The 118,568-nt window shown below is 40.3% G+C and overlaps 5 protein-coding genes and 1 long non-coding RNA gene across 7 annotated transcripts in view; 3 read left to right on the plus strand and 3 right to left on the minus strand.

Annotated features, from left to right (window-relative positions):
- Positions 1–1,143, minus strand: part of LOC122979045 — a 13,176-nt gene extending 12,033 nt beyond the window's left edge. Inside the window, exon 1 of the long non-coding RNA XR_006402788.1 lies at positions 922–1,143. This is a non-coding gene — a long non-coding RNA (uncharacterized LOC122979045). The remainder of the gene's footprint in view (positions 1–921) is intronic.
- A 19,390-nt stretch (positions 1,144–20,533) lies between these two features.
- On the minus strand, positions 20,534–42,915 carry ccdc85al (coiled-coil domain containing 85A, like). Its single transcript, XM_044347347.1, has 4 exons — positions 41,302–42,915; positions 38,836–39,925; positions 24,454–24,511; positions 20,534–21,644 (listed from the first exon to the last, which is right to left on the minus strand). The coding sequence occupies exons 1-4, from the start codon at positions 41,545–41,547 to the stop codon at positions 21,626–21,628; spliced, it is 1,413 nt and encodes a 470-aa protein (XP_044203282.1). The 5' UTR covers positions 41,548–42,915; the 3' UTR covers positions 20,534–21,625.
- A 625-nt stretch (positions 42,916–43,540) lies between these two features.
- On the plus strand, positions 43,541–54,930 carry sec23b (SEC23 homolog B, coat complex II component). Its single transcript, XM_044346216.1, has 19 exons — positions 43,541–43,718; positions 45,577–45,804; positions 46,170–46,227; positions 46,375–46,461; positions 46,920–47,156; positions 47,481–47,563; positions 47,690–47,834; positions 50,037–50,195; positions 50,351–50,466; positions 50,591–50,714; positions 50,848–50,928; positions 51,042–51,131; positions 51,374–51,480; positions 51,783–51,936; positions 52,132–52,209; positions 52,318–52,479; positions 52,642–52,728; positions 52,892–53,113; positions 53,850–54,930. Exons 2-19 carry the CDS (start codon positions 45,584–45,586, stop codon positions 53,937–53,939), a joined length of 2,301 nt encoding a protein of 766 aa, XP_044202151.1. The 5' UTR covers positions 43,541–43,718; positions 45,577–45,583; the 3' UTR covers positions 53,940–54,930.
- A 3,229-nt stretch (positions 54,931–58,159) lies between these two features.
- Positions 58,160–66,598, plus strand: LOC122979050 (germ cell-specific gene 1-like protein). Its single transcript, XM_044346219.1, has 5 exons — positions 58,160–60,049; positions 62,421–62,468; positions 63,981–64,133; positions 64,863–64,974; positions 65,609–66,598. The coding sequence occupies exons 1-5, from the start codon at positions 59,761–59,763 to the stop codon at positions 65,901–65,903; spliced, it is 897 nt and encodes a 298-aa protein (XP_044202154.1). The 5' UTR covers positions 58,160–59,760; the 3' UTR covers positions 65,904–66,598.
- Positions 66,599–66,689: 91 nt separating this feature from the next.
- On the minus strand, positions 66,690–80,979 carry tmc5 (transmembrane channel like 5). 2 transcript variants are annotated; one of them, XM_044346218.1, is made up of 21 exons: positions 79,796–80,979; positions 77,063–77,212; positions 76,277–76,506; positions 75,966–76,043; positions 74,308–74,424; positions 74,064–74,166; positions 73,577–73,658; positions 73,211–73,471; positions 72,653–72,795; positions 72,368–72,512; positions 71,933–72,085; positions 71,344–71,510; positions 70,642–70,717; positions 70,442–70,539; positions 70,239–70,334; positions 70,053–70,128; positions 69,395–69,528; positions 68,983–69,156; positions 68,264–68,342; positions 68,026–68,118; positions 66,690–67,942 (listed from the first exon to the last, which is right to left on the minus strand). In XM_044346218.1, the coding sequence occupies exons 2-21, from the start codon at positions 77,134–77,136 to the stop codon at positions 67,337–67,339; spliced, it is 2,985 nt and encodes a 994-aa protein (XP_044202153.1). In that variant the 5' UTR covers positions 77,137–77,212; positions 79,796–80,979; the 3' UTR covers positions 66,690–67,336. The 2 variants fall into 2 exon arrangements, with proteins under 2 accessions (XP_044202153.1, XP_044202152.1); XM_044346217.1 differs by lacking the exon at positions 79,796–80,979 and adding an exon at positions 77,796–77,935.
- On the plus strand, positions 79,576–101,359 carry nomo (nodal modulator). Its single transcript, XM_044346220.1, is given in 48 exon segments — positions 79,576–79,724; positions 81,005–81,269; positions 81,434–81,582; positions 81,750–81,905; positions 82,007–82,092; positions 82,182–82,327; positions 82,406–82,553; positions 82,870–83,052; positions 83,409–83,554; positions 83,839–83,953; positions 84,040–84,137; positions 84,303–84,486; positions 84,748–84,878; positions 85,084–85,239; positions 85,367–85,445; positions 85,614–85,802; positions 86,579–86,638; positions 86,640–86,807; positions 87,421–87,510; positions 87,598–87,643; positions 87,770–87,870; positions 88,084–88,190; positions 88,314–88,386; positions 89,322–89,474; positions 89,669–89,806; positions 89,893–89,982; positions 90,118–90,223; positions 90,377–90,527; positions 90,781–90,958; positions 91,239–91,380; positions 91,587–91,718; positions 92,389–92,525; positions 92,615–92,702; positions 92,899–92,962; positions 93,227–93,322; positions 93,431–93,652; positions 94,496–94,578; positions 94,797–94,956; positions 96,586–96,712; positions 97,767–97,880; positions 98,044–98,171; positions 98,287–98,428; positions 98,573–98,656; positions 99,260–99,370; positions 99,478–99,579; positions 99,774–99,893; positions 100,084–100,176; positions 100,498–101,359. Coding segments are annotated over 48 exon segments (5,985 nt in total). The 5' UTR covers positions 79,576–79,708; the 3' UTR covers positions 100,630–101,359.
- The last annotated feature ends 17,209 nt before the right edge of the window (positions 101,360–118,568 follow it).

Consider the following 118,568-nt stretch of genomic DNA (forward strand, 5'->3'; position numbering starts at 1 on the left):
GTGTTGCAGAAACCAAATGTTCAAAGGTGGAACATCCAACTAAAAATCTTTTTATACTATAGGTCTGTTGTATAGTTAGGTCCACTAAGTACTTTCCGGATTAATCAATGTTTTTAATAATAACGATGGATCAAATGACTATGTGACACATGAATGTGAATAGAATTGCTCATCATGACAAACAATAATTATCACCCAACTCTACAGTTTTCCTTTTTAGTGGAGCAATGGCTACTAAAAGGCCAAATATTTTCTTTAGGAGTGGGTGGACACCAAAACGGAGAGTTAAGATTGGGCTCACATTTTCCAGGTGGACAGAAATGTGACTTCAAATGAATGCTAATGTTGCTCCATGCCTGCTGGATGTGTACTGTTAACATTTTTGCCACAACATATGTCAATGTTGTGTTTTCAGGTTGATCTGCTGTTCCCAAGTAGCTTTAAAGTACAGCTACTCTTTGAATCACGTCTTGTGTTCTCCTCTGAGAAAAAATCAAAGATCAACCAATGTTTATATTTTATATTTTTGGTTTCATAATGGTTTCCTCCATCTTTTCATTAATTACATTACATAGATAGAGAACTTGTTTCAATACAGCCAATCAAATTGCTTCACTTTAAACCATATTGGCATAAAGCAGTAACATCACCGTTCTGTCATAGGCAGACAGTCACAATGACTAATAGCCAGACAGCATTCTGCTACACAACACAAGAGCCACAGACTCTGAACAACAACTGCATTAGCTTTCCTGCTAAAGTCTCCTTCTTATGTAACTTACAAACATGGACACTTGTCTAGGTTGTTGAACGAGCTGCCAAACAAACATTCAACCGGGGAAAGGTGCACTGCTAACATCATATAAGCTAGCAGCTAAATAGTTGCTCAGCTGCAGCACATTAAACAACATGTAAACATACCTGTAGTCCTTTTAGATACTGGTATGGTCCTTATTCTTCAAAATACTGCTAACAACACACTGTCTGCCCATGGCTCGTAAGGTACAGCGCAAGTTTGTGTACTTTGTCTCTTGTTCCCCTGCCAGGATCAGCCTGCCAGCTGCTGTTAATCATACACAGATACTGACATGAAAAGGAGTATTTCTGATATTTTCCTAAAGACCTTTTGCTTTTAATACTAAAAAAAACAGCTAACAATACATTTGAATAACACATTGACATTACTTGACTGCAAAAAAGAATGACTAAATGTGATTTCTGTTGGGCTTTAAGACTACAAGCAGCACAGGACTGTGTGGTACTTTACTGTGTGTACTATAAAAAAATATTTTTTTTAAAAAGATCTGACTACCACTTGGACAATAATAAAAATACATACACTATATAGACCCTTGGTACAGTTAGTCATCTTAGATGAATGATGAACAGCAAAAGTAATGAATGTAGCCTGTCCAAGTTTTGGATTTTCTATTTGAAATTATCTCTAATAATAATTACAACAGGCTACAAAAAATATATTTTGTATCTATGTGGCTGAAGTGAGATTTTTCTTCCTTTGGTCACTTCCATGTGTCAGTGTCTTTGGGTGCAGCCACCCTGTCCCTGCATGGTGAGAGTCTGCGGGCTGTTCCTGTTGCTCCTCTGATGTCATCACCACTCCCCCACAGAGCGGGGCTGCATGCCCCTCCGTCTGCAGGGCGCTGATTGTTGTGGCATCCTTCCTTTCACGTCTTCCTCCTCCACCTCCCTCTTCCCCCCCTGTGTTTCCTCCACACCATCCCTCCTCTACCTTTGAATCCCCATAGTGACAGTTTGAGTTGACATTCCCAGTGTGCCTGAAGGCTGTCAGCAGGACATTGTGTTCCTTTTTCATACAAGGTGGCTGATGAAAAGGGAGACTACCTACTTGTGAAGCCACAGTGCAATTCAGTCAACAAATAGAACATCAGTTTTGGAGGAGAAATAAGTGATAATTGGGTGAAAAAACAACTTGTTGACAAAAAATGAAAATCATTTATCATTATCATATTCAAGCCTAAAGATACAAATCAGTCAATATTGTCCAGTATACACAAATATCAGTTTCAAAACATATGATTTGCCTGTAGAATTAACCACAAAACAGGTTACACATTATAGTATTGAGGACAAATATAAAAACATTAGAATTATTCGTAAAAAGAAAAAAAGGGGGGAAAAAAAGACACAGTATATCCATAAACATCAGTTGTGACTGATCGTGTTTTCCTTCCTGCCTGCTGATTTCAGACCTGTAACTGCCCCCTCTGTGTTGTTTCTCTTTTTCTTTTCTCCACTCCCTTCTCCCCTCCCATCTTCCTCTCCCATGGGTTGTTTGCCTCATTGATATAAAATGCATTGCTTTTGAATCTTTAATTCTCATTAATCCAAAGTGTTCAAGGCCTGTATAATGGCAAGCAAATTTACAATCGCCATCAATTATCTCTTTAGACCTCTCATTAGACATTCTGGACACAGTTTTGGGCTGCTGCTGCTGCTGCTGCTTCTACTGCTGCTGCTGCTCTCCCCGACAGGACGCTGGCTGGTCCGTCTCCACTAATAAGGAGAAAGTGCAAAGTCATAGAAAGGAGGAGGTGGGGGATGCCACACAATTCCTCTCTTTTTCTTTCATTTGCTAATTTTTATCCCTCTCTCAGTTGGTGTAAGAGCTGTTGCATTGCACAGGCAATTGGACTGGCTAAAAATAATAGCTGTTATAAGCTATTAAAAATATTCAGTCCCCAAATCTTGTAGTGGATATAACAAAGAACATCATGACATGCACAGAAGTCAGTCAGAAGTTAACTGTTTTAAAGCATGCCAATATGGCTTCCAATAAATAAGAATCAGTACCAATAGTTTCCAAACTAGTGAATCCTGTTATGGAGTGTTTTTTATGTCCAATTTATGCCTCTTAAAACCACATTCTCTTAAAGAAGCTAGCAGGTGAAGTGATCTCCCTTGTCTTCATCAAAGTGAGATAAGCCGTTTTATTACACTTGCTCTGAGATAATGTCACATGATTCACAGAGACTGTCCTCCCGAGAATATCAATCACCCAAAAGTAGCCATAGTAATTTTGACCTGGAGTAGTGACATAATTTTCTGAGAAGGTGGGGTGGTGGGTGGTATTAGCCCAACAGTGAACCACAGGAGACCGCCCATTTCTGCATGGTTATTATTGTAGCCATGATGACAAAGGTCACCTAACTTTAAGGAAGTTCTAACTTTAACCCACACCACATGTTTCTCTAATCTTTGCTTTAACCTAACCAGACCTAAACCACAGCATTGTCACATCATAAAACATAATTATTTTTTAACAGTGATTTGTAATGGTTTTGAGAAGCACAGACATGATGTGGTCCTGCCTATTACTGCTGATAGGGGCACCAGATTAGATTATATGTTCTTATGTGTCGTTCTGGAGTGCATGGTCAAATGACATATTTGGTTGTTTAATTTGGACGACATTGTTGGATTCACAACAATGAAAATATATTTTTCCCACTTGTTTCAAGATGATTTTCAAACACTGACAGAAAATTTCACTCCGTAGCACAAGAGCTTTGGAGAGGTCATAGTTGATGGGCAGCCAACTGATGATCCATTAACTCACAGTCATTCTGAATCACATTCAGTTACCAGATTAATTGGATACATCAGCTGTGGGCAATTTCCTCTACTGACAGTCACCAACTTCCGGATTGGGGGCCGAGCGGTGGGTTTTGGAAGTGACGGGAAGCGATTCATCAGGATGGCTGGAGAATGCTTGATTTTACTCCGGGGACTGGAGAGCCTCTCAGAATGCAGATCCAAGTCGCCACTTTGCTGTGTGTACAATCAAGAAAACACACGCACGTATTAAACACTCTCTCTCTTACACACACACACACACACACACACACACACACACACACCACATTGCGTTTGCCAAGCCCAATCAACAGGACCCCTGGGGAGTGAGGAGGGGAGAACCAGATTCAATCAAGCTATTGATTTGAGGGTGTATTTGAAAATGGAGGGGAAGTGTGTACTGTATGTACACATGTGTGTATCCTCACATTCAAACCCATGTCAAGGCCCACTTTTTGTCTAAAGCAACCCTACAAGTACTTCTATTTAAAGAACTATCAGCAGCTAGTGCGGCTGCAGCTGGAGAGCTCTCGTCTTCTGCACTGCAGCCGCACAGCAATTGTTACATCCTTGAGCAAAGTCCTCCAGGATCCTGTTTGAGTTAAACTGAGGCTGACACACTTCAACCCAAGCTTTGCTGAATATCAGCATTACTGCAAAACATTGCGGCGAGGGCTTCATTTACAAAAATCCACCCTCGTGTCACAGACACTGAGGGGGACATATGGATAAATGTGAACTGACAGCTGGTTTTCTGAACCTGCGGGATTGGTGTTATGATATGCTGTGTGTTCTTTTAGGACAGCCTGTCTGCTGTTTTTTGGTACTGAGACAAAAGTTGCTTGATCTGTTGTTTTGGAGCCTCCAAACTAAAGCCTGTTTTTCAATTTTTTTTTTCCCTCACCTCTATAGTTTTGCCCCCAAGTCAGTGCCTACCTCACCTGGGTGCGTTTATGCAAAACTGACACTAACTGCAACTGACATCACACGATTAGCCTTCACTGTGACTCCTGTCCGACATCTGTACTGATGCATAAAACTGAGCAATAAATTTCCCTATTACCACACAACACCATCTCTGGGTATAGGGGGCAGGATGAAGTGGCAGAAAGTGTGCCATGATAAATGTTATGCCCCCCAGAATTAGACGGCAGTTTATGTATGGAGGAAGGGGAGCGAATGATCTCTTTTTACTAGTGTGCAGGTGGTGTGATAAATCTTCCACCCCTGTGGCCATTTTAAGAGCAGCTTGGCCTGTTTTCGCAGACCCTCCAGACTTGGCTCTCTGTGGAGAGGCAGGCAGGCACATCCTGAGGAGATGCAGTCTGTATATTCTTAGATTTAAATTGTATATTCAAACATTACATTCATATGGGAGCAGCACAATGCAGCATATTTATTTTACATAAAAATACCAAAGTTGCTTTACAGTCTGACTCATTCTAATGCCAGAAAATGGAACTGTTGCTGTTACAAATAGCAGGCATTTGCTTTATATTTACATTTGTTCTAAAACTATGTTTTAAAGAGGACATTTGCTCATTTACAGGTCTATATTTTTACTCTGGAGCTCTGCTGGAATATCTTTGCATGATTTCAGTTCAAACAATTCTTTATTTATCTCATACCGGCCCTTTATGCAGCCCCTCAGTTCAGCCTCTGTCTGAAAGAGGCTGTTTTAGCTCCTGTCTTTAAGACCCCCCTCCCGAGGAGCCCACTCCGTTCTGATTGGCCAGCTTCCTCCAGCCCCAGAGGCTATGTCAACAAACCATGAAACAAACCGTAGTAGTAGGATTTCACTCCTACTATTCTCGTTTTCACTTTTCTCATTCTTTACTTGAAATGTCAACATATCAAATACATCCATATATGAGCCAAAATCCGATTCGAAATATGAGAGTGGACAATGCGAATAACACATGGAAAAACCTTAGCAACAGCCTTAGCAACCAAGGCTATGGAATGGACGACTGTTTATGGGCATGTGCGACAAGTTGGTATCAGCTCTTCAGCAAGGCGAAAAAAAAAATTGCAAATGAAGCATTCAGGGCATATATTAACCTCAAGTTTTGGAACTTTGACCATGTTTAACATAGATATTCAACATCATAACAGTATATAAATAACAGAAACCCAAAAAATCATAATATGTCCCCTTTAAATAAACTGTAGGCGGAGAGACCACAGGATTAAATACTGACAGTTCTTTTTATGAATACAGACAACAATATTGCTTTAACAAATGGTTGTTTTCGCCCTTCACGACTGATTTATGCTAGATATATTTCCAGATTTAAAGCCCATAATGCTCTGCTTTGTCAGTGTGCTGTCACAATGACATAATGGGACCTTTGCCATTTGACCCTTAAGGTGAAGGTCACATCATGATGTTCATTCAAACTGCTCCATCTTCATTAGGTATGTTCAACCTGCCAAGGATGGTGGCACAGATGTCCCAATAAAACAGTTGTCATGGAGAATAACAATGTCATCCACAAGACTTACAGCTCAGTCATTTATTTCCAGGTGTAAGAACAATGTACTTTTCTCACGCGGCATTGATTCACAAGGACTCGTTGGCATGGCAGCGTATGTTAGTCCCATTGTCTTGTTTACCTCTTTAGACTGGATACAAGGGGAAATCAATACCGCTCCCTGACAGGTCAGTAAACAGCCTGCATCCGATATTTACTGGTGTCAAGGTCCAGCGGCCCTCTCGTTTCCTTTTACCCCACCTGAGTTTAGATTTCTGCCCATCCGAGTCACTCCATCACCAGGCCTCCATGCTGACATATACCCCCGTCTCCTCCTGCTGCTATCGCCCATCAGGGTGGCGGGGTCTTTAATCGATGTGGAGCCAAATGGGTTCTGGAAAAGGCCATTTAGCCTGTGCTGTTGACACTGCTGCTCAGACAAAATGATAAAGCTTCTTGTTGGAGATAAGAGGAGGCAGGGAGGATAGCAGAGACAAGGATGAAACAGCAGACATAATGGAGGATGTGGGGCAGGACCTATATACTGTATGTATTAAGTGTACATGTATGCATGTTCGTGCCAGCTGTATTCCATTAAATCAAGTTTCAAAGACACATATTAATATGTAATCACAGCAGAGGCTCCTTTTTAGGGGGGGTAAAAGCCTCTTTGCAGAATATGTTGTCTTTTAAATGAAAAGTTTGGTCATATTTTGTATTTGTGCTCCTTACCACCTTGTTTTCCTAGCTCTGCCATCTATTTCCAACAAGTCCTCTAAATGAAAGGACAAAATTCGTTGTTTGTCAAATTTGTAATTTTTCAAGTCTGTCAGGCAGTCGTATGAACAGTGAAACAGGTTTTGCTCACCGTAATCATTCCTCCTGTTCTTACTGACCTTTGGAAGATTGCCTCCAAATGCACTCAGTGTAAGTGATGGGGCACAAAACCTACAGCCCTCATTTTGAGCAAGAATGTATTTTAAAAGTAGGAAATAGCAGTTGTTGTGTGATAAACTTCAACCAGTTTGGTAATTTTGCCTCAATTCAGCTTTGTCAGAGCTTGTCTGTGTTATTGTTATTTTATAGTGCATAGTTGAGTGCTATTAGTGTCAACATCATGTCACTCCCTGCTGACTGTCAATCAACTGACACCCACAGGAATAAATATAAATCTCCCCCAGGAAAAAATCCCTTAAAACCATGTTGCAGCAAACTTTATTTTCAAGCACACATCTCATTTGGGACATTGTTGTTGTCAAGACAGCTGCCTACTAGCTAGGTGCCATGTGAGCAACTGCGATCTGAGACTATAATGCAGGCAGCATAGCACTAGTCATGGTTTCTTATGACAGGGATGGCATGGGGAATAGTGTTGTTTACTTTGATCAGCTGGAGGTCGGAGGTGTGTCCAAAATGTACTACTGTACGGTTATATCCAACACCTCCCTTGTTGGCTCCATTTTTTTTTCTTCCTGTCCTGCTTTGCCATCTTTAAAGTCTTCTGACAAAAAACAAAAAGAAAAACTGACAAATAAAAAAATGCTACAGACTGATTTTTATTAAACAAGGATCTCACAGTTGGCTGCCATCTTTGGGACTAAACCTCCTAGGAAGATGGTGAGGCCCCTATCCGAAGAAAATTACAAGACAGAAAAAGTAAAATGTCCAAGCAATGCCAGTGACAAACAATGACCGAAAGCTGAACTTTTAAAAATAGCACCTTCTCTCTTCCATCGTCACTCACATGACCACACATGTTAAACCATTCAAGTCACTGAGATGTCAGCGCCACTCGTATAAGGGCAGGGATCATCACAGTTATTATCATGGGTCAGCGAATTTACCCTCTGCTGTGAGGATGCAACGGAAATGCAGATGAACGCAGCATAGCATGGCACGCTATGACATTTGTATTTTTAAAATGATGAAGTGCAAGAAAAAGTTCAAGCAGAAGGAAGGAAAGTATGATTTCATTGCTGTCTGAATAAAGAATAAACAGGGAGTATATCAGGAGCTGATTTGATAAGATTTGATTTGGATAATAACAGTGCTTGCACACATTCAGAATGCATATATAGGTCTTTTTTGGGCCTACAGTAAAAATTAGGTCGTACTATTGGTGTGATGGTATCAACTGTATATATATCAAAGTATCAGAGGTTGAAAGGGCAAGTGAGTGGGAGAAAGAAAAGGAGACGAGCTAAGCAAAAAGCCTTACGCAGACAGAGAACACACTCTGTTGGGGGAGTTTGAGTGTGAGGATGGAGCATCTGCTCCTGCCCACTGGGCCTCCCAGCTAGTGCAAGCAAACACTCACACTCTCACACACACACACACGCACACATATGCACACACACGCTCAGAACCAAACTGCTGCTGATTCTAATGAGGCCAAGGCCTGCTGGGCAGCAGTACGGCTGTTCCAGCCTGTCTCTGGCTCTCTGATTCTTGTCCCAAAGCTCCTTGCACGTCATCCACTGTTTCACACCATCCGCACTGCTTTACACTCAACAGCTTCCTCCCGGCGTTGCCTCTACAGAGTGGCTTCACATTAATACAATAAACAAGACTGGATTAGAATAAAAAAAAATGCAAATGAAGAAAGATATTGTTTGCTTTCTTTCCACTTCACCCATTATTGTTCTACTGTATATCAAAACAACTTTAAGTAACTTCAATTATTGCACTCATATCATAACCATTTACCAAAGAAAGAAAAATAAATGTCTAAACATCTTATGGCTCATGAAGTGAGTATGTATTATATATATTTATATATATATATAGTATATATTTAATAATTTGAAGCCAAATGGGGACACTGCCTGTGTTGTTGCTCTAGCAAATCCTTCTGGAGCTTCCACACACGTTCTGTCCTCCTGCTGCAGTTTTTCTCTGGCCAATGAGATTAAGTATACCAGAGGAAGCATATGGCTGTCTGCTTCCCCACCAGAATGACAAAAAGCACAATTTAAGATCACATTTTTTAAATTATTAAATCTTTTTCTTATCCTATAGATATATAATCTCTCCCATTTAAATGAGATATTAAACCTGTCTGTAAAGTGGATTGCATGCTAATATCCCAAACATCACATTAAGACAAAATGAGATGCATTTGCTGATTTCAAGAACCAATTTCTTCTCTTTGTTCTTTTTTAGCATTGGTTAAAGGAATCACTGTAAAAGCTATTTATCTAAGTAAGTGAGATATTCATATATTTAGATTTAAAATTAATAAATTAATTAAAAATTAGTTGGATTTAAGGCTGCACCCAGCTGTGGAGGAGCGTGTGAGGATGCAGCAGGGGGTCCTGTGAGCCTCTGTTACAACCTCCTGGTGAAGCTGCTCACCATCAGGTGTAAAGAAGCAGAACAATTAATGTCATATTCAAAGGTTTTAACCCCTAAATTGAGCTGGAATAAAAGCCAAATAACCCAGTTGACAAAACAATCTGACCTCAGTGTCAATTTAATAACTGTTCTGGGACATTTGATCATATGATATGATCTTCATCATCAGGTTAATTGTTTATATCAAGTTGTTTTTTTGTTTTTCTTACTAGTTTCAAGGTCAGTTTTTTAGTGGTCTGATTTATATGCTAGTTTCAAAAAATTGCTTCGCAGATTGTTTTGAATGATGCTGGCAGATTTCTTTGGACTACAGCACTGAAAAATAATTAACAAGATTAATTAATTTTTTCTTCCTCAGTTATCAGCGCTCCTTCAGCGGGTATCCCATTTGCAGACCCACGGATGTGTTGCGATGTTTGCATCACTTGGGCCCATCCTCTCCAAACTCCTGCTCATTCAACCTTTTTGAGTCTTCTTTGTCACTCACTATTCATTCACTCCAACTCTCTTCTCGCTTCTCTGTCTCGGGGTCTCTCCATCAACAGGAGGGATAAGCTCTAACAAATCTGCCTAAAGCCTTTGCCGGGCTGATGGTCTCACAGGAATGATACCTATTCCCTCTCATTTCAAACGACACTAATGGCATATTGACGTGCATGCAGATTAACAGATTATTGTATTTGTGTTTGTGTGTTTGTGTGTGTGTGTGTGTATGGTGGGTGGGGAGTGCACAGTCATGTCTATGTGTATTTTAATCCAACTTCTGAACAGTCTTTATCATTTCAGGTCACTCAGAAGGAAACTCAGCGTATGCTTTTACCCTTCTACCTATTAGCATGAGCTACCACACCATTCAAAAATACTTTTTAAAGACCTTTTGATTCATTATGAACTGACTCAGCTTTGAAGCAGGTGAAGCATTATTTCACTTACATATTTATTGTCAGTGTCATTTGATAATTTCATATTTGTCAAATATGTGGATTTCTAATCCCTGCTCACTCTCCTTTTTGTCTGACAGCATGGCAGCAGTCTGCTTTTGCAGACGGTTGTTGAGGCTCAGCTATTTTTAAAGTGATAATAAAACCACAGAAATAGGAAAACCTGGAATGTCAGAATGGTAAAGAACAGGAGGGGACAAAGTCATCAAAAATATCCCCAAGGAGTCGTCTCATCCTTTATTTCAAGCCCCGTAGCTAAACTAATATAGTGAAACGATCTAAGATGGCCCTTTATTTCTCAAGCTCATCTTCTGAGTCCGTGTGTGTGTGCATGCACATGAGTGTACCCTTGTGAGAGGAAGAGGTGAAAATGGCACTCTATTGGTTTCAGCATTTTGTCCAAAAATTCCTCTCCTGCAGGAGATTATACTGGAACACCATGGAAACATTATCAAGTTGTTGCTGACGTCTTATTGTATTACCTACTCATGATTTCCTGGTATCCAAATCATCAGATATAATTTAGAACAGTTTAAGCCAAGTTAACATTGAGGGAAATTGTCATGGTCCTGTCACAGTCATGTCTGGTCTGATTGTGTTTTCTGTGTTTTGGTTGTCTGTTTGCTCTGTGTGTCCCTCTTTTGATCCTGTACTCCTCCCCAGCCTGCTTTTGCCTTCACACCTGCCCTGCATCATCCGCGTCAGCCCTGCCCTACTCCATTCGTTCTCCCATCCAATCAGCTCCCTGCCTATTCTCCTGCCCAGTCACCTGTTCCCTATTCCCTCGTTAGTTCTGTCTGTATTTAAGTCCAGTTTTCAGTTCGGTATTTGTTTAATCATCTGTTCATTTCCCCTTTTTCTGACCTAAAGTTTTTTGTCAGTTACAATGAATAGCTGTGCTTTAGATCCTTTCTGCTGTCTCTTGCACTTGGATCCACCTGCCTTCACTGCGACAGGAAATATGGAGAAAGATTCATAAACGAAAGCAAGAGAGACGATTATCAGAAGCTAACCAATGCATCTGTCATCTCTTTGAAGTGCATGAAAAGCTGGATGTATCCATCTGCAGCTTGGCTGGCCATGTTCTTGTTGTATCGGGTCAGATGATAATTACATTGTGTGTGTATGTGTGTTGGGGGGGGCTGGGCTGGATGGCTTATTGCTGGCGTCATTGCTCTGGTAGAGGCCGTCTACTATTAATTTGATCTTTGACAGAGATAGATTGAAAGTCATAATGTTGGATATTACAATAGAAACTCACATTTGCTAAACTGATGTTTTTTTTGCTACAACATCTGAAATATCGGCAGGCGATTAAGCAGCAAATCATCAACTGAAGGCATTCCTCCTTCACCAGAGAATACACATTTGTCGTTGGACCAGGTGCTATTTGTGCATCTAATACATGACATGCCTTCCAGCAGTGCAATGAATTTAAATCCACTTCCTTCAGTAGCTTCGCGTCCAGCTGAGGCTCGCTCTGCCTGCTCCGACCTCATGAGCTTCTTGAAAAATATTTTGCGTGTTCTCTGTGGGTCCACATGGGCACCTCAGCTTCCTCTCACAGACATGGCTATCAGGTGGGTTGTAGAAGACTCTACACTGCTCACAATCTGAGATTTTGTCAGTCTGTGTGTTGGCCTTGGCAACTAGTTGAAATAGGCTCTCCTTTATGTGAGTAAGGATCACATCTGTCAAGGTGTTATGGTGGTTACTCCATAGATGCCTATAGTGCAGGGGTTGATTTAAACTGTAGTTAAGCGTTGTGTTTAGCTTCCCTGCAACACAAGATAACTGTTATTTGGCAGTGCTGTGTATACCTGAAGTAATTGTATATATTCTGTGTCTGAATTGTTAGAACATTCTACATATTTAAATTTTTTACTGAATACCACTATATTAGTGTATGAAATCAGACTCATTTCCCTGTGTAATAGTGGACATAGATATTTGTTGGTTTGCTTTCTAGTTCTAAAAACATATTTTATCATGAAATTGTTAAACTTTAAACCCTGTCTCCACAAATTACATTTATATCATTTGTTTTGCCAAAAATATTTGGGGAAAAAGTAATTGCTGCCTGAAGGATTATGGTTAGTGGCAACATTTTTTGAGGTGTAGGAAGTGAAATTTTTGTGTGTGTGTGTGTGCGCCATATTCAAGTTGCAAGAGGGCGTACGGAGTGTTTGAGTCCCACATTTTGTTAGGTTTACGCAATAAAAACACTTTGGTTCAGGTTAAGAGAAGACTGTGGTCTCGGTTAAGTGTTAAAAAAGTAAACACTTCCTGTCTCAAACCTCAAGTCACTTTTTCCGCATGATCATTCCTTACCCACATTTGGTTTCTGTTGCAAACTAGTATATGAACATAATTTCTAGGACACAGGGTTGGAATTTGAATTTGCTGTTGTCCTTTATGTTGTTGCACACTGTACAACAGGACAGAAACAATCATGATTTGATCTTTTAAGGGTCATCAGTTGTACATTTTAAATTTCGTATCATTGTGATGCATGTGTATAGCTTTCACTAACTAAATTTTCACCCACTAAATTCACATACACTCTGTGTAGATAGGACGATTTATAAATGTTAATTTGTCCAAATTAACAACTAATTCAGCTCGTTCATGTTGTCTTCATTATCAACCAACACTATGCATTAAAAACATGCTGAAAATTTCACATATCCATGTAGCCTTTGCTGTGATGCTGCAATAGGGCCGTCACGCCTGACACAGTCACACCAATCAGAATTGAGTGTGTAAACTACTTACTCTGTTAAAGACATTAGACACACAGACAAACCACTTAACATCACTTATAGGACTGAGAGGGTTAACATTTGGCTGCAAGTCTACCTCAAAAACAAAGACAAACTACAGTAGAAATTATGTGAACAAGAGGTCACAGAAGCTGTGGCGGTTTCATGTGGGAGCTCGGTATAAAGGTCTGGTCTCTCATCCTCAACCCTGTCTCCATGAGTCAGTCGTGTGTCTCTCCCTGAATTCAGCTCCTACTGCACCTCTGCCTGCCTTTAGTGCTGTCACTGCATATCAGCCTTGTGTTAACATCTCGATTCAACATTCCTGACTCTGTTCACCCACTCATGGGGCAGAAAAAAAATAAAGAAAAAGACAGGAAGTAGCCAAGGAACCAGGAGGAAAGATAGCTAGAAAGCAAAAGCAATGTTAGAAACGCCAGCGGTGGCCAGAAAAACACTGATAAGAATCAGAATTCCAATCAGAAAAAGAAATTGCACAATGGAACAGGCTATTAAAGTAAAGATATGTATTGAAAAATGTTAATAACATATAAACATACACACAAGTAAAGATGTGTGTATGTTACATTTACTAAATTACAGTTTTTTGCAGATATATTGGTGTATTATACAAAATCTCACTGATGACAAGCCATATATAAGTGTTTAGAGAACCACGTTTTCACGTAAATCTCACCACTGAACTGGACTTTTTAAGCACTCTTTCACTTGCAGAATGCACCTAGAAAGCAGCACCAGTCGCTGTCTGATTGCATAATTAGCTGCTGCCTTAGTAAATCAGATGCTAATTGCACGCAAATTGCAACTGCAAATAGAATGAATGCTTTTCTAGCGCCAAGTCCTACCACATCCATCAATAAGCGCACCCGTCTAATAGTCAGTATGATCCAGTCACCAAAGACCATAACAGTTAGGGTTCTACCTCATTGCCTCATTCTGCTTTATTGGCCAGGTAGAATCATTGAACGACACACAACATAGTCCTAATAGTTCTTCTTCCTTAAAAGTTTACAATGCAGGATTTGTCGGTTGGTGTCGGCTCAACCAGAATTAGCTGCAAGCAGAGGGAGAGAGAGAGAGCAGGGGTGGTTGAGGGAGCTAGAGAGTGAATGAAGAGAGTGAGCAGCACTGGCAAGAACATAGCCGTGAATCAAATAAACATTACTTCCTGATGGTTTCACGATGGGTAGTTCTAAAGCACAAATAAACACGTCCACACCTCCGAACAACCCTGCGGGAAGGTGTGGCATTGCTGGATTTTGTGTGAATGTAGAGCTTCATCCTGTCCGCTGTGGCCTCTCTGCTCTGTGTGTGTTTAGCTCAGCCCCGCCCTCGGTCAAGCAGACACACAGATCTGCCGCTCTTTGTACATCCATGACATGGAGACAGAGAGCAGAGCGGAGCAGAGGAGAGACACAGAGACAGTGATGTAACCTGATCACTACACTTCAAGTTCCAACCTCACATCCTGTGTGCTGTCATTGGCACAGGGATACATACCCACTGCCTAAAGGTTGACGCCCACACACAGAAGCATCCCGAACACAGCAAAATAATGAGAAAATAATAAAATACAGGTAGAGGGTAGAGCCTCTGTAGATAAATACACCGCCACACACTTCTAGTGGGTCATAAGCAATGACTGAGAGGGATTATTTTTGTATGAGTCTATAGATTGTTTTTAGGTAAATACTGCATAGTATACCTTTAAGCTTGGCACCCTGAAAGTGTTGCCTACAATACAGGAGTTTGTATGCTTTATGCAAAATGTTGTTTAAAATGTTGGTCCAAACCACAGACCAATTATAGACTCAAACCATATACTGTAAGTAATTACTAACTTTACAACTTTAATGTGTAATGAAAACAACAACACCCATCGAAAATGTATTAAAACTTTTCTGAAACCCAACAATCACCAAGAACTACAAAAATGGCAACCTGGGGCTGTTGAACACCAAAATTAAGCCTATGCCACCATTTTTTCAAAAACATTTTTCAGTGTGCTTACATAATAAAATGATATGACAACACAGTATTTCCCCTGTATGTGAAAGCAAATTATGCATTTTATTTTAATTTTATTTATTTTATCATTTTCTATCTATTTATTTATTAAAACTTAGTTTTAGGTTCAAAAACAGTCTTCTACTGTACTTTCATGCTTCCTCTTTAGTCGTCCCAGTATCTCTGTCATCCAACACCACGTTTTCAGTGCAGGTGTTAATCTGTTAGTTAGCAGGATATCTCAAACAGCACTTCACATGTAAAATTTGCTGGAAAGTTAAGCCAAAACCCAAGGAACAAAGGATACATATTCATTCCAGAGAGTGAAACCGCAGTCCCTCAACATGCACTTCCAACCAGAAGAATTTGAGTGGATACCAAAAATAAAATCTCTAAAATGTTAAATTTTTTAAAATTACATTAAGTTCTGATGCTGGTTCAGGGCCTTCTGCACACTGAGTGGAGAAATAAAAAGTCAATTTTTCTTTCATCCAATAGTAATCCAATTTAATGTATTCCATTTAGAAATGCTAGAATCAGCCAAACAGTATGTGTTAAGTTTTATTTAATTGTACAGTACAAACTCTCTCAGTGCTCAAATTTTCCATAAGTAGCCATAAGTGGTTACTGTACTCAAAGCACTAATATTCCCATAGAGGTTTTGGGTATTCTCAATAATACATGGCCACCATCAGTCAATGCAGCATGACTATCTATCACTAGGTTTATTTTGACGCAGTTTTCGATTCATATTCATATTAAATTCTTATAACATTTTCTATTAAGAAAATAACAAATTTAGAGGACTGTGCAATTTTGGCAGAGAGATTTGCATATATATGGGTTCTTTCTAGTTTGATAAATATTGTGAGGCACTATTGTGTTTCATCTGTGTGTATGAAGTACGAGGATTAAAATATTTTCCTCACTTTCCATGACAATTGCTTGGCTGTCTAATCACTGCAGTGCCGGTAACATCATCAAAAAGCGCAGCTACCTCAACATTGGAATGTGTGTTTTATGTAATGGTGCCAGCAACACATGACGGATTTAACCACATTAGTTTCCTTTTCTAGCAGGACTCATATAAATGTGGCAAGTGTCCCCACAATGAAGTGGGGAGCAGCTTGTTTAATAAGTCCTCCATTCCAACCAAGATATGGGATGAGTGTTAATGAGAGATCTGTTATCTCTATTGGCCATTAGCCTTACTGTGTGAAGTCATTAGAGGATGTAATTAACTCCTATTGTACTAGAGATGGGTCGTTAGCAAACGAGTCTAAGAAGCATGTAGCATCACCGTGATTTTTCCGCTTATGATGGTGACCTACATGGGGTGAGAAGTTAAACACGCTTTGTTGTGAGACTGTGTTGATGCTGTGTTTACAGAATTATGTTTTTATGAACAGAATGCAGATGAAGCACATTGTTTCCTTACTTCATATGCAGACGCAGCATTGCACAGACATTTATCACTTTACAGGAGTGATTGTATGGAGAAAGAATAGTCCTTTTGTGAGTCAAAGATATGGAAAACAATTAAAATGCCTGTCCACATCTTATGCATGGCTGCATTTATTCAACTCAGTGTAGCTCAAGAATGCTCCTTATTTCTCTCTGTCTCCAGAGAACCTACAGTCAGAGTGCAGAGAGTATATCAAAATTGATAGGTGTTTTATTGTTTTCTCTTACCTTGTATTGTTCTTGCACTGGTATGTCTGACATGGTTTACATTTTGCACAGGGAAGCTCACTGGGATGCCACCTCAGTTTAGATGTAGTAACTACGAGATTCTTTCATACAGTGGAAATTTGAGACTTTGCTGTTACAGTAAGTCATACAGGGGATCTATTTATTGTTTTCCGTTGTATCTAGATGATAAATCTTTGATGGGCCCATTGAAATCATCCTGCTGCGAGAATGTAATAAAACCCCAAACATCCTGGCAAGTGAGCTGAGGCTGAGTATTTGTACAACGAGCCACTCCTTGTCAGACAGCTCCCTGAAGCCACATCGAGCAAGACACATAGTCAGAAGGCAAGTCAGTCAAGGTGCTCACAGGTAGATTTATGCCAGAATTCTCTCACTCTGCCAATGATAGCAAAAAATGAAGAAATGGTCCTTTGATGTGTTTTGCTGGTTGCAACACAGTTTCATCTAAAGGAGAGGATCTTTGAGGGATTTTTTTTTGTTTGTGCTGGGTTTAGCACAGGAGGTTGGTGTGTGATAGAGATATTACATGGATTATGAACCTATTCATATGTAGTAAACCTAGTCTCAGGTTGACTTGTTTTAGGTGGATGAAATCAGCATTTAAAGGATTGTTCCAGTTCATTACAACTCGGGTCTTATATTTGTAACTTTGGCCATCATTCGGTAATAATAAATTGCACTCCCCAAGTTAATTGCTGAGATCATAACACAGTGCAATCGTTAAAAAGGTCAGAGCAGGAAGCACAAGCTGTAGTAAAATCAGATTTAAAAAAAAAGGTTTAAAACCAACACCCGGGTTAGCCAAAATCTGGCTAAACTGTTGGCTAGTTTACAACCTCTATGTCACCATGTTCTCAAATCTCAGCAATTACTTTGGTGAGCACAGTGTTATCATCACTGATATAAATGATGAACAAACCAACAGATATAAATTGGTCTAAACCGGAATTATCCTTAAATTGGATGTACATTTTCAAAGATGAAAATTTGCATTCAATTCTACCTTTCTCATAAAAAGTCACAGGAAATTCCTTGTGTTGGTCCACCACTCTTGAGACATTACTCATTCATATAAATACAGGTCTGTCTCTCATACCAACTGCTGAGTTTTCTTCCACAAAGCTTTCAGATTTAGGTGCTTTCAGGGCATCTGTGCTTATACTGTACAGTTTTTTTGTGTCCATGGCAGCAGATGGAAATATTTTATTTGTTTCATTCTGCCCTTGAACTTGGGTTTAACACATGCATTTCCAAATATGTGTCTTTTCAGTTTGTGTTTTAATGCACTAAATAGTAATTGTTTATTTGTCTCTACATGATATCTAAATCAGTAACATATGAAGCAATAATATTCTTGTTTTATTATCAACAAAGTACATCACATTTTCAGTCATAAAGTCTTCGCTCCACACGCCGTTGACTGCACCCATAAAAGTCCTCATCTTCCACAGATGGACAATAAATTCCACCAGACTATCAGCTCCCAAATCAAAGTGTCACTATATTTGACTTCAGAGACACACATTTGCATGTAGAATGTGTGTGCTGCAGTAGTTCATCTTCTAGGTTTTCCCAGTTGATCGACCGGTCATCTGGGTAGATTACATGTCTGATCTCTGCGTTGATAGATTATTGTGACCAGCCCGAGTATGGTGATCTCCGACTCTGGTTCTTACTGGTGTCTCGTTGCTCTAACAGACAACAGATTTAGTCTGGTGTTTATAGATTTAACCTCACAGCGGCTGGGTATGCAGATGGGGAGGATTGACCTGCTACGACCTTGGAAAAGTGCCCTGGCGGAGGACGACGGCGACCTCGGGATGGGCAGGACGTGCTGCAATGCAGCAGAGCAGATCAGTGGCGCTGCATGCTCTCACTCACACACACAAACACATAAACTGCAGCTCACTAACACACGTTTCACACACACCCTTACATAAATATCATTAAACAGCTAACCGTGCACAGACACACACAAATCAATATAAACACACACACATGCTCTCTTTGTGTGATAAGCATACAGGGGTGTGTCTTAATCAAACTGCCGCTGTCTGCCTGGCTGAAATGCACACACCACCCACATGACTCTGCATATATATATATATATATATATATATATATATATATATATAGTCTTCTGTGGTTTTTCCATTCACTGCATGAACACTTACTGGTTTACTGATAAGATGATCTCTCATTTTCATCAGCCACTCGATCCCCCAAATGCCCAGGCAGGGCATCCCATAGGATATAATATGTAGCAGCAGTGCCAAGACATCTGATTTAAATACCAGCACAGCACAGACCCTCATTAAAGGGATTTTCTAGGGCAAATAAGTAAACCCTAATGACTCTGAGCAATCAGATCAAACCAGATCCACTTTCACTGAGTTTACTGGTAATACTTGCAACCCAGTGGACAACTTCATACACAGTAATACACACACACACAAGGACACTCTGGTATTTGTAATGACCTTGTGCTGACTTTCATTCTTTTCCTGAAGACATATCTTAACCATGGCAACCAGATGCCTTACCCCATTGTGATGGGTGAGTCTGGTTATTTAGCATTTTTCTTATTGTTAACAGAAGCCTTGAAAAAATCAAAACCAACTATGAATTTATCCTATTAACAAGTATTGTCTGTGTTCAAAAGCTATTAAAAACACACCATTAAGCCACACCTTTGCACTGGGTGACATGTTACTTCAGTTTAGTTTGAGTCAAACCTGCATAGACCGCTGCTGCTGCCACAAGTACTAGTTTATCAAATATGTATTATTTCACGGCTGAAAGTAGATCCCAGCAAATGCACTATTTACTCCTGTTTGAGCAATATTTGCTGAAAACTACAGTGCCCAGCTGTTTTGGGAAATTATTTAACCTTTTTTAGAAATGAAACTACACATTTGTGACCCACTTTTAAAGAATTACATCCTCACTAGGGTTTGGGGCTACAGACAGAGTAGGAAAGTTGGAAATTATTGAGAGATTGCCTAATGCTTTGTTGGTTTTATTTTTTCATGGAATATAGAATATCATGAGCCTTATCCCTTGATGTAATCATAAACACACATGCGCACGCAAGTAGCAGATGTTACAGCACAATTGGACTGAGCCTGTTGGTCAGGATGTGAAGGAAGGTGATGGGTGCAGAGGAAGGGTAACTGTTCCAGAGATTTAACAGGAAATTCTCTCCAGTTTGACCCCATTGTCTCCCATCTGACAGGATGAGATGGGGCAACATGTGACCTATAACATTTAACATGTGGTGGTCAGCATGTGTTTTTGCTGGTGCTTGATTACTTTAGCTCGACAGATTTTTCTATTTTCATCAAACACTTAACAAAATGAGTTTGGTTTTTTTTTTACCCCATATATTCAAACAGCTGAGAAACAACTAAACTTGGATGTTTTTGTTTCATCACTAGTGTGATAAATGTAATAACAGACTCTCTTCGGAGGCACACTGCTGCTGCATGTGACTTATAGGTTTTTCCAAACAATATAATCTGCTTCATAACATGTCCAATGTGACCTTTGACTACACATTCACCTCATTTCATTTCAGCACATTGAAATAAAACCTGAACAAATGATGCACTTTTACATAAAGAATTCTGTTTATTATTTGATATATATATCATATGCATCTTCATATAATAGTTCTAATACCAGTAAGTCAAAAATAATAATCATATTATATTTATATATATAGATATATAGAAAACTAATCCAATAATCTACTTTTTACTTGGACTTTACTTCCTTGTAAAAAACAACATGGAGAAACATATAATCTTCCCCCCAGCTTCAATATAGGCGCTTTGAGGGTGCAAAGAAGATAATACAAAAAAGAAAATTACACCTGAACATTGCATCTTATAGAACTAGAACATCTGTCAGCAGCTAGTAATGTTGACCATCTTGGTTTAAGACACAGGAAGAGTTTTCTTTTTTCTCTGCTAGAACATCTTTGACAAGTATCTTTTTTGTTTTGTTTTTAACTTTAGTTGAAATGGCTGAAAGAGGACGGCAAGTAATGTGATCAGCTGGATTCGAGTTTGGAGACTGAGAGACAGAACATTAGATTACACCAGTCTCATTACACACTTTGGAGATGATGAATATCAGAAGATGGAGGAGAGGAGGGGGAGACAGGAAAAACGGGGACCTTCAAAAACAGAGAGGCAAGGTGAGGGAAATAAGAGAGAGGAAGAGGGATAAGTGTGGGAAAATAATTAAGGTTTAGAACAGCGGGATATAGAAAGTTTCATTTATGTGCTTCTCCACCAATGATCTACATTTGTAAACAGAGGGTAGCGACACAAACAGTGCAGAGTCCTCTCAGTCTCCTTTTAATGATGCCCAGCGTCTCTCCCTTTCTCTGGGTGCTGTCCAGGAGGTAGCCGTGTCACAGTTGGCAGGGAGAGATTTCCACTCTAATCCACTTATCTGCGGCAGTCTTCACGAGTTTTACCAACCGTACTAAAAGCATTCCCCCCAAAACTCCCCTCCCCTCAAAACTCTCGATATGTAGAAATAAAAACATGGAGGCAGGCTGTTTCAGGGCTGTGGACATGGATGAGGCCATGGACAGACCATCTGGAGCCGTGGAGGGTGGCGCCCAAGGGGCCCTCGTGTCTGTTCAGGCCAGAGACGCAGGAGGGCTGTACCACTGCGACCCCCCCTCACCTCCTCCCTTTGAGGAGCCTGGCTGGCCAAGTTGGGGTCAAGAGGAGGCATCAAAACTGCACAGGAAAGGAAGAAGAAGAAGAAGAAATGTTGTATTAAATACTGTATGATTTCGGGGGACATTCTTTATCCTTGACTGATTTTATAAATGGGAGAGACTCACGCAATTCAGAGACATGAGGTTTTGATTTTACTGCAGTGTATAGCATTTAAGCATACTTCTAAGTTATGAAGAAAGTACACTAACATGAACCAAAGAGCACTCATAGTTCTGTGACTTAAATTAGGTATATTAGGTAGTAGGTACTACTTTCTAATAATGCATCCTTTATAAAGGATTTAAAATGTGATAACTAATGGCTTAAAGGTGTATTGTGTAGAATTTAGTGGCATCTAGTGGAACGGACATGGCAGAAATATTGGCAGAAATGGAATATAATATTCATAAGTATGTTTTCTTTAGTGTATAATCACCTGAAAATAAGAATTATTGTTTTTCCGTTACCTTGAGCCCTTTATATCATTCACAGCCCACCACCATGTTTCTACAGTAGCCCAGAATGGACAAACCAAACACTGTCTCTAGAGAGGGCCTTTCGTGTTTTTTGTGAGTTTTGTGGCAGCTGCAGGTTCTACTAAACGCTTGGAGGGGAAAGGGGAGGGGAGGGGTATTCAGTTGGTTGCAATCTGCAACCTCACCACTAGGTGCCACTAAATCCTACACACTGGTCCTTTAATTAATGGTTAATAATTTGTATATTCATTCTTTACAGATCAGTGGGTCATAAAAGGGTTATGAGCATCTCACTTTCTAATAAAACATCACGTCTGCAGTTATAAAGGTTACGTTCTATGTTATTAATACTGTAGCACTTTGAGTTTCACTATGAATGAAAAGTGCAGTACGAATTAAATGTATTATTATTATTAAGTCATTAATAAAGGGTGGATTTTTTAATAAACTAGCAATTCTGCAACTGGTCAGAAGGCAAGTAAGTCAGTTGTCACAAACTGCATTCCCAAAGGTGCTATTTGTTTTGATTTATATCCAAATTCTGTCACTGTTTTTCTGTTGCAGCAAAAACTGAAGAACTGACAAATCCATGATTTCATAGACAGTGAAGAATCTTTGAGTGATTATTTGTTTGTGCTTGGATTAAAATGGGTATTTCAAGAAGAGGTTCATGTGATAGTGGTATTAAATTAACCTGTTGTTTCAAGTTTACTGTACTAGTGTAGGGAAAATTAAATTGGGATTACACATTTCATTTAATAGCTTTCATGGGATGAAATCAGGCATTCATGTCGACCATTCTTGTGTGTACTTTTGCTGGATAATTGCTTGCAAAGTAACAGGGCTACAGTGAAATTTGCATGGCAATGCATTACTCTGGAAACATTACTCAACTTCATGGTGATAAATACTCAATGATTAACAATACAAACAGATATGAATCCTGGCTGATTCTACTTTTTCACAGCACACATTTTGACTTGAAAAGCACAGGTGTTACTAATTACATTAAAGGTGGTTCCGCTCTATTCAAGTGTCCCAGTAAGCCATGACAGTGTGACGGTGTGACAGTGAGCCAGCACGCACAATACCGGGACCCTGAAACTCAAGCAGCTAAATGGAATTCAGTCATCATTAACTTTATTATTTACGCTTGCTTTTTCTACTGTGAAAAATACCTATTCACGTGTGTTCTTTTACCAAATTTATTAATCATTAATAAATCCACTAGTTACAACTTGCTATGTCATCTCATAGATAGATAGATAGATAGATAGATTGATTGATAGATAGATAGATGGAACAGACAGACAAATAGGTGCAACAATCTATGGAAAGAAGCAAATGAAAGGAACAGAGAGAGTTTGAGTGTAAGATGTTCATCACTGCAGGCTTTTGTGTAGCTTATCAGTGACAGATCCTTTTGTTCCCGCCTGCGTCTGTCTCCAATACAGCAGAGAGCTGTGGGACCTGACTTCAGTCTACATTGTAAAGCACCATCCTTGTTGCTTCTCTCTAAGCTCACAAATCATCTACTGACATAAAGTGCACTTTCTTCTTTTCCTCACCTGAGTCATTGATATTTGTGTATGAGGTAAGTGGCCTGAAAATGCAAAGGCATAGAGGGATTGATGGAAAAGGAGGAAGAAAACGTCACAACACAGGAGAAGGAGAACGTCCATGGGAATGTGTGAGAATCATGCCTGTGATTATACGTTGTGTGTGTGTGTGGGTGCTTTCTGCGACAGGAGGGGCCGACTATCCTCTGGGGGAAGGTACGTCTTGTCTTGCCATCATTAAATATTAACATAGCCATCTCGCCCTCCCACTGGGGCCTGATTGAAGATGTAGGATATGGTACAAAGGGACAGGATAGGGTCACCTCTAACACTGTAGTCTCACTGTAAACCCACTGTGATTACACCTGGGCCAGACCAAGCATGCAAACACATTACTCATCTGGAGCACTGGACTAACTCATAGAACGACCCTGCAATGACACAGGATCACAACACAATACAAGTCAGAGATATTTTGTTGATTATCTAATGATTAACTAGAGAACAGAATGAAAATACTCTAATATTTCACACATTCCGGACTAAGACATTTCTAAATGTCATTATTTAAGGTAAATACCTTCCCATCTAACTAATAAACGCAAATAGAGACTCCAGCTGAAGGAAGCACACTGTATGGTAAAGTAGAATAATTGGAGCTAATTACAGGATTATGGGCCCTTGTGGAAAGAACGGAAAATGACCTTCATTGACTGTTCTTCTTCTTTCGAAGACTCTAATTAACACAAAAGCAGCTTATAAAAAAGACACAAGGTAGAGAGAGGTTCTTACCTGTCCCATAGCTTGACATTTCTACAGTTGTTGGTGCAGCAGCCAGCTGATATCAAAGCTGTGACAAAGAGAAAGGGAGAAAGAAGAAGGGAGAGGAAGCAAGAGGGGGGGAGAGAGACAGAGGGTTTTAAATGTGTTGTTTTGACAAGAGAAGAGCGCCTCATTAATCCAATGATTTAGAGCTGACGTCTGTCTGTTTAGACTGCCAAAACAAGGGAAAATGGCTCATAAATAAAACATGATGATGAAGTACTATCAGTTTTTATCAGAGAAATATATGTAAAGGAAGTACTGGGAATATGTTTGTTATTGTGCCCAGAAAAACCAACTGAACCATATTCAAACGACTGGTTTGACATTTTGGGATATACGCCGAGAGTTAGATGAGAAGATCAATACTACTTTCATGTCTGTGCGTTAAGGAGCTAGAGCTGTGAGGCGATTAGCTTAATGTTTTTTTTAACGTTAGCATAAAGACTGGAAGCAGCTTGGCTCTGTCCTACGTTTAAAAATCTGCCTACCAACACTTCTAAAATTCACTAATCAACAAATCATATCTCATTTCTTTATTCTGCAGTCAAGTTGAATGTTAAAATGACAATATGTTGTTTTAGGGGGAACTATGTGTAACTTTTTCTTGACGAACAACAGTTCTGCTATCCAATGACTGCCTGACAACCTCACAGTGACAATGTTTCAGAAAGTTATTGCTCCCAGGAGTTACAACACAAATGATCTTTTGATCGGGTTAATGAATGAGCTTTAGAGGTGTTCCTAAGCATATTTTAAAACTTTGAACAAAGCTAGGCTGTTGCACCATGCTTCCAGTTAATGCTAAGCTAAGCTAATCACCTCCCGCCTCTAGCTCCATACTTGGTTCATAGACGGAAGTGGTATCAATGTTCTCTGACTCTAACTCTCTAAATAACACAACTTCCCAAAATGTCAAACTATTTCATTTAAAGTATCTTTTATAATTTTCTTCTATGAACTCAAAACATTGTGCGATATAAGAAACTATATTGATTGGATGCGTTTTCAGGATTCATTGAAAGACACAGTGTATTCAAAAGGTGCTTCAGGTCCATGGCCACCACTTTATGTTGCATTGTATAGAACAGCATTTACAGCTTTTTCACATTCTCTCATCGTCTGTTTCAATCTCGGCTGCAATGGTGCAAGTGACAGCGAGCAGAGCAGCAGCAACCTTCATAGGGTAGTTAAATGTGAATCTGCTGAGGCGCACACACACATGCACACACATAGGCAAACTGATTTATCGAGACCTTTATCATGGAGTGTATCAAATCCAGGACTGAACAAATTAAGTGAAACAATGACAGGAGACAGAGGCAGCCAGTGAGATGGAGAAACTAGGGATTTTTTGTGGACAGTATAGTCCACTGTAAAAGTTCAGTCATGCTCTCTCACACCCAGCCTGACAAGTGTAAAACATCACACTATTCAACTTAACTCTACTGTTCTTAAAATGCAAATCAAGCTCTTGACTCTATCTTGACATCTTTGACCAAAGATCTTTGACCAAAGATTCCTTTACTGCTTTATTGCTGATTCTCAGGAGAAACACTGCTGTCAAATAAAATGGTGTTCATCTAATTGCTTTAAAGTACAGAAAAATATCTTCCCTCATACTTTACTATGTCCAGTTTGGGTTACAACTTTTGGGTTTGTGAAAGATGTGGAAAAATGCCTTTTCCTTAAGCAGTCCAAGCTTTAAAAAATGCTATCCCTCTTTACCTCCTTTGCCCTTCAAAACAATTCTTTTATCCTTGCTCTCCTGCTTGATCTCTCTCTCTCTTTCTTTCCTTTTTCCTCCAATGGTTTCTCCCCATGAGTCCTCCCCATAATCATGTTTTCAGCACATTTCCTCTCCTTGGCACGCTAACATCTCACATTAAAGATTCATAGCGCTCTTGTGACCGCAGAGTTCTGCGAAAGATTCCAGTAGCCACCTTCACTACGTTCCCTGCCCCACTCTGTTTATCTTCGCGGGGGAGGGGAGGAAGGGGGGTGAGGCAAGACTGCACAGAAAGGTATGAAAACTCCTTTAAAGAGTCGGGGGGATGCAGCGGTGGGCGGGAGGGTGTTTTCATTTGGAGGTCAGGGTGTGTAGAATGGGATTGATTTCACGGCTAAAGCAGAGAGTAAATACACAAGTAAATACACGATCATATGCATCTCACTTCCTCCTAACACACAAACACAAACGATCACACAGAGGGTCTGCAGGAAGTGTAGCTGATAGCTAGTTAGATGGTACATTTAAAAGCATAACTTTGTCTGAACATGCTCTGATGGATCGATACAAACATAGAGTGGTCTAGCAATTATATCCCAGCAGTTTTAGAATGATGCCAGAAGCATTCATCAAATCTAGCATTTGAGAATGAGACAATCGTTATAAATCAGCCTTAAAATTATATTGGTTATAAATTATGTTGGTTATATTAACACAAAAATTAGGCCAAGAATCCATAATACAATGTGATTCGTTCCAGATGTGTTCCAGATGAATTTTCATAACAAACACAGGGTCGGCGCCCCTCTCTTCCTGAGCTCAAAAATTTGTCTGGGATGTCCAGAATAATTTTCAAACATACTTGATATTTTCATTCACTGTGATAGAGCGCGTTGTGCAAGGTGAGCAGAGGGTTAGTAGAAATCGATTTGTTAGATATGCGTTACTGCAAAGGAGAAGACTACTGAGCTAACTTCCTTTAAACAATTACTGCAGTGTCTGAAAACAGTGGAGCAAACAGCCGCCCTGTGCTAACCAGTGTGAACACAGTTCTTGCAGTCTGCACGTCTTAGCACCAAAGACCTGATGTGTAGTTACATTGCTGAGGAGGTGCACACCAGCTCCATGTGTAGGCTCCTTAGGTAACACACAACCATATGTTTAGCTTAGCACAGTAACACAAACTACAGACTCTAAACAGAACGCTACAATGTGCAAGACAAAGGTCATGTGAACAACAGGAATATCCGAGCTAACGAAACCACAAATCTGCTAGCATGTTTGCTGCTGACTGACCACTATTCAATGTGCGAGCTATTAGCCTACAACGTTATCTAACAGACAATACTGACTGTGTGGGTTTGACAATGTTAAATGTTATGATTAACATAATGTTACAATGTTATGATAAATATAAAACTGTAATACAGAAATTGGAAAGTATATTGAAGAGATCCTTAAATTTGTTTTTTCAAAATCCAAAATTATGTTGCATGAATATTAATTTATTAATTTACATTGAATTTACATTTAAAATTTTTTGCATTGTCCGTCCATCACGTGACCTCTCGCTTCCATACACAGATGAGCTACAGGAAGTGTAGCTGATAGCTATTTAGATGGTAGATTTGAAAACACGACTTTGAAAATGGATCAATGAATCGTCTAGCAATGACATCCACGCAGTTTTTGAATGTGGTTTTGGATTAATGGCGGAGGTTTAAAACATGAATTTATTGTAGGTTATATAATGTGCAAAATGAACATTAGGTCCCTCTACACAATGTGATTAGTTCCAGATGCATTCCAGATGAATTTTCATAATAAACACATGTCAGCGAGGCCTTGTCATCACCCTGCTGTATGAAGGTTGGCGCCCCTCTGTTCCTGAACTCATTACCTTGTCTGGGACGTCCAGATCAGTTTCAAACATGCTTGATATTTTTGTCTCATTGCATTTTTGTTTGTGTCAGTCTGGCTAACAGTATGGCTGCTCTGTACATCCTAGTATGGACAACTGTGACAGTTACAGTTTGAAAGTAATCACACAAAGACAATTCAAAGTGGACAGTTGACAGCACAGAAAATATGGCAGAAGGAGAAAGACACAGCAAACAATACAGTTTCTTGTTCGGTTCTCTTGGTTCTGGGTCTTAGGACTCAAACCTTGGCTGCTCAAGCACAAGAACAATTAGCTTAAATGGATTTGCTGTCCCAAGGTCGGCAGTCACACACACACACACACACAGGTCACAAGATTACAAACTCCTGTCTTGTGATGGAACAGTCTGATTAACACACACCAACCATGTGCCAAAATCCAGAGAATCCATTTAAAGTGAACTTGATCAATGTCTAATGTAACTTGCTCTTTCTGAATTCTAACCAGCGTCTGTGACCTCTTCAAGGAGAGTTATAAAGTGAGAAAAACATACAGCACGCTTGGATGGTGTTTGTTGATTTAGTTATGGGCAGAGCGTTAAAACCAAAATTGGATTTAACAGGATGTGAGAGATGTGTAGAGGGAAGGGGCTTTGGTGTGGGTCAGAGCAAGAGTATATAGATAATGTGATTACTCCAGAATAATGTGGGGCTTAAGCTCTCTTAAATTCCACCTCTGTCCAGCAGAGCTCAAGAGAAAGGCTCTAAATTTCCCCACAAATAGATCTAGAGAGATTGGCTTGGGAGATGCTGCTCCCACACTGAATAAAACATTGCTCGGGATGGGGGAACCCTTTTCCCTTTGCAGCCAGACACCATTTATTAACACTATAAAACTCATAATCTCACAGTTCATATAAGAAACTCAAACAGTTTTAAGGTTTTTAGGTGTTAACAAAATTAGAACTCTTTATTTTTGATGAAAATAGCTGAAACAAGTTTTAAGAAATGACTCATGGGGCTGGAAATGAGTAATAAAAATAAAGCAGATCTGAAATTTTTTATGAATGACTGTGGTGTATCAGTATAATTTGTCAAAATAGGTAATCAAATTGTTATTGATGTCTGAATCTAGCCAGTAAACACATAAACCTGCTCTCCACAGGGCGGCTCATCTCTCAGTCCTCTTTGATCTGTCCCCCCCACCCTCGCTGTCCTTCTCTCAACTTACAGGATCAATGCAAGGTAATTTCACATGGCTATTCCCTCAGATCTCCTAAAAATCTGCCGCATAAATTATTCAGGCTGGCTGGGCAGGAAAGCCTGTGGAGATGCATGGTAGATCAGTGACCTTCCATTTAGCTAGCTGTCAGTCAGACAATCAGAAACACAGACAGTCAGACAGTCAGTCAGTCAGTCAGCGAGGCTGCCTGGCAGGAGAGCTACTTAGCTTAACGTCCCTCAAGCAGGCAGCTGCAGTCAGTGCTGTTACTGTATTGACAACGCTGGAGCATGAGGGTAGGTTCTGAATGCATAATGCCAAGGTTATTTGTGGCCATAACACATACACCATGTGGAAACAATATGCAGGATATTTATGAAGTCAGTATTTGGTCAGTGGCTCGCACACAAAGTTCCTGTCTTGTCAGGCCAGACTTCCAAGTTGATTCCACTTGAGGTCTGGGGAGTTTCATCTCCATCTTTTGTCATTTCTGCTGAACTAGACTGTGGCAACAACAAGCTGAGTGGCTCTATGCATGAGCTGTCCCTCAGCGCTGGAGAGACTGTAGTGGTCTGTCTGTCTTCTTCACACCAATAAAATCACATTCAATACTTGAAACTTGTTTGTACCAAACAAAGGGTTTGGCCATTCAGAGAAGTAATTTCCAGAGGCTTCAAACTCACTAACAAAATGGCCGCACGAGGATTTTAGAAGCTCTCACTATTAAGTTTTTATATTCTAATCTTTTTAGGTTTTGTTTTTTTATATATCTTCTTGAGACCATTTAAAGCTACATACCATTAGGCAGTGCATCATTTCAAATTGAGCATTTTACTTGCATCACTTGTACACTGAGAAAAAACATGCCATGCACATAGTCATTACATTTTTGTATAGCTGCACAGTCGATGCTACAAAAGGAAATGTTGCAAAGTTGCATCAAGGCTTCTAATGGCAGTGAGAGATAACAGCTTGAACTTCAGTACCCATAACTCATGTTTTGTAACATTAAAGGAATAAGGATTGAAAAGTTCATCTTCATTTGTTCTTTGTTGCTCTTCTTTCCTCTTCTTTTACATTTTAGGCTGATAATGACGGTCTATTTTCACAGAAATCCTGCCTAGTCTTGCTTTAATGACATTTTAATTAATCTCTCCATTTGTTGTCACATTAGACTATGCAGAGTGTAAAAACACAGCAATAAGAGAGCAAAAAATGCCACGCTGCTGTAATTAATGCTAAGTGTCTTCCGACTACTGCGTAAGCGTTATTATGAGGTGAGTGATGGCAGCAGGTACCAACGGCAAATAACTTCAAGCTCTGATGTCTGCAGCGTGGCTCACTGTGAGGCTGAAGTAGACTGTGGAGAGATGAGAGCGTGAAACTCACTGGAGTAGAGCTGGATAATTGGAGCCCTGTAGGCTGATTGAGCCTACAAGCGCTGCATGTGTTTGTGTGTGTGTGTGTGTGTGTGTGTGTGTTTGTGTGTGTTGTGTATTGTGCTGTCCTTTTGCCTTTGTGATCTCAGGGACATATACTGACATATACACATCTACAACTAAAGGGAGTGCATGCAACCATATGCAAACTCATACGTGGACTATAGACTATAGTCACATTTTGAATATTCCAAGGAATTCTTATGTTTTGTAGTAATCGTACACGTGCTCGTCTAGCTTGATGGAATGTAAAATATTTGTTTTGTATTGTGTAACTCAAAAATCAACCTCTGTAAGATTCATATTTAAACAAAAGAGATCAACAGAACAAGAAAAAAAAAACACTGTCAGAAATATGTATATAAGCAGCTGTCACAACACCGCCCCTAAACTCTTCTTCTGTTGCTTTTGTCCTCCGTTTTCACGCTCCACATCTGCTGTTAAGTTGTATCGGTGTGGTATGTATTCTGCTTTGACTCTCAAAGGTAAATTAAATATTCAAGTAGACATTTGCAAGATAAACTGCTGTTGTCCTATTTTAACATGTCACCACCCATCACTCCCCAGTGCTAATGAATAATATAACAGGCCGGGCGTAGCGTGTAGAAGATAGTGTTGTGTGTGTGTGTGGCTCACATCATGGGTGGAGATGAGATACAATATTGGACATTTACCAGCTGAGAATGATGTTGGAGTTAAGTCAACCCATAATTCTTTGCCTCTTCATCTAGCAACACACTTTTAATGACTTCTGCCTTCTCAACTCCCACAAGCCTTGCTGACCCACGTCCCGGGACTGAAACTTGTTTACACTTTCTCATTTTGTCCCTCCTCTCCCTAATGAAAACAACACTCATCTTTTCTGTAGTTGTGTTAAAAAGTCCTTTGTATTTAGATAGAAATAATACAAGGTATTGCATCAGATACAAAAAAACTACTTAGCTTCAGAACAATGCAATGATGCACTGAATTTAGGTACTTTAAAGCCTGAAGGATGAGCTGACATTAACACTGATAGAAAAAGTCTTCAGGGTTACATCTAGGTGTGGACAGGAATTTGCATTCCTCTGCACATGTCTCACAGCTCTCCTCACAGTGAAAATAAGATTTTAGCACTCTGTTATACAGGGTAAAATGATTTAATCCCTTGAATACAACTAGAGTGTTGAGATATATCACTTTTTGCTGTATTTTTACCTTTAATGCATCATCTTGTATTAGAGAAAGTAGAGAAACTGATCTACTGCAAATTTCCCTCAATTACATGTTTTACCTGCATCTGAAGCTCTCACGAAGCCAGAATAAAGAGGTAATTAAATGAACATTTTGCTGTAACAGTAAAGGAAATGAGCCAGTCAGTCTGGAGCAGTGGGGGGTAATGAAATTGATTTCAATATCTCTGAGAGGAAATCTCACAGACTGAAAGACATTGCTGAAAGAGAACTAGTGAGAGATAATGATATAAATATAATGATAGTGGTGCCAATCATGTCATGTTGGTAGGATCAGTCCAACGGCTGTAACAGGAGCTGCAACACTGCCATGTTGTCATTCTCAGCAGGAAAAACATTAGATCAAATGCACATTATGCACAATATAGGCAGGAGATACATTTATGCCCCAGGAAATGGATAACTACATCCTGGGTGTTGTGAGAGGGAGGGATACTAATGTTGTCAGCTGCAGCGGTTTTGACGTGTTATGTTATGAAATGTTATCTCACTTTCTGGCTCTTAATTGATGGTGTGCATGTTAAGACTATCACACTGATGGCGGTAGCAATATGATAGTTGCAATATCACTACTACTAGACCAAGTGCACAAGAAACAGGCACCCCAGACAAGATAGCTGACCAATAAAACAAGACCATGTCCTATTTGAAAGAAGAAATGACACATTCTTCGTCTTACGAAGTAAAGGTTAAATTCATAAGTATAAAATGCACCATTGCTCAATTCAACAGAGCCAGGGATTTTTGCTAAAACCACCTCACTTGGTCTGGTATGATCAGTAGCATCTGGTGACTAATGTTAGTAAACCTAAAACCCTTTCCAGATATGAATATCTAACACTGCTATCTTCGTCTGTTATAGTAATGGCTTTTGCCAAGATAGGTGTCTGTTACATAAATGTTTGTTACGCCTTTAGTAAGACATGACAGGACTTGCACACTGTACATGATGCACTCAGCTACATCTGTCCAGCTCCACTCTCCTCCTGCACTCCCACCTGCTCATCTGATACCCTCACACTGCCAGCACTCAGCACGACACACAGCTACAGCCGAAGTAAATGTAACGTAGCTAAAAGTGGTTACTGCTGGTGACTTTGGGACCGACAGAGGTTCCCTCAGGCCCAGTCCTGCCCTCGTACATGGCAGCCACTCAACTTCCAGTTAATTACCTGGCCTAGCAAGCTAATTTCCTCTCAGCTCACTGGGCTGTTCCCCATTGGCACGACAAAGACTGTTCTCCATTCCACTGGGTTTGCGTGTCTACCGGATGACTGGGGCTAGTGTGGAACATTTGTCGCATACCTCTGGGGTTTGGGCTGGAGCGACGCTAGTACACGCTAAGCAGCCACCTTCATAACTCACACAGCTACTTAGGAGCTGCTGGCGGGGGGAAAATGTTTGGGAGCATCCGATAACGGTTAACTGCTAAACATGTTCATGAATTCATAATGCGTGATATGTTTCCACTTTTTTTCTAGACATACATCAATGCTGCATCCTCATAATATTGGAAATGCTATATCTGCAGTACATCACCATTCTCCTTACCTCTCCCTGATTTATAATTTAGCTTGCCAAAACATTTTTTTGTTCTCTTCTTGGAGACATTTCACACTTCATTTCCTGTTGACATTACTGTTGTCTGGAGTTTGTTTGAGCTTCCAGAATGAACCCCCCCTCCCCAAAAAAAGTCTTCATTGTCTGAGTACAACACAGCAAAGAGGCAATATGCTGTATGTCTGTGTGCTCCATCCAGGAGGAGCAAGCTAAAAAGAGATGAAGCTGACGGCGGCGCGATTAAAAATGACAATGATATGCACCAGAGGTAGATAAACAAAATGCCTAATCATGCACTCCCTGGTTAATGGCTGCTCTGATGGCCTATAGGCAAGGGTGTTTGGGATAATTGGTCTCAGGTGTGATTAGAAAATCAAATGCCATCATAGCATTTAAAAGTAACATTTTCCCCTTTGCGGGGCTGTGATAAAGACATCCACCTCAAGAATCGCATGTCTCTGATGCCCTCAAACTCTAACTATCTCTGGAGTTTTTAACCTGCTCTCATTTCTCTGCTGTTTTACATGATAAAACACATTGAACAGGGAACATTTATGAATTATTTGCAGGAAACTGCATTGACATGGGTTTTAAATAGAGGCTTAGGTGATAAAAACACAGGATTATGTGCCTGAACAAGTCAGTCTACACAACACCATGCCACTTTTGTAAGTTCAGGGAGTAATGAAAGCTAAATCTTCGATAGTTGTGGTACAGATGAGGTTGTCTGGTAATAATACTAATCCATTTGAGTTAGAGAAGCCTAATGCTCCCCCAAATCCTTTCATGCCAAGCAGCTGTGACAAACATTTGAGTTTCTTCATGACGCTTGTGAGACTTCGCAATTTGTCAAGGGGAGGCTTTCCATCCATCGCCTTGGCAGACAAGTGAGAAAGAAGAGGACCGAGCGGAGTCAGAGGAAGAGAAGAATGAGCGAGGAAGACAGGGACAGGGAGGGAAGGAGGGGGAAAAAAGAGCCAGTAATCCACTCAAATACTTCCTCAACCCTCATCTTCCCTCAGCTCAGCCTGGCAAACAGTACACCCTCCAGCATCCTCCAGAAAGAGAGCTTTGTAATCAGAGTTTTCTCTCTGTCCGACAGCTGGTTGTTCACACTGGCAGCCAATTAGGATGGAAAGAGAGAGAAAGACAGACAGAGAGAGAGAGAGAGAGAAACAGAGAGACAGAGAGACAGAGAGAGAGAGATAGCCTGCAAATCTCAGTGACAGTGGAGAGGGAGAACATTATCTGCGGCCAAAGCTTCAGTGATGATTTCCTGTTGCACTGACAGGAAGCAGCACTTCTAAACAACAGCCAGAGGAGCTGGATAGTCTGAACTGATGCTCTAATTATAAAGATTAATAGAATCAATGAGACAGCGGGAAGATTCTTGCTAATTTGATCAGATTGCATGCACAAGAATGGAGAAATAAATCATTGAACCATGCTGCCAGTGTTTGTCAAATCTCATTAAGTGTATGAAATCCAATCAAAATACACCAAATGGAGTTCGACATGATTATGCAAAAGTTCAGCAGACACTTCTTAAAGATTCAGTGCACAGTAATGCTAACGGGTCTGTGAGGCTGTACTTAAAAGGACCAGTGCGTAAGATTCAGTGGCGTCTAGCAGTGAGGTTGCAGATTGTAATAAACTGAATACCCTGAGTACCCGTTTTGTGTTTTTCATGAATTTCGCAGCCACCGTAGATTCTACAACATGCTTGAAAGGGGAGGGGGATGGGAGGGGTATTCATTTGGTTGCAATCTGCAACCTCACCGCTAGAAGCCACTAAATCCTACACACTGGTCCTTTAAGTCATAAACCAAAGTATTGGGCAAATGGATGGATGGAAATTTTGACCTGATGATGGCACTAGATGAAAAGTCAGGGGATCACCAAAGTCAGTAAGACACGTCCTCTGAGGACCGTTAATGCCTTTACAAAATTTTATGACAATCCATCCAATAGTTGTTGAGATATTTCAGTCTGGACCAAAGCGGTGAACTGACCAATAGACCAACATAATGTTACTACTTTGACTAAAAATATATTTCTTTCATTGCAGAATGGTTGTCTTACACTGCATGAGTGTGTGTGTGCCATTCATTGGCATCACAAGGGCAGAGGTTCTCCCACACACTTACAGTGTCTTTTTTTCCCCACGAGGCCTTTTTTTTTTCTCCTTCCGATCATCTGAGCAGCTTAAGCTAATATGCAGAACTTGTGATTGCTAAAGCAGAAAACATGATTAAGTCTCTCCTCTTTTTGAAAAAGACCCTCTGCAGGGTAGCGATCCTACAGGCTTAGCGAACAGTCACCCTTCCAGTCTGGGTCAGGAGACTACAGTGTTCATGGATGATTATCTGTCACAAAGAGGGAGTCTATGACATGGAAATACAGGCATTTTTGATCTGGGTCACCACTGAACTGAAAGGTGCCATTGTTTACTTGAACAGCTCCATATCACATAGTCTTAGTATGCTTTACAGACCTATTATTTTATAAGTGCAAGGCAGTACTAATACTTAGTACTGAGAATTCCTGAATTATCTAAATGCCTTTTTAGATTTTCTTAATCATGCATTTTTTAGATGAGAGGGTACATTTACGCAGGTTTCTCTTCTACTAGCACGTAACTGGACATTTCTGTCATACTTTACAAAGCAAAACTAACAGTACTTTGAGTCATTTTCAGTGTGTTTCTCACAGCTGTAAAAAAAAAACAACTGAATATGTGTGATAAGCCACCCAAAATATGCAACAACACATTGTATTAAGAGGCTACAGAGGTCAGAGTGTTGTTTGCCTTTCATTTTGGATTTTGTCAGGAATTTAAAAGGCCTGAGCTTCTGTACTGTTGAGTGGCACATGAACATGAGACTTTCATTTGTCTGAATAAAACCTACACAGCTACACAGACCCTGGATGGGACATTGTAGCACATGCACCCAAATCACATACACACAGACACACACACAAACAAGCACACATGCAAGTACATAAAAAATGAAATAATACTGTGCAAAGGGCTTAGAGGATAATCCAAGCAAGTGGAGTGTACTACATCGTCACAGGAATTAAATTCCCTCTTCGTCCAAAAAAGGACATGGCAGTAAGGATGGGTCAGTGGATGACACACACGGACACGGCCACAAAGCTGCTCTCTTTACTTCTCTTACCTCACAGAGGGCTTTCTCTATATCTATTCATCTTCCTCACCCTTTTGTTTCTTCATTGCCTGGACTGTGCTGAGTTAAAGTGTTTTTTGTTTTTTTTGTGTATTGTAGTATATCAGCGACAGACAGGCAGTATTTTGTGTGAAATTCTAAAGTAGTTAGTTCAGTATTTGCCCCAGGCAGACACTGAACAAACAAAATCTCCAACCTCCACCCAAAATGTTGATTGCATGTCTTGATCTCACTGTAAATAGCGTGTTGTGACACTTGAAGTTAGTGTCCTTGTCAGGTCAGCGGAGGCATGGTGGCCCTTTGGGGACATGCTCTTGATAGAGATAAACAGCCCTTCTGACAGATAACTAGCCATAATATATATAACTCCATCTCCAGATATAACTCCATCGCAACTCACGCACACTCAAATTTGCTCTCACAAAGGCTTAATGAAGTCTTTATGGACCTGGTTAAAGGCTATTTGGTGCAAATGTTTCACTCTGAGCTAAGTTCAAAACAGTTATGCCACAGTTGGCAAACCACCAGACTCGAGGGCCAGTGAGTGCCCCTGTGCACTCACAACATTTTCCAATTAAGGATTTTGTGGGGCATTAACGTGGCGTGGCCTTTTGCAGACATCATATGGGTTTCAGGTTACATCAAGATTGAAATCTCTTACAGAGCTACAGAGTGCATGACTGCCATGAGCTAAAATAGAAACAGAATGATGATCCAAATCAAAGTTGTGTGTGTCTTTATAATAATCCGGTGCAATCCATAGAGATTGCAAAATGGCTAGAGAGGCCACGTTTACTACCAGACTGTCATTTCTGAGGCTATAGCGTAGTTCTTAAAGGGGTGCTCCAACAATTTAGTCTTTTAATGTCATAACATTAGGTCACAGGAGACAGATTACATAAATACGGTCATAATTTAAGCAGCAGAGGCTGAATATCCTGATTTTAAATCTGCAGTATGGGCCAAGCCCCAAAAACACTTCATTTCCCATCATGCAACTTGGTATTTTCTCTTCATTAGATCAGAGGCTTTCAAACTGTGAGGCACACATGATGCACCGAGTGAGGTGAAAGCAACAAGTGCATGCCAAGTTTATGATTGTCTATTTACAGCTGAATATACAGTACATTTATCAATTCAAATAATCAATAGGCATAAATGACTCATCATTTAGTAACAATAGTACATATTCTCCCATAACCATGGACTTAACGTCATGAGAGGTAAGTGAAATCATTCCCGTAAGTGTTAGTTTACTCCGTTCTGTGTAGGATGTTTCTCTTGTAATTTCAGCCTCATATTGCAAAGTCAGGCAGATATTTCACCTTGAGGAATTTGTCCTTTAGCTTATGCCAGCTCTGTGCCACTCAGCACTTTTTTTCCCCCGGACTCCAGAAATCATTATCAGCCACTGTGGGGTATTTAAACAGCAGCCAAGTTGGTACTTTGATATTCCTCTTTCTCTCTGACACCCTTAACTCCCACTGATCTAACTGAGATGGGCATGACTGCAGCAAAAATTCGGGTGGTAATTCGTCGTCTGACAGTTGCATGTGTGTGTTTGTGCAGACAGTTTCACCACAAGCTGACATCTGAGAATGCCTAACTTGAGATGAATCTGTTCGACTTAGATACAGAACACGTAAAATAAATATTTCTGAACCTCTTATTTTCTGTCTCATCCTGCGAGCCAACTCTCATTCCTCTCGAGACACCAAAAGAATCAATAATGCTGTAAATTTTGCAACAGTCCAAATGAGAGAGAGTATCTCTATTTTCTCAATCACATAAGTGAATTCCAGCTGCGTATCACACAGCAATTCTCCTTTCTAAAATGTTTGAGTTTTTCCAAAGAGTGAACTCCTATCCCCCTTCCTATTTTATCTGACTTCTACAAAGAGAAAACAAAGATTTGGCATAACATTAAGACGCTATTGTGTTAAATTTTAGTGTTCAACTTTGTGTAGCTACATGAATCTGTATTTGTGTCTTTGCATGTGTTTCGCAACACCTTCCACTGCGTGCAAGAGATGGATTGTGTGCATGAGAAATCACATCCCATCCACACGCACAGACATTAATATGCACATACACGTACCGTTCATGCCATTATAGATGCTCCGATGATGTGGTGACAGCTCATCTCCGGCCGGCCTCCTCTGCCCGTCTCTCACAGGGCTGCCAAACTTCACATGGTCAGGGCTCATACTGTATTGGTGCCTATGAATTTCAGGGCTGCCCCCCTGGACCACACAGCCCTTTTCATGGTGCTCACTGGTCCCTAAATGTGCCTGTCGGGGCTCAGGGCTCCCAGTACTGCTAATGCTGCTCCTGTGGTGCCTCTGATAGAGCTCCCCACTGCCTCCCTGACCCAGGAAGTGCTGCCTCTGGCCCAGGAGGAGATCAGAGCTATGGTGCTTGGGGTGCTGCTCTGGACTGCGTCGGCCCACATTCCTCCCGTATTTTTCCGGACTTAGGCCCCGCATGACTCGACTGTGGTCAGGCACAGATATGGAGCCGCAGCGGGGTCGGCAGAGCTGGGGCAAGGTGTATGGGTACTCCAGACTTGTACTCCGGTGGCGCCCGGCCGGGTGCTCAGGGCTCGACACTTCCCTGTCTCCTCCTCCTCCTCCTATTCCACTGATGCTGCTACACCTGGGTTTATGCACCAGCTCAGGGCTCCTTTTTTCCCCAGCACTTCCAACTCCACCCACTCCTGCAGCCAGGTGAGGCTGCTTATGGTGAAGGTGATCGGAACTGTCAGCACTCCCCGCACTGGAGGTACTGCTCCCGTCCCCCACGTCTCTCATCAGGAGCCCCTGGCCAGGAACCAGCAGCAAACTATTTTGGCTGTCTATGGAGTTGCGGCACCCTCCCATCCCTACACTCCCTCCACCTCCACTTCCTCCGCCACCACCTCCTCCACCTACCACCCCTTTCTCCTCATCCAGGAGGAGGCAGAGCTCCTTCAGTTCCAGGTTCTCGCGGATTACCTCCTCCTGTCGAAGTTCCAGCTCCTTGAGTTTCTGGAGATAGAGGGTCACCTCTTTGCGCATGATGCTGGCGCTGTAACGGCCCAGGCGCTGCCACTCCCTGGACACACGCTTGCCTTTCTGGCGGTCATCATCCAGGAAGCAGCATAAGTCCCGTAGCTCACGGTTGTCCTCCTGCAGCTTCTGGTTGATGTCCTGAGAGGGAAAAAAGAGAAGAAAAACAACACGGGAAGAGAGATTAGTAAATTTGAGCAATAGGCAGGGACTACAAACATTGCAAATTAAAACATTTCTGATCAGAGCCAGAAAAACACAAATGTGCTTTTGATTTACAAATCAAAATAGTTTTTCTTTTATTAATTGTATTCCAAAGTAAATCACTGCACCCATTGTCCAATTTCAATCCATTTCACTGCTCTTTTACTGTAGATATCAGTCAAACGCTGTATGCAATCATAATGAAATGAAATCCTAATCCTCTCTCTCTCTCCCATAAAAGCACTGACTCACTGTGTACCATTCATTGTGAAGTACGTAATGTAGATTAGAATGCTCTGTAGGAAACGGAGAGGCCACACACAGAAATAAGACTAGGTTGGGGCAGCAAAATCACATGCCCTGAACCTTTTAGACCAAGCAGCATTTCCTTAAACATACCCTCTTCACCTCCAAAAGAGCTCCCTCTTTCCTCATCTATCATTGTATAACGATTCGACTCTCCCTCATGCATCTTCCCTCTCCTGCTCTCTCCCTCTCTCACCCTCCAGCTCTTTCCTGTGTAATTAGGCAGCTTGGATGGGTGGAGAGGTGACGAGGTCTCCAAGAAAGGCAAGTGATCCCCATGTGTTTCATCTGAAGCTATACCTCAGGCTAGTCTCAGCTTTAACTGTAAACATTGTAGACATTGTGCCATAGTTCTCTCATTAGTAGTACAGAAAATTAAGGCAGTGGGTAAGGGTTACTGAAGAGGAGAATGCTTTCAAAACAATGCCATATTATTCTAAAGGCAAAGTGCACTGCACATGCTGTAGATTTAGAGGCAGGGATTTTCTAGGAATGTAAGGTGTGTGCAGCTGGATTGCCAGAGACTGATTTGGATGCCAGATTTGAGATCTGGGATATAGACACAGCTGTTTTGGGTGGAGACAGAGGGACATGGCCCCCTCCTTTAATATTAGGAGAATTACTTTCTGCTTCATTGCTTTGTATTTTACTCCTACTTACTCTGTGTTTTAAAGGCACATTTTGTCAATAGTTTTGGTCACAAGTGCAAACATCCCTTCCCTAGTAAATAAACTCTTCTTGAATTCCTGAATTCACTACCTCCCCAGCAAAAGTTTCAATAAAACCTAAGCCTGTGCATGCACATACAGCCTATATATATGCACACACTACATTATACATCCATATCCGGTCCACATACAGGCCTACACAGTGGCACAATGAACTTCAGTGATAACATCCATTCTCACACCATGTTTCTAAACAGCAGAGCATCCCTCCTGCTATGCGCGTTCTCAGGTGCGCTCCAAACCTATGATCTCATCCTTCACCAATGCGCGCCCCCTCACCTTCAGCCCCCTGATCTCGTTCAAGTGCAACTGGAGGCTGCGATTGACCTCTCGGATGAGATTCCCATGGTCCAGAATCACGCTCATCTTGTCGGCCTCAGACCGCCTCAGCCGCCGCACCAGATCCTCCTTAGTCCACTTGAGCAGTTCCTCGTCAGTCAGACCGGAGATGTCCTCCGCCGGACTTTCAGTCTTTGCTATCGACAGCTGGAGCTGGGGCTGGGGCGGCGGAGTCGCTTTCTCCATTGGCACAGCTCCTCCGGCACCGACAAAGGGCAGAAAATACTCAGAGGCTCGTTGACAACCTCTGCTCGCATCCGCTCCCCGGTCGACTTGTGGTAAACGATTACCGTTTGGAAATCAGTCGCATAGTTTGGCCTTTTCTGTTGCTCCCGACACTTCCACTCTCTGCTAGAGCAACAGCTGACGATGCCGGCTGAGTGCGATACAGCGGAGAGGATGCTGTGCTGTCTATCACTGCAACATCCTCACAGCCGAGATGGACTGTGTGCAGCAGCCGACTGACAGTGTGAGTTTTCGTATCGGTTTAATATCCAAATTCAGTCCTGAACGCAGTGAAAGTCGGAAAAGCTTCGGCGGGCAGCCGGGGCGCACACCTGCCGCCTGAAGGTTCAGCACACTGCGAGAGAGAGGAGAGAGTCCGCTGTGCCCCGCAGAAACACACACACATAGAGAGAGGGAGCTTTCTCCCTCACCCTGCCTCTCTAGCTCTCCCTCCTGGGGTTTGTGCATCACCAAAAATATAGCGTGTTTGCAGCGCCATCCAATGTTGAGAAGCTGTAATGATGAATTCAGATTCCCTTGACTTGACCACGGGGAAACACAGGTTTCTCTCGGGTGTCTCCTCCTGCTGACGTGACAGCTACATTGTGTAAATGTGTTGGCACAAGCAGGGCTACATGGTTAGCAGTAATAAGCTATATCAGTCAGTGCAAAGCAGTAGTCTAAAAATTCTAAATTCATTGCTGTTCGTTTTTGTTATTTTAAATTTAAACATAAAGTGTTGTCAGTCGTCTGTAGGATGCCTTTCCATTCTGCTTGTCTTTACTTAAGGACTCCATTACAAACAATGAGCTATAGGCTGCTATAGGGTATTCAGTTTCAAAGAGATGCGCAGTGAAAAGGCACATTGCAGTGGTGATTTCTATCTGAAACTATTGATTGAGTTCATCAGACTTTATCATTAGTCAATGAAATATTACAAAATATAGCCTACTGTGTAATGCGTTTGGACACAGATAGATGATAATGTCCCTGTGTCCAGGTTTGCCGGTTCCAGCACCATGGACAGCTGCAAATGGGGAGCAACAGGGCCTGATAGACATAATGGAGATATAAAACTGTAAGCTACAATCCTGTGGAAATGCAAGTTACTAGTCGCAACTTCAAGAGGGATGTTCCTTTTGAAATAACTGGGAGAAGGCAGGCTATATCTAATACCTCTCAGTTATCAACTTATTGGCGACTGTGCCCTCTGTATCTTCAGAAATAAAGATTGCCCCTAGCTAGGCTGAGGGGCAAAAAAGTCAGATTAACTGTTGCATGTGGTGTTACGCTACAACTCAAAATCACACATTTGCCACTTTGCCAAGTTAAATTAAAGCAGAACAGAATAACTGAACATAGGCAAGGCCTCATCACTACAGAAAATGTGGTTATACTAGTGCAAATGTGAGAAACTGGCTGGAATAAGGTTCAGCAATACCACAATAGCTACACAATGTAAAAAAACAACAACAACAACAAAAAAAACCAAACCCATATATACTCTGCTACAATCCAAAGTTTGAGTAGTATTTAAGATGATTTGCCTAAATGTTGCCTAGTAGAGTAAAAAGTACAATATCCCCCAGAAATATAGTGGAATAGAAGTATAAAGCAGCATATGGACTTCTGGAGTGAAGAACAAAGTACATTGTAGTCTCTAATCTTTAGTACAGTAGGCTACTTGAACAAACTTTCCTTGCTCTATACAGTGCGTTAAAGTGATTAGCCTAGCTCTTCACATTGTAGGATTGGCCAGTGGTGAGATAGCAGACAGTGAATATCACACTGTGTTACATTTTACAAAGACGACTGATGAAAACAACTTGTCTGAGGCAAGTGTAACGTGGCATTTACCACACTCCATTTCCCATAGGCACCTCTCCCAGTGCGTACGCAGAGCACGCCCTGGTGACGTCATGGAAAGAAGAACCAATAGGAGACGTCTGAACTTAGAGTAACACGTCATTCTAGTAAAGTACAGCAGCCGGCAGATAGGAGTGAGCCCCTCTCCGTCGTCTTCTGTTCTCCTGTACATCCGTCGGCTTTTACCTCCAAATGCTGTAATTTGTTTTCAGCAGAATAGACTGTTTAGCTCTTTGACTAGACCCGAGGCCAACCTGATATAAAAGGTAAGCTCTCGTCTTAATTTTGCTCGAAAGTAGGCCGCCTGTTTTCTGCTTCCATTTATGAAGGGGACAGGAAGTAGGTTAATGCTACATTCCGTTAGCCAGTTTTTCAACGTAGCGTTTATCGAGAGAGCAGTGGTGTGTCATTTGGCAACGATGATGATTAAAATAACATTTGCTGTTAATTACATTGGGTTTTTACAACCACCGTGGTTGTTATTCGTGTGTCTCGTTGTGCGACCACACACCGCGAAAACGGTTATATTTGAATAATTTCTGAGTAGAAATGCTGTTCAAGACACACAGCTAACGTTAACTTACTGACCTTCACTGGTGGGTTCATCAGTGATGTTACATGGCCTGTAGCCTGTGTTATACACTTCTAAGTAATCAGGTTCACTATACTGTATGACTTGCTCTAAACAGTGATGCCTGTGTATGATTGAAAGTAAAGGATGACGGTACTTTCCCTCAGAGTGGTACCCCCCATATCATGCCCCACATAACAGTATCACTTCCACTCCCCTTTCTGTCGATATGGCTAGTCAAAGGTCACAAACAAATAGAAAGAAACATTAGATTTGGGGCAGCTGACAATTCTTTTTCCATTATTGATTAATCTCCTCAAGGTGATGTCTTCAAAATGTTTGTTTTATAGTTTAAAACTCTAACTTCCTACAGACATGACAGAGATACGCAGCAACATCCTCACGTTTGAGTAGCTGGGACTATGGAATGTTTTGTGTTCATGCTTGAAAAGTGTCAAATAACTATTACAATAATTGCAGATTATTTTTGTCACCTGACTAATCTGTTACTTATTGCCTAATTGCTTCAGCTCTAAATGGATACTTGAATCACCCAACTAAAGTTATAGTGTGGATAATTCTTTTGTCAGCTGTGTTTTTTAGCTACTGAGAAATTCATCCCCTCTCTTTGTTTCTTATTTATTTACTAAAAGCAAATCAACAATTTTGAACAATCTGTTGTTGTACTAGAGCTGAAATGATTAGATGATTAATTGATTAGGTGAAGTAGGAGATTATACAGTTACTGTATATTGACAGAAAATGAATCGTCATCTATTATGAGAGTAATTTTTCAAGCAAAAGTGCCAAACATTTCCTTAGTTCCAGTGTCTGTTGTGATAATTTGCTGACTTTCATTGTCTTATGTGATAGTAAACTGAATATCTTTGATCAGACTGTTGATCAGACAAAACACATCACCATTTTCTGACATTATATAGACCAAATGATTAGTTGATTAATTGAACAGATTAACAGACAATGAGAATAATCAATAGTTGCATCCCTACCTAGTACACAGTTGTCAGGTTTACAGTAGTTTAACTCTCTACAAATTGTATGTCCAGCTGACAACAAAAGATTGTGACTTTTGTTTTTGCCGTCTTTTCAAATTCTTCTCATAATATGGCTGAAATATTGTTTTATTGTGTCCTGTGATAGCGGTGAGAAAGAGGGAGAGTACACAGTTGCTACAACAGGAGTCCTGGTGATGCTTTGCTTAAGGCGTCATTGATTTTTCACTGACACATGCCAACAAAGGTGGAGCTTAAAATACCTCTGGGATTCCACTACACTGCACTCTTCCACACCAAACACGCTGGTCAGGTTTCCTGGTGACAGCTTTGTGCGTCATGCCTTCAAGTATCTACGTCTTATTCTACAAAAGAACACCTGTAATAAAAAAGCAGGTGTTCAATGACAGTAGCCAGTAGGAAAGAGCAGGTAGTTTTAGAGAGACAGACAAAAACAGGAGCGAGTTCAGAGTGTCACAGTGATTATCTCCAGGTCTTCCATTAGACTGACAACCTCACTGGGCTCTTTCTCTGCTGCAGCTCGGTGATGGCGACCTACCAGGAGTTCATCCAACAGAATGAAGACAGGGACGGGGTGAGATTCAGCTGGAACCTCTGGCCCTCCAGCCGTCTGGAAGCCACCAGGCTTGTGGTCCCAGTCTCCTGCCTCTTCACACCCCTGAAGGAGAGGCCTGACCTCCCCCCGGTCCAATATGAACCAGTGCTGTGCAGCCGTGCCAACTGCAAGGCAGTGCTCAACCCACTGTGGTGAGTTACACAGAAAAACAATGCCCTTTTTGCCATCTTTTAAATGGGAATGGTTTAAAAAACATCTATGAAACTGTCCTTTGCCAACTGTGTTCTGGATGTTTTCTAATTTTAGTACTTTTTGAGTAAATGTAAATGAGGATGACTGTAGGTTGCAGTAATTTGAATTTGTTGCTGTGTGTTTATTTGTTGACGCATCAGCTGCTGAGGTCTTAACATTTGTAACTGTAGTACTTCAGTTTTAAGTTGTAGGTGTGGTACAAAAGAACTTGACATACACCTTGTGCAGCCGCCCACTATCGCTCACAGTTACTCTCCCGCCAACTGGATGCAAACCCTAAATAGTTTTGATCCCTCTTTTACAGTCAAGTTGACTTCAGAGCAAAAATATGGGCGTGCAACTTCTGCTTCCAGAGAAACCCGGTGAGTACTGACGTTCACAGGATAATTTTAGAGCTGTATTTGATATTCATAGTTGCAGTCACTTTTACAAAACCTGCATAACTACATGTGGACAAGCAACATTCCTTTATTAGGTTGGTTAATCTGATTCTCTCTGTGTTTCTGCAGTTCCCTCCCTCTTATGCAGGTATATCAGAAGTGAACCAGCCAGCTGAACTCATGCCACAGTTTTCTACCATTGAGTACATAGTGCAGGTAAATACCACACACATGTCTGCACTCTGACCTCAGCCATGTGCATGGAGATTATATGTACTGAAAATGTACAGTGCAAAGGTGAATATTAACGATTTTGGATAATGACCTCCATAGATGAGGAGTTCTTATATTTATTTTTCAGCCAGGGGCAAATGTAATATATATAATAAATGCCAATAGTTTTAAGCACAAGTAATTAAAACTTCATACAGCTATAAGATGCATTAGTAATCGAAATAATACAAAAACATCCTTGGTTTATCAACTACTGAGTGCCTGACTGCTATCGTGGCTAACAAGTGGTTTACTTCATAAATAATGCATATGGTTTTCAGAGTAATATAAGCCGCTGACGGAATCAAATTGTCTCTGCGAGTGCAAGCTTTTTCAAAAACATACATTCACAAACAGCAAACCGAACATTAAACATCAATTCTTTTAAATTCTCTTTGCAGCGCGGACCTCCGACTCCTCTGATCTTCCTCTATGTGGTGGACACATGTTTGGAAGAAGAAGACCTCCAGGCCCTCAAGGAGTCCCTTCAGATGTCGCTCAGCTTGCTCCCACCCAACGCCCTGGTAGGCCTCATCACATTTGGACGCATGGTCCAGGTTCACGAGCTCAGCTGTGAGGGGATCGCCAAGAGCTACGTGTTCAGAGGCACCAAGGATCTCTCCTCCAAACAGATCCAGGTAAAAGGAGGGGGGGAGATTAGAGAGATTGATATGGGAGCTCTAGGGAAAAGTGATGGTGAATAATTTTTCAGATTCAAAGGACAGTTTCGTTAGAATAAAGTTAATTTTCACATATATGATGTTTCAAGCTAAGTTGGATGCCCCACTGGGAAGACTTAAACTGAACATAGTTGGATTTAATATTATTACAATAAAATTTTTTTAGTTCACTTCAAATCGCGCTCACTGTATTCTCCCATAGAATTTGTGCTTTTGAAATCTGTGGAACAAAGCAGCTGAGATCTTTGCCCACTATCAATGTGTGTGTGTTTTGTGTTTCAGGAGATGCTTGGTTTAACAAAGCCAGCAGCAGCAGGACAGCAAGGACGCCCACCGGCACCTAACGATGCTGCAGCCTCTTGCAGGTATGGAGGAGCAGCAGCATATCCCATGTATCTTTGTCAGTTAATGGTAGCCATTTCTCCATGTTGAAGAGTGCTTTTCTTGTCTAATTTGTATGTGTGTGTGTGTGTGTGTGTGTTCATATCCAGGTTCCTTCAGCCTGTACACAGAGTGGATATGAATCTGACCGACTTGCTTGGTGAACTTCAGAGAGACCCCTGGCCCGTTCCTCAGGGTAAACGGCCCCTCCGCTCCACCGGTGTTGCACTGTCTGTTGCTGTTGGACTGCTGGAGGTACAATGCACGCACACACACACACACACACACACACACACATAATGTAGTTATAAACTCAACAAATGAATTAGTAGTCATTTATTGAGGAACTAACCTGAACTTTAGCCTCTTCAAGATGACTGTGCCACATGTAACCGTTGAGAAACACACACACACACACTCTGTGATGATTATCTTCTGCAGAAACAGTACTTCTGTTTTGTTGGTTCAAAGGCCGATTCCTGTTTGCCTTCTGTCTTTTTCCCCTCCATCATCATTATCCTCTCTTCTCCTACTGCTAATCTGTGTGGTTATGTAACTGACTGAGTAAAACAGATCATTCCTGCTGTACTCTACTTTAGCAGACAGAAGATGAGACCTGATTAGAATAAATTTGACTCTTTCAGTGACTTCAGATTCACTGATTCGTAAAGAAGCATTTGACTTGATGAATGGGTCTTTTACGTTTATGGCAGAGCTGCAAAAAGCAGTCAACATCCACTATCAGCTGGTTTAATTGTTTTCAGTGAATGAGTCAACTTTCTCCCTTTTTTCTTAATGAATCCGTGTTTGCTTCCTATTGAATGTTCACATTATATTAAAAGCTCCTTCCAGGGGCTTTGTGATTACGTGGACCGGTTCCAAATGTCTCAGTGTGTCTCAGACTTTCCCAGACTCCTGGACTATGGACTTTGTTGTAGTGTTGGCTGAGAGGTTTGCCCTTTGCTGAGAGTGATTCCCTCAAGGCTCTCATTCAGATTTATTACTCTCTTTACATATTCAGTCACTTGAGGCAGATTTGTTCTAATAGGATGGAAAATAATTTAATCCTGGATAAAATAATTAAGAATTTTTGTATTATAATTATGTTTTATTTGCTGTTGTGAACCCTACTTACCCATACTCGGCGCCATCAAATGTCTTTATAGATCACTGGTGCTTTATTTGCACAAGTGATCCTCAGTCTTAGCTTCTTTACCCGCTGACACTCTTCTTTAAAAGGCAAATTTGAGAACTAGGTCACTAGTCCATTAGTGCTCTTTATTCACATCCATGGCCCAAAACAGGGATTTGGGACAAGTACTACAACACAGTACTGACCATTTTACCCACAATGGCGCCAGTTTATGAGCCGTACAGATGTGCAACAGGAAATTAATATGGATCTAAATAAGTGCATACTGTACACTCACTACTTAATGTTGTATTATTATTGTATTTTTTCCTTAAAGGAGATTTTAGATAATACAAAAGGTAATTTTTGTTGTGTTTTATTGATGCCTTTAAAGCTTTTGATCATATAAATCATGAAAAATGATTTAACAAATCATATCAAAGAGGGTTTCTAGTGAGAATCCTGGTTTTCTGGTATGCTCATCAGACTATGAGAGTTAAATGGGAAAATTCTGTATCTGTTCAGTTCCATGTGAATAATAGAGGTCGACAGGGCGGTATTTTGTCTTCTTCTCTTTTTAACATCTATAGGATGATCTGTCAGTGCAGTTAAAAGGATGTGGAACAGGTGTATGGTTGGTAATGTTCTCATTAACCACCTTATGTACGCAGATGATTTGGTGATTTTCTGTCCATGTAGTGCTGGACTTCAATAGTTATTGAGGGTACGCTCACAACATGGTATAGATATCAACATAATATAATGCAAATAAGAGTAATATTATGATTTTCAGAAGTAAAAGACAGAAAATGAGTATTTAAACCATCACATAAACAGTGATCTATCGATAAGACGTCTTATCACAACATCTTAGATGACATTTACAGACTGTTGAAAGTTGTATGCACAAGCAAATGTTGGCTCATAAATTTACTGTGAAGTCCTCTCTTTTTAAAGCTGTTGTTACCCCACTACATACTGCCCACCTGCGGTGTTGCTACAGAAAAGGCAGCATGAAGAGACTCATGGTGGCTTATAATGACAGACAGGTTCTTGTCTAGAATGTGGAACCGTTGGTGTTTCATCCTGTATGCAAATGTCTGATCGTTGTGAAATGTCTCCTTTTTTTGTTTGTTTGTTTCTTCTTTTCTTTGTTGAATTTTATTGTGCTATGGGCCCCCCATGATCTATGTCCTTAATAAAGTCTGAATTGAATTGAGTAGAATAGTAGAATAAAATTCTTACCATTTTAAATTGTAACTTGAGCGGAGATATAACGGCACTTGCGGGAACTAAAAATCAAATCCTCCTCTCCTCATCCTCAGGGTACATTCCCCAACACAGGGGCTCGTGTGATGCTGTTCATCGGAGGGCCCCCCACCCAGGGCCCAGGCATGGTGGTGGGTGATGAACTGAAAACTCCCATCCGCTCCTGGCATGACATCCAGAAGGATAACGCTCGCCACCTGAAGAAAGCCACCAAGGTGAACAAATGCATGAATCCTCTCATACAAATCTTGGCATTTGCAACAGTACAAAAAAAAAAAAGACTTTATTAAATTCATATCAGTTTCTTAAAGTGTACTGAGTATATTTTCACTGTTATAAAGCTGTTGTTTCATGTTTTTGCATGACACAGTACTACGAAGCCATGGCCAACCGTTCAGCAGTAAACGGCCACTGCATTGACATCTACGCCTGTGCTCTAGACCAGACCGGACTGCTGGAGATGAAGTGCTTATCTAATCTCACTGGGTACGTCAGCACTTACTATTAAAACAGTTCAGGGTGTGGGCATCATATTTGTCTAAGTATTATGGATATGCAATTCTTAAAGGATAGTTTAGAATCTTAATGATTTGTTGTGCTGTATTTTCAGGGGCCACATAGTGATGGGAGACTCCTTCAACACCTCTCTGTTCAAACAAACCTTCCAGAGAGTCTTCAACAAAGACTACAACGGAGACTTCCGCATGGCCTTCGGAGGCGTCCTGGAGGTCAAGGTAAAGAAGTGATTGTAGTCATTTATACATACACGAATTTCTAAAATTCCACAATCATCCATATCAGAGCACAGGACAGATTTATACCTACCTCACAAAAGTTGAATTAATATCTCTCTTTCTGTCTGTGTAGACATCAAGGGAGCTGAAGGTGTGCGGGACCATCGGACCTTGTGTTTCACTCAACTCCAAGGGTCCCTGTGTTTCAGAGAATGTGAGTCATTGTCCCCGAAACTGGGACATTCAGATTCCTTCGTTCACACAATAGGTCATCTGAGAGCTGTTCTTTACTGGCATTCACCATAATGTATTCTCTGTTTTGTGTAGGAGATGGGTATCGGCGGCACAAGCCAGTGGAAAGTGTGCAGTATCAACCCCTCCACCACTTTGGCCATTTATTTTGAAGTGGTGAATCAGGTAAAAAAAAAAAAAAATGACGGGATTACTGTAGGTTGAGTAAGTTAAGTTAAGAGGTTAAGTACAGCTAATCACATCAAGGAGTGAATAGTTGTGATGGTGGGTTTGTTTAGCGAAAAGTCTTCAAACAATGGCTTTGTATGTGGTTTCTTGCTTGTAGTAGAAGGCCTTTTGTCAGTGCAAAGAGAGGGAATAAGAAGGCGATGAACATCTCACTGTCTCTTCTGTTTTTGTGTGTGTAGCACAACGCACCAGTCCCTCAGGGCGGCCGAGGGGCAATCCAGTTCGTAACCCAGTACCAGCACTCCAACACACAGAGGAGGATACGGGTCACCACCATCGCCAGGAAGTAAGACTGGTTTTATGTTTCACAAATATAGTTTACAGTGATTTATTACAGACAAGACTGCACTTAAAATTGTACTTTATTCTAGGTCAACATCGCATATTATTGCTCACAAGCTAGTTAATTTTGCTGCTGAGTGTAGTGTAGAAAGTGACAGCTTGAATCAATATCAGCCAAACAAAAGGATGTTTACATTCCTGCAATTTGAGACGAAGCCTTCAGAGACCTTTGTGCATGTGCGTCATTCACACCACACCCATATTCACCTGCTTTCTTCTCTCTCGCTTCCCTCCTCCCTATTCAAGCTGGGCAGACGCACAGTCCCAAATTCAGCACATCGAGTCGTCATTCGACCAAGAGGCGGCCGCCGTGCTCATGGCTCGCCTGGGAGTCTTCAGAGCGGAGTCGGAGGAGGGACCGGATGTCCTGCGTTGGCTTGACAGGCAGCTTATCCGCCTGGTGAGTGGCACGCCCCCAAAACTAACTGCACCACCTGCTCTTTGTGACGCAAAGAACAATGCGTCGTTGGATTTGTTTGGAATGTGGACTATAAATAGCGTGTTGTGGTAATCCTATGATGTGCTAGGTTATATAAAAAGGTTATTCTCTGGCACATTTAGTGTTTAAACAATGTTTTGTCTGCCTCACTTTCAGTGTCAGAAGTTCGGCCAGTTCAATAAAGACGATCCTACATCTTTCAAACTGTCAGAGTCTCTGTCGCTTTACCCACAGGTAAACCTCTACTACTTTATGAATGTGTAAATAAATAATCAATTGAATTACACAGTCTTTATTAATTTGATGTTCCCGGGACCTAATTCCTCTCTCCTCCACCTGCAGTTTATGTTCCACCTGAGGCGGTCGCCCTTCCTGCAGGTGTTCAACAACAGTCCAGATGAGTCGTCCTATTACAGGCATCACTTTGTCAGGCAGGACCTGACCCAGTCCCTGATCATGATCCAGCCCATCCTCTACTCATACTCCTTCCACGGGCCACCAGAGGTCAGCCTCACACCCTCAACACCATCATTAGTGTTCTATGTATCCCACTGGTCGCAGAGCATCTGGCCTGTCCTAGAAGCTTTCTCTAAATGTCTTTTTATATGAAATGTCTGTCAGTTTTTGTATTCTAAACCGTTTCCTGTGTGTATCTTTTCTTCATAGCCTGTGCTCCTGGACAGCAGCAGTATCCTGCCAGATCGGATCCTGCTGATGGACACTTTCTTCCAGCTGGTTATCTACCATGGAGAGGTGAGTGAGCAGACCACAGACTAACCAACAAAGCGTCTGTTCATTTCACAAGATTTGATTTATCTCCATTTCAGCTCCAAAAATCTGTATATCTGTTGTCTCCGTAATTTCTTTCTTGAGACTAAACAGCAGACATAACTTAATTCTGCCATTTTCCTCACAGACCATAGCTCAGTGGCGAAAGGCAGGCTACCAGGAAATGGCAGAGTATGAGAACTTCAAACAGCTCCTGCAAGCTCCACTGGATGACGCCCAGGAGATCCTACAGACTCGCTTCCCCATGCCACGCTACATCGACACAGAGCATGGAGGCTCACAGGCTCGCTTCCTGCTCTCAAAAGTCAACCCCTCACAGACCCACAACAACCTCTACGCCTGGGGACAGGTACTGTATTATAAGCTACAATGTACTTTTTTTTTTTTTTTGTGGTACACTTTCTATGTTTTAAAATGGACTGAGTGAATAATTAGTCTTCTAAAAGCAAAATGGAAATAGACTATGGTTTTTAAAAATGGCATCTCTATTAATTCTTTCAGGGGTTTTTTTGTGTGTGTGTATGTGCTTCTTCAGCTTCTTCAGCTCTCAAATGTGAGAGCATATACATTCACATTCATTTTAAATGAGATGATGTCATGCGCAGCCCCCTGACAGTTTATTCCGCATTCATAAACATAAGTAACTATGACACAATTTCTGAAAAGTTTCCAAAATGTGTCATTTCCTCCTCCAAAAATCCCTGGAGGTCTGCAGCCTGAGTGAAAAACAATCTGCAGTGACAACTCAGAAGATTTAATGTTACACTGTCAGCAAACACAGGTCTTGGATTAGCTGACCTCTGAGTCTAAGTGGGGAAGATTGAAAGCTGAAAATAGCATTAATCTCTTATTTCCCAAGTCAAGTAAGAGCTGAACCATAACCTGCTGTATACAAACATTGTGAATATATATCTACAACAGCCTGAGAATGAGATTATCTGAGTCTTTACATAAACTAATCTTATTGATAAATGCATTTGGTTATTAAATTGATCAGAGTTATGCCATGAAGGATCTGTTTGAAAGGAAGAGTAAAACACTCAACCACTATTTTTGTCCCTCCCTTTTTGCCTGTGCGACTGTAGGAGACAGGAGCCCCGATCCTTACAGATGACGTCAGCCTGCAGGTCTTCATGGACCACTTGAAGAAACTGGCTGTGTCCAGCTCTGCATAGATATCCACAAAATGGGGAGAACATAAGAAGAAGAAGAAGAAGGAGTGATACAACATTCCTGTTCTGCTATAGGGATCCATTAACATTTCCCCTGTTTTTGTAAAGGAGCCAAACCCGGAGAGTCTACTGTATGTGCTTGCTTGATTTTTACTGTGCTCTGTCTTGAATCACATGTGACATTTCCATGATATGAAAGGAACAGAACAAGGGGGAAACTGCACATTCCTGTATTAATGAAAGAAAACAAGTGACATTTCTACTCATTTTCATTAACTTGTTATTTATAAGAAACGGCTCCAGTACTCCAGAACCAGACTGTCTTCAACCAAGCAATATCAAATTCTCTGTTTTCTATTTTACGACCTCTGACATGCAGAATGATTAGAGTACTAATTAATTTGTTTGTTCTCTCACTGTTTGTCCTAAAACGTGTATCCACTGCAACACACTCGGTTGAAAGTGCTGTTTAATAGGACGCATATATATGTTTGCTTTGTCTATAGCTAAAGATGACGTGTCTAGAATTAATAAATTATAACGGTACCTCTAACGCTGGTCAAGGAATGTGGACAGGGCGAATCAGTCTTCACACTGACTGCTTGTTAATCACAGTATATTTGAAAGTGACAAGAAAAAAAAAAAAACGATCCAACATGGATTACCTTAAGTGTTTTCCAAGAAAATTCCCTCTGAATGACAAGGATTAATGTTCTGAGGAATTGAAGTCAATCTCATCGACTCAAGTGAGACATTTGATGACTGTTTTCAATGACGAACATTTAGATTTATTTTAACTTCATAGGGCGCTCTATAGTTTAGTCCACTCATCCCGTCTTGTTCACCATCTGGTATTTTGCACCCAAGGACTGCCTAAGTGTCTTTGTAATCAAACTTTAATATACTGTACGGCTGTATAAAAGGGACAGTTGTTTGATTTAGATCCTGTCTGGATTCTTAATGCTATCCACATAAAGGCCTGTTGGCACGAAAACGCATTCTGCCTATGTTGTCTGTCTTCATATGAGCATCTTTTTTTTTTTTTTAACAAGGCACATTTAGGCCACCGTACATTAGAATGATGAGAATCAGTTTGTGATGCATACATAGACATAAGTCCTTTCTGTTGATTAATAGTGAGCTCAGCAAGTGAATCCATGGGTCAGATGTGTTCGCACTGACAAAACAAAGTCAAAACTTTTGTCCTCGTTACTCTAAGTGGCGTACAAGGTTCATCAAATCGCCGTCACAGCAGACCACGGAAGCTTGTTTCATGCACCAGGCATGTGTTTGATTCTACTGTGCAACACATTGTGTCCAGCAGAGAGACCAGAAGGCCTTACTGTCCTACTACAGCAGGCTTGAAAGATGGCATGCGAGAGACTGGCACACAGCATGTTGCTACAACACTAGGTGACACATCCTCTGCGGAGATTGGAAACGACACTCCCTAAACAACTGTCTTTTTCTCATTCGTCACTACTGTACATAAAACCCACACAACACGCAATCTCAATCATAAAACCACTTGCACACCATCTACTGTCACTGTAAGCTGATTTCCGAGCACCCAGACAGTATGATTTCGAGGATCAGTGAACTGCAGATTATGAAGACTAATCCTTTGGGGCTATCTGTTAAGAGGCAAATTCTACTCTTAGCAGCTTTAAGCGGAAGTTGCCACTGAAATACAAATGAAGTCTGTGTCTATCAAGAGCTTAGGTCGTACAATGTTGCACTCTGAAGCCACATATGCTCCCAAGGTATTCAAGGCCACATGAAAAGATGCAATGCTATGACTGTTAATCTCTTCTGACATGGATACCAAAAGCTTCTTTTAGCTCCGTCCATGTTTCAGTGTAGAGCGGTGCAGTGCTGTGTGATTTGAGGCCGTACTGTAATGATCTCATAAAGGAAAAACAATCATGTCGCTGTCTTCATTTTAATCTTCATTTCTATATGCTTGACCCCTTCAACGCATGCAAAGGCTGCAGCTGTGCTGTCCTTAAGAGGAACAAAAGAACATTAAAATTTCTCTCAGCCCACTTTTTTTTTTCTTCTTTAGTGATCATACATGATGCTCATGTCCATGTGATTCCCAGGCTTAGGCAAAGCTGGAAGGAAATGTGTCATCTTATTATCTCCCATCAAATCCTAACAGATCAGTTCTAGTCCATCAGCCAGAGAAATCCATTCTGGCTTCTGTCCCAGATAACTTATGTAAGTATTCTATATAGAATATGCCATAGCATGTTTATATAACTATGATTGACACAATACTGTGGTCAGATGATGCCTACCATAAATAGAGTAGTTTTGTTCCTCTCAGTGATTTCAATTCTAGGAGCTACAACTGAAGTCTGCCTGTATATTGAAAATTTGTGTGTGAAAAGGTCAAATGTTTATGGCCACAGAAGTATGGGCGAATAGTCGCCCCAAGAAGAAATTAAGCTCTCAAAGACCTTCCTGTTTAATAATAATAAACTTAATTTTGCATTTCACAGAAGTTAATGCAGTAAACTGTGATATGCATACAATAAAATAGTAAAAATATGAGACAATTGAACAGACATTTTCTGTTGAAATTAACAATGAATAATTAATTTGTATGGAAATACAGTGTATGTAGTAGATCATAGCATAAGTATAAGTGAGCAACAAGTGAAAGCAAGTTAGAAATCATGTGTTTTAAGGTGAAAAGAGAAGAACGCACCCTCAAATCTCCAGGGAGGAACTAAATGCAGCATCACTATAAAATCTGGTCAGTCAGGAGAACACTGTGATGTGTTTGGGACACAAACTGTGAGGAAAGCTGTGCACTTAATCCAATTATTTAAAGCAAGACTATGTAACTTTTGCCGACCAGTGGCCGCTGTGACCACAATGTGACAACTCAGGTGTCATGTACTGATGATATTGCAAGTGGATGTTGGGAATGTATGGAAAAGATGTAAAAGAAGAAGCAATAAAGTTGAGCTGTTGAACACCATAGCCATGGCGACCCCATGATTAAATTTAGTATACCAACTTAAGATCTAACACGGTAAATGCTATGACATAGTTAATAATAGCACAAGAAGAGAGGATCATGAAATCAGTAAACTGACTCAGTAACAGTCACTTAAACAGCAATATCTACAGTATGTAAAGAAAGCACACACTAGCTAACATTAACCACCATAAGCTAATGGTTCACCAGTCCGTGTCAAAGAGCCTGAAGATTGTGACCTCTCAATAAGGAGAACATGATCCAGCATCATTTTCTATCATTTTGATATAATTTAAGTCTTTTTCGTTGGCATATGAAAATCTACAGACATCATTTCAAGGTTTTGTTGGTGAGCAACAACAGTCGTATGTGACCCCAGATTCACACAAATAGCCTATTGAAATTCATAGTTAAGTATCCTCATCACTGGATACATAGCAGAACCTCCTCATCTGAAATGTTGCAAACTACGTTATTCCCCTAATTTAAGGCTTTGATGGATATGTGTTTGGCTGAACATCCATATCCCCACACTAAACTGAAGGACTGAAAATGTGTTTATTTGAGCAAGGATGAAATTCTTGTCATTTCCACAAACTCAGCAGGCAGCCTATTACCATCCACACGGACATCATAATCAGTGTTTATTAGATGGTGGCTAACTGTTCTGACTTACAATATGCTGCTGATATTAAATAAGACGCTTGTCAGCTGTTGGCAAAAGCCACTGGGTGTTTTAAGGACACACAGCACTTTTTGAAGCCTAGAGACCTGTAGGGTTTACTAACACAGTTATAACTTAGCCCACGGTATTCTTATATGTTCAACAATATCAAAGTAGTTCTTCATATTTCATTTTTGTTTTTTTTTTGCCTATAAGCATGTATAATGTAGAGCATGTGGTACTTGAAGTGGGAGAATTGGGGCATTTAATCTTGTGTGATTACAAAAGCATGTGTGCCTCTTACCCTTTGATCACCTTTATGTTCAAGACCGTGCCAAGGTGCTAATTAACTGCCATATCACCAGCAGCTTATTCAGCCATATTTGAGGCACTTTGGTAGAGAATCTTGGCCTGATTTGTCAGTTTTTCAGAGTCATGTTGAAGTGCAGCTTAGCCTCCAGGGCTGAAGATGAAGGCGTGCTGCTGAGGTAACAGAGATGTCAGGCCTATCTGGCCTCATTTACTGCGGGGATGTAAACACTGTTTAACACCGAGAAGCTCAAACGGTTTGTATTTTTAGCTCGTACTCACACCAAGAATCCCAGTCCTCATGGGAAAACGTCTTTGAAATGCCAACGCTTGTGTTGTCTGTGTGATCCAGCGCAATTCTGATTAGAAGACATTTACTGCAGACGCTCAAGTGTTGTGGAGTCATCTGTACTTCTCACAGTGTGCAGAGCACAATGGGTGGGCTCATCGTCCTCTTCATGACCTCAACTTCTCTGAAACAGAACTGATTCTCAGAAAGGAAGGCAAGGATTACAAAAACCACAACTGTTGTCAGGAACTTATCAAGGAATAATTATAAAGTTGCTTTTTGTTATGTTTGATTGATTTTACTGACAGATAAATGTGCTTTTGTTGAGCATATTTTTGAACTGAATGAACTCAAAGCGAAAATCAAAGTCAGAATTTGAAAAGTTACATATATTCACCAATATACAGTATAAGCCCCTGAATTAATCAAGAGTGGCCCAAATCAATATTCTTTAAAGGGGACCCTGAATTTAGTCCCTGAAGTTAACCTAATTAGCCTTTGCATTATTTTAGCTAGTTAATCCTTTATTTAAACAAGATGTATCATTGAGATCTTTTCAAGAGCAACATGTGCACAAGAATAAACATATGTGTAAGTATAAGACAAACAGGAATGTAGACATTAGCTCTACATTAAAGAAAACAATTAGTGGCATTCAAACCACATTTTCCAAGCTACTCTTTCACACACATAACACTGCAATATCAGCAGAAACAGAGTGAAACCACTATTGATAAATGTGATCTAAAAATGGGATTACATGCAGTCTAGAAAATGGCCTCAGATTTATTTTAGAAACTTATATTAGTTGAGGCGTTGCTCTTAAAAATTGTGAAGTTAAAGGAGCACTTCTCTGACTCAAATGAATGCTATCGAGTTGTATTATGGGAAATGTAGGATCCAGTTGGAGCTTGACATAGCCTATAGGGACAAAAAGTCAGGATATCTCGGTCCGTGCTGCTTCAAGTTTCATCATTTTTGTTTGAATCTGTCTCTTGTGAGTCCCTAAACTTTATGAAAATATGATACCAAATTGCTGGAGTCGTCCTTTAATTTAGTCACTATATTGAGCTTTTTTTTTTTCCTGTTCTGACATTCAGCTTTAAAACCTGCCTGCAGATATTGCCGAGCTCTTATTATTAGTGATTTCTGTGTTTAATTTAACTTTTGTCTCACACATGGCAGCCTAGACTAAGTGTTTGTGAGCAATGGGGGGGAGGAGATACATCCTACTGTGATCCTACTACAGAGGGGGGTAGAGAGAGCATCATGAGAAAATCCGACACTTGTTGCAAGCAAGCGTCAAATCCTTTGACAACGTGACATCCTATAGGCTGGACACTCGTGGGGCATCGCGTGTGAGAGAGGAAAGGTCTAATGATGGAGATGTGACACTTTGGCACACATCTTGGCTCAGTGTGAGGATGCTGCCTATATCCTGCGCGTCAATGGAGATTTCTGGGAACACTGGAGTGCCACATGGGACCCTTACCACACCTGGCGTGTTTGGTCATTAGCACCTATTCCTCTTTGCACCCATGAACTTTCCGGTCCTCCATCCTTCTCACGGACAATGAAGACGACTCGCAAATGCAGGTCCCTTCTGTCGGTTGGCTTGAACTTCTTCGCCCTGTTTTTCTCCATAACCGCGTTCATAACGACCTACTGGTGCGTGGGAACCCAGAGAGTACCCAAGCCGAAGTGCAGCAAGCTGCGGACGCACCAGTGCATAGACTACGGAGTGAACGAGACAGACCCTAACAAAGTGGTGTACAGCTGGGAGACCGGGGACGACAGGTTCCTGTTCCGTCAGTTCCACACCGGCATCTGGTTCTCATGTGAGGAGAACATCCACGATGAAAGTAAGACGAGAAGGTGTGTGTGTTTGTGTATGTGTGTGTGTTTTTAGGTGCATGTGTGTCTTAGCTTAGTAATTCTCAAAGTGGGGTCTGGGGATCACCAGGGGTCCATGAGGTTGGTCCAGGGAGTCCCTAGCAAAAAGGAGAATCATTTATTTTCACTACAATTCCATCCATAAGTAACACAGTGACAGAATGTATGATTGTTTGGGTCATGGGTTTCATACACTTTCTATCATAAAACATCTAAAAGTACAAATCTTATCAAACAGGGGTCCATGGTCCAATTTGTGTCAGTTTAGGGGTCCTGAAAAGGTTATGTTATGTTATGTTATGTAATGTTATGTTATGTTATGTTATGTTATGTTATGATGTTTAACCTTTTCCAACTTTTGAGTTATGTTTATTGGAGGAGTCTTTTAAGTCTATATCAGTGAAATGGCCAATGAAGTATGAGAAAATGAAGGAAAACTCAGGAAAAAACTTTTTCAACAGCTGTGTATGACTTTAATTTAAATTTAATTTTTTTTCTTTTACTTATAAATGTATAAGGGACTCTTATTGCTATATATTTAGTATCTAAAACTGCATTTGCCCCATTTTTTGGGTCATATTTCACTCCTTCTATCTTTAAAATCTTTCGTTTTGAGTGTTACTGAATAAATCATCATCATCACATTATGCACAGACAGCAGCAGACTATTGTCTGACCCGGCTTAAACAGTGACTCACACTTCGAATTATGTAACACAAACCCAAATAAACAAATGTTCACCTCTATGAATATATCATTTTAATTTCCTCATTTGTCTTCATGGATCACTCAGTTCAAATGGACTTTTTGGGTTGTTCCATTTCATGATATTTTCCAGATGATTGCCTGCCATTAATAACAATTTGCTTTTTAATATGAAATAAAATGTTGACATATCCATGCAAATGCAATTTTAGATACAAATGCAATTTTAGATACTAAGTAAATAATAGATAATAAACAACAGTTTTCTGTGCTGAGCAAACAGCAGCACTCGGGAGCTTCAGTGTGAAGTTTTTTTTTCAAGGAGAGAAGGTTGCTCTCACACTCCAGATTCAGGGCTTTAAGTGGGTGGCTGTACAGCACTGGATAGGGTCAGATGTGATTGCTCTACAGCTTAAGTGAAATGAAAACAGTGTGCGAGCTTCATTTCCTCACTCAGACAAATGGGAAAGGAAATTATCCATACTGGAGTGGTAATTTAATAACAAGGGGCTTGGTGGGGGGAGATGAGTTGTGTGCATCAATGTGTGCATCAGAAGGGGCGGGGGGTCATGAAAAGTTGAGGTCAAAGGTGTAATCGGGCCAGATTATTCCTCTGTGATTGGCTCACTGCAACTAGATCTGGAATTACTACGGCATCAATCTCCCAAATTCCCTGATGTCAGAGTTGTCCCAAACACCACTCTGACATCAGCCTGCGCTAAATGTGCTAACTAACTATTTTTTTATAATGCACGAGAACAGAAATGACCCAGATATTGAGATTATTCTAGTAGGAATTGCTTGCACATGTCTATCTCATCAAGGGGGGGGGTGGGTTTCGCTGGAACAGCTTGAGTTAATAAGGATTATTTAACAGGGGCCTTGATGAGTTTTTCCACAAAACAGCTGTTGCCACTCTCCCTTCTACCTGATTAAAGTGTTCCACTTACAACAAATCCAGCGACGCGCTCGGTTCGACAGATGACAGAAGGAAAACACCACATCTGCAGGAAAGTGCCGTGATGTGTAAAGGGTCACTTTTTATGTATATATGTGTCTTAAATTGACTCAGGGTCTCGTTACGTGTCACAATACGTTCATGGTTTGACAAGCAAGGCAGTTATTACAGTGTTAATAAATCTGTATCACAGTGATTGTAATTCTGTGCAAAGTACCTGTAATTCAGTAGGACGAGAAGCAGATGTTGAGTGTCAACAGACCATCTGGTGACACTGAATCAGACGCCCCCAAAAAGCTGCATCTCTGACATACAGTTTGCCTCAATTTAAACATTCTGTTTATTCAATTTTTGAACTTATGAACTATGAAGCTGTGAGCATTCACATGGCAGGAGGTCATACTGCATCTGAGCTGATCTAGTGAAACACACCTGTACATAAACTACAGATTAGGATTTAAATCTATATCAGTTCATAGATAAGAGTATTTATGTATTTGCAATCTTGTAAACTTGTCGTTGGTCTTCTTTGTTAATCCCAACGCCCCCCCCCCCCCTGACCTTTTCAATGTCTCGTCCTCTTCCGTGTCCCTCGACAAACAAACTACTCATATTACTGTGAGTCTGCGTCTGTGCTGCGTCACCATAACAATATTTTATTTCTGCTGTGCTGCCAGGTGAGATGTGCCGAAGCTTCATTGATTTGGCCCCTGCGTCAGAGAAAGGTGAGTGTCCATTAGGAGGTCAAACCTGAATATAAACCTGCGTAGTCAACTTTAAAGGTCACACGGCCAAAACATTGTTTTCTTCTCTTGCTTCCAATAAGGGAATTTATAGTTAAATCTTCAAAGGAAATAATAACTCCAAACATTGATGCTGTTATTGCAAAGCACCTTCTAAATGTAATTTTGTCTTGAGGCTTGACTTGAAATATCGGTGAGAAAGGAGAGGAGTAACTATTGTAAATGGAGTTTATGATAGTGTAATGTTGAGGCGTCCTCACTAATCTTCCGTAGAAATGGCTTTGACAAAATAAATATAGTGGCTAGAAGCACACATTGGTCTTTCTTCCAGATAAATGTATCATCCTTTTCAAATTTCTAGTCTTCATAATGAGTATTTGCAGGGTGACAGTATCGGTACACTGCTGTGTTCGAAGCCAAAACTGGAATTCAACACCTAACAATGAAATGAAATATACTAATGTGTACATTTAAACTTAAAATGAAATAACTGAGCTATGCAGGGCCATTGTTGTCATGTACAGGAAATACTTCAGCAGTGTCATCTTTGATCTGCTCCTATCACAACAACAAGAACCCCACTTTCATTTTGAACACATTTAGTGTTAAGTGTTGGGATTTTCAGATGTATTGACAATGTCGTCTGAATGTCACTGGGTGAAATGTCAGGATGACTAAGTAGCACGAGAGACGAGAGGCTCATTGGACATAATGCAGTGTTTGATCTTTGCGTGTATTTGATACAATTTTGACATGTTAACATCAACCCTGATTAGGTGCCTCTGAAACCACTTAAATATCAGATTAAATCAAAATCATTGTCTAAAACTCATCAGTGTTTCAGAAAATTATTCACAGCTCAATTCAGTTATATCAGACGAATCATCAGCAATTCGGTATAAACAAGACTAAAAGTTATGCATAGTTGTGCTTTGAGCTAAATGGTATCGTCAGCAGGCTAACAATGATGGCATTTGAAGCGGGTGTAATGTTTACCATGTTCAGTGTCTTAGTTTAGCATGTCAGCGTGCTAATTATCACTAAACACAAAGTACAACAGGGGATGATGGGAATGTCATTAGTTTTGTAGCTCTCTGGTCATAAATTTGACATATTGACATTGTGACCTCATGGTGGCGCTAGAGGGAAAGTCAGGCGATCACTAAAGTTATTACAATTCATCTTGAGGGGAATGTGAATGTCTGCACTAACTTCCATGGCAATCCATCCAATAGTTATTGAGAAATTTCCCAAAAAAACCCACAACCTCATGGTGGCGCAAGTGGAAAAGTCACCAAATCATTTGTGCAGCATCTGTACCAAATTTCATGGCAAATATGATGATGTTGCTTGGTTTGACCAAATTACAAGCACTATGCAAGTCAATTTTTGAGCTATTGTTGACTGTGGAATTGTTGTCATATAACATCAAATAATGAACTAAAATTTCAATGTTGTCTCCATTTGATTTAATCCAATGTGCCTGTTTTGCAGGGATGCTGTGGCTGTCACTGGTCTCTGAGATGTTGTACATTGTTCTGCTGGTGGTGGGCTTCAGTCTCATGTGTTTAGAGCTCGTCCACTCCAGCAACGTCATTGATGGACTCAAGCTCAATGCCTTCGCTGCTGTCTTCACTGTGCTCTCAGGTCGGCTGAGTCTATTTGTTATTAACTAAAATGCTCTGAGTGTTTTTGCTGTCTGTAATTTCCTGCTCTATATTCAAGTATATTTATTTATTTATTTATAAATATATTTGTGATTCCATTTTCAACTACTGGTTATGTTTCTTGATAACAGGCTCTCCTAAATACGGTACAACAACATAATAGATCTCATCTTGTAGTGAGCAGAGCAACATAACTAAAGACAAAGCCCTTTGCTTTTAAGATTAATTCAAAAGATGAAGTGAAAATGAAGAAGCTCTCACTCAAAATTGAATTCTGTCACAATCCAAAGAGCCATTCCTTCAGTTTTCCCCTGTATGATGAGCAATAAATCTAGACTTAATGTAAAATCTATGGCGTAGGAGTGTAATAATAATAGAATGAATCTTCTTGACAAGTCACAAGGTTAAGAAAAGTCTCTGTCAGCGGCTGACGAAATGAATTCCAAGAAAATTAAAGAGGATATTTGTTTTTCATTTCAAAATGAACATGCATACTATGCGGATGGGGATTTAAGGCTATCAAGACTTTGTCATCTCAGCGTATACATATATGTATGTATATGTGTGTGCACGTGAATAGGCTTTGAATCTGTACTTGTGGAAACAAATGATCATCTTCCTGCAGCAGACACATTTTAATTGAATTTTGTTTTTGAACCATACATCATGCAGCGAGCTAATTAATGATACGCTGTGTATTCGATTTCAGGTCTTCTCGGCATGGTGGCTCATGTGATGTACACACAGGTCTTCCAAGTCACCGTCAGTCTTGGTCCACCTGACTGGAGGCCTTATAACTGGGACTATGGCTGGTCCTTCTGGTAAGACTCCACAGAGACACAGCAGAACTTAAAGATCATAGCCATATTTTTTTCATCAATATCAGATTAGCCGCGTTATTTAAAGTGTCATCCGAATAAGGTTGAGTTGACACCTATTAGAAAACCAGATAAGGGATTTGCATGTAGCAGCCTCAAATAGTCGGTTGTATCTCTGCTCTCACCTCTCCCCAGCATCACTGTCTGTAATGAAAAAGCCTGAGGATCTCATGTTATAGCAGGATTAGGCTTTGGTGTCCAAACCCTAAATACAGGCATGATTGGAATTGCATAAGGGGATAATATTTCACTCCTTTACAATATGCACAGAATGCTGGAAATTCATTTCAGAGGCTAAACAATTCTCGACCAACATTGAGCAACATTGAACAACATGAGCATTGACCAACCTGAGAGAAAAGTACACGAGGCGATGATATGATTATCTGATCTCACATGTGAACCGGCATAGTTGAGGGGAGCAGTGATAATCTCAGCAAACACAGTGTCAAATAAATTGAGGGAAAAATAGGATTGTGTCTTTACACAAGTACTCATCATTTTTCATCACAAAAGGAGAGCTGAGGTGATACAGAGTCACGTGCTGAATTGCTTTTTTTTCTGTGTTTCATATCAGTATGGCCTGGGCGTCCTTCACCTGCTGTATGGGTGCGTCAGTCACCACTCTAAACTCCTACACTAAGACCGTCATCGAGTTCAGGCACAAGCGCAAGACCTTTGAGCAAAGCATCCGGGAGGAGCACGCGCAGGAGGCTTTCGGATATTTCCGGGAACAGTCTGTGCACTCCATCTCCAAATCTGTGGAAGTTTATTCCAGCCAGACCCTAAATAGCGGCAGGAAAACTCCCATACCTGCAGACTCCCTGGACCTGAGTGACATTCAGGGGTCTTTAGGGGAAGAACAGTGCTGAGTGGGACAGGAGACTAAGTGGTGGCATTTCTCTCAGTGTGGCAACTTGATGGATGGAAGCTTTGTGTTGCATCGCTGTTTTACTATAGGATTGAACACCTAACAGGATTTCATGCCACATCGTTAGCTCCATTTGATACATTTCTGCACTGCCTTAATTGAATTTACTCCCTGTGGGTGTGTTGTTGCTGTTGTTAGTCAAGTCACACGGGGTTATAGTTGGGAAATCTAACCAAACAAGCTGAGAACTGGAAAAAGTGGAAAAAAGTGGGTTCTCTTTGTTTGTGTAACTTACCACAATGTAGATTTAAGAAAATGTTGTCAGGTAAACACCTAAAAATAGAATGAGGGTCTCTCAGATGCTAATAGCCTTATTAAACACGTTTCAGTCAATCAATAAATCAATGCAAATGATTGTCAAATCACAAAGACAGGGTGACAGTTTAACTGGTTTTCATTCATTATGAAATAAAGCCACAAATACTGCGAATCATGTGCCTACACATATAAAGAGCAATGTTGTAAATATGTTATGGAGTGTAAGTGTGCAGTACTTTTGTACACAGAATGGTTGTGTATATTTGTTCTTCTGGATGTTCACGATGACTGTTGTATTGTCTCACAAACCCTAAATGAGGAATACACTTTTGTTGGACCATTGTGAACCAATATCACAATAAACTGAGCTGAAAGTTATGAGGCAGCTTGTTTCTCCCATAAAGGTCCATTGAAAGAATAAACAGTCAGTTTAGTATCACATCATGCCAGAATGTGAAGAATTTAAAATTGTTTGTAATTTTCATTTGATGTTTTTTCTGCTTTGATTGGAAGACAATAAATACTCATGTAAAAGTCATTGCCTACTGAGGCATTGGCCATGTAATACCTAAAGAGGGCAGTGTTGTGTTAATTGTAAGACCACTATCCATTCTGGTGGCTGTATTTTAGCATTTTCTTTGTTGTCACTGGCTTATTTTGGCATTCATATTGTGTTTTTTACATCCATTTTTACAGTGTAATATGCAGGGGACAGTAATTCATTTATTTTTGCTTTTCTTTTATTTTTGTTCATCTACATTTCAAAGAGAATATATACAATATGAATAACTTATGTTTGTGATACACAAATTACATGTAATGGCACAAGAACAGGCCTCGTGTGTATTTGTTAAAGTGATTATTTGTCATACAATTTTCATATAAATATATAATTAAAATATACTCCTAAAAAAAAGGTGCATAAATAGGTGAACCTGCACTTTCACATACAGTAGACCTGCTTTAAGTTTTTTGTTCTTTTGCAGGAATCCTTTTAATTTTGCACTTTTTATGAACACAAATCACATCCTGATAAGACTCATTTAGGTCAGCTGCATAAAAAGCTATTTTCTTGCTCTTTTCAACTCTGGTTATGATAAAGTCAGATGAGTTTGTTCAGTATCCATCATCATACTCATTCTGGGCCTGCTGCCGCGCCAACATGGCCTGTATGAGAGCGCTGGAACCTGAGGGAGCTGGATTTTGTGGGGCAGCAGGGACTTGCTGAATCCTTTCCTCTTCCTCTGCTCTCTGCCTGGCTTGCATGACTTGCATCATAGCACTAGACACTGAAGATGGTTGATCATCTACATTATATGCTGCATCCTCCTCTGCTCTTTGTCTGGCTTGCATGGCCTGTGTTACAGCGCTGGATCTATTGACAGGGTTTTCAGAAAAATCTTCTGTACTGTAGTACTCATCCCTCACATGATCCTCAGCCCTCTGCCTCGCTTGCATGGCCTGTGCGAGGGCGCTGGAGGATGTCTGGTATTTATCAGGCATCTGGTATAAATCTCCATCCTGTGTATCAGCTCTCTGACGTGCCAACATGGCCTGCATCAGAGCACTGGAGGTGGAGATGTCTGAGGGAACGGGCACTCCGCCAGCGCTGTGCCTCTCCTCTTCCTCTTCAAGCCGCTGGCGAGCAAGTAAAGTCTGAACCATGGCGTTTGAGGTGGACTGACCCCCAGATGAGTGGTCATCTGAACGCCGTTTAGTGTGCTGAGAACAAAAGAAAAATTGCTTGAGGGTTGATAACGAATCTCAGGAGGAAAGGTTAGCATGGAAGAATTTTCAAAACAAACCTTTTTTTGATTCTTTGGTTTGGGTTTTTTATTAGGGTTAGTTTTCTGGAGGTTCTGCAGCTTGTCTAACAAGAAGGACTTGTCTTTCCCCTCCTGGTTAGAAAAACAGAAGGAGACAAAGAAGGAAATAAAAAACAAGTATTACTAATAAAACAATTGCAACTGAGTTCAAACAGGCATACCAATTCCCAAAGGAAAAGAAGATGAGAGCAAGAGCAGTTTTTTCAACCACACTCACATTAACAATCTGTTGTCTCAGAAGACCAATAAGCTCTTTGCGGCCCTGAGTGACTTGCCAGAAGATGTATATGAAGACTCTGAGAAAGAAAACATGACAGTCAACAGAGGAACAGGTAAAAGGAAGGCAGACTTTCATATTGTTACTGAAAAAACAATTTGCATAACAACAGAAAGACAGACATGCATGGGGGCAGTGTTCCAGTCTCCATCACCTCGATGTTTTAATAATCAAGTCAATGTCAATAAAATCCTTGCAACATTGTGGCTGCTTGGTGTTATCCTGTTTTTATGCTGCTGCATTGAACACCATGGTTACTCTGCTTGATTCATTCACTCATGTGATTCACAGACTGCTTCATGATCTAACAAAGCTTTTTTTAAAATCAGTCACCTGGAGGGTTTACTGCTTCGGATATAACACGAGGCTATCACAGTGTTATATACACAACACAACTAACTGTCCATTTTGTTGATTGAGAGTTCCCACCACACAAATGAACACCTTCAATTATAATCAATTATATTATATTGTATATTTTTACAATTGTACATTTAGATTCAAATTAGACTTAGTTGTTGCTCTGCAAATGCAAAACACATAAAGGTCTTCTGCTTGTGATCTGCTTGTGTGAAAAAAATGATTCACAACTGGATTTAAACACATAATATCACACACACACAACATACATACACCTTGCACTTAGACCATGCACTTACAGTATGACGAGCGTGACAAGGAAGTAGAAGATTTCACTTCTGATGACATTTTGGTAGATCCAGACCACCCACTGAGAACCAGGGATCTCTTCCAGATCGTCTATCCAGACTCCAACTACACTGAAGGTACTGTTGAGTCCCCGAAAAGGACCACACCGCTTGGAGGGAGTCAGGCTTCAGAGCAGGACAGGGTGGAGAAAACAAGATTGAGGTTTGCTTTGGTAACAAGCCTAACATTACAGACAGAATTTGTTCATTAATTGAGAATCTAGACTGTGTTTCAGTGTGGGATTGTTGGGTTTTTGTGACAATTTTGTTAAAAAATGAATGATTTTTTTTTTTTTTTAAACTCCAAGCTGTTAATGTGAGATAAAGGTTTTTATAATGGTCAAAATAGACCATGTCCACATACCTCCAGGCAGTGTATGCAACCATGGACAGGGCTCCCACAAAGAAAGGGAAGAAGAGGAGGGCGATGAAGATGGTTTGCATTTGAGCTGCCCTGCCTGACCGCCGCGGAGGCTGGCAATTCTGGGTCAGGCTGACCTGGGAAGGTGCACAGACACATATAACACAAACACTATTTTTTATTCATCAATCTCATATTAAACCACAAGCTCATTACATCCTAAACATCACATCCATTTCACTCCACATTAGAAAACATGACGATCTCATCAGAGCTTTGAACAGCATTGCTTCAAAGGTCATTCAGCATGTTCATAAAACATTCAGCAACACCAGATCCAGCCTGGGTCAAATTACCAATCATACTGAAGTCATTTACTTCTGGGATTGATCTTGCCTAACAATGCAACCACTAGTTTTATTCCACAAATCCCAAACCCTGCCTGACTTTTCCATTGCTCAAAATAAAGCAAACGGTCAATGTGATGAAGGGATTTTAATTAATTATTGACCCAGCTGCACAAATACAGTAACATGAGCCTAAAGAGTATATAGAGCAGCTCAGGTAACGATACCATTGTATCTGCCTATGGCCGTGTATCACCATGGTAGGTCAGTTTACAGTCACCAGGACCTCCAAACCTTGTGAACATAATATTTACCTTTTTCAGGTAAAACACAATGAAAAACTTGAGAATCTGGATAGCAGGTAGAAGAGGAGAGAAGTAGATTCCAATCCTATGGAGAGAAAATAGAGGATACAAGAATTTTTAATAGGAAATTAGCGCTGACATCGGGATAGAAAATATAAGTCCTGAGCCATTAATGTGTCAAATTATTGTTCTTACCAGGCCAGAGTCTGTGCATAGATGAGTTCAAGGACATTTCTGGCGACGTCAAACTCTGGAACCCCCAGACGTGATAGAAATCTGGTCCCAATCACACTGTAATACATCAATGATGAATATGATTTACATCCGTAGCTAATTTTCCACATTTTTATATTTACAAAGAAGAAAATAATTTCATAAACTGGAACCATGTCACTCACTTGCTGAGAAACTCTCCAAAGAAGGATCCCAACATCAGAAACAAGAAGTCAACAAAAACCAGACGGTACAAAGCCTGTCCTACAATGGACTCCCAACACTGTACGAAACAAATTAGATGAGTGAACAAAGGCTTATATAGTGAAACTGATACTGGTGTATTTGAAAATGGCGATAAACAGTTAATTCCTGTCACACATACCGAAAACTTCTTAGCAACCACATTCATCCAGTAATAACACAAGACACCCAGAATGGCCATCTTGAGTATCACATTTCTGTAAGTGGGAAAAGATAAAAACACATTTCAATCATGCTGTTAGTTTGAGATTTTGGGAAATTTGCTCTCTCATCGAGTTAAATGAGAAGATTTATACCACTCTCATATCTGTCCATTCAATATGAAGCTGGAGGCCGGAGCATAAAGGCTTAGCATAAAGACTAGAAACAGGGGAAAACAGCTGGCCTAGCTAGGAAACAAAAAACCCCAGACCAGGTGCAGTGACTTCCTGGAGTCTCCACTGATTACCTGGCAAACTCATGGAGATGACAGGACTCAAGGAAGCCACTGCACCTGACCAAGAAAAAGCCCTGCACCTAACCCTGTGTAAAAGAATCACAAATTGTTGTTTTGATGCTTCAAGTGTGTGTACCGATTAAACGATATAACATGTTCAAATTGGAGTTGCTTGTAGGTTGAATTTGGTTACCTTTGGACAGAGCCAGGCAAGCTGTTTCCCTCTGTTTCCAGTCTTTGTGCTAAGCTAAGCTAATCGGCCATTGGCTCCATTGAACGGATAGATAAGACAGAGATTTTCTCATCTAACTCTCCTCAAGAAAGCCCTTTAACTCATGCACTGTATGCTCCCTCCTTGATAAAAAACTAAAACCGCTGCTATCTAACCTGAGTACCAGAGCGTAGATCTGTCTGCGCTGGCTGGAGTAGTGCTCAAACTTGTTGAAGAGGGAGTAGAAGAGCGGGACAACCAGGTTAATCAGAGACACCACAAAGGGAACCAGGAGAGTCTCTGCCTCCTGAAGCAGAGACCAGTTGGCAGCATCCTTTGTCTGCTGTAAAGATAACAGATTGAGGTCACAACAAGATAGAGCTCAACGACTAACAATATGTGCAATGAAATGAATCAAGTTCTGTGCTGTCAGTAAATGACTTGACACATTACTGTCAGTAGGTTGTAAACTTATGGAGCATGACTTTAAAGACCCAATCCATTACATGCCATAAAGCATTATCATACTGTATATGTATCTCTATTCCTAAAAGGATATGCAGCTGTGCAAGTAAGGGGAATTTTTCTCCTTTAGTTCTTAAAGGAACAAGAGTTGCATTTTCCAGATGGAGAAGAAACCTTTATAGGGATGTGGGCTACCCACTTTTCCTGCCCTCTGTAGTCTCTATCCATCAAAAAAAAAAACAATCACTCCAACATTTTGCTATGAGTCTCATTATTTCATCTTAATTTGAATTTGTGTACCTGCTGTTCATATTGGCAGAGGTAGTAGATGCTGGCTCCACAACCAAGAGCCAGGCCGGTGGAGAGGAGCCACGAGCCCAGATAAATCCCAAAGTGCTTCAGCTTTTCAGAGAGGGTTAGTAACTCCCCCTGGGCCTTCTCTGACAAAGACTCCTGGAAAGATGGTAAGAGGACAAACGTGGCAATGAAAAATAATGAGACGTGTGATGTGTCCTAAAAAAGGAATTAACTTCTGAAAGCTTATTGTGATGATATCCTCCCAAGATTTCTAAAATGTAACTATACACGCCATCCTTTAGAAATGTTGTGACTATACAGTGTTGTAGGGAGAATAAGAACTCTTCCTCTTTTTATGGTGGCAAAAACAGACTTCTCTTTCCTGACTTCCTGTCTTGATTGAGTGGGTTTTAAACATTGTGTTGTTTGAGCTTTTACCTTTAGTTGGACACGGAGATTGTTCTTGCGCTGTCTCACTGCTCTCTCATTGGTTATACTGAAATCCCAGCTGCACAAAAGCTGCCACGCACTGTTTGAGGATTGATCCGCAAGCACATAGTTTTTCCTGAATGATCTTGCCATGCTGCATGAGGATAGAGATGGTTGGGTAAATTCAGACGAATGTACAATAAATGTAGGATGTATTCATGTAGAATAACCCCCAAATATTGATCTATATTAAATGTAATCAGAGCAATTCCACAAGTTATCCAGAGGACTAACCTGAAGATAAGTGCAATTCCACACAGCACCATGTAGACTGCAATGGTGAAGAAATAGCCCAGCTGCATGTTATACTCCACCAGGCCCGCAAGGGTTTCATTGCTGTAGCCACCGTAGTACATGACAGTGTAGCTGAAGTAACCCTGGAAAAACCAAAACACATTTACTATGCAGTGACAAAGATTTGATTATGCTGCTCTCATCAACTCGGTGCAGAGAGGAGTTCAAGTTCAATAAAATATTAAATGAACCTATATTAATCCATATTGATATTTTTGGCCACATAATCGGCAGAATACCAAGCTATAAGAGTGTTTATCAGAGCTTTTTTGCTTAAAAGAGTTGCGACCTGCGCCTTGAAGTGACACTAATGAGAGCGGTGAGAGCCAAAAACAATGAAGTTGCGGGCCGTTAAACCAAAACAATGAGTTGAAAGAGGCTAAAATGCTATGTAGAGCTGAGGGGAACTGCAGAGACGGGTGATAACTATTTGTGGGTGCGTCTCTAAGAGCGACTCTTTCATGTCAAGTATGTGGTTTGAAATGAGCTTGCACTTACAGCTCCAGTCAGTATCTCCAGTCCTGTGAAGCTCACATTTGGAGGAATGTTGGGTGAGGGGTTGTAAACAAGGACCGGGATGGTGATAAAGCCAAAGTTGACCAGGAAGGAGAAAATGTTGAACATGAGCAACCACTTGAGGAACAGAAAATAAGAGAGGACACTGGTGCCAAACTTGCCACCAATCTCTTTCATGACGCCTTGCCACAGCTCCAGGGCCTGTCTAGCTGAACTTATGCTGTAACCGCATCTGCGGAGAGACTGAGAGTACAGGAGTACACGTACTGTCAGTATTACACAACCACAAGTTATGAATCAGATGGCTAAACTCAAAATGAGGTCTTTTATAATTGATGAGAGACTCACCAGTGACAGATTCTCAGAGCAATCAGCAAAACATGTGAACCGGCGAGACTGCTTGGAAGACTTAAATGCCAGCACTTGGCTCCTGCAAAGGTAATTTAAAACATAATTTGGTGTGATAATGACATTTGCCCTAAAAGTGCATACAGTAATCTCCTGATGAATTACAAGATCTGCCACAATGACTGAACACTGCAGTCTGCAGAAAAACCTTTGTACTTGTTTTCAGTTTAATAGTTTCCTGTGTAATGTACCTTGAAACAGGAGCAGAGCAGTGTGTATATGTGTGTATATTTGCTCACATATATGTGACTCCTCCACCAGTGTTCTATATTGCAACACCACAAAGCCCCACTTTAAATACCTCCACGTCTTTGTAAACATAATCTTTATTTTATGGTTCATAGCAAGGTGTAATGGTTAACTAAGTGATCTACAAGGACACTAACAAGGAGGCTTATCACCTTTAACCACGTCAGTCACAACCCACCTGATATGTTTCTTCTCTTCAAAGCTCATCGGAAGGTCCCGAATGGCCCGGATTCGGTCTCGTGTCGACAAGGCAACAAGTTCTTTGACCAGGTTCTGTTCCTCTGTCACACAAGAGATGACAAGACAAGACAGTCACTGTCTGTTATCTTTACAACGGCGACCATCCAGAATGCATATCAGGTGTCACACTTCACATTGCACACATCCACAGGAATAAGCTGACACACATCACGGGCCTTTACCATTTTCCATTTCGTTCCTGATGGCATCCTCTGTGAAAGCTAAATAGCCAGGATCAGCCGTAGGAAACATGCTCATCCTTCTCATTGCAATCCCCCTCCACCTCATTGTCATGTTTCCTGGGTGAAAACACAAGAGGAGAAGGAAGTATTATGGTGTTCGGAAAAGATAATCAGGGATTTTACTATGAGCTTGATGTTAAAAAGTAAACTCAATGAGCAGATGGGAAAGACAGTGACAGTCAACAAAAGAATTGGTTGACAGTTTTTAAATGCAACACTTGAATTTAATAGAGATGGTATTTTTATATTTTCCTATTCAAAAACTGCACCTAACTTTAGATGTGTATATTTCTTACTGTAGATACACATTGATTGAAAGTAGAGTTGATAGCAGTGAAATGTACAGTATGAGCTCATGTGGGTGCTACTCTACCAGTAACATTATCCTACTTCATATTAAAACTATGATACTACGGCTGTTGGTGCTGCAGTTCATCACATTGTCAGAGACTACGGTGCCGACTGCAACACTAGTATGACTACTGTTATTCACAGGTATGGTAATGCTTAATAATATAGCAAGCAAATTACAGTGTAATTAAATTGTGTTATCACAGCCTCTGTAAGGCTCTGTGATAGGTACAGCAATGTTTTGAACTAAACATCATCATGCTAACATGCTCACAATGACAATGCCAACATATTTACCATGTTCACCATCTTAGTTTAGCATGTTGACATGCTACCATTTGATAATTAACATTAAACACAAATTAAAACTGTGGGTGATGAGAATGTCATTGGTTTTACTGTTGCTATTTGGTCATAAATCAAATTGTGACGATTTCAAATGTTGCTGCTTTATGGAAAGTGATAGGATCACCAAAAGTTATATCAGTTCATTCTGGGGGATATATGAATCCCTGAACTGAATTTCATCACAATCCACACAATAGTTGTTTAGACATTATACTCAAAAGCACAAATGTCAACCTCATTGCAGTGCTAGAGGAAATCCCAGGGGATCACCAAACTCACAAAGATTCATCCTCTGGGCACCATTTATGCCAATTAGTCTAGTAGATAGTAAGATATTTTACATCATAAGTGAAAACTTTGACCTGCTGATGGCGCTAGAGGAAAAGGGGATCACCAAGGTCATAAGGAAACATCCTCTGGGGACCATGAATATTTGTACCAAATTTCATTTGCTATCCATTGACTAGTTTTTGTAATATTTCAGCCAGGACCAAAGCAGTGGGCCGACCAACAGACCAACAATGCCTGACAACAACAAATGTCCACTTAGATTTCTTGTGTGTGCACAACCCTTGATTATGTCCTTCAGATTAAGATAACATTTTCCCCAAGAATCCCCTTCCCTCTGTTTCATTTTCTTTGCCAACTTCCTTCATTTTCTTTCTATTTGTTGTTGAGTGCAGCCTCCATTAATAATTACCCAGTTTTCTAAGTTGATTTATAAGCAAAGTCGAGAGGTCAACATGACACATTTATCTCTAATTATTGTCTTGTAATGCACTTTACAGCTTTGTGTGTGTTTAGTGATACCATGGCAACAGCATGAGAGTGCACAGAAACTTTGAAAAGACTGTGAAAAGAAAATATTATCAATGGAGAAAACATAGTTTAACCATTACCTGAAGATGCAGAAGGAAGTCGAGTAGACAGCGTTCTATCATAGTGAGAGTCAGGGTTGATCTGGAACACACTGTGATCTAGATTTTTTAAAAAGTGAGGAAGAGATTGTGTAGATGTTAACAGTCTAAGTATCAGTAGCAGTGTCACTTAGCAACACAGAGAGGCACAAAAAAGCTGTGGTGTCAGTGGTCAAAACAAAATAATGGTGGGTTTTTTTTCCACATACAATGTAGCTTTTACTTCAAAATGTATACTAAGACTCAACAGAGACATTAAATCTAGTCTTGTCACATGGAAATGGTCCACTCACTGTGGTCATGTTGCAATGAAGGACTCCCCGGGCGTGTTGAGAGGAGGCCCATGGGGATGCTTTCTCTCCCCCTCCAGCTCTCCTCCTGCCAGCCCCCCCAGGGTACTCTCCCTACAGCATCACCACTGCTGCCCTGACCTGTTGATGAGTGATATGTCTCTGCTCTCTCACCCCGCCAGGCTGGATCTTCCCTGGCATAGGGGTTAGTGTGATGGGTTTTGCTGGAAGACCTAGAGAATGAATTCATAAATATAAAGATGAAAGATAAACTGCTTATCTTTGAGGTCATTTGAGGACTGTGGTTATCAACCCAAAACAGGAGCTGGAATTTCATGTTATGATTATAATGCGATTATTATCTGTAATGAAACCGCTGCCATAGATGTGACTGCAATTGGGGTGATGTTTTTCTCATGTGAATATGTAATGCTCTACAAAAGAAGCAAGGCTTATGTTGGTGAGTAAACTTCAGAGACAAATGGCACTTCAGACTTGGCAAGTCTGCTTTTTCCAGAAACTTTTAGAAACTTCCAGTTTGACCTCTTTCCAAAGTCCTGAGATCTTAAAAGTTTTTACCACAAAATGTTCCTTGAGCACATCCTGTTTGTTCTTTTACAGTACATTACATGCCCTCTGATTAAAAGTACAAACAGTCTGTTCTTACCCACAGCGCTCCCTCAAACACATTATTTGATAAATGGTAAAACAGTTTTTTCTGGATAAATAATGCAGTGATGCACTTTCTAAGACAAAAACACATTTTTTTGTTATTATATTACCACAAACCTTCTATCAATTTCCAGAGTCTCGCTGTCATGGTAGGCGGGGTTGAAAAATCCTCCGTTGCTGTAACTTGACATGAGATCCTTCAAATTGATCCTTGTGCTCTTCTTTGGAGACGACAGTGATCCTTCAGCTCACTCTGTCGCAGTCCTTCTAAAATATATCGATGTGTGTTTAAGTCCAGTTACAGCAACACACTTTAAAAAAAACTCACTCTACTGAATGAACAAAAACACAGATGACTATAGTAATGTGTTTTAAGTTATCACAAGTGAGATAAGAGGGTTTGCCCTCATTTCATATTGGTTTCAGTTGCCAGCTAAGTCAAATTTAATATAACTCAAACAAGAAGCATCGCATGTTGAGGCCAAGTAGCATGCTGTGTTCAGAGTGACATTGTCAGAGTGAAGCATGTGTAATTTAATCTGTTGGTCCCATCCTCATCTATTCATCATTAATTCATACAGTAGGTTTGGTTTCTACCACATGTAGTATCATAGCTTTATGTTTCCCACACAGAGCCATTAAAGGATAGCAGGATAGGAAAATCTGATTAACAATTAACAGAGAATGACAGACTGACTAATCAGCCATGAAAGTTAGAAAGAGTAACTTCATAGACTGTGACTACAAGTAGTGTTTGAGTGAGTATAGGCTGTCATAGAAATGCCAAACTGTGCAGATAATTAAAAATCTTGTAACACTATATTCCCCTCTATTATCAAGCCCTGCTTACCTGGTAATTGTGTTGTGAAAAGAACATGTAAGTCCTGATAAAATTTTGAAGAATGACTGAGTCTTTCTAGCAGTCTGTTCAGAGCAAGCCTGGGGAGTATCCCGGGAAGAAGCACCGTCAACGAGATAAAAATAAGGACTGTCTGGCTACCAGGAAGTGTGTGAAAGCCATAAAGGTAAAAGTCCACTGCTTGTGAAGAGGCCACGCAAATTTCATGTGAACGCTTTGTATTATGACAACAATAAGGAAACCCAAAGGCTAAAATTCAATTTGCATCCTTATTAGGATATCAGGTGGGTGTCCAAGAGTCTATGCTGTGTCTAGGTTGACCTGTGGTGCTGCTTATTGACTGAACTTATCTACTGATTGATAAACAAATCAATAATGAATAAATACATAATTTTACACAACAGCAATAAAAAGAAGTGTTCTCACAAATTGGGCATTATTCCAAAACTCAGTAAATAAAGGAAAATTCTCTTGGTCAAGGTCTAACACAGGATAGATGTGCATACATCACTACATGTTAAACACTTCAACCAGGAATTTCATTGTTTTGCACTGTGATTCTTCAGAAATCATGGTCCAACTTGACTGTAAACCAGCAACTGGTAAACTTTGTCGATTCAATTCAGATAATGAATACTGCCTTTAAACAACTTCATTTTATTGGATATATTCTGCATCGTTACTCACTGTCTTGAGTTGCGATGCTTCTTCTCATTTCTTTTGCTCATCTTTTTTTGCCTTAGGGGGGCAGTCTAATGCTTTTACATGACATTCAGCTCACTCATCGTAGTACTCTGACTGTGAAAGCATCTGCATAAGCACATTCTTTGTGGCCATGGAGGCAGCTTTCTAAAGTTCGCTTGAGATTTCATAGTTATAACAGAAAGCATACATTACAAACTGGGAGTTTGAGATAGCAGGGACATATGGGAAATGCAGTATGTAGTGTTTTTGTGTGTGAGGTGTGACCCATATAGGGACCAAAAGTCAGGATATCTCAAATTCTGCTGTATTTTTTGACAAGAGCAATGCTATATCACTGGAATACCCTTTAATTAACTGCCTCTGAAAATCTCTCATTGGAAGAGGTATTTAAAGTACAAGTAAAAGTAGCCATACTTAAATGTAAAAATACTCCATCACAAGTAAAAGTCCTGTATGAAAAATCCTACTTAAGTAAAAGTTCAGAAGTATTATTAGCTAAATTTACTTTAAATATTGAAAGTAAAGGTACTTGTTTTGCAGAAAATTGTACCCTGTGACTGATATATTAAGTAAAATTAATAAAGTACATTATTAATACTGAAGCATCAGTGTGTAATCTGCATGTTACTATTGTAACCGGACGTGGAGCTAGTTTCACCTACTTTATATACAGTTTTGTTAACTAACCAACTGTTTTTATTGGGAAAGTCAATTGCAATTCAATTTTATGTCAAGCAATGATTAAATTAAGTGTCCTTGTATAAGATAGGGAAGTACTTAATACTTGACTTAATATTTACAAATAACAGGAAAGTTATAAATTAATTAAAAATTAATAAATAAAAAAAGTTAACAAAATTAGTAAAACTCCAATGACTGCCAGGCCAGTGTATTAAACACAGTATAACAACTACATACGATACATACACTACTGCAATCACTTCATTTGTTTTCACAACTATATAGGCGAGTGATTAAATCTTGACATGTAAAAGCAGTAATATAAAAGACAAAGGATATGACAGAATCAGAAACTATGCATTGAAGCTGATCCTGGATTCAGGAAGTGGTTTCTGGGAAAGGCTTGCGGGCTTCCTGACAACTGGAGCGTCAAGTCCCAGTAAACGAGGAAAACTGCTAGGTTAACAATTAGCTAACGTATAAATCCAACAATATTTATTTTATCAGAAAAGGGAACGATGGAAGCCGACTCAGGTAAACCTGAAGTTAACGCAATATGTGTGTCTTTAGCTGTCTGTAAGTTAACGTCATTAACAAAAACTTACTTCAACATCAGCGAAACACCAGCTAGTCATGCTAACCTCGAACTTCACTCTAATAAACGCTGACAACAGGCTAACAACTTTGTCCTTCTAGTTAATGATTCAATAAATGGTGTGAGTGGCACATGTTACATTGAATATATAGGCTTGGTCTGGTTTTATATGAGTCTTTCTCTCGAGTCGAAACTCCGCTGTTGATATGTTTGTTTGCTGAGTCTGCGTCTTCAGCCATTGTGGTTCAACTAGACAGACAAAATAATTTGTCAGTGTTTGTTGCTCACATTCGAAAACAACACGTTAACTGAAAGCCAGAAGAAACAATATATTTTACTGTATGTTTTCATTGTTTAAGTATAACACTGCAGCTCTGATGTGATGCTGTCCGGCAAACTAATAATTTATCCAAAACATTTTTGGAAAACTGGAAAATCTGAATAATGATGTGAAATTAAACGTCCTAAATGTATATGGCTGCATGCTGTGTGTAATTGTAAACTCACTGTCTTGTTTTTCTTCTTACAATAATTATCATCCACAGACTGATATAATCTAGTTAGTTGCCATATTGCCCAGCGTGCATTACATTGAATAACATTAATATCATCTGTTTCACTCAAGATATTAAGAAGTGGATGAATTCTCAGAATATTATAGAATAAAATACAGAATTCAAGGCAACAAAATACCTCTTTAACAACGCCTCTTTCTTATATTTGTCTGTAGTCATAACTGTGTATTTATGGGAAAGTCAATTTCAATCCAGTTTTATGACAAGCAAATGTATAAGATGATGATTTGTATAAGAAATGGAAGTACTTAATATTTAACTTAATATTTACAAATGAATGGGGAAGTTGTAGATAAGCATATCTTGCTTCAGACCGGTGTATTAAATACAGTATAACACCTATATACTGCGATATAGCTGTTAGCAGAATTATAATGCCTCAAAGTTTGTTTTGCAGTTGTTTTGCATTTTCATTCTTAAATTCTCTGTATCAGCAGCTTCCACAGAAAAGCTCAATAAATATTGTATTACATTCATTCATCTACTACAGTTTGGTGGTGGAAGATTAATATATTTTACTCTCAGTTAACCTTATTGCAACTTTTGGCAGTTAAAATCAGGATTGTGATATCACCATATCATATGAATGGTCACCATATCATTATCTCTGTATAGCTTAACCTCATTTTTCCATCTTTTCCAAGTGTTCTACACTGATCGTAGTGGAAGAGTCACCAGTAACCTACTGCTGGACCAGCTTCCCAGTTACCAGTCCCTGCTGTACCGCAGGAAGTCATCGACTGGCGCTACCAAGCGAAGGAGCAGCTCCAGAGCGCGACTCAGCTCCTCTGGTAGTGGGAAATGGGCTGTGAACACAGTCAACAGAAATGAGGAGAAACAGAAGAACCAGACAGAGCAGAGACCCATCAGAGAACTAGCCAAGACCATGGCTGAGAAACGCAGAGACAAGTAGGAATGACATTATAGTATCCTCAGCATCGTCTTTAAATAAGATAATTAAACTAAAGTGTACACTGTGATTACATATTCCCTGGCTATTTTTAAAAGGTGCATTTAACGAGTTTAGTAAGCTATTTATTAAGCTATTTATAATAAACTATTTATATGACTAGAACGCAACGCCTTGAAGATGATCGAGAGCTCAGCAGCTGGCGACAGTGGAGGCAAAGCACCCGCAGGTATCTGAGGAGGCTGAGAGATGATGCCCGAGAATGGCTGAGCTCCCTGCAGCTCTGGAGAGGACACATCCACCTGATAGAGGGTGAGAGAGGGATAATGAGATAGTCTTGACAGTCAGAAAACTGTATCCTTAGCCTCAGAGACATTCATTGATTTCTTTTCAGGATGGCCAAAATGAGCAAACATACTTCTGCTCTAACAGAAAATGTACCAATTCTGATTTTGTTGTCTTTGTCTCGCATGTGACAGGGATGTTCGGCACGGGGATCCTGTCTTACTTTTCGTTCCTGCGCTTCCTGGTCATGCTCAACTTGATCATCTTCGTGATTATGTTCAGCTTTGTCATGTTGCCCATCGTCATTGCCCCCCACGTCGCAGGGAATATTACCTACAACCAGAATGATGGTCAGAGGAAGCTTGTTTGTTTTAGAGCACATCTAGCATTCAGCCAAAAGATATGCTAAACATCCATAATTAAGCTTATATCTTACTGTGCTTGACCACAGGTAGCGTGTGCAGCGTGTATCCAAGCAGCGCTCGCCGAGGTCTTGTCATCTTCCACGAGCACATCACCGACCTGCTCTCCGGCGGAGTAAGTCCTTGCACTTTATCTTTAAAGGTCTCTGGAGAAACAAACTGCCATGATGGTTTTCTTACTCATCTTTTGTGCTTTATCCGCAGGGCTTCCTAGAACAGACCTATCTTTTCTATGGCTACTATAAAGTGGACAAAATCCACTTTCCAATGACCACCTATAATTTACCACTGGCCTACCTGCTGGCCACTGTCGCGTACCTCTTTCTAAGTCTTGTCTGGATTGTCAAAAGGTACAGCAAAGGCAAAATCATGAGGGATTCAATTTATTTGAAGGATCTGTGTTGATAACTTGGCTTTTTTTCCACAAGGTCTGCCACAGGATTCAAACGCAACCTGGTTCAGGATGAGGACCGCTTCCAGAGTTTTTGCAACAAGATCTTTGCTGGCTGGGACTTCTGCATCACCAATGAGAACGCTGTAAAGCTGAAGAGAAGCAGTCTGCTCTATGAGCTTAAGGTTAGTTGATCTTTCTGTTAAACCAGATGTGTTTATATAGCAGGATTTGCCAGGAGTCATAAGGTAAGATAAGGCTATTTTTACATGCTGAGAGAAGTCCAATTTTAATCTGGATCATAAACCTCTTTTCGGGTAGTTTGTATATATCTAAAGATATTTTATGTATCTTCCTCAGGATGTCCTTTCAGTCATTCAGACCGGTGTAGTATTCTTTGTCAAGAAATGAGTTACATGAGTTGTCATGAATGTATAACACTATGCTCCCATTGAACATTTGCCTTCCTCGTTTTAAATGTGCATATTCTTATCTCCCCAGACGGATTTGGAGGAGGAGAGGATCAAGCAGAAAATTGCAGATCGCACCCGCAAAGAGAAGTGTCGGATTTATCTCATCCGCTTCATCCTCAACCTTTTTGTCATTGGTGTTCTGGCTGCTTGCTTCTACAGCATCTATGTAGCCACTATCTTCTCCCAGGAAGCACAGATGGATAAAAAAAAGGTAATGAAATGTTGCTAAATGTGCTTTCTGTTGCAAACATCTGTCTGTCTGTCATTGTCTGTTGTTTATAATGCCCTTCATACACTTTGTGAATCACCTTTGAATTAAAAAAAAAAAAAAAAATTACCTCTGACCTCATCAATTAAAACACAGACTCTAAAAACCCTGCTGCTGTTTTGTTTCTGAAGTTCATAAAGTATTTGATTAAAAGTAAGTTGTGCTGATTCGTTCACATCCTGAAATCTTTATGTTTTGGGGAAAATGTGTATTTAGACAAAGCTGACATCAATAAGTGTCAAAGGAGATTTATTTATGGTGAGGTAATTGCTCTCAATATTGCTTTTGCTGGTTCGCAGGAGAATTTCATCGTGGATCTCATCCATGAGTATCTGCCCTCAATTGTTATCACCTTGGCAAACTTCATCACACCCCTCCTCTTCTCCGTTATCATCAACTTTGAGGACTACTCACCCGCCTTCGAGATCCGCTTCACTCTCATGAGGTAATAACGACTCACACACACTCATGATGTTAAACTTGGAAGAAATTCTCATCAGGAGACAAACCCTATCTGGAAAATAACATGTGTCCAAACAGAGGTTTGTGATGTGCAAAATGATACAAAAAGGAGGATTATAATACATAAAGGGCAAAATTACATTAACAAATATATGTTATTTATACCTCTTAAGTTAAATAGCTTGAATGCCAGTGAGACTAAATGGCTGAATCACTCTCTTTAACACATTTACTCTGTTCATTTTGTTCTTTATTTCTTCCTTCCAGGTGTGTCTTCATGCGGTTGACCAGTATTGGGGTTTTGCTCTTCTCTCTCTGGTCTCAGATCACTGACTGTGAAAAGGAATCCTGTATCTGTGGCTACAACCATGTGCTTTACTCTGTAAGTCATTTTTTTGTGTGTGTGTGGCCTGCTGGTTGCAGTTTGCTCTTTGTAAATGTCTCAAATCTGACGGCTGTTCTCCACAGTGTTGGGAGACCCGTGTTGGTCAGGAAATGTACAAACTCACCATCTTTGATTTCATCATCATTGTCGCAGTCACCATCTTTGTGGAGTTTCCCCGAAAGTAAGTCCTCACCTTCCTACAGTAAAAAAAAAAAAAATGTACAAAACACATTTTACAGGGTTTTTTCAGTCTTGCTTGAGTGCAATGCTTTGATATTTTATTATATGTAATACTTTTTTCCACTCATTATTTTCTTTTCTTGCATTGCTCCTTTTTTCTACTCAGGCTAATAGTGAAGTACTGTGACTGTGGTCTGGCTAAGTGGTGGGGCCAGCAGGAGTTTGCTATTCCTCAGAATGTGCTTGAGATTGTCTACGGTCAGACGATATGCTGGATCGGCACCTTCTACTGCCCGATGCTGCCTGCCATCTGCACCATCAAATACTTCTTCATCTTCTACATCAAAAAGGTGATTTAGTCCTACATGCATTTTCAGAAGTGGAGTTTTCTTGTGCTTGGCTTGTAAAAAAAAAAAAGTCAGCATTCAAGAAAACACAAAATTGTACTGTATGTATGGGGATGTGATGCCAGTGTTTAAAATTGAGTGTGTTTATGTCTGTTTAGACACCTAAATGACAAATTCCCTGGTATAATTCACAGTTTGAATATTTTTGGTAGCCCTTATTGCGGTGTTGATATTTTTGTTACCTTTCCTCTCCTTGTTTTCAAGGTATCATTGATGAATAACTGCCGTCCAGCCACACGTCCATTCAGAGCTTCCAGCTCCAACTTCTTCTTCCTCGGCGTGCTGCTGATAGGCCTGGCTCTGGCATGTGTGCCTGTCACAGTTAGTGTAGCACAGTGAGTAATGTGCTGCTAATGACCACATTATGTGTTAAATTTAGTCTCTCAGGTAATATCATGCCTGCTTCTCTGCAGCTTTGTTAGCTTTACTGAGTGGAAGTAAGAACATCAGAGGTCAATATTTGTCTCATGAATTTACATGTTAGTTAAATATACATGGAGACTGAAAAAAAATCTCAGTCACTCATCTCTTTTTGTACAGAATAAACTGTTCCCAGGCATGTGGACCATTTGTTAATTACACCACCTCCTGGGAGGTGCTGCCAAGGACGGTATCCCAGCTACCCCATGGAGTCCAAACGCTCCTCTTTGCTCTCGCATCAGAGGCTTTTGCTGTTTCCTTCTTTGTCATTACATGGTACGTGTTCCAGTTAGGTATATCAACATGTCTGATCATTGCAGAACTGATGATTTAACTGTTGGTGACAGCTGATGTTTTCTATCTATGGTTGTAATTTAGCATTATTTCTATTTTTCCCCTGCAGTTTGGCCATGTTTTATGTGATCGCATTGGCTGGAGCTCACAAGAGAGTTATTAACCAACTAAGGGAGCAACTTGCCATGGTGGGTCTACTCAAGAATACAACCAGACTTCAGTTAATCTTTTTCAGGGCTACTTGTATTCTGCCTCTTTTCTTCATTTTACATTGAAGATGCTTGGTCATCGTTTTAATTACTATCAAAGATAGTCTGAACTATAATCTACTATCTGTGTGTCATTTTGTTGCTCAGGAGGGCCGTGACAAGCGTTTCCTGATCCAGAAGCTGTGCCAGGCACAGAGGCTCTCAGCTGTCAGATCCCCTGTGTCCAAATCTCAGCCCCGCACCAGCAGAAGCAGCCCCAGCTACCACACCAGCTTCTCCAACAATTTCGATGAAGGAGTGTTCCTGGCACACCCACCTCCAGTCTCCTCCACACATGTGTGAAGCAAGGGCTGAATATTATGGAAAAATAAACAGATGCTACACTGGACAAATGGACTGGACTTAAATGGAACTAAACTGTTTGCATTAATACCTTAAATGTTCTTTTTTTTTATTGTGAAAAGTCTTTGGACTCTATAGACCTGCTGACATTATTGTGTTGCCTTTTCAGTGTTCTTTTGGTGACAATCTTAATATTTTAAAACTGTTAAGAAGCCACAATGATACAGTAATTTTAGACCAAAATAAGCCTTGCTGGTCAGATGTTTTTGTGGCGTTTTCCTCACTGTATGTGCTATCATCTTTTCCTTCTGAGAAGGACTTGCATTACTAAAACCTTTGAGTTTTAAGCACTTTAAATGTATTAACACTAGACTTTTCTTACTTTTACAATGTTCTAGTTTACAGCACAATGCATCCGTTGTGTGAATCCTAACATTTATATCATTAGGAATTGCTCTTAGGTTGCATGATTATGGAAATTAAAAACTAATACACTAAACACTAAACTGAAGCCACCATTACTGTGACTCATTTGTAATTCATTCATGGTTGTTAGTACGATTAATAATGTTAGATTTTGGGAAAATGCTCTTTATTTTATTGTGGTGTTTTTATATATGACTGCGGTGACTGCCTTTATAGGGAAAATAAAATGAATATTAAAATTGGTCACTTGTCTTGTTTTTTTCACATCATGAATGTCAAGTGTTTACTACCTCCAGGCCAGCAGAGGTCGCTGCTCCTGGTTGTCTCTTCTCGGCCGGTGACAGCAGCTCAGCTGGTGCGGAACCGGAGGCAGCGTGCTGTCGCTCGGCTCAACGACAGATCAGATAGTCAGCCAAAATGTTGAGAATTACGATCCGGGCAGACATGCGAGCCCTTTGGGTTTTATTCTGTATTATGTATTCTCAGTTCCTTACTGTATCCTCCGATGACATAGTGGTGGCATGCGGAGGATTTGTGAAATCCGACGTTGAAATCAATTACTCTCTGATCGAGGTGAGAGTGCAAACCTCCCGGCTAGCTTGCTAGCCGCTAGCTAACAGTTAGCCAGTTTATCGCAGTAAGCTAAAGCTTAGGAGGAGACTGGTGATGACAGTTTGAATGAAATTAATACAGCAGCAGGTTGTTTTTAACTTAACATTGGCTCTCTGTTGCTAGAAGACATTTATTCAGTAGTAATTCAAGTAATGTAGTGTTAGTTCGATGTTGACTAAAGCTAAAGCTAGTTTGCTAATTAGGAGGATTTCTGTACGCAGTAACATTTGACTGAAAATCGTATGTTTGCTGTATTATATCAATATATTTGTAATTACACTGACTGCTCATTCCGAAACCTAAAACCTGTCAGCGTTGTTTAGGAAGACGTTAGGTGCTAGCCACTAGTCCTAATCCCTGCTCATTCACAGGCTCCATGGGATTAGCCATTTGGTCAGTTAGTGAAATTAACTAAATCCCTGATAGACTGGTCTGTTTGTTGATGACAGCTGATGCAATTAACTCAGACAATTGGTCTTAGACTTAATATTCATAACGATTGCAGCATTAACACCTCAGTGCTAGGAATTATAAATATGTCTAATAATCAGTTTGTGTCCTCTATCCTGCACAGATTAAACTATACACCAAACAAGGCTCCTTGAAATATCAAACTGATTGTGCTCCAATCAATGGCTACTTCATGATCCCTCTATATGACAAGGTATTTGAAGCAGTCATTAACTAGTACTTTTAATTCTTGTATTCACTGATGATGATTTTAATCTATACATTTGTTTCTTCTACACAGGGAGACTTTGTTTTGAAGATTGAACCCCCCCTCGGGTGGAGCTTTGGTAAGAATGTCATAGCTGCATCCCCACAGTTAACCAACTAAAAATTTAAATTATGCTAGTTGTTGTCTAGGAAGTGGAAAGAAAGTCTGCCTAATCCACATGCTTTATTCTATGTTTCTTGGGCAGAGCCTACCAGTGTTGACCTTCATATAGATGGAGTCAGTGACATCTGTACAAAAGAGGAAGACATCAACTTTGTTTTCACTGGCTTTTCTGTCTCAGGAACGGTGAGATTTGTTCAGAATTTCCTCCCTTGTTAATCACAACATTTCTCTTGTGGACTTGAAAAGCTTATCCGACCCAAAAAGAGATTAAACATTTAAAAAGAAAAACAGATTTTTGATGGAAAAAAATGCCTGGTGAAAAAGTGGTAAAGTGTACAACAGATAGAGACTCTCACCCTGATGTAATGCTTTACTTTCCTGATTTTCACTGCTCAGGTTCTGAGTAAGGGCCATCTCCTGGGCCCCGCAGGAGTGGAAGTCAAACTCAGCCCAGCGGGAACAGAAGAGAAACTCCAGAGTGTTGTCACACAGCCTGGAGGAAAGTAAGTAGCTTACATGTGTCAGTTGAAAAAAAGTTTATATAGGTTTTCCCCTGTAATAAACATCTGTCTTTAATCGTTTAAAATTTCAAAGCCTTGTGCTTTTGTGTGGTCTTCATAACACAGGTACACCTTCTTCAAAGTGCTCCCCGGAAATTTCGACATTACAGCTTCCCATCCCTCTTGGAGTCTGGAACAGGTTGGTAACTTCAGGTTTCATTGAGATGTGGAAATTTCAGATATTCAATTTTATTGTCATATGCACAGCAACACAGAGACGGGCAACATTTGGCTTCTTTGAGCTCTAGTTCCAATTAGTGCAAAATAGATAGTTCCAACAAAAAAAGATGAGAGGAGAGAAAGATAAAGAGACAAAATAAAAAAATATAAATACATACAAATATACATTATATTGCACATCGGGTACGTGAGTGCGGTATGGCACAGACTGTATATGAACAGTTAGTTAGGTAGTTGATTTTAAACTTTGGTGTCTCTTAATGGAAAATTATGTATTGTAAAATTTCCACCAGGTAACATTTAAGGAAAATATTTACTAACTCTGTGTTTTAAGAAAAAATTAAGGTTTTTTCTCATTGACAGTATAGTCAGAGATTTTCTGAATCCGGCATCTTGTGGTAATAATAAAACACCAAAGCTTTCATCACTTTGCTGTCATGGTTGAAACCTTTCCTTATTCTCTGTGATTCCTTTAAAGCACATGCAGTAGTAGATACTCATTTAGCTCAAATTATAAACAGAGAACGCTAATGTGATTAAAAAAGATTAAATTTTTTCTCCATAAAGAAAAAGACTACACCATGTTCCTCCTGAGATCAGCAGGTTTGTAACTTCGGTCAGATTCTGTGTCTGACATAATTTTCTCACCCGTACCCAGGTATTAACACACTGCTGGGTACCAAATTATCGCAGTTTCCCATCTTAGTAGTGTCATTAAAACAGTGGAGAGTGCATGATCCCGGGGGTTGCAGGGGTCTTTTTAATTCTGTATCTCATGAGTGTAGAAAAAACTTCATTATTCACCTAGTTGCTCAGCTGATAAGACTCCTGCCAGGTTAGCAGGTTTATAATTAATGACTCTCTTATGTGGTGACCTTTGCCGTCTTCCCACAGAGTACCACATCAGTGCACGTCTCCAATGCCAATGCCCCGGCTGCCGACCATCTGGTGGTCGGAGGCTATGACGTCTCGGGGGAAGTCCGCAGTGATGGAGAGCCCATGAAAGAGGTCACCTTCCTACTGTACTCAGCCACAGTCAAGAGAGAGGTAAACCAACGTTATTGTACATTTTCATAAACAGAGAACAGAATACTCAAACTAGATCATGATCATATATGGCTATCCTTTTTGAAAAAAGTCAGAATTAGGATTAAGCTTTCGTTCTGGAATATTGTCATTTTGTCAGGATTTTAACCAAGTTATATCGCTCCATTTTTGTACGTGTTTGTTTTGATTTCCAGGACGTCAGTGGCTGCAACACATCCCCAGTGGAGGGAGCAGATTCTGGGGACAGCTCCCTGGTCTACCTGTGCAGTGCTCTGTCCAGGGAAGATGGCACCTTCCTCTTCCCCTCACTGGCCAGTGGAGAATACACTGTGGTAAGTTTAAAACCAAAACATTTCTCATGTATATCAATATAATTATTTTTTGCCTCTAACTCTGCTTTTGTGAACTCTCGTATCAGATGCCGTTCTACAGGGGAGAAAGGATCACTTTTGATGTCGCTCCCTCTAGAATGAATTTCAAGGTGGAGCACAACAGTTTGAAGCTAGAGGTAAAGATTCAAATGGCATCTGTATTTTTCAACATTTTTTTTATAACATTTGTCATTATCTTGCACATATGAGAACATTTTATGCATAGCACCACATTTTGACATGTAACGCTGTTTCTTTTGCTCCTTGTGTAGCCCATCTTTCGCGTCATGGGCTTCTCTGTGACAGGTCGAGTTCTCAACACCGTCGACGGGGAGGGTGTACCTGACGCCACGGTGTCCCTCAACAACCAGATCAAAGGTACGAGATGACTCCAAGCTCTCAGTCAAGTGTCTTCAGAAACCACATAAAAACAACCAGAACATTGTGGAAACACTCGATTTGTGCATTCAGTGGTTTTCATTACGTACACGTTTTCACACTGCATTCTGCTTTGCTGTTCTGTCCTCACAGTCGTCAGCAAGGAAGATGGTTCTTTCCGGCTGGAGAACATGACAGCTGGTACCTACACCATCCGTGTCAATAAGGAGCTCATGTTCTTTGAGCCAATCACAGTAAAGATCGCCCCCAACACACCGCAACTTCCTGACATCATCACGGCAGGGTACGTCTAGCCTGCCCACTTCCTGCTTTGGCTGCATCTGTTTTGCCTTTGCTTTTTTGTTTTTCTGCTTTGTTTGTAAGACACTGAGATGCATCTTTGTCTTCATGTTCTGGAGATAATTATAGAAATGTGTTTCACATATATAAATTACACATGTTTTGGGAGAAAAAATTAGCTTTAAATGACGTCTGTTTGGTCTTTCTACTTTGATAACGGGTTTTATGAAGTTGTGATTTTTTTTGGTCCCACATAGGTTCAGCGTTTGTGGTCAGATCTCCATCAGCCGCCTGCCTGAAGGCATGAAGCAGCAGGGTCGCTACAAGGTCACTCTGACACACCAGGGCCAGGACAAGACCTCCGGCCGGACTGTTGACTCCGACCCCCAGGGAGCTTTCTGCTTTCAGGCCAAACCTGGAGACTACAGCGTCCAGGTACGACTGTAGCAGCATCTAGCATTTTATAATAGTGATTTTCCTGAAGTTTCTATAGTTTTGTCTCAATGGGCTCTTAATTCATTTAAATGGAAAATCCAGACTGAAATAGAAGTCACATACTGTATGTTATTCATTTTTATTGCAGAGCTATAGAAACTACAGAAACAGTCCAGAATCATTGTACCACTACAGAGTTTGTACATGAATGTAGCACAGTTGAAAATGTATCTTTCCACAAGTTCTTAAGATAACTTTGGTTGTACTTCCATGTGCTCAGGTGTCTCTCCCTGAAGTGGAGGTAAAAGCAGGCCTGGCTCTGCAGCCTCAGGCCCTGGAGGTCTCCCTTGTGGACCGGCCCCTCACAGACCTACTTTTCACCCAATTCATGGCCTCTGTCTCGGGGAAGGTCTACTGTTTAGGTAGGTAAAGGCTTGATAATTTACACTCATATATAGTTCTATTATACAGACTGTATTTGACTGAAATTAGACAAACACAGAAACAAGGATTTGGGTAAGGCAGGGGAGCTAAATCAGCTTCAGCCTATAAACATTTGACACCTTTGTGTGGATTATTGTTCTTATTTTGACCTATATTAATCTCATGGCCTCTTGTTGACTTCTAGCATCCTGTGATGACCTGTCAGTAACACTTCAACCCGTGAGTCGGCAAGGAGAGAGAAGAGCAGTGGCTCTCTCTGGCAGCAGCGACATCCTCAGCTTCTCTTTTGACAACGTTCTTCCCGGGAAATACAAAGGTCAGGAATCACTGCCCTCAACTAAAACATTCTTTATTGCACTAGTAATATTTTGGGTCGATTTTTAGAGCAATTACAAAGTGAGCATGAGTTTTTGCAAGCTGTGGAAGTGTCTCAACCTTTTCTTAGAGCCTAAAGTATGTGTGTTTTGCCTGGAAGAAGACAAGGCAAGCACATTATATAAACTGATTCCTTCATCCTGTGTGCGTTTCTAAATCTGTTCAGAAATCAAAGTAATTATTCGCTAATGATTGTGGGGAAATCAATTAGTAATTACTGGCTGTAGGAAGCACACATCATTCAGCCGGTGTTTCTGTACCTTCTGGCGCTGCATCTATCTCACTCACTGTTGAATACACACAATCTGTTAGTGTGCCTGTGAGCTGACTGCACACACAGCATCTTTAGGGGATGTTGACACAGCTTTGAATGTTGCCAGGCCAGAGTAGTGCAAGAAGTTTACTTTCTTTAGCATTTGTTGAAAGATCAGATTATCATAAGATCCTTTTGGCGAGAAAGGCCTGATCCTAACTGATCAAAGCATCTGAGAATTTTCCTTCTAGGCTTCTGCAACGCTTGGCATCCATCTGTCACTTTTCTGTTTTTCTGTGACTTTGAGTTTAAGTCTGTTAATTATTTATGATTTCCTCCCATCTTTAACATCCATCAGTGAGCATTTCTCATGAGGAGTGGTGCTGGAAACACAAGTCCATGGAAGTGGAGGTTCTGGACTCTGACGTCTTGGGAGTGGAGTTCAGACAGATTGGATACATCCTGCGCTGCTCCCTCTCCCATGCCATCACTCTGGTCAGTAACCAGTAACTCCCTCCAGTAGCTTTAGGTGTATGTTGCTGTAGTTAGTAGTTAAACATAACTGAATGTTTATTCCTGAGCAGGAGTTCTTCCAAGATGGCAGCAAACCTGAGAATGTCGGCGTGTACAACCTCTCTAAGGGAGTCAACCGCTTCTGCCTCTCCAAGCCTGGTGAGGTTCATTCTCCTGACCTCTCATTAGCTAAACATAGTGTGAATTAACATATGTAGAAAACAAAAAATATCAGTGTACCAGCTGCTCCCTTGTGCATAGTTAGAACAGTGTTTTGAGCAAAGAGGTCTGTGTCAAGATTACCTAAATATAAAACTAGAGCAAAGTAATTAATCATCTAATATGGCTTGTCCAGGTGTTTACAAAGTCACCCCTCGCTCCTGCCACCAGTTCGAGCAAGACTTCTACACCTATGATACGTAAGTATGAACTAATGAGATGGTGTTTCCATTTATCTCTGTCGCTGGGGTTGTGTGACACTCAGATTAATTTATCCACCATTTTACAGCCGTAACAGTAGCGATGGAGTAGGCTACTGCTATGTGTCGACAGTGTTTTTGTTATTACTCTCACTGTCAGAACGGAGGAGGGGTCAAAAAGTCCCGCACTCCAGCTTTTAAACAATTCATCGGTTCCCGCTGAACAATTCAACCAAACGATGGTTGTTATTCTGTGTCCAACAGCTCGGCCCCCAGTATCCTGACTCTCACTGCAGTGCGGCATCACATGACCGGGCTCATCACCACCGACAAGATCCTAGACGTCACAGTCACCATCAAGTAAGTGTCATTATGGCTGAGCTCACTTTCAGCAGCCCTCTAAGCCTGAGGTAATATAAGCTGCTGTGCATCAGTCTGTAAATGTCCCCCCACCATCCTCTCGATCAGATCATCCATCGAGAGCGAGCCGGCGCTGGTGCTGGGCCCCCTTCGGAGCCAGGAGGAGCAGAGACAGGAGCAGCAGCTGCAAGAGATTCAACTGCGCCGTCAGGAACGAGAGCGCCGCGCCGCTGAAGAGGACGGAGGTGCCAGAGACGATAGCCCTCCTATCCAAGAGAAGGCTGATGAACTGACAGGCCCCTTCCATTATGAGTTTTCCTACTGGGCCAGGTTGGTTGGCACAAAATTTTCACTCGATATATTTTGCTCTTTATAACGTTACAAATCCTGATCGCATCTTCTAAAGACTTCAGTTCACTCTGTAATGTTCCTCTTGTACATAATATACCTTTTTTTTTTAATGATGTACATAATACTCTACAACACAGTCTCCCAGATGTAACAATTCTATAGTTTTCTGTTATGGCCATCAGTTGTAATCATTTAATCTTTGTGAGAAATCCTGTTTTTTTTCCATCTGTTTGCCATTGAGGATGGCTCTAAATACCACAATGCCCATGAGCCTCAGCAGCTGTTGCTATGGAGAAGTCAGTCGAAGGCACGAATAAGGGCTTTAGTAAAACACACCGTCATGGTTACATATTCATCTAAAATTGTCCCAGAATCTGAAAGTCGATTAATTTAAGCTGCAGTTATCCATTTTCTAAAAAGTGTAGTCTTAAGCTTCTGCACATCTTACCCACACACCTTACAGGATTTTAAGCTCAGTAATTGGATAATTTTTAACGAAATGTATCTTTGGAAGAGTAAACTTCTTTATTTGTGGTTTTATTTACAGAGGCTAGTACCTTTTGAGTTTTTCTCAACATCATTTTTTGTACTGATTCATCTGTGAGAGTTTCAGGCCCATCTAAACTGGAGGAGCTCCATTTGTGAGTCACGTAACATTGTCTATGGAGGAAACCTTTGATGCTTGAAACCACTCCTCCTCCTACTTCGCAGCTCTATTATTAGTGGCTGATTGACATTCACAATTATAACCACAGAGTCATCGTTGAGCCCTGACCACATGTAATAATGCAGTGAGTTAATATTTACTGTATGACTGAACAGGGCTGGAGAGAAGATCACAGTGACTCCCTCCTCCAAGGAGCTGCTGTTCTATCCCCCTGAAGTAGAGGCTACCATCACCGGAGGTACGTTCCCTCACACACACTGTCATCTAACAAACTCACTCTGTCTAGAAGTGTTGCCAGAGTGCTATTTAAATTTGACCCCCAACTTCCAACTGACATGTTGGTTGCAAAAAAAAAGGATAAGAATTTAAATGAAATAATAAAATCACCTAAGCTTTGTAGCATGCAATATCACCAGGCTATCTGAAAGGTTGTAATTACACTCCTCCCCTCAACAGAGTCCTGTCCAGGTCGTCTGGTCGACATATCAGGACGTGCGGGTCTCTTCCTGGAGGGCAAGGTATCACCAGAGCTACAGGGTGTGGAGATTTCCATCACCGAGAAAGGAGCTGCTGCACCACTCATCACTGTGGCCACTAATGAGATGGGGGCATACAGGTATGACAACCCAAAACCATACAGTCCAGACCCAGTTTTCCTGTGTGTCCTTGTCATAGGTTTTGGTCATGCTAAAAGGTCTATAAATGTACTGTATGTGCTTAGCAGGTCTACAATAGAATAAGGAGCTTGTCCATTAATATATTTAAAGCCCAATAGAAGTGTAGAAGCAGCAGTGATGTGTGGGTTCTAGTTAAAGCTCTGGCAGTGATATAATTTGCTCTTCAGGCACAAGTTAAAATGGGTTTAATCACAATCTGTGGCAGAGGGTGTGTATGCAGTCTGTTTAAAATGACCTCATGTAAACACATGTAAAAGCTGCACATAAGAGCACCAGGGCCGAGAGCTTACATGTAAAGCTTTATCTCTGCTCTCTGTGTCATGAAAACCAAATTGAAGCTTGACTTGTTAAATGTGCCTCAGTTACTCTGCTACAGATATGGTTTTACATGCAGATGAGCAGCTTTTCAAGAGGAGTTTCTAGCCATGCTAGCAGTGTGGTGATGCCACTTTGGTTCAAACTGAAATTTGTACCAAAAGTTGGTACAGACATTCATGGTTCCCAGAGGATGAATGCTAATGACTTCCGCCACCTCCTGACTTTTCCAAGCTCCACCAACAGGTCAAAATTTTCAGTTATAAAGAAGAATTATAAAGAAATATCTCTGCATCTAGTTGATAGATTGGCAAAAAACTCTGCACAGACATTAATGGTCCCCAAAGAATGAATCCTAATCATTTTTGTGAGGTTGACATTTCTTTTTTAAGTGAAACCTTTCAACAAAAATTGGATGGATTGTCATGAAATTCGGTACACACATTCATGTCCTTTTCAGGATGCATTGTAATGACTTTGGGGATCCTTTTAAGTTTCATCTAGCATGCTGCTAATATGCTTAAGTAAGACGTTGAACATGGTAAACACAACTCAACATTAGCATTAAGCTCAAAGCACGGCTGTGTTGAAGTGCACCCTTATAGAGCCGCTAGTGTGGCTGCAGACTCTAAGTGTTAAGCAACATTTTAAAAAGTAAGAATCCAGAGCCCAGGTTTAATGGAGCCGAGGTGATGGAGAGTCTCTTAAAATACATTCATTCTTAGATTTTAATAATTTGTCAATCCTGATTTTTATTTCGTCTCTAAATAACATGACAAATTCTCTGTATTTAATAAATCCATGATCTTATTGCTGTGTTTGAGAATACATTTCTTTAATTGGTTGAAGTCAGTTTAGCAAACCTGACAGCTCTAACACTCAGATTGTATAGGTGCAACTTTACATGTCAAAATGGATCTACGGGTTAGTTTTCCTTCACTGAACTTTCTGTGGAAGATACTCTGAAGAAGCTCTCGGTTGTCAACTGTTGCCTTGAGCCCTGAACAAAAATGAGCTCATGAAAATAGTGAAAGAGTGTAGTGATGTCCTTTTTATGTTGCATTTTCCTTAGATTTTCTCAGTATTGCGGGTTATATTTTTTAATTTGAAAGTTATTTGTGATTGCAGTTGAATTAAATCATCTGTCATTATTATAGGTGTCTTTCTGTTTTTGTAAATGGACTTGTAATATAATCATGCATCATGAAGACATGCAGCACTAACCACCTTTATTTCTCCTGCCTTTCATCCAGCGTGGGTCCACTCCACAGCGACCGGCAGTACGACATCAGTGCCAGTAAAGAAGGTTTTGTTCTGAGTCCTGTGGAGGGAACCCAGGGAGATTTCAAGGCGTTCGCACTGGCTGGTGTCACCTTCAAGGTACATGTGACCATCCTCACTGGCATACATATCACACATCCCAGTGATCACCAGCCACTTTCACATCTGTATTTGCACCATTTTAGCTGATGCTTTCATCCAGTACACCTTACAATACTAGTTCTTTGTTCACATTTACTCCTCTCACTGATTATGTGGTTTAATATGAATATGAAATGACATGATGAAAAGCCCTTGTTAGTTCCTACTGTATGTTTTCACAAAATATAATTAAAAGAAAAGATAACTGATGATAGTTGAATCAGTTTTCTGCTTTGCTGTGCTGTCAGTGAGTCGCCTTTGTACTGCCTTTGTTAAAAGGGTCTGCAATTATCTGCAGCTTCCATGAGATCCTGGCACAAATGATCAGTGTTCGTTTTCCCTTTCAGACTGTGTGATAAATTGCTTTGAAATCTCCTGTACAGCGTTTACCCAAATTACGGTGTGCTTGTTTTATCCTTCTGTTGTAAATCCTCTTTGAAACAGACCATTGCAGACATACAACTCACCTGTCAGCCCGATTAAACTCGCAATTTTACAATTTGGCATTTGCAAGTTAAACCGTGCCTTAGCAATTTTATGTTTTTCAAGAGTTCTCGTTTGCACTCGTTTGGTTGCATTACAATGGACATTTAGTCCACATGACCTTTCATTGAGAAAGTATTGAAAGAGTTAAATCATTTACCTCCCAGTCCAGCCACAGTTATTTCAAATATGTTCAATTTTAATCATTAACATTTGTACTCTTGTAGGCAAGACAAGGAAGCTTTTTTGTATTTCACATTTCATACACTGGATCTATTCAAAGTGCTTTACAGAGTAATACAAATACAGCAAAGGTAAAAGATTACAATTAAAAAGTACAAAAACTATAGAGATACAAAAGATAAACTAGTGCAGTTCAAATCAAGTGAAATAGAAAGATAAAAGAACGCAACAAATACTCCCACTTTTAGATGCTTATTGTGAATGACCCCATATGTGTAGCAATATTCATCAATTTCGTTAGTTTATAAGATCATGTGCTCTTTCTCCCTTTCCATTTCTACTGTAGATAAAATCAGAGGATGGTCACCCCCTGTCAGGAGTTCTTCTGTCTCTGAGTGGAGGACAGTTTCGCTCCAATCTGTTGACTCAGGAAACTGGCCTCCTCACCTTCAATAACCTGGTAGGAATCCTCGTAAAATCAGTTTTCTATACTGTAAAGTGTCAGTCCTCCAAATATCCAAACATGTAGTCGAAAAAAGCTAATTATAGAAATACTTTGACCTTGATTATGCTCCTTTTTTAATGTATATATTTTCCTGTTTTTGCTGTTCTTCTCTTCACAGAGTCCTGGTCAGTACTACTTCAAGCCCATGATGAAGGAGTTCCGCTTTGAGCCGGCATCTCAGATGATCACTGTGGAGGAGGGTCAAAACCTCAGTATCGATATAACTGGCATTAAGACTGCATACAGGTACCTCTACACTTTAATATGTATTTACCTTCTGATTGATCCTGTTTGTTGGATTCAGAAATGTCCATTGCACACATGTCTAATCAGTTTCACGGTTTCGTGCTTTTGCCCTTAGCTGCTACGGAGCGGTGCAGTCTCTGAGTGGGGACGCGGAGAGGGACGTGGCGGTGGAGGCGGTGGGCCAAGGAGAGTGTAGCCTCTACAGCGAGGACACCATTACCGATGAGGAGGGCCGCTTCAGACTCAGGGGTCTGCTGGTGAGGACGGAATGACCTGTTTAAATAAAACTGGAGGGTTTCAAAGTAAAATCAATTAACTGGCAGCATTAGAGCTCTGTGTCTAATTAGAGCTATACTTGTATCTTCAAAGCCTTTTAACTGTAGCATAATGTTTCCTTGCAGCCTGGTTGCAAGTACCTGATTCAGCTGCGAGCTGAAGGCAACGACCACATAGAGAGAGCACTACCACAACACAGAGCTATAGAGGTAAGCAAGCAAATTTATTACACGCTTCTTCTCATGGTCTACACGACTTTCCAGATGTGCAACAGCTACTAAATGGATCTTGTTGTTGAGATTGTTTTCTCAACTGCTGCTGGCAAGATCAAGAACGAACTTTGAACACATAAATAAAATGTCGTCCCAGTTCAACATTTAACAAACTCTCAATGTCACAGTATCTATAAAGTTCCCCTTTATGCTTTGCGTTGCAGCGGCATCGTCATGAAAACTAGATAGCAGGGTATGGAAAAGTTTTGTAATTGAATTGTTCAAATGACTGTGGGAACCCTGTGATTATGACTTATCTGCAGCCTTATCAAATGCGGCCTCTCTATACGCAGAACAAAAGCACTGATAATCCCATTGCGGGTTTAAAACCTCTTGGTTCATAATTTTGCCTCGTCTGAAAAGTGCAGGCCCCCTAATCTCTTTTGCGAGGCTGGAAATGCCTTAATTCCACTTAATTCTCTGTTATTATCACACCGTGTGACTTGTACAAAGCTTTATCCACATTTCACATTTGGTATTTTCTTTAGGAGTCCAAGAAGGCATCTGTACATTAAGCTCTGTGTTTGCTCTCTTATTCAGGTCGGCAGTAATGACATTGGAGGGGTCAACATCATTGCCTTCAGGCAAATTAATCAGTTTGACCTTAGTGGAAATGTCATCACGTCCCCTGAGCATCTCGCAACGCTATCGGTAGGACTGCTCGGCTTATGTATCCCTGCATTTTGATCCTTTTTATTGAACTTATATGAAAGTCGTATAAACTTTGAACTACTTTTTTCTTCCTTTTCTCTGTCTAGGTGAAGCTGTATAAGAGTGACAATCTGGACAACCCAATCAACAGTGTTTCTCTGGGACAGTCCCTCTTCTTCCACTTCCCTCCTCTGGACAGAGATGGAGAGGTATCAGCTTGTAATTCTGTCTTTTAGGTCTCAATGGATGTGAGGAAGCCTAAACTACCTCAAAAACCTTTGTCATAATCTCTTTCCAGTCAGCCTGTGGTCTAAATTTATAGAACACTTTAGACGTAACCATGTCCCAGGATGTCCTGTTGTTCGATCTGCAGTCATCTCTGTCTTCTTTCTTTCTTTTCCAGAGCTACGTGCTTATGCTTTACTCCACGCTGTCCCGTTCGCAGTATGATTTCACTCTGCCCCAGGTCTCCTTCACCTCCACCGGCTACCACAAGCACATCACGCTTACCTTCAACCCCACTGTAAGATACATATGCTGTTTTTAAAACCAAGGTTTAACCTGTATCCGCTGTTTGATAGCGTTGTCTGTTGTTCTCACTGCAAAGAATAATAGGAAAAGTGACTTTTTTTAAATCAAAATAGGATTGAATAAGCTCTTGAAATTGTCTAAACTCAGTGTTTGAGTGTATGTGTGTGTGTGCTTCCCCACAGCGTAAAGTGCCTGACCAGGATGTTGCCCAGGGCTCATACATAGCTCTGCCCCTCACTCTGCTGCTCCTGTTAGCAGCGTACAACCATGAAAAGGTACATTAGCAGCTCCACCTGCCCCAGACAATATGTTCAAAGAGCTTTCCTTGCTCAGCCGCTGAATTTCTAAATCTTTTAGGATTTTGCCTTTTCGTGGCAAAGCCTAAAATTTGAAAAAAAACATTAATGAAAAGTTGTTTCTGAAGAATGTCCCACTTGTAGTTTTCCTTTTTGTATAATCAGTCCTTATTCATTCCATTCATTCCTATTGACCACAATATTTTCTGCATGGATGGTTTCAATATCTCAAGTAAGAAACTGTTAATCCAACAAGCATTTGTTTAATACCTTTTTTTTTTTTGCTGACTTGTTTTCTAGGTCATCCCCCTGCTGTTACAGGTGGTGAATCGTATCCAGGGTGTGAGGAGCATGGCCCAAGCCAGCGGTGACAGCGCTGCTCTGGATGAAGCCAAACGCCAGGCCAAGAGACAGAAGGCCAGGCGTACATGAGGACACAACCATGACTCACACAGTGCACCTCAGACCATGTCTTTGTACACTAAGTATTACACTAGCACCCGTGATCACAGCCTCACTGTGTGTTAGCTCATAGTACATGTTGGTTAACTAGATTAAATTCTTAACTTTGTGTCAGTGTCTTCAGTTAACAATGGGTGCTAGTGAAATATTTAGCTTGCTAAGGTGTGATTTGAAAACGCACCCAAGTGAAGCTCAACTTACGCCACTCGATACGCATTACCACCACCTCATCATCCATTTAGATTCACTGGACTGATAGCTGACATTTTACAGGTTTTTCTTCTGTTAATCTTTTTTTTTTTTTTTTAGAACTTTCCAGAACAACTCATTGTCTGAAGAAAAATTGTCAATATTTGTGATAGAATGAGCCATTTTTATACCTTTGTAATTTATCTAGGTCAACTAAAATCATTTGCTTGAGTTGTGAAAGCACTTGAATACTTTCGATATCTGTCCGAATATTAAGGACTGTGGATAACCGTGTGTCTTGCCTACCAGCATTGGGGTCAGCTCAGTCAGTTCAAACAATATGCAAAGGGAAGTTTCTTCAGAATATGGCTGGAATTTGATCTAATTGGATCTTTTGGTATTTTAAATTTGTAGGTTAAACTGATGTGATATTAAATTAACTCCAAACTGAATTGACCCCATTAATTCCATCACAAACAGGAGATAATGTAACTGCTAACTGTGACTGAAAGACAGCCAAAGAAGTTGACAAACTAATAACTGCATTATACCATTGTCAGTCATGTCATATCACTTCAATGTAAAACACCCACATATTACTGTAATGCACTCCACTTCTGATGGTATTTTATAAGCTGTTCAGCGAGACGCAAGCTTGACTTTACGTCAGTTTCTCCATTAGCTCAGGAAAGTGATGACAGATAGGGTGCTGGAAATTTTGGTTTGAATAATATGTGTGTGAGGACTTTTTTTTTTTTTTTGAGGGGGGTGGACTGTGGTAGGGGGTAGGGTGCTAAAATGATAGTTGATTAATTTATTAATATATGTATAATCAGATGTGAATGATAACCCAGTTTGTATGCTGGGAAATGTCTTTCAGAAGTGTGGTTGTTTTTCTGAATGATATTCTGTCAGTATAGGTGTGTGACAAGCTATTTTAATGAGCAACATTAATGTTAAGAAGAAAATGAATGAAAATATCTACAGAGGATCTGTCATGACCTTGAGTTAAACTTGGAAAGATAAGGCAGAATTGTAATTTCATGAGCTCAATGTCTTAACGTCGAGCTGCGTAATGCACTGTGAAAACTATGGACCCCAATTATTTTTTCTGTATTTAATTCATCTGTTCGCAGTTGTGGCTGACTTTCACTGAAAGATGAAAAGGCCACAGACTATTTACTGAGTTGAAAGATATTCCAATTAGTCCACATTTAGGGGGGAGTTGATTAGTTTGGTTGGGGTGGGAGAGGGAGGATGAGGGAGGTGGGGTGTATTTGTCATTTGGTCAGAATCTGTTAATTTTTGAGATAATGAATAAAGTTTAACTGGAAGGAATTTAACTTGACTGTTTTATGGTTTTGCCTCTAGGGGGCAATGCAATGTTAGACTTGAATGTCTTCATAAAGCTGGCAAGAATTGTAGATATCCTCCTTTTAGGTGTTAAAGTACAAAATTATATACTGTGCTATATTAGGTCCATATAAAAAATGTTGACTACTCCCAGAAAATCTATAAGTATCCAACTTACTCATCTCATTATTCCTTGTCTTCTCCCAAGCAACACATGGTATAAAATGCCTCAGAGCACATTAGGGTAGAGACAGGACAAGCTGATGCTAGTCTAAGAGAGGTTAAAATGCTCTGATAGCACAGCTGTCTATAAGGGGCCACTTTTGCTGATTTTCAGCCTGAATCCCTTTGTTCTGATGTGGAAAGGAAGTGTAAATATGAAACACAAATTCCCTCTGCACTCTGTCTTGAGAGCTTTGTCCATCTGCCTCACTCTGCTGTCCACTGGATAATCTAAGTGTCAGACAACAGACCTCTAAGATCTTAATGAAATAAGCACGGAAATAGTGGGCAAGAGTCCAGAGGAGGCCTGCCAAAAATCTTTCTACCACTTAATGTCAGCTATGGTAGAAGATAAATGATATACCGCGTCAGATAAATATAAGAGCCTTTGGACAAAAACAGCTTATGTGACTGGTGGATTAGATATTTATGGCTTTTTAACAACTAAACAATGGCTAGTCAGTGTGATTTGAAAGAGTTGATGGAAACAAAAAAAAAAGCATGTTTTTATTTCCTGGCTAGCTTTCATTGTCAGCTAATGGTAGACTAGCCACATCATTTATCACCAGTTTGACCACAGCAAAGTAAATTGCAGTCTGTCCAAGCGATAACCTCCAGTTCTGAAAAATGAAGCCATTGTCGAAGTGCCAAAAACTGCAGTTCCTCAAATGGCCACTTGAGACTGGCTCCAAAAGCCAATCCCCATGGCCCCCATGTTAAAATGTTCAACTTTACAGCAGAAATAAACATGTTTACAGCCTGGTACAAAAAATGGTTTTGGTCTCTATAGCTAATTTCCTATTCAGGACAACTGTATGGGGGTTGAAATTGTATATAATTCACCTGTTTAAATTTTATGAAGGCTTAAAGTTATGCATAATTAAGGGTGTGGCCGCTTTGAGTGACAGGTGCTACCACGGCAACAATGTTGGTTAGGTAACGTAACTGTGGGGTAAACCCAGGTTCACAGAGTACAGGAGTCTCTATTTCAGTGTGTTTTCAGTTCATGAAAGTTAATTGGAACATTTTCGTCACCTAAAAGAGTCTTGATTGGTTTGGTTGTACTAAAAGACCCTCTAAGGAGTCAGATGTTCAGTTTTTTTCTGGTAAGGACATTTTGTTTTAATGGTTCTAAGCCTGTTTTTCGCTTGTATAATATAATGTCTTTACAAGTAGCCTACTCTTTTGATTAGGGCCCAACCGATACTGGATTTTTGGGGCTGATGCCAATATTGATATTGGGGAGTAAAAAAATTCCAATATTGACATATCAGCCGATAATCTTATATATACAGAATGTAGCTCCCAGACACAGGTCGGTTCTTTGAAACGGGCATTTATTGCTCGGACATGTCTTGTTCTGATTTGGCCCAGGACACATTGCGTTTATACTGCTAAATGAATGTGGCCACGTGTCCCAGACCACTTCCAAATGTGGTCTGAGTGATTGGATCTCAATGCGTCTTGGGTGCGTTCACACCTGTACTTAGAGCTGTCCACTTGTGATCAGATCACCCAAGATGCATGTTAATGCCAGGTGTAAACAGGGCCTCAGTCACACTGTGAGAACTGTATTTGTGAATATAGTACAACATAGATGTACAGTACATAGCATGAAAACAAATGCAATACAGAATGACGCTTGGCACGAACATGAAACAAAGGGCATTTTAAAAATAAAACAAAATAGTTCATTGGCTGCTTGTCATGAAAAGAGAATCTTGAGTCCTTGAGAGTCTTTTGAAAGTCCTTCTAACTGTCGGACTTCATTGACTATTGTCAGCCTTGGCTTATGTCACTAACACTGACAATGAAATTCATTGTAGTGGTACCATGAACGGAGACCATTAGTTCCGGAAAAAAATGTGAAAATAAAAACAATGGACTAATGCACTAGTGGTTATAACCCTTTCAGTCACCAATGTTAATTTTCTACCTATTAAACATCAGTATATTGTTGTACCGTATGAGACAAATCACATCAAAAATTTTAACTTTACATCAAATTCTTTTCATCAAATGAATTATTTATTTATTGCATTAAATTATGGAATCAAATATGAATTAATTTTTAATTATGCATCATTAACTAGTATTTATGCAAGAACACTTACACAGAATATATACATAAACACACATTTTTTGCAGTGATCCCTCAAATGTGATTATCAAGCACTTGTGACAAATATATGTAATGGAGGCAAGATATTTTACAGTTTAACAATAAACTTTATTGTATGAAATGACATCAGTGCACTGAAACAGTAAACTTCACTGGAGATTTAATAATTTTACTACACTATTTTACTTACTATAAATTACTATAAAAAATAAAACACATAGAACAAAAAAAAACATGTACATATATATTAAACTTGAATTAAGAAAAGGGATCAAATATACATAAAATGCTGCCTATATAACTTTAAGAAATAAGAAAAATATCAGTGCATGGACAACATTTATGCCGATACTGATATATCTGTGATAGGCCAATTATATTGGCTGACCGATATATCAGTCAGGCTCTACTTTTGATTCAGTGCTAATGTCAAATTGGTATCCTCAGTAGTAGAGTGTGTGTGTGTGTGTGTGTGTGTGTTTAATATGCACAGACTTGTGAGAGATAAATGTGTGTTTTATCATACTGTGCTAATCAGGAGTGGGGTCAATTGTGAGTAACGTGGGGGGATTGAGTCAAAAATAGCTCTTAATGGAACCTATATATAGGTAGTCTAACATACAACATGACATGGAATCCACATTGAAACAATTGACTTATTTGGGTGCTGTAGATAAGTTAGTAAAAATGATGTCACTTTATATTCTTAATGAGGGAACTACACCAAGATATTTGTGCCTTTTAGACTTTTTAATCTGGAAATAAATCTGCTCTACCCCTGTCCCCATCATTATTCTCACTTTTGTCCGTTCATATCGGTTTGAGCTTCAAAAATGTGAACTGGTGTTCCTTTTTTGCCCATCATTATTTCTTATCTCTCCTCAGCATTGTTAGCATTGCCTCCCCTCCCGCCTACTTCTTCCTACACAGATACATTTGGTGCAGTGCTGTCCTATGTGGCAAATGTTGATTTGGCACCAGAAAGGCTACAGTACCTCCTCATTGTCCGTTTAGAACTGTGACAATGAATGCTGTTGTGTGAGAGCTTGTCGCTCAATGCACACAGCCTTTTGACGGTAGCTGAGACACTGCGCGGGGCTCATCTGCTGGCATTTTGTCTTGATGAGATGCAGCCAATTAGTGTGAGCCACTCAGCCCAGTGTCTGCCTGAAACAACCGGGGGAATGAAAGCAACAACAGCACACTGAGGTCACAATCAGATAACCTTGTCACTCAAGTTCGTTACACATTGCAGCTTGCTGCAGGTATTTTTTTCACCTTATTTATATTTTTTGCAACTTTGGGTATTTCTTCTGTTGCATTTACATTTTCCCCTACATGGATCATTATCATACCATTTGCTTACATCCATGTGTGATTTTATGCAAACAGCTGTTTCACGACATCTATCACTCTGTCATTACCGATGCTTTCGAAGCACTACCTGTGTGTCTTACACAGTCTCTAAGTAGTTCCCAAATTGTATTCCAGGGGCCCACAGGGATCCTTGAGGGTTTATAAGAAGTCCCCAGCAAACTGTGGATTAGTGGACGCTTTTAAAACACATAATGTGAAGAATTAGTGGTCTCATCAGAGGCTTCCACACCTACAATAAAAAAATCCTTATCACTACAAATGGAGGTTTGTTGTCATAAGTGTATTTATTTAAAGGCTCTCAAATGCAAATATTTGGAAAGTCCTATCCAAGATCCATACAGCACCATGACTGGTCCTGCGTGTGCTGCATTTGCATCAGTGTGCCTCCTAACAGAACCGCTCTCTATTCATGTCACCACACACTCCAGTGGCTTGCTGCCCAGCCTGAGTCACCCCTACCAGTCATAATGCATCGGCCAGGACACAAGTCATCGTAGTGCAGAGGGAGGGAGGAGGCGGAGAGGAGCGCAACACACCGTCTGTGGCACATTAATACCACGTTTGATGAGAAGGCCAGAGAGGGGGAGAGGAATTAAATATTCATAGGGGATGATGACAAGATGGGCAGTGGTGAGGATGATGTGTAATATTATCTACTGGCTGCTTTTTGTGGGCGCTGAAGTCTGTGTGTGTGGAGACGCAACCCAGACGGACTCTAAGTGCCAGTTTCTATCAGTACAAGAGGTGTGTCATGTCAACCTTTTATGAAACCCAGTGCCTACTTACTGTATGCCTGATGTGATGATAGCTGAGGTGGCTGCGTCCCTGCTAATGTAATCATAGGCTAGAGAGTGAGAGTGCAACGAAGGCATTAAAAATCTTACATTATTCAGCTTTGATACTTTTAAACATACTATGACTTAGAATAAGAATATTACTTTATAGATCCTTCACACTAACATCTAAAGCAAAGAAATTTTGGACCAAAATCAATTAGATTCAATGGAAATCTGTGGATTTGCTCATAGAGGCAAAGTAAATTTGTGCAGTGCTTTTACGTAGGGGTGAACTTTGGTGAACTTTGAATCTAAAATTTACACCATTGACCAGTTGCAATCTGTCTTGACAGTGCTGACTTTTGAGTCAAAAATGGAGGAAGCTATCATACTAGCTATGTTGCACCATGCAATTTTAAATACATATTGCTCTGCTGGAGAATATATTGCTCTACAAAAGAGATGTGGCATCGTCTGCTGTCAGTCATAGGACAAGAAGACATAAACTGAATGCTGTAATAATCAAGAATTTTTATATTAACAATGGATCACATGACTAGTTGTATGTGAAAGGGGCAGACAAAGTTAGCAACTAGCTTCTGAACAAAGTGGAACATTTAGCAGCTAAGGAGCCAGATATTTCTGTCAGGGATTGGTAGAGACCAAAACCACAGGTAAAAGAGGCTGAATATTTGACTTACATTGCCAGGACAGAAACATAACTCTAAATCATGGACTGTAAAGATGGACGTAGCATGGTGTGACGTCATCCATTGGTTTGCATTGGAGCCAGTTTGGGTTTTAAGCCCAGAGTTGCAGCCATGGATACATGGTTGCAGCTTAAGGTCGGCACCATCTTTTCCATTTGGAGCAAGGCCTTGGAAAAAAAATGTTCATTCTTTAAATAGAAGCTCCAAAAGTCTTAATCCTGAAGCCGGGGAGAGCATCAGGTGAGCGAATTGTGACACAGCTGTCAATCAATGCCCACACAGCGGACATCATAAGTCAGACTATAAGTCTTCAAATTTTATTAACAGAGCAATAATTTCCGAAATGACCACCAGCTCACTCAACCATAATGACTTGTTGAAAAAAAAAAAATACTGAAAAAATTACAGTATTTCCAGAGAGAAGTTGATGCTTTGTGAATGGGAGTCAGTTGGAGCCATGGATTTTTTGGAGCCAGTATCTAACAGCTGTCAGTGGCAATACACTTTAAGGTACTTCTGCATTGGCTTCAGCCTCAATGTTGTTCTGTGTCTGCTGGATGTGTAAATAGGATATTGTTTGTTTCCGCTGACCTCAAGGGGCCAGAAAAACTGTTATTGCAGGTTTGATGTATTGTCCAGCTGGCAACCAAGAGTGCAGTAGTCACCAAACATCAAGTATGTATTTTACAATGAACCATGAAATATCTTTGATCATATGTATGCAAATAGTGCACTTTAAAATGTACTCTCTGACACTTTTAATCCATTATGTTAAACCAAGTAGAATAAAAGGTCGAACTTAAGAGAGGTTAGATTCATTTGAAAATCTTTCTTTATGTATCTCTCCCTGTCTCATTGTCTCCTTTGTCTGAAGAGTCATTCATTCTATTTTTACATCTAAATGCATCTACTTCTCAGCCCGAGCTCCGGTGCCTTCTTCCCAGCAGTTCACAGTGTAAGGTGAGCCACTCACGAACACTGTCTTCTAATCCTCTGCTTTTCCACAAATCTCTCCTTCAACACGTGTATGGCACTGACCACCACCACTAGCTGCCCTCAACATGCTTCCATCCCGCACAGGGTCAGCAAGGTGAACCCGCCTCCACTCAGCCCTTTCCAATCCTTGTGAGGTCTCACTGTGCCTTGCTGTCAAGTGCCTAAAGGCCGTCCTAGCGGATCAAATGAGTGTTCAGGCCCGCTCGCCATTCAGCAAGGTCTCTGTAGCTGCCACCCTCTTGGCTTCAAGAGATTTTTGTTGGCGGGCATGGTGATAAAAGCACAGACATCATGGTAATAAAAAAGCTGACAGGCTACAGGAAGGACTGACTTTCTTTCTCTCCTCCTCTAGCACTCCATCCATCTCGTTTTGTCTCATATCTCCTCTCCCCTTTTCCTCATCGCTCTCCTCAGCTCTTGGTTCCGATACACTGGTGCCGTAGTCTATACTGTCATCTGTATGGTCAACGGAGCCTGAAGAAAGGGGAGGAGGAGTGAGACAGAGGGGGCAGAGAGACAGAGGAATGTCTTGTGTGTGTATACGGGGGAGAAGTTGATCAGTTTGAGTTGTATAAGTCCTTGAGCAAAGTCACGTTGTGGAGAGGGACAAAAGAGGCGGCCATGGATGCTGACACTCTATAGGAAGCTTTGACCAAAAACCTTCCATATACTAAGACCTTTACTTAGTACATCAGCGGGATGAGCTTTGAATGTTAAATATTTAACATCAGCTTGCAGTGCTACCAGTATCGATTCACACCCAACCAGTCATTAAAGCTGTCCTTCCAGGCCACGTGTGGGCTTGACTTAATTCAAACGCAGCATATTGATGGGCAAATTAACAGTTTTTGTGTGAAATGTGTGGCTTTAAATCAAAGTTTTAAATTAATTTATGATTGAAATTATTCATTATATTCTACTGCACCGCATATCTTGCATGGATTCGCAAAAATGTCCTGTGAAATATGCGCTCTGCCTCAGTTATCTATGTTCTACACAGCCAGCAAATTTGAAAACACTATTCTAATGAGGTTTTTATTAGTTATCTTCAAGGCACAGCTACGCTACACATTAAACAAACAAACAAGATGATGTTTCTGGACTCAAAGCCAGTTATTCACACATCTGTCAACGCCATCTGATCAAAACAAGCTATAGAATCTGTAGCTGTAGTGTGTGGCTGCGGGAAACGTCATGTTTCAAGATGATTGGGGATAATGAAACGAGGAGGAAAACCAGAATTAAAGTTTCATCATCTCCTCATCTCACCCTTCACACTTTGCCGAGCAGTGGTGGGAGGATACTGATGATGCTGCCAGATACGACACACATGTTTTGATTAGGCGGATATACCTTTTCTGATTAATTGGATTAATTAAGTGGGTGAATAGTCCGCCAAGTGATAGCACGAGAGGGTTTTGTGTGCAAATTTAATTTGATAGGTGTGCACTGAATACAATTAGGAGAGCTGCGTAGATGTGGGTGTGCGGCAGAGCGCAGGCTGTTAGAGACATTGAGTAAGAAAAAAGAAGTAGATAGGGTGTGTGTGTGTGTGTCTGTGTGTGTGTGTGTGTGTGTGAGGAGAGAGACAGAGTGAAATCCTCCCTGACCTCCACTGTTGGTTAGCCTGAGGATGAAGAGATGACACAGTGGGAATGGGTAAGCTAGTGTGGGCGGTCTCTGGTGCAAGAGGGAAGGCACATAGATGAAACACTGTCAGAATTTAAATGCAATGTGTGCAGCTTTTACCATCAAAAAAACATTAGCAAATAATTTGGAGACATAAATATATTTAGCATGAACAATGAAAGCTGAGATAATAGAGTATATGCTAGCTACTATGCTGCACTTAAAATAATGCCCGGTCGGCCTGATATTTAAAGGAAATCTGTTGAAAATCCTTTTCACACAGAGATTGTTTCACTGCACAAAAAGAAGACACAATAGTAATAAACCAATAATAAACCTTCTTGAGTTTCTTGAAAGAGCAGATGGTGCAAGAGCAGATGGTGGAAAAAGTATGGAAAATCCCAGTCAACATATAGTATATAACTGTATATATACCCAATAAGGAGAGATCAGTTGGAAATATACATAGATTATCCTAAATCTTTTCAATGTTTGTTGAGATTGCAGCAAAGAAAGACAATGGACGCCATCAACCGGGGGAATCTTCATTAAATGTTGGCCATGAAAATAGAACATAATACAGGATCTCAGTATACTAGTGGTGGGGTTGGCCAAGTAGGTGTAAAAAGATAACCTCCAGGAGTGTCACAAATACCCTGAAATGACTGTTTTTATTGTCAGAATTTGATTTGAAAGTCTTGAAAGCGCTGTATGAATTAATTATATGTGTGCGGAGAGTAAGCATGAAATCAGCTGGAGGAAATCTGGAATTATTCTATACTATTATCAAAGTATTACTGTAGAAAGATTGCAGGTATCCTCTAATAGCATATGACTTTGCAATAAGAATTTTCTATATTTTGTGCAGAGCCAAACCAACAACGAACTGATCCTATTTACAAGTATTAGATATATATAAGATATATAAGATCTAGTGTTTGCTTACAGCATGCCAAATATCAGAAAGAGAAAGGCAGACAGGAGAGTCCCTCTTCCTTTGCTGGAGAGGGCTTGAGATGAGATAAAACAGGGCAAATCAGTCAGGGGAGTGGCCTAATCATATGGCATTTGCCATGTGGATCTGTGCTGTTTTCACAAGAAGAGGCAGAGGCTAGAGTGTCATGGATCCAAATCACTTCCCAGAGTAGGATACTGGACTCCCAAGAGGATTTTCTCCACAGAAAAAGAAAATCCTCCTGAGAAACTACCTGACGCAGGCAGCTGATTTCAGGTTGAGCCCAAAGGAGATAGACTATTAAGCTAGAGTAGGCTATATGTAGATTTATTATGTATTTAACTAATTCACAACAATTTATTCATTTTAGGTATGGACGTTTGCCTATGATTTAGCAAAGGCATATAACTGCAACTATCCTGAAAGCTGGGCAGAGAAAGGGATGGCTGGAGCTGATTGGTTTACAGCCAATAAGATATACTGTATGTATATATGTGACACAGAGAGGGACCTCTCACAAAGCTTAAGACATTTATTGTATGACTTCCAATGCAGTTAACCATGTTAACTTCCTCAATAACAATAAATGGCTAGCTCATGCCTCATTACATTGGTGTCTTTTGTGTGTCCGTTTGTGTGTCCGTTTGTGTGTGTGTGTGTGTGTGTGTGTGTGTGTGGTTTACACATGTGTAGAATTTGTTTGGCCAACATTTTAGAGCTACAACGGTTTTAATAAGAGAGTAACCGTTTCTTTTAAGCAAAAATTCAAAAAAGTCAAATGTGACGATTTATTGCTTTTCTTTGTTGTTCATGATGGTAAACTGTTAGTCGGACATTTGAAGACACCACCTTGGGCTATGGGGAACTGACAGGAATTTTTCACTATTTTCTGACATTTTATAGACAAATAATTGATAAAATAATTGGTAGATTAATTGATAATCATTACTTGCTGCTGTATAACAACCAAAGAGATGAACTTTAGTTTAGATTCAGAGGAAGGATACAGGTAAAATTTACATGTTTGAATTAAATATTTGATCCAGGGGCATTCGATAGTTTCTTGATGTATTGTTTCTGTGGTGAATGTGGACCAAAACAAGTACTGCCTCCAAGATATGCTGATATAAATTCAGTAACTGCTCAAAACCAGTACAAGTCTTTTGAGCAAACATACCCACTCAAATCCGAACTAAAGGCACAGAAAAAAAGATCAATCTGTTAGTTTCTTTCATGTTGTTGGTGTATATACTCATTCACACCTCACATCAACTGTATTCATTTTTCTATGTGTTGAAATAGTGGCCGTAGGCCGAGCAATTGGCCCTTTACCAACAGGCATGTTGTGAACATCACTGCTCTAGTTTATTTAATGCAGTTAAGTATTACAGACAGATATTACAGAGACATTGATGCTATTCAGTTCGCATTGGTTGTCCCCTCATCCAGTGAAACCTTCCTACTCAGCAGCTGTGAAAGCTGCTTCTCCTTGTCCAACTCTTCTTGGACCTCCTGCTCCATTTGACTGAGACAGAATCTCCTCGCTGTGGTCCAGGCCTGTCAACAACATTCAGTAAGTCTCAACAGTAAGATAATAAAGGTGATAGTAGACTAGTGTTACATATCACACTACAGTCTTGAGATTCACTATATTTTGCTCACCAGTTCAGCCATGAGAAGATGTTTTGTCTCTAGTCTCCCAATCATTTTCTGAAACCTGTAAAAATAAAAAAAGAAGATTGTGTTATTTTCTACAACTGTTACATGTGCGTAAAAAAAGTTGTAATATGTCAGTTTTCTATCAGTGTATGAGTCAAATAAACAGTCAATTTGACTTACTCCAACACGAAGTTTCTTCCTGTCAGCAGCCAGATCTTCAGCTGTCTGACAGTTAAATAAGCAGGGACTTGATCCTGCTGCTTCAGGAGCAGAAACTGCCCAGGCATCATTTTCTGCAAGACAGATTCAGCATACAATCAGCTCACAGAAACACCATATTATACTCAAATGTAACATCAAATTGAACAGTGCACCTTTACATTTGACAGTGACTTACTTCTGCTTGGTTGCAGCGTCGCTCATCTTCAACTGTTCTTCAAGTTAAGAGCATGATGTGTGACATATTCTAAGAGCTGGATTGTAAAACTTTCCCCAAGCCGAGAAAAGTGATTTAAAAACCCGTGAGACAATGTAAACATCACAATGTAAAGTCTATGGGCCGAGAAAACTAGAAGCTAGAAACTTTTTTTGGTGTATGAGCCAGCCGAGCAATTCTTATAGGACTGAATGGGCACCATTTTTTGTCTGGTATCCAGCTCTTATAATACATCCATGGACAGGAGGGCAGAAGTTGCTCAGTGACATATAATAGTAACAAACAGTGCCACAACAATTAAACAGGCCAAAAGTCATTTTGCATTTCGTCCTGTAGCTGTTAAATTTCCAGCTGTTTGTTGCTGCAATTATGAGCTGGTAAAATCATTTTTTAAAATGTTAAATCACGGAGTGACCTGAGCTGTTACTGAACCTGACCGACCGCAATTCTGCAGCTCTGCTCTGCAGCAGATAGGCACATCTTGTTCCCCTGTACCAACATATATGTATCAATGCATACTGTACTGGTACACCATTAGTACGAATGATTACACCGTAACTACAGAGTAATTACACTGTATGTTGCAGGCCGTAATCTAAAGCGTTTCCAATCTATCTTAAACCTCTGTGTCATAGACCCGAGTTGTTGTACAAAAACTATTGAAAACACATCAACGTACAATATGTAGCACAACAAGTTAGCCAAGCTCTGTAAACTGCACTGTCTTCCCACACATGTGCAGTGGCGTCTGCCTTGCATAGAACTACTCTCTGGAGACTGAAAACATGATCACTGTTATTAATCTGTGCAGCGGTTTCTAAACAAATCTTCTTGGCGATGGAGCACATCACCCAGTGCAACAGTGTGGCTCATTGATGTAGTTTTAAACATTTTTGCACAACAACAGGGCTCTACGTCACAGAGAAATATGATATATCGCACTTTGAATATACACACAATACTTGTTAGTAGGATTAATTAATTTTTTGGTTTTGCTCTGCACATGGGATTTGCTGACATGGGAAAAATATAGAAAATTGCCAGCCAAATCCTTTTAAAGTAAATTGTTAGCCTAATTAATAGACACAAATTGAGGAAAATGTTTGCATGCACTTGTTTACTGTCATATTGTTGCATATGTGCATGCTATTTCATGTACTCTAGGGTTTCCAGAAATCTACCACAATCAAAGGAGCATTTACTGTCAAGCTCCGGGGTCTCATTGAAATCATGTTTACACAGGATTTTGTTCAAGCCAAACACAACAGCAGGTGATTTCACTGATTAGTTCCTCCCCTCTGACTGAAGGTGTGCTAATCAGTGAAATCAGACGGTGTAATGTTTGCTACAGGCACATGGCTCTCGATAGCACAGTTTGTTTTACCAAGCTATCTCCATCTCATGTTTGATCTCATGACTTATTGTCTGTCTGTCTGTCCTTCCATCGGTTTATCTCTTTCTCACACATTATTGTCCCCCAAGTGCCGTCATCCTCACATCTCTCCACCTGCTACTGTTCCCCTCTTATGCTTCTCCTCTCTGGCCTCTTGCCATCCTTCATGCTGAGATGTACCCCTTGTCTTCCTATGTGAATAATACATGGCCTTTGAGGCTTCGGATAGGAAGAGAAAATAAGATCCATGGCCTGGGCTGCTCTTCTGTCTGTTCACCTCCTGGGACCCTCACGCTCGCAGCGTCTGGCCAGCTGCTGAGAGGAATACTGAGCGACCTCCCATAACACACACAGTCGCACCGTTATTGGCAGGTCACCCAAGTATATGCACAAAAACATATGCAAATCTTTATGTATGCTTTGTGTTCATGAGGGGGAGACCTAATTGCAAACAAAACTTCATGATCCGCTGTGAGGTTATGATACAGTTTCATCTTTTCCAGAATAATAGGCCATCATCACTTGTAGTCTTGTCCGGGTAATTTATTGTGCAAATCTGGCAACCTTCTCTACATTGGAAACATCTGCTCATGACAAAACAACCCATAATGGAGCACCAGCTTCTGGATCCTTTAATGAAATGACAATTACAAATTCACACCTAAAGCTTCCCTTCCCCAGAAGCCCTCTCTGAGAACACAACATCATAACAGGGACAAATGAGAGCAAGTCTCCCTCTAATTGATAACCTCATTACCTATGTCTACCAAGCTATTAACAGCCCCCCGTTCTGTAGCGCCCGGGTCACTGGGTCACCACTGGGACTCACATACGGGAGCAGCCAGCATTAAATTGGTACAAGCTGGCCAGGCCTCTGTGTGCTACACTAGCTGTCCACTGTCAAATGGGCTCTGCCGGACAGACACACATCTCGACGGGGCACCACCTGCCACCAGCTGCTCTTTGATGATACAAACAGAGAAAGGGACACAGATGAATGTTGGACGGAGAGACCTGGCAATGGAGGTGTCAGGTGTCCGAGACTGTTATCATATCACCAAAGGTGACAATGCCTCAGTACCTTCACTTTGTGAGATGCCTGGATGCACTTTGGGAAAAGTGTTTCAAGTAAAAGACTCAATAATTCATACAACTTTATGTCCCATATGTGTCCATGTAGTAGGTAGTCTTCTGATGTTTGATGATAACATCTGAACTGGGGCTTCAGCTGATCTGATCTGATCTTTGTTAGAATTCAAGTGAGAGGTTGAAATTTGTTGCCAGTAAACAAATCAAATATCAAATTTGTTTCAAAGATTCCAAACACTAATATACACATGACTCTAGAGCAGTATTTCATGAATCAAATCTAAGCTGCCATTTTTACTTAATTTAGATATGTTAACAATTTCCAAAAACTTCTTGTCCTAAACTTGCATTAAGTTTTTGGCCACTTGGGGGCAGCGCAACAAGCTGTAAACAGAACATTGATATACTATCGCCTTATACTGGTGATACTGTGAAGGTGCTCGCAAAAAGTTTCCTATTTATACATCAAGCAGACCAAGAGCAACATTATCATTATTTTGGAGTCATGTTCCTGATCAACCAATGAATGTATTTCCAATATTCACTCTCCTCTTGGCTTGATTTTGGTCTTCACCAACCAGATGCCTGCTGCTTCTTGAAATGGGGTTGATGAGAGTGTAAGACTTTTGTAAATTTTTTGGACCGCAAAACCAAAACAATGAGCTCAAAGATCCTAAATTTGATATTCTTTACTTACTCTGGACCTGCTCCTTTCCTTTTTTTCCCATTCATTTACTCATGTTGTGTGTATGATATTTTGTCTTCAGTATGATTGTGTTGTCGACTCAACCTTCACATTGATGCAGTTGGAAATTGACTGCCAGCCTTTATCCCGGGTGTTGTTAAGCTACAACTCTATTGCCTTTTTGGCCAATATACTTGATTGAGCTTAATAGAACTGCAGTCCTTTTCTAGCATTTTTTTTTTACATTAGTGATTTAAATCATGCATTTCTCTACTCAGCCAACACTCAAATTACGTGAGTGAGTACGTCAACTCACAAACCGACTTCATTAATCACAAGTCAATTTAGTGAAATTGATCGAAGTTGGAGTACGAAGTCACATTTAATGAAGCGTGACTTTCATCGATAGGTCTTGCTGTTCTGAACACACAACTAGCAAGATCTTCACAAGAAGAACCAACCATGCATTTTCTTAACATGTTTATCTTAAAACAAATACAAAGTCATCCTAAAATTAATGTTACTCTAATAAAGTGAAGTATACATTGTTAGGCTAGCCATACTGCACACACTGCAGTCATCATAATCTAACATGACACCTTTGTAATCATAAACCCTCTCAAATTATTAGGTACCATTCTCTCTGATACTGCGTGTTGGACATTCCACATCTCAAAAATGTCTAACAGCTTTAAAATGTTTATTTTACTCATCTGACTCTATAATTACTTTATTCTTTTTAATTGAGATATTAAACAAGAGGGTTTTTTTTCTAAACCTGGATTCACCTCATCAGTGTTGTGACAACCAAACCATTTGCATCACACTTCCTAACAGTGCCGGAGAATATCTGTCTGTTGTTTTCCCTGCCACACGCTTATCTATCGACAGCTGTCCAATCAGGCTCGATCATCAAGACTGCTGATAGTTTATTGGTTCCACTCAAAGACCTTAAAGATACCAAAACTCTTATGGGGATTCATCACAATCATAGCTGTCATTAGTGATGAGCTGCTGTGAGTCTCCCATTTACACCAAAACTTTCTCTCTTCACAGGATATACGGGTTTTTTTTAACACTTATACTGACAGACAGTATAACATCAAAGATTAAATCAATCTTTGTGGTGCTAAAAGAAAACCTCCCCTGAAATACTGTTGACCGAAACTGTCTCAATCCCTGTCTTGAAGGTATGATGCAACACAGAAGTGGATAATTCTTCAGGTATTGCAGTCTTAACAAACCTTAAAGTGGCTATATTAAATATTTTTTAGATACAACTGAATAAATTACTTTGTAATATGAAAGGGTTTGCTCATAGAGGCCATCTTACAAAGAACCACCCAACCTAGCAGTCAACTCGCTTTACAGTCGCCCTCAGCTTTATGGAGCCTTTTAGTCATGTTTTGATTTTGAACTTCGTTTTGGCTTTGTGGCCTGTAACTCTGCTCTTATAAAACTTGTCTTCAGCAACAACAGGTAGCCATTTTAGGCAAAAATGCTCTGATAAACCCATTGTATGCTACCTGCCCAGCACCAAATAGCAGACAGAAAAAGTTATCAACTAGCTAGTGAACATACTGGAGCATTTAACAGCTAAAAAGACAGATATAGTCCTCAGTAGGTGGTGGAGACCAAAACAGAGATAAAAGAATGGTGAATATTGGACTCGCATTCACCCGGTGGCCTGAAACATGATCCCAAATGAATGCTAATGTTGCTCTGTACCTGCTGGATGTGTAAATATGCAACTGTTTGCCATATCAACTTTTTAATGTACATTGGATGGAAACTTGAGACTTGACTACTGTCATTTTCAGTCAAAACAGAAGCTATGATAGCACTTCTGAAGAGCAGTGAACGCAAAGATGAAAGAAATATGCTGATCTAAGAGTTATTATTTCTGTAAATTGACTTGTGCAGCTGTATTCATTTCACAATTTGGTTGGAAGATAATGACCTATTCCTAATCCTTAATCTCTTAATTGTTTCTCTAACAGAGAGAAACAGCTGTGAATGAGCATAACAACAGACTTATATGAATCACTGAACAAACTGGAGCTGTGGGCAGTGAGTTAGAGGTCTGGAACCATGCTACAATAGTATTATTATAAAGTTAGCCACTGATACAACATACATATACAATAATTAATAAGTTGACAGCAAGAGACAGGGAAGAACTTGCTAATTGAGCCAATCCTGATCGTCCCTTCAAAATGCTGTCAGATTTGGACGTGAATTGCGATGGTGGATATACACAAATAAGCTGATCAACAGGATGCTTAGCGAGTGTTTCCTGATGGACGCCCACAGGAAGG

This window comes from Thunnus albacares, chromosome 3 (assembly GCF_914725855.1).
Source record: "Thunnus albacares chromosome 3, fThuAlb1.1, whole genome shotgun sequence".
Lineage (NCBI taxonomy): Eukaryota > Metazoa > Chordata > Actinopteri > Scombriformes > Scombridae > Thunnus > Thunnus albacares.

Bases quoted from the DNA above. Each gene is read 5' to 3' on its own strand.
- ccdc85al (XM_044347347.1), bottom strand. From the start codon at position 41,547: ATGGAGAAAGCGACTCCGCCGCCCCAGCCCCAGCTCCAGCTGTCGATA. The intron at 39,926-41,301 runs GTGAGGGGGCGC...TTTCCCTCTCAG, and splicing joins ACGAGATCAGGGGGCTGAAG to GACATCAACCAGAAGCTGCA. The intron at 24,512-38,835 runs GTACGTGTATGT...TCTTTGTCACAG, and splicing joins CATCTATAATGGCATGAACG to CTTTGATATCAGCTGGCTGC.
- LOC122979050 (XM_044346219.1), top strand. From the start codon at position 59,761: ATGAAGACGACTCGCAAATGCAGGTCCCTTCTGTCGGTTGGCTTGAAC. The intron at 60,050-62,420 runs GTAAGACGAGAA...CTGTGCTGCCAG, and splicing joins GGAGAACATCCACGATGAAA to GTGAGATGTGCCGAAGCTTC. The intron at 64,975-65,608 runs GTAAGACTCCAC...GTTTCATATCAG, and splicing joins GACTATGGCTGGTCCTTCTG to TATGGCCTGGGCGTCCTTCA.
- tmc5 (XM_044346218.1), bottom strand. From the start codon at position 77,136: ATGTCAAGTTACAGCAACGGAGGATTTTTCAACCCCGCCTACCATGAC. The intron at 73,659-74,063 runs GTGGGTTGTGAC...TTACCTTTGCAG, and splicing joins GAAGAGAAGAAACATATCAG to GAGCCAAGTGCTGGCATTTA. The intron at 72,796-73,210 runs GTAAGTGCAAGC...TGGTTTTTCCAG, and splicing joins TGGAGATACTGACTGGAGCT to GGTTACTTCAGCTACACTGT.
- sec23b (XM_044346216.1), top strand. From the start codon at position 45,584: ATGGCGACCTACCAGGAGTTCATCCAACAGAATGAAGACAGGGACGGG. The intron at 51,937-52,131 runs GTGAGTGGCACG...CCTCACTTTCAG, and splicing joins ACAGGCAGCTTATCCGCCTG to TGTCAGAAGTTCGGCCAGTT. The intron at 52,729-52,891 runs GTGAGTGAGCAG...TTTTCCTCACAG, and splicing joins TGGTTATCTACCATGGAGAG to ACCATAGCTCAGTGGCGAAA.